We start from the raw sequence: 144,179 nt of genomic DNA on the forward strand, positions 1-144,179 counted from the left end.
ATCCAGCACTTGACCCTCTTGTTAGATGATCAAGAAAATCGAGGGAGACGAAATAACATACGTATAAAGGGCCTGCCCGAGCTTCAAGCAGCAGATAATTTATCTGAGAGAGTAACGCAAATCTTTAATGACATCATGGGCCGCCCTGTGGACTCGGTTCTTCTGTTTGACAGGATCCACAGAGTCTCCAGAATGTTTGCTGCAGATCATGGGATCCCTAGGGATGTATTATGCCGTCTACACTACTTCACGGATAAAGAGAAAATAATGCGCGCAGCCTGGGGCAGAGAAAATGTGCAAGTGGATGGTTCGGATATACGTATCTACCCTGATGTATCGGCTCGTACCCTGAGCATGAGACGCTTACTGCAACCTCTCCTACACAGTATAAAAGAAGCTGGCGCCTCTTACAGATGGGGCCACCCTTTTCACCTCATTGTGCGACATAATGGGACCCCGTTTTTCCTAAGGAGCCCTGAAGACCTCCCCGACCTTTTTTGTTTCCTGAATACACCTCCAATTTCTATCCCTAATTGGCTTGGAACGGATATACCCAGAGTGCCTTCACTGCAATCCCGACGAAGGAGTGTGTCAAGACGGGGAAGACGTCCCTCTATAGAGGACACAATACCGCCACTTCTATCTTCACAACCTTCTGGAGCTATAATACCGCCTGTTTTATCTTCCTATCCTGCTGGAGCGGCCTCAATGGGCCCGGACTTATCCGCGGGCCTACCACTGGAAGCCTGAAGTTCCGAACTTCCTTCATACATAGTTCTCAGGTACTGGCACTCGGTGCCACACACTGGATTTATGTCCACATGTATGTTCAAATGTAACCTATGGTTGTTTCATTTTTCTACTATGCTTTTGTAGATGGAGACGTACTCTAAGCTTTGCCTAAATTATATACACACTTCAGTTTTCCTTAAGGTCTAATAGACACTATCATTGGGTCACTTGAAAGTACCATTTTATTTATCTTTGTTTTTATGCCAATACAAGATCTAGCCCTTGCTGGATTATGCCGCCATCTAGTGGCATATATTTTTACTTATATAGTCATATGATTAGTTATAACTTGCCCCAGAAGTCAATTATTGATTACAGACTAAATGATGTCAACTTGTGTATATTGTTTTGTGAATTTTGTCCACCCTGGGAAGTTACCTGTTAAAACTCAGCACACAACGCCATCTGTAAAAGTGTATTGTCTATGCCTTCCAACCGTTGCGACGCTATCCGTATGGATCCACTTAGGGTACCTTATACGTAGAGGTAATCGTTATGATCCGAGATTTGAGCAAAATACCTCCCAGTGTGTACAAAATCTAAACTTCTCTGTTACACGAAAGATAGTAGGTGTTATAGTTATTATTTAAAAATTAAGTACTGAGCCTCTCCCACTGGCCTTTGGATGATCTAATATTGCACCTAAAGGCGGGTGAGAGAAGTCGATCGCTCTAAGATTGCAATTGTTCATTTATGCCTGTTGGTAATGGAGCCATGCGCTATTGCCTTCTACGCTCCCCACTCTTTCTCCTCCTGGTAGGGGGAGTTGTTTCCCTGGCTTTATTTGCCAGGGACCTAGGGTTTGACCCCTTTTTTTTTTTTTTTTTTTTGCTTCTTTCCTGTATCCTAACCCATCCCTTTACCCCCCTCTGAACCTTGGGACCGCAGGTCGCTCCTACTTTACCCAACTTACCTCCCCATATTCCTATTGTCTTTATTCCTCTCTTCTCTTCCTTCCTTTTACCCCTGCTATCCTAATATCTCCACTTCCTCCCACTATGGCGGCGTCTAGGCCGGAGGACGGACGAGACAAACTAATACTTGGCTCCCTTAATGTAAAGGGACTGCACAGTCCTGAAAAGAGGTCTATCTTGTTCAATATGTTGAAAGGAAGGAAAATCCAGGTTGCCTTTATACAAGAAACCCATCTTAGCGAGGCTAGACCGTACAATTTCACAGACAGGAGATACCCAAATGCCTATCATAGTTATACTTCTGACCCAAGAGCGAGGGGCACCTCAATTTTCATAGCGGCTTCAGTGCAGTGGTCATTTGTGGACTCATGCTGCGACTCGGAAGGGAGGGTGATTATGGTTAAGGGCAAAATTGTGGACAGTATGTACACATTTGTCTCCCTGTATCTTCCAAACACAGGACAAGCCCAAGCAATGACTTCCTTTTTGGACCTCATAGAGGATTTTGCTGAGGGGCACCTAGTAGTGGGTGGAGATTTCAATATTGCTCTAGATCCCAGCATTGATACTTCCTCGGGCTCCTCCTCCTTGTCGCAGCATAGCTTACGCAGACTGAGAGGTTTATTACACGACCATCAATTGATTGACACCTGGAGACTAATGCACCCGAGAGACAGAGACTACACGTTCTACTCTCCAGTGCATAACGTGTATTCCCGACTGGACTACTTCCTAATTCGCCGTAGCGATTTGGGCCTCATCCAGAAAGCGGAAATTGACAATATCACGTTTTCGGATCATGCATTGGTCTCTACGGTACTTAACCTTCCGGACATATCTGACATCCAATGGCAGTGGAAATTGAATACATCCCTCTTAGACGACAGTGCCATCGCAGACGAAATCCGAGACTCCCTACAGACACATTTTACCAGGACCACAGAAGAGGGGATTGACCCGTGTATTGCCTGGGAAGGCCATAAACATAACATCCGCAGTTTACTCATTACACACGGTGCCCAGCGAAAACGGGAAAGGGCTAAAGAGATAACTACCCTGTTAGACAAAATTAGGGCACTGGAGACGTCCCACAAGCGTACGCCCACCGACGATCTTCGAACTTCCCTGTTTGAGGCACGTGACTCTCTTAAAACACTGTTAATCGGTAAAGCAAAGGGAGTCCTGGCGAAGTGTCGCCGACACTTCTATGAGTATAGCGACAAATGCGGCAGATCCCTAGCCAGAGCATTACGTATTCAACGATCGCGTGCGTACATTCCAAAAATCATGACACCATCGGGACTCCCTAAACATTTAAATTCGGATATTGCGGCAACCTTCCGTGACTATTATCAATCCCTATACAATCTTGACCAACCTCACACAGCTTCAGCTAGAAATGCACTACGAGATAGGATTCAGACTTACCTATCTGACTCTTCTCTACCATCTCTTTCTGAGGAGGAGGCAGAAGCCCTAGAAGTCCCCATTACGGATTTAGAGTTCCAACTGGCCCTTAAAGAGACTCAATCGGGCAAAGCCCCGGGGCCTGACGGCTTCTCCTTACCGTATTATAAGAAGTTTTCAGGCCTCCTTGAACCACACTGGACAAAGGCTTTCAATGAGTTAGCTTCGGGAGCATCCCTTCCTAGAGACGCGCTGAGAGCAACCATAGCTGTCATTCCTAAACCAGGAAAAGACGCTACCCAATGCTCAAATTACCGACCAATCTCGCTGTTGAACCAGGATCTCAAACTGTTTGCGAAAGTAATAGCAATGAGACTTGCTCCCCTACTTCTGAGCTCCATTCACTCGGATCAAGCTGGCTTCCTCTTGGGAAGGAAAGCGAGGGATAACACCACAAAAACCATTAATTTGATATACAAGGCTCAAATGGAACAAATCCCACTGATGCTCCTATCTACGGATGCAGAAAAGGCCTTTGATAGAGTAAACTGGTCTTACATGTCAGAGGTCCTTCGGGCGTTTGGTATCCGAACCAAAATGTACCGCTGGATCATGTCGCTCTACTCCGGCCCCTCAGCCTCCATCCGCGTGAATGGCACTCTCTCTGACAGCTTTGAGATACGAAATGGTACCAGACAGGGATGCCCGTTGTCCCCATTACTCTTTGTCCTCTCGTTGGAACCTTTCCTCCGACTCATAAGAGCTAATCAAGATATTTCCGGATTAGAGACCCAAGGGATTAAATATAAAATAGCGGCTTACGCCGACGATCTGCTCTTCTTCATAACTAATCCACAGGTTTCCCTCCCTAACCTAATGAAGGAAATACAAGTATTCGCCCAATTGTCTAATTTCCGCATTAACTGGTCCAAATCTGAGGCCCTCAATGTCTCCCTCCCAGAGGCTCTGGTTGAGACACTGCGAGGGTCCTTTAATTTTAGGTGGGCGCAGCAAAGCATTACTTACCTAGGGATTCAATTGTCAGCCGATTTATCTAAGCTCTACACGCTTAACTTTCTACCCATTCTTAAGTAAATACAAGAGGACTGCTCCAGATGGACCAAAGGGATTTTTTCATGGTTTGGCAGATGTGCCATACTTAAAATGAACATACTCCCGCGTCTTCTTTATCTATTTCAAGCACTACCCATCAAATTGCCAAAGGCCTACTTTTGTTCCCTGAATGCCATTCAACATAAATTCATTTGGGCGGGTAAGCCCGCTAGGATTCAGCGTGCCACTTTATATCGCCCAAAGATAGCAGGGGGGATTGGGTTGCCGGACTTCAAGGGCTATCATTCGGCCGCTCATATGGCCAGAGTCCTTGATTGGTGTTGTAATGCAGACCTGAAACCTTGGGTGCGGCTGGAGCAGTCCTACACGACAACCCCACTACAGGTGATACCTTGGCTGTCATTAGAAAGGAACGCAGCTCTAAAATCACACCCAACGATTGGCCCTACTCTCTCTCATTGCCAGTTAAAGATCGTTCGGGAAAGATTACTGCCCAAACACTCCCCACTGACACCAGTGTTGGGCCACCCTGATTTTAGTCCGGGTTGTGACGACCCCGTATTTAACCAATGGAGACGGGCGGGTAAATTTAGGGCTAAGCACGTCAGCAAGGATTCAGTATGGTTAACGACTCAGCAGCTCATGGAAATCACAGACCCGTGCCCACTGGGAGCATGGAGGGCTCAGCAATTACGACATTACTTAATTTCTCTTCCTCCTTGCTCTCAATTTTCTAAAAACCAAACCTCATTCGAAAGCCTTTGTTCCAGCATTGGGACTGTAAGACATACGCTCTCCTCCTCCTATTCAAGTCTTCTAGCCGTACCGGACGACCCAGGCCCTCAGTTTTTAAGGCAATGGGAAACAGACTTACATGTCACACTTACACCTGAGCAGAAGGAGCGCATCTTCGAACTTTGCCATTGCACCTCAATCAGTTCGAGATACCAGGAAGCGGGGTATAAACTCATGGCTAGGTGGTATAGGGTACCCACTCGACTGCACACGATCTTCCCGCTGGTGCCCCCCACATGCTGGAGATGTGTTCTGGTCTTGTCGGGTCCTTGCCCCATTTTGGCAAAGCTTGCAACACTACATTTCCTTGATCTGTGGAGACTCTGTGGAACTGGACCCTCCCCTCCTACTTCTCCATCATTGTGATGTTTCAGCGCAAACATACAAGAAATCAATATTACGCTTCCTGATAATGGCTGCCCGTTCTTGCATCCCAGCACTATGGAAGCAAATCAATCCTCCAACACTGACTATGTGGGTTAACAAAGTAAATGACATCATGCGTATGGAAGACCTTACGTCTTCCTTACACGGCACTCGTGCGAAATTTAGCAAAACCTGGCAACCATGGATCCTCTTTCAGCAATCGACTGAGTATAGACAACTCTTATAAAGATCCGAGGCAGTCCCACTCTCCGGACTGCTCCGGTTGTCCTCCTACCACCCGGCCTGGGCGCCTCCCTCTATTCTCTTGCTCGCCTACTTGACTACCCCCTTTAACCCTATCCCGTTCCCTTACTCCCCTTACCCTATTACTCTCTATCACTCCCCTCCCTATGTCTCTTTAGGGAGTTCCTTATGGGCACTTGATTGGGTCTAAGGTCTCCCTAGTGGTTTTTGTTATTGTTTTCTAAAATTATATAAAAATGGTGAGAGTGTGGAGGGAGCGGGGGCGAATGCACGAAGAAGGACACCAAGAGTTGCATACTAGTATATTTTGTCATTTATTACGATTTAGGTTTGACTGTATGTACTCAATGTTACAAGGACTGCGCTCCTGCTCTTTATTTGTACTCTTACTGCCAATAAAAACAAATTTAAAAAAAAAATAAATAAATAAATGTGGAGCAGTCAGTAATAAATGTGATGCAGTCAGTAATAAATGTGGAGCAGTCAGAAATAAATGTGGAGCAGTCAGTAATAAATGTGGAGCAGTCAGTAATAAATGTAATCAGTCAGTAATAAATGTGATACAGTCAGTAATAAATGTGCAGCAGTCAGTAATAAATGTGAGGCAGTCAGTAATAAATGTGATACAGTCAGTAATAAATGTGGAGTAGTCAGTAATAAATGTGGAGCAGTTAGTAATAAATGTGAAGCAGTCAGTAATAAATGTGATACAGTCAGTAATAAATGTGGAGCAGTCAGTAATAAATGTGATGCAGTCAGTAATAAATGTGGAGCAGTCAGTAATAAATGTGATGCAGTCAGTAATAAATGTGAAGCATTCAGTAATAAATGTGAAGCAGTCAGTAATAAATGTGGAGCAGTCAGTAATAAATGTGGAGCATTCAGTAATAAATGTGATGCAGTCAGTAATAAATGTGGAGCAGTCAGTAATAAATGTGGAGCAGTCAGTAATAAATGTGAAGCAGTCAGTAATAAATGTGGAGCAGTCAGTAATAAATGTGGAGCAGTCAGTAAAAAATTTGGAGCAGTCAGTAATAAATGTGGAGCAGTCAGTAATCAATGCTGAGCAGTCAGTAATAAATGTGATACAGTCAGTAATAAATGTTGAGCAGTCAGTAATAAATGTGGAGCAGTCAGTAATAAATGTGAATCAGTTAGTAATAAATGTGAAGCAGTCAGTAATAAATGTGGATCAGTCAGTAATAAATGTGATGCAGTCAGTAATAAATGTGGAGCAGTCAGTAATAAATGTGAAGCAGTCAGTAATAAATGTGATACAGTCAGTAATAAATGTGGAGCAGTCAGTAATAAATGTGGAGCAGTCATTAATAAATGTGGAGCAATCAGTAATAAATGTGATGCAGTCAGTAATAAATGTGGAGCAGTCATTAATAAATGTGGAGCAGTCAGTAATAAATGTAATGCAGTCAGTAATAAATGTGATGCAGTCAGTAATAAATGTGATACAGTCAGTAATAAATGTGATACAGTCAGTAATAAATGTGGAGCAGTCAGTAATAAATGTGGAGCAGTCAGTAATAAATGTGAAGCAGTCAGTAATAAATGTGATGCAGTCAGTAATAAATGTGATACAGTCAGTAATAAATGTGAAGCAGTCAGTAATAAATGTGATGCAGTCAGTAATAAATGTGATGCAGTCAGTAATAAATGTGATACAGTCAGTAATAAATGTGATACAGTCAGTAATAAATGTGGAGCAGTCAGTAATAAATGTGAAGCAGTCAGTAATAAATGTGGAGCAGTCAGTAATAAATGTGAAGCAGTCATTAATAAATGTGATGCAGTCAGTAATAAATGTGGAGCAGTCAGTAATAAATGTGATGCAGTCAGTAATAAATGTTGAGCAGTCAGTAATAAATGTGATGCAGTCAGTAATAAATGTGGAGCAGTCAGTAATAAATGTGGAGCAGTCAGTAATAAATGTGATACAGTCAGTAATAAAGGTGGAGCAGTCAGTAATAAATGTGGAGCAGTCAGTAATAAATGTGAAGCAGTCAGTAATAAATGTGATACAGTCAGTAATAAATGTGGAGCAGTCAGTAATAAATGTGATGCAGTCAGTAATAAATGTGGAGCAGTCAGTAATAAATGTGGAGCAGTCAGTAATAAATGTGATGCAGTCAGTAATAAATGTGGAGCAGTCAGTAATAAATGTGAAGCAGTCAGTAATAAATGTGGAGCAGTCAGTTAAAAATATGGAGCAGTCAGTTAAAAATGTGGAGCAGTCAGTAATCAATGTGAAGCAGTCAGTAATACATGTGATACAGTCAGCAATAAATGTGGAGCAGTCAGTAATAAATGTGGAGCAGTCAGTAAAAATTGTGGAGCAGTCAGTAATAAATGTGGAGCAGTCAGTAATAAATGTGATGCAGTCAGTAATAAATGTGGAGCAGTCAGTAATAAATGTGGAGCAGTCAGTAATAAATGTAATGCAGTCAGTAATAAATGTGGAGCAGTCAGTAATAAATGTGATGCAGTCAGTAATAAATGTGGAGCAGTCAGTAATAAATGTGGAGCAGTCAGTAATAAATGTGGAGCAGTCAGTAATAAATGTGATACAGTCAGTAATAAATGTGGAGTCAGTAAAAAATGTGGAGTAGTCAGTAATAAATGTGGAGCAGTCAGTAATAAATGTGAAGCAGTCAGTAATAAATGTGGAGCAGTCAGTAATAAATGTGATACAGTCAGTAATAAATGTTGAGCAGTCAGTAATAAATGTGAAGCAGTCAGTAATAAATGTAGAGCAGTCAGTAATAAATGTGGAGCAGTCAATAATACATGTGATGCAGTCAGTAATAAATGTGGAGCAGTCAGTAATAAATGTGATGCAGTCAGTAATAAATGTGGAGCAGTCAGTAATAAATGTGATGCAGTCAGTAATAAATGTGGAGCAGTCAGAAATAAATGTGGAGCAGTCAGTAATAAATGTGGAGCAGTCAGTAATAAATGTAATGCAGTCAGTAATAAATGTGGAGCAGTCAGTAATAAATGTGATGCAGTCAGTAATAAATGTGGAGCAGTCAGTAATAAATGTGGAGCAGTCAGTAATAAATGTGATACAGTCAGTAATAAATGTGGAGTCAGTAAAAAATGTGGAGTAGTCAGTAATAAATGTGGAGCAGTCAGTAATAAATGTGAAGCAGTCAGTAATAAATGTGATACAGTCAGTAATAAATGTTGAGCAGTCAGTAATAAATGTGAAGCAGTCAGTAATAAATGTAGAGCAGTCAGTAATAAATGTGGAGCAGTCAGTAATACATGTGATGCAGTCAGTAATAAATGTGGAGCAGTCAGTAATAAATGTGATGCAGTCAGTAATAAATGTGGAGCAGTCAGTAATAAATGTGATGCAGTCAGTAATAAATGTGGAGCAGTCAGAAATAAATGTGGAGCAGTCAGTAATAAATGTGATGCAGTCAGTAATAAATGTGGAGCAGTCAGTAATAAATGTGATGCAGTCAGTAATAAATGTGGAGCAGTCAGTAATAAATGTGGAGCAGTCAGTAATAAATGTGATACAGTCAGTAATAAATGTGGAGGAGTCAGTAAAAAATGTGGAGTAGTCAGTAATAAATGTGAAGCAGTCAGTAATAAATGTGATACAGTCAGTAATAAATGTTGAGCAGTCAGTAATAAATGTGAAGCCGTCAGTAATAAATGTGATGCAGTCAGTAATAAATGTGGAGCAGTCAGTAATAAATGTGATGCAGTCAGTAATAAATGTGGAGTAGTCAGTAATAAATGTGGAGCAGTCAGTAATAAATGTGGAGCAGTCAGTAATAAATGTGATACAGTCAGTAATAAATGTGGAGCAGTCAGTACTAAATGTGGAGCAGTCAGTAATAAATGTGATGCAGTCAGTAATAAATGTGGAGTAGTCAGTAATAAATGTGGAGCAGTCAGTAATAAATGTGGAGCAGTCAGTAATAAATGTGATACAGTCAGTAATAAATGTGGAGCAGTCAGTAATAAATGTGATACAGTCAGTAATAAATGTGGAGCAGTCAGTAAAAAATGTGGAGTAGTCAGTAATAAATGTGATGCAGTCAGTAATAAATGTGGAGCAGTCAGTTATAAATGTGATGCAGTCAGTAATAAATGTGATACAGTCAGTAATAAATGTGGAGCAGTCAGTAATAAATGTAATACAGTCAGTAATAAATGTGGAGCAGTCAGTAAAAAATGTAATACAGTCAGTAATAAATGTGGAGCAGTCAGTAATAAATGTGGAGCAGTCAGTAATAAATGTGGAGCAGTCAGTAATAAATGTGAAGCAGTCAGTAATAAATGTGGGGAAGTCAGTAATAAATGTGGAGCAGTCAGTAAAAATTTGTGATGCAGTCAGTAATAAATGTGGAGCAGTCAGTAATAAATGTAATGCAGTCAGTAATAAATGTGGAGCAGTCAGTAATAAATGTGATACAGTCAGAAATAAATGTGGAGCAGTCAGTAAAAAATGTGGAGTAGTCAGTAATAAATGCGGAGCAGTCAGTAATAAATGTGAAGCAGTCAGTAATAAATGTGATACAGTCAGTAATAAATGTGGAGCAGTCAGTAATAAATGTGGAGCAGTCAGTAATAAATGTAATATAGTCAGTAATAAATGTGGAGCAGTCAGTAATAAATGTGAAGCAGTCAGTAATAAATGTGGAGCAGTCAGTAATAAATGTGAAGCAGTCAGTAATAAATGTGATACAGTCAGTAATAAATGTGGAGCAGTCAGTAATAAATGTGGAGCAGTCAGTAATAAATGTGGAGTAGTCAGTAATAAATGTGATATAGTCAGTAATAAATGTGGAGCAGTCAGTAAAAAATGTGGAGCAGTCAGTGATAAATGTGGAGCAGTCAGTAATAAATGTGAAGCAGTCAGTAATAAATGTGATACAGTCAGTAATAAACGTGGAGCAGTCGGTAATAAATGTGAAGCAGTCAGTAATAAATGTGGAGCAGTCAGTAATAAATGTGATACAGTCAGTAATAAATGTGCAGCCGTCAGTAATAAATGAGATGCAGTCAGTAATAAATGTGGAGCAGTCAGTAATAAATTTGGAGCAGTCAGTAATAAATGTGATACAGTCAGTAATAAATGTGGAGCAGTCAGTAATAAATGTGATGCAGTCAGTAATAAATGTGAAGCAGTCAGTAATAAATGTGATACAGTCAGTAATAAATGTGGAGCAGTCAGTAATAAATGTGGAGCAGTCAGTATTAAATGTGAAGCAGTCAGTAATAAATGTGGAGCAGTCAGTAATAAATGTGGAGCAGTCAGTAAAAAATGTGATACAGTCAGTAATAAATGTGGAGCAGTCAGTACTAAATGTGGAGCAGTCAGTAATAAATGTGATGCAGTCAGTAATACATGTGGAGTAGTCAGTAATAAATGTGGAGCAGTCAGTAATAAATGTGGAGCAGTCAGTAATAAATGTGATACAGTCAGTTATAAATGTGGAGCAGTCAGTAAAAAATGTGGAGTAGTCAGTAATAAATGTGGAGCAGTCAGTAATAAATGTGAAGCAGTCAGTAATAAATGTGCAGCAGTCAGTAATAAATGTGATACAGTCAGTAATAAATGTGATACAGTCAGTAATAAATGTGGAGCAGTCAGTAATAAATGTGGAGCTGTCAGTAAAAAATTTGGAGCAGTCAGTAATAAATGTGAAACAGTCAGTAATAAATGTGGAGCAGTCAGTAATAAATGTGGAGCAGTCAGTAATAAATGTGATACAGTCAGTAATAAATGTGGAGCAGTCAGTAAAAAATGTGGAGTAGTCAGTAATAAATGTGATGCAGTCAGTAATAAATGTGGAGCAGTCAGTTATAAATGTGATGCAGTCAGTAATAAATGTGGAGCAGTCAGTAATAAAGGTGATGCAGTCAGTAATAAATGTGGAGCAGTCAGTAAAAAATTTGAAGCAGTCAGTAATAAATGTGATACAGTCAGTAATAAATGTGGAGCGGTCAGTAATAAATGTGAAGCAGTCAGTAATAAATGTGATACAGTCAGTGATAAATGTGGATCAGTCAGTAATAAATGTGGAGCAGTCAGTAATAGATGTGCATCAGTCAGTAATAAATGTGAAGCAGTCAGTAATAAATCTGATACAGTAAGTAATAAATGTGGAGCAGTCAGTAATAAATGTGATGCAGTCAGTAATAAATGTGGAGCAGTCAGTAATAAATGTGGAGCAGTCAGTAAAAAATTTGGAGTAGTCAGTAATAAATGTGAAACAGTCAGTAATAAATGTGGAGCATTCAGTAATAAATGTGAAGCAGTCAGTAATAAATGTGGGGAAGTCAGTAATAAATGTGGAGCAGTCAGTAATAAATGTCATGCAGTCAGTAATAAATGTGGAGCAGTCAGTAATAAATGTGATGCAGTCAGTAATAAATGTGGAGTAGTCAGTAATAAATGTGATACAGTCAGTAATAAATGTGGAGCAGTCAGTACTAAATGTGGAGCAGTCAGTAATAAATGTAGAGCAGTCAGTAATAAATGTGGAGTAGTCAGTAATAAATGTGGAGCAGTCAGTAATAAATGTGGAGCAGTCAGTAAAAAATGTGATACAGTCAGTTATAAATGTGGAGCAGTCAGTAAAAAATGTGGAGTAGTCAGTAACAAATGTGGAGCAGTCAGTAATAAATGTGAAGCAGTCAGTAATAAATGTGCAGCAGTCAGTAATAAATGTGATACAGTCAGTAATAAATGTGATACAGTCAGTAATAAATGTGGAGCAGTCAGTAATAAATGTGGAGCTGTCAGTAAAAAATTTGGAGCAGTCAGTAATAAATGTGAAACAGTCAGTAATAAATGTGGAGCAGTCAGTAATAAATGTGGAGCAGTCAGTAATAAATGTGATACAGTCAGTAATAAATGTGGAGCAGTCAGTAAAAAATGTGGAGTAGTCAGTAATAAATGTGATGCAGTCAGTAATAAATGTGGAGCAGTCAGTTATAAATGTGATGCAGTCAGTAATAAATGTGATGCAGTCAGTAATAAATGTGGAGCAGTTAGTAATAAATGTGATGCAGTCAGTAATAAATGTGGAGCAGTCAGTAAAAAATTTGAAGCAGTCAGTAATAAATGTGATACAGTCAGTAATAAATGTGGAGCGGTCAGTAATAAATGTGAAGCAGTCAGTCATAAATGTGATACAGTCAGTGATAAATGTGGATCAGTCAGTAATAAATGTGGAGCAGTCAGTAATAGATGTGCATCAGTCAGTAATAAATGTGAAGCAGTCAGTAATAAATCTGATACAGTCAGTAATAAATGTGGAGCAGTCAGTAATAAATGTGATGCAGTCAGTAATAAATGTGGAGCAGTCAGTAATAAATGTGGAGCAGTCAGTAAAAAATTTGGAGCAGTCAGTAATAAATGTGAAACAGTCAGTAATAAATGTGGAGCCGTCAGTAAAAAATGTAATACAGTCAGTAATAAATGTGGAGCAGTCAGTAATAAATGTGGAGCAGTCAGTAATAAATGTGGAGCAGTCAGTAATAAATGTGATGCAGTCAGTAATAAATGTGGAGCAGTCAGTAATAAATGTGGAGCAGTCAGTAATAAATGTGGAGCAGTCAGTAATAAATGTAATACAGTCAGTAATAAATGTGGAGCAGTCAGTAATAAATGTGGAGCAGTCAGTAATAAATGTGAAGCAGTCAGTAATAAATGTGGAGCAGTCAGTAATAAATGTGATGGAGTCAGTAATAAATGTGGAGCAGTCAGTAATAAATGTGGAGTAGTCAGTAATAAATGTGATATAGTCAGTAATAAATGTGATACAGTCAGTAATAAATGTGGAGCAGTCAGTAATAAATGTGGAGCAGTCAGTAATAAATGTAATACAGTCAGTAATAAATGTGGAGCAGTCAGTAATAAATGTGAAGCAGTCAGTAATAAATGTGGAGCAGTCAGTAATAAATGTGAAGCAGTCAGTAATAAATGTGGAGCAGTCAGTAATAAATGTGGAGCAGTCAGTAATAAATGTGGAGCAGTCAGTAATAAATGTGATACAGTCAGTAATAAATGTGGAGCAGTCAGTAATAAATGTGATGCAGTCAGTAATAAAAGTGGAGCAGTCAGTAATAAATGTGGAGTAGTCAGTAATAAATGTGATATAGTCAGTAATAAATGTGGAGCAGTCAGTAATAAATGTGGAGCAGTCAGTAATAAATGTGGAGCAGTCAGTAATAAATGTATTACAGTTAGTAATAAATGTGGAGCAGTCAGTAATAAATGTGGAGCAGTCAGTAATAAATGTAATACAGTTAGTAATAAATGTGGAGCAGTCAGTAATAAATGTGGAGTAGTCAGTAATAAATGTGGAGCAGTCAGTAATAAATGTGAAGCAGTCAGTAATAAATGTGATACAGTCAGTAATAAATGTGGAGCAGTCGGTAATAAATGTGAAGCAGTCAGTAATAAATGTGGAGCAGTCAGTAATAAATGTGATACAGTCAGTAATAAATGTGCAGCAGTCAGTAATAAATGAGATGCAGTCAGTAATAAATGTGGAGCAGTCAGTAATAAATTTGGAGTAGTCAGTAATAAATGTGATACAGTCAGTAATAAATGTGGAGCAGTCAGTAATAAATGTGATGCAGTCAGTAATAAATGTGATACAGTCAGTAATAAATGTGGAGCAGTCAGTAATAAATGTGGAGCAGTCAGTATCAAATGTGAAGCAGTCAGTAATAAATGTGGAGCAGTCAGTAATAAATGTGGAGCAGTCAGTAAAAAATGTGATACAGTCAGTAATAAATGTGGAGCAGTCATTACTAAATGTGGAGCAGTCAGTAATAAATGTGATGCAGTCAGTAATAAATGTGGAGTAGTCAGTAATAAATGTGGAGCAGTCAGTAATAAATGTGGAGCAGTCAGTAATAAATGTGATACAGTCAGTTATAAATGTGGAGCAGTCAGTAAAAAATGTGGAGTAGTCAGTAATAAATGTGGAGCAGTCAGTAATAAATGTGAAGCAGTCAGTAATAAATGTGCAGCAGTCAGTAATAAATGTGATACAGTCAGTAATAAATGTGATACAGTCAGTAATAAATGTGGAGCAGTCAGTAATAAATGTGGAGCTGTCAGTAAAAAATTTGGAGCAGTCAGTAATAAATGTGAAACAGTCAGTAATAAATGTGGAGCAGTCAGTAATAAATGTGGAGCAGTCAGTAATAAATGTGATACAGTCAGTAATAAATGTGGAGCAGTCAGTAAAAAATGTGGAGTAGTCAGTAATAAATGTGATGCAGTCAGTAATAAATGTGGAGCAGTCAGTTATAAATGTGATGCAGTCAGTAATAAATGTGATACAGTCAGTAATAAATGTGGAGCAGTTAGTAATAAATGTGATGCAGTCAGTAATAAATGTGGAGCAGTCAGTAAAAAATTTGAAGCAGTCAGTAATAAATGTGATACAGTCAGTAATAAATGTGGAGCGGTCAGTAATAAATGTGATACAGTCAGTGATAAATGTGGATCAGTCAGTAATAAATGTGGAGCAGTCAGTAATAGATGTGCATCAGTCAGTAATAAATGTGAAGCAGTCAGTAATAAATCTGATACAGTCAGTAATAAATGTGGAGCAGTCAGTAATAAATGTGATGCAGTCAGTAATAAATGTGGAGCAGTCAGTAATAAATGTGGAGCAGTCAGTAAAAAATTTGGAGCAGTCAGTAATAAATGTGAAACAGTCAGTAATAAATGTGGAGCCGTCAGTAAAAAATGTAATACAGTCAGTAATAAATGTGGAGCAGTCAGTAATAAATGTGGAGCAGTCAGTAATAAATGTGGAGCAGTCAGTAATAAATGTGATGCAGTCAGTAATAAATGTGGAGCAGTCAGTAATAAATGTGGAGCAGTCAGTAATAAATGTGGAGCAGTCAGTAATAAATGTAATACAGTCAGTAATAAATGTGGAGCAGTCAGTAATAAATGTGGAGCAGTCAGTAATAAATGTGAAGCAGTCAGTAATAAATGTGGAGCAGTCAGTAATAAATGTGATGGAGTCAGTAATAAATGTGGAGCAGTCAGTAATAAATGTGGAGTAGTCAGTAATAAATGTGATATAGTCAGTAATAAATGTGATACAGTCAGTAATAAATGTGGAGCAGTCAGTAATAAATGTGGAGCAGTCAGTAATAAATGTAATACAGTCAGTAATAAATGTGGAGCAGTCAGTAATAAATGTGAAGCAGTCAGTAATAAATGTGGAGCAGTCAGTAATAAATGTGAAGCAGTCAGTAATAAATGTGGAGCAGTCAGTAATAAATGTGGAGCAGTCAGTAATAAATGTGGAGCAGTCAGTAATAAATGTGATACAGTCAGTAATAAATGTGGAGCAGTCAGTAATAAATGTGATGCAGTCAGTAATAAAAGTGGAGCAGTCAGTAATAAATGTGGAGTAGTCAGTAATAAATGTGATATAGTCAGTAATAAATGTGGAGCAGTCAGTAATAAATGTGGAGCAGTCAGTAATAAATGTGGAGCAGTCAGTAATAAATGTATTACAGTTAGTAATAAATGTGGAGCAGTCAGTAATAAATGTGGAGCAGTCAGTAATAAATGTAATACAGTTAGTAATAAATGTGGAGCAGTCAGTAATAAATGTGGAGTAGTCAGTAATAAATGTGGAGCAGTCAGTAATAAATGTGAAGCAGTCAGTAATAAATGTGATACAGTCAGTAATAAATGTGGAGCAGTCGGTAATAAATGTGAAGCAGTCAGTAATAAATGTGGAGCAGTCAGTAATAAATGTGATACAGTCAGTAATAAATGTGCAGCAGTCAGTAATAAATGAGATGCAGTCAGTAATAAATGTGGAGCAGTCAGTAATAAATTTGGAGTAGTCAGTAATAAATGTGATACAGTCAGTAATAAATGTGGAGCAGTCAGTAATAAATGTGATGCAGTCAGTAATAAATGTGATACAGTCAGTAATAAATGTGGAGCAGTCAGTAATAAATGTGGAGCAGTCAGTATCAAATGTGAAGCAGTCAGTAATAAGTGTGGAGCAGTCAGTAATAAATGTGGAGCAGTCAGTAAAAAATGTGATACAGTCAGTAATAAATGTGGAGCAGTCATTACTAAATGTGGAGCAGTCAGTAATAAATGTGATGCAGTCAGTAATAAATGTGGAGTAGTCAGTAATAAATGTGGAGCAGTCAGTAATAAATGTGGAGCAGTCAGTAATAAATGTGATACAGTCAGTTATAAATGTGGAGCAGTCAGTAAAAAATGTGGAGTAGTCAGTAATAAATGTGGAGCAGTCAGTAATAAATGTGAAGCAGTCAGTAATAAATGTGCAGCAGTCAGTAATAAATGTGATACAGTCAGTAATAAATGTGATACAGTCAGTAATAAATGTGGAGCAGTCAGTAATAAATGTGGAGCTGTCAGTAAAAAATTTGGAGCAGTCAGTAATAAATGTGAAACAGTCAGTAATAAATGTGGAGCAGTCAGTAATAAATGTGGAGCAGTCAGTAATAAATGTGATACAGTCAGTAATAAATGTGGAGCAGTCAGTAAAAAATGTGGAGTAGTCAGTAATAAATGTGATGCAGTCAGTAATAAATGTGGAGCAGTCAGTTATAAATGTGATGCAGTCAGTAATAAATGTGATACAGTCAGTAATAAATGTGGAGCAGTTAGTAATAAATGTGATGCAGTCAGTAATAAATGTGGAGCAGTCAGTAAAAAATTTGAAGCAGTCAGTAATAAATGTGATACAGTCAGTAATAAATGTGGAGCGGTCAGTAATAAATGTGATACAGTCAGTGATAAATGTGGATCAGTCAGTAATAAATGTGGAGCAGTCAGTAATAGATGTGCATCAGTCAGTAATAAATGTGAAGCAGTCAGTAATAAATCTGATACAGTCAGTAATAAATGTGGAGCAGTCAGTAATAAATGTGATGCAGTCAGTAATAAATGTGGAGCAGTCAGTAATAAATGTGGAGCAGTCAGTAAAAAATTTGGAGCAGTCAGTAATAAATGTGAAACAGTCAGTAATAAATGTGGAGCAGTCAGTAATAAATGTGGAGCAGTTAGTAATAAATGTGATGCAGTCAGTAATAAATGTGGAGCAGTCAGTAATAAATGTGGAGCAGTCAGTAATAAATGTGAAGCAGTCAGTAATAAATGTGGGGAAGTCAGTAATAAATGTGGAGCAGTCAGTAATAAATGTGATGCAGTCAGAAATAAATGTGGAGCAGTCAGTAATAAATGTGGAGCAGTCAGTAATAAATGTGATACAGTCAGAAATAAATGTGGAGCAGTCAGTAAAAAATGTGGAGTAGTCAGTAATAAATGTGGAGCAGTCAGTAATAAATGTGAAGCAGTCAGTAATAAATGTGATACAGTCAGTAATAAATGTGGAGCAGTCAGTAATAAATGTGGAGCAGTCAGTAATAAATGTGATACAGTCAGAAATAAATGTGGAGCAGTCAGTAAAAAATGTGGAGTAGTCAGTAATAAATGTGGAGCAGTCAGTAATAAATGTGAAGCAGTCAGTAATAAATGTGATACAGTCAGTAATAAATGTGGAGCAGTCAGTAATAAATGTGGAGCAGTCAGTAATAAATGTAATACAGTCAGTAATAAATGTGGAGCAGTCAGTAATAAATGTGAAGCAGTCAGTAATAAATGTGGAGCAGTCAGTAATAAATGTGAAGCAGTCAGTAATAAATGTGATACAGTCAGTAATAAATGTGGAGCAGTCAGTAATAAATGTGATGCAGTCAGTAATAAATGTGGAGCAGTCAGTAATTTATGTGGAGCAGTCAGTAATAAATGTGATATAGTCAGTAATAAATGTGGAGCAGTCAGTAATAAATGTGGAGCAGTCAGTAATAAATGTAATACAGTTAGTAATAAATGTGGAGCAGTCAGTAAAAAATGTGGAGCAGTCCGTAATAAATGTGGAGCAGTCAGTAATAAATGTGAAGCAGTCAGTAATAAATGTTATACAGTCAGTAATAAATGTGGAGCAGTCGGTAATAAATGTGAAGCAGTCAGTAATAAATGTGGAGCAGTCAGTAATAAATGTGATACAGTCAGTAATAAATGTGCAGCAGTCAGTAATAAATGAGATGCAGTCAGTAATAAATGTGGAGCAGTCAGTAATAAATTTGGAGCAGTCAGTAATAAATGTGATACAGTCAGTAATAAATGTGGAGCAGTCGGTAATAAATGTGATGCAGTCAGTAATAAATGTGAAGCAGTCAGTAATAAATGTGATACAGTCAGTAATAAATGTGGAGCAGTCAGTAATAAATGTGGAGCAGTCAGTATTAAATGTGAAGCAGTCAGTAATAAATGTGGAGCAGTCAGTAATAAATGTGAAGCAGTCAGTAATAAATGTGATACAGTCAGTAATAAATGTGGAGCAGTCAGTAATAAATGTGATACAGTCAGTAATAAATGTGGAGCAGTCAGTAATAAATGTGATGCAGTCAGTAATAAATGTGGAGCAGTCAGTAATTTATGTGGAGCAGTCAGTAATAAATGTGATATAGTCAGTAATAAATGTGGAGCAGTCAGTAATAAATGTGGAGCAGTCAGTAATAAATGTAATACAGTTAGTAATAAATGTGGAGCAGTCAGTAAAAAATGTGGAGTAGTCCGTAATAAATGTGGAGCAGTCAGTAATAAATGTGAAGCAGTCAGTAATAAATGTGATACAGTCAGTAATAAATGTGGAGCAGTCGGTAATAAATGTGAAGCAGTCAGTAATAAATGTGGAGCAGTCAGTAATAAATGTGATACAGTCAGTAATAAATGTGCAGCAGTCAGTAATAAATGAGATGCAGTCAGTAATAAATGTGGAGCAGTCAGTAATAAATTTGGAGCAGTCAGTAATAAATGTGATACAGTCAGTAATAAATGTGGAGCAGTCAGTAATAAATGTGATGCAGTCAGTAATAAATGTGAAGCAGTCAGTAATAAATGTGATACAGTCAGTAATAAATGTGGAGCAGTCAGTAATAAATGTGGAGCAGTCAGTATTAAATGTGAAGCAGTCAGTAATAAATGTGGAGCAGTCAGTAATAAATGTGGAGCAGTCAGTAAAAAATTTGGAGTCGTCAGTAATAAATGTGATACAGTCAGTAATAAATGTGGAGCAGTCAGTAATAAATGTGATACAGTCAGTAATAAATGTGCATCAGTCAGTAATACATGTGAAGCAGTCAGTAATAAATGTGATGCCGTCAGAAATAAATGTGGAGCAGTCAGTAATAAATGTGCATCAGTCAGTAATAAATGTGAAGCAGTCAGTAATAAATGTGATGCCGTCAGAAATAAATGTGGAGCAGTCAGTAATAAATGTGGAGCAGTCAGTAAAAAATTTGGAGCAGTCAGTAATAAATGTGATACAGTCAGTAATAAATAAGGAGCAGTCAGTAATAAATGTGATACAGTCAGTAATAAATGTGCATCAGTCAGTAATAAATGTGAAGCAGTCAGTAATAAATCTGATACAGTCAGTATTAAATGTGGAGCAGTAATTAATAAATGTGGAGCAGTCAGTAATAAATGTGATGCAGTCAGTAATAAATGTGGAGCAGTCAGTAATAAATGTGGAGCAGTCAGTAATAAATGTGATGCAGTCAGTAATAAATGTGGAGCAGTCATTAATAAATGTGGAGCAGTCAGTAATAAATGTGATGCAGTCAGTAATAAATGTGGAGCAGTCAGTAATAAATGTGATGCCGTCAGTAATAAATGTGGAGCAGTCAGTAATAAATGTGGAGCAGTCAGTAATAAATGTTAAGCAGTCAGTAATAAATGTGGAGCAGTCAGTAATAAATGTGGAGCAGTCAGTAATAAATGTGAAGCAGTCAGTAATAAATGTGGATCAGTCAGTAATAAATGTGATACAGTCAGTAATAAATGTGGAGTAGTCAGTAATAAATGTGATACAGTCAGTAATTAATGTGAAGCAGTCAGTAATACATGTGATGCAGTCAGTAATAAATGTGGAGCAGTCAGTAATAAATGTTGAGCAGTCAGTAATAAATGTGGAGCAGTCAGTGATAAATGTGTTACAGTCCGTAATAAATGTGGAGCAGTCAGTAATAAATGTGGAGCAGTCAGTAATAAAAGTGATGCAGGCAGTAATAAATGTGATTCAGTCGGTAATAAATGTGGAGCAGTCAGTAATAAATGTGGAGCAGTCAGTAATAAATGTGAAGCAGTCAGTAATAAATGTGATACAGTCAGTAATAAATGTGATACAGTCAGTAATAAATGTGGAGCAGTCAGTAATAAATGTGGAGCAGTCAGTAATAAATGTGATACAGTCAGTAATAAATGTGGAGCAGTCAGTAATAAATGTAGAGCAGTCAGTAATAAATGCGAAGTAGTCAGTAATTAATGTGATACAGTCAGAAATAAATGTGGAGCAGTCAGTAATAAATGTGATACAGTCAGTAATAAATGTGGAGCAGTCAGTAATAAATGTGAAGCAGTCAGTAATAAATGTGAAACAGTCAGAAATAAATGTGGAGCAGTCAGTAATAAATGTGGAGAAGTCAGTAATAAATGTGAAGCAGTCAGTAATAAATGTGATACAGTCAGTAATAAGTGTGATACAGTCAGTAATAAATGTGGAGCAGTCAGTGATAAATGTGTTACAGTCAGTAATAAATGTGGAGCAGTCAGTAATAAATGTGATACAGTCAGTAATAAATGTGATACAGTAAGTAATAAATGTGGAGCAGTCAGTAATAAATGTGAAGCAGTCAGTATTAAATGTGATACAGTCAGTAATAAATGTGATACAGTCAGTAATAAATGTGGAGCAGTCAGTAATAAATGTGGAGCAGTCAGTAACAAATGTGATGCAGTCAGTAATAAATGTGGAGCAGTCAGTAATACATGTGAAGCAGTCAGTAATAAATGTGATGCAGTCAGTAATAAATGTGATACAGTAAGTAATAAATGTGGAGCAGTCAGTAATAAATGTGAAGCAGTCAGTATTAAATGTGGAGCAGTCAGTAATAAATGTGGAGCAGTCAGTAATAAATGTGATGCACTCAGTAATAAATGTGGAGCAGTCAGTATTAAATGTGGAGCAGTCAGTAATAAATGTGATGCAGTCAGTAATAAATGTGGAGCAGTCAGTTAAAAATGTGGAGCAGTCAGTAATAAATGTGAAGCAGTCAGTAATAAATGTGGATCAGTCAGTAATATATGTGGAGCAGTCAGTAATAAATGTGGAGCAGTCAGTAATAAATGTGAAGCAGTCAGTAATAAATGTGATACAGTCAGTAATAAATGTGGAGCAGTCAGTAATAAATGTGGAGCAGTCAGTAAAAAACGTGGAGCAGTCAGTAAAAAATGTGGAGCAGTCAGTAATAAATGTGGAGCAGTCAGTAATAAATGTGAAGCAGTCAGTAATAAATGTGATGCAGTCAGTAATATATGTGGAGCAGTCATTAATAAATGTGGAGCAGTCAGTAATAAATGTGGAGCAGTCAGTAATAAATGTGATGCAGTCAGTAATAAATGTGGAGCAGTCAGTAATAAATGTGATGCAGTCAGTAATAAATGTGGAGCAGTCAGTAAAAAATGTGGAGCAGTCAGTAATAAATGTAAAGCAGTCAGTAATAAATGTGATACAGTCAGTAGTAAATGTGATACAGTCAGTAATAAATGTGGAGCAGTCAGTAATAAATGTGGAGCAGTCAGTAATAAATGTGGAGCAGTCAGTAATAAATGTGATACAGTCAGTAATAAATGTGATGCAGTCAGTAATAAATGTGATATAGTCAGTAATAAATGTGATGCAGTCAGTAATAAATGTGATATAGTCAGTAATAAATGTGGAGCAGTCAGTAATAAATGTGATGCAGTCAGTAATAAATGTGGAGCAGTCAGTAATAAATGTGGAGCAGTCAGTAATAAATGTGATGCAGTCAGTAATAAATGTAGAGCAGTCAGTAATAAATGTGGAGCAGTCAGTAATAAATGTGATGCAGTCAGTAATAAATGTGGAGCAGTCAGTAATAAATGTGGAGCAGTCATTAAAAAATGTGGAGCAGTCAGTAATAAATGTGGAGCAGTCAGTAATAAATGTGGAGCAGTCAGTAATAAATGTGGAGCTGTCAGTAATAAATGTGATACAGTCAGTAATAAATGTGGAGCAGTCAGAAAAAATGTGGAGTAGTCAGTAATAAATGTGGAGCAGTCAGTAATCAATGTGAAGCAGTCAGTAATAAATGTGATACAGTCAGTAATAAATGTGCAGCAGTCAGTAACAAATGTGAAGCAGTCAGTAATAAATGTGGAGCAGTCAGTAATAAATGTGATGCAGTCTGTAATAAATGTGGAGCAGTCAGTAATAAATGTGAAGCAGTCAGTAATAAATGTGATGCAGTCAGTAATAAATGTGGAGCAGTCAGTAAAAAATGTGGAGCAGTCAGTAATAAATGTGGAGCAGTCAGTAATAAATGTGATACAGTCAGTAATAAATGTGATACAGTCAGTAATAAATGTGATGCAGTCAGTAATAAATGTGGAGCAGTCAGTAATAAATGTGGAGCAGTCAGTAATAAATGTGAAGCAGTCAGTAATAAATGTGATACAGTCAGTAATAAATGTGGAGCAGTCAGTAATAAATGTGATACAGTCAGTAATAAATGTGGAGAAGTCAGTTAAAAATGTGGAGCAGTCAGTAATAAATGTGATGCAGTCAGTATTAAATGTGATATAGTCAGTAATAAATGTGGAGCAGTCAGTAATAAATGTGATGCAGTCAGTAATAAATGTGGAGCAGTCAGTAATAAATGTGGAGCAGTCAGTAATAAATGTGATGCAGTCAGTAATAAATGTAGAGCAGTCAGTAATAAATGTGGAGCAGTCAGTAATTAATTTGATGCAGTCAGTAATAAATGTGGAGCAGTCAGTAATAAATGTGGAGCAGTCAGAAAAAATGTGGAGTAGTCAGTAATAAATGTGGAGCAGTCAGTAATAAATGTGAAGCAGTCAGTAATAAATGTGATACAGTCCGTAATAAATGTGCAGCAGTCAGTAATAAATGTCAAGCAGTCAGTAATAAATGTGGAGCAGTCAGTAATAAATGTGGAGCAGTCAGTAATAAATGTGATGCAGTCAGTAATAAATGTGGAGCAGTCATTAATAAATGTGGAGCAGTCAGTAATAAATGTGGAGCAGTCAGTAATAAATGTGATGCAGTCCGTAATAAATGTGGAGCAGTCATTAATAAATGTGGAGCAGTCAGTAATAAATGTGATGCAGTCAGTAATAAATGTGGAGCAGTCAGTAATAAATGTGATGCAGTCAGTAATAAATGTGGAGCAGTCAGTAATAAATGTGGAGCAGTCAGTAATAAATGTGATGCAGTCAGTAATAAATGTGGAGCAGTCAGTAATAAATGTGGAGCAGTCAGTATTAAATGTGGAGCAGTCAGTAATAAATGTGATGCAGTCAGTAATAAATGTGGAGCAGTCAGTAATAAATGTGATACAGTCAGTAATAAATGTGGAGCAGTCAGTAATCAATGTGAAGCAGTCAGTAATAAATGTGATACAGTCAGTAAAAAATGTGATGCAGTCAGTAATAAATGCAGAGCAGTCAGTAATAAATGTGGAGCAGTCAGTAATAAATGTGGAGCAGTCAGTAATAAATGTGATACAATCAGTAATAAATGTGGAGCAGTCAGTAATAAATGTGGAGCAGTCAGTAATAAATGTGAAGCAGTCAGTAATAAATGTGGAGCAGTCAGTAATAAATGTGAAGCAGTCAGTAATAAATGTGATACAGTCAGTAATAAATGTGCAGCAGTCAGTAATAAATGTGAAGCAGTCAGTAATAAATGTGGAGCAGTCAGTAATAAATGTGGAGCAGTCAGTAATAAATGTGATGCAGTCAGTAATAAATGTGGAGCAGTCATTAATAAATGTGGAGCAGTCAGTAATAAATGTGGAGCAGTCAGTAATAAATGTGATGCAGTCAGTAATAAATGTGGAGCAGTCATTAATAAATGTGGAGCAGTCAGTAATAAATGTGATGCAGTCAGTAATAAATGTGGAGCAGTCAGTAATAAATGTGATGCAGTCAGTAATAAATGTGGAGCAGTCAGTAATAAATGTGGAGCAGTCAGTAATAAATGTGGAGCAGTCAGTAATAAATGTGATGCAGTCAGTAATAAATGTGGAGCAGTCAGTAATAAATGTGGAGCAGTCAGTATTAAATGTGGAGCAGTCAGTAATAAATGTGATGCAGTCAGTAATAAATGTGGAGCAGTCAGTAATAAATGTGATACAGTCAGTAATAAATGTGGAGCAGTCAGTAATCAATGTGAAGCAGTCAGTAATAAATGTGATACAGTCAGTAAAAAATGTGATGCAGTCAGTAATAAATGCAGAGCAGTCAGTAATAAATGTGGAGCAGTCAGTAATAAATGTGGAGCAGTCAGTAATAAATGTGATACAGTCAGTAATAAATGTGGAGCAGTCAGTAATAAATGTGGAGCAGTCAGTAATAAATGTGAAGCAGTCAGTAATAAATGTGGAGCAGTCAGTAATAAATGTGAAGCAGTCAGTAATAAATGTGATACAGTCAGTAATAAATGTGCAGCAGTCAGTAATAAATGTGAAGCAGTCAGTAATAAATGTGGAGCAGTCAGTAATAAATGTGGAGCAGTCAGTAATAAATGTGATGCAGTCAGTAATAAATGTGGAGCAGTCATTAATAAATGTGGAGCAGTCAGTAATAAATGTGGAGCAGTCAGTAATAAATGTGATGCAGTCAGTAATAAATGTGGAGCAGTCATTAATAAATGTGGAGCAGTCAGTAATAAATGTGATGCAGTCAGTAATAAATGTGGAGCAGTCAGTAATAAATGTGATGCAGTCAGTAATAAATGTGGAGCAGTCAGTAATAAATGTGGAGCAGTCAGTAATAAATGTGATGCAGTCAGTAATAAATGTGGAGCAGTCAGTAATAAATGAGGAGCAGTCAGTAATAAATGTGATGCAGTCAGTAATAAATGTGGAGCAGTCATTAAAAAATGTGGAGCAGTCAGTAATAAATGTTGAGCAGTCAGTAATAAATGTGGAGCAGTCAATAATAAATGTGATACAGTCAGTAATAAATGGGATACAGTCAGTAATAAATGTGGAGCAGTCAGTAATAAATGTGGAGCAGTCAGTAATAAATGTGATGCAGTCAGTAATAAATGTGGAGCAGTCAGTAATAAATGTGGAGCAGTCAGTAATAAATGTGATGCAGTCAGTAATAAATGTGGAGCAGTCAGTAATAAATGAGGAGCAGTCAGTAATAAATGTGATGCAGTCAGTAATAAATGTGAAGCAGTCAGTAATAAATGTGGAGCAGTCAGTAATAAATGTGGAGCAGTCAGTAAAAAATGTGGAGCAGTCAGTAATAAATGTGGAGCAGTCAGTAATAAATGTGGAGCAGTCAGTAATAAATGTGGAGCTGTCAGTAATAAATGTGATACAGTCAGTAATAAATGTGGAGCAGTCAGAAAAAATGTGGAGTAGTCAGTAATAAATGTGGAGCAGTCAGTAATCAATGTGAAGCAGTCAGTAATAAATGTGATACAGTCAGTAATAAATGTGCAGCAGTCAGTAACAAATGTGAAGCAGTCAGTAATAAATGTGGAGCAGTCAGTAATAAATGTGATGCAGTCTGTAATAAATGTGGAGCAGTCAGTAATAAATGTGAAGCAGTCAGTAATAAATGTGATGCAGTCAGTAATAAATGTGGAGCAGTCAGTAATAAATGTGGAGCAGTCAGTAAAAAATGTGGAGCAGTCAGTAATAAATGTGGAGCAGTCAGTAATAAATGTGATACAGTCAGTAATAAATGTGATACAGTCAGTAATAAATGTGATGCAGTCAGTAATAAATGTGGAGCAGTCAGTAATAAATGTGGAGCAGTCAGTAATAAATGTGAAGCAGTCAGTAATAAATGTGATACAGTCAGTAATAAATGTGGAGCAGTCAGTAATAAATGTGATACAGTCAGTAATAAATGTGGAGAAGTCAGTTAAAAATGTGGAGCAGTCAGTAATAAATGTGATGCAGTCAGTATTAAATGTGATATAGTCAGTAATAAATGTGGAGCAGTCAGTAATAAATGTGATGCAGTCAGTAATAAATGTGGAGCAGTCAGTAATAAATGTGGAGCAGTTAGTAATAAATGTGATGCAGTCAGTAATAAATGTAGAGCAGTCAGTAATAAATGTGGAGCAGTCAGTAATTAATTTGATGCAGTCAGTAATAAATGTGGAGCAGTCAGTAATAAATGTGGAGCAGTCAGAAAAAATGTGGAGTAGTCAGTAATAAATGTGGAGCAGTCAGTAATAAATGTGAAGCAGTCAGTAATAAATGTGATACAGTCCGTAATAAATGTGCAGCAGTCAGTAATAAATGTGAAGCAGTCAGTAATAAATGTGGAGCAGTCAGTAATAAATGTGGAGCAGTCAGTAATAAATGTGATGCAGTCAGTAATAAATGTGGAGCAGTCATTAATAAATGTGGAGCAGTCAGTAATAAATGTGGAGCAGTCAGTAATAAATGTGATGCAGTCAGTAATAAATGTGGAGCAGTCATTAATAAATGTGGAGCAGTCAGTAATAAATGTGATGCAGTCAGTAATAAATGTGGAGCAGTCAGTAATAAATGTGATGCAGTCAGTAATAAATGTGGAGCAGTCAGTAATAAATGTGGAGCAGTCAGTAATAAATGTGATGCAGTCAGTAATAAATGTGGAGCAGTCAGTAATAAATGTGGAGCAGTCAGTATTAAATGTGGAGCAGTCAGTAATAAATGTGATGCAGTCAGTAATAAATGTGGAGCAGTCAGTAATAAATGTGATACAGTCAGTAATAAATGTGGAGCAGTCAGTAATCAATGTGAAGCAGTCAGTAATAAATGTGATACAGTCAGTAAAAAATGTGATGCAGTCAGTAATAAATGCAGAGCAGTCAGTAATAAATGTGGAGCAGTCAGTAATAAATGTGGAGCAGTCAGTAATAAATGTGATACAGTCAGTAATAAATGTGGAGCAGTCAGTAATAAATGTGGAGCAGTCAGTAATAAATGTGAAGCAGTCAGTAATAAATGTGGAGCAGTCAGTAATAAATGTGAAGCAGTCAGTAATAAATGTGATACAGTCAGTAATAAATGTGCAGCAGTCAGTAATAAATGTGAAGCAGTCAGTAATAAATGTGGAGCAGTCAGTAATAAATGTGGAGCAGTCAGTAATAAATGTGATGCAGTCAGTAATAAATGTGGAGCAGTCATTAATAAATGTGGAGCAGTCAGTAATAAATGTGGAGCAGTCAGTAATAAATGTGATGCAGTCAGTAATAAATGTGGAGCAGTCATTAATAAATGTGGAGCAGTCAGTAATAAATGTGATGCAGTCAGTAATAAATGTGGAGCAGTCAGTAATAAATGTGATGCAGTCAGTAATAAATGTGGAGCAGTCAGTAATAAATGTGGAGCAGTCAGTAATAAATGTGGAGCAGTCAGTAATAAATGTGATGCAGTCAGTAATAAATGTGGAGCAGTCAGTAATAAATGTGGAGCAGTCAGTATTAAATGTGGAGCAGTCAGTAATAAATGTGATGCAGTCAGTAATAAATGTGGAGCAGTCAGTAATAAATGTGATACAGTCAGTAATAAATGTGGAGCAGTCAGTAATCAATGTGAAGCAGTCAGTAATAAATGTGATACAGTCAGTAAAAAATGTGATGCAGTCAGTAATAAATGCAGAGCAGTCAGTAATAAATGTGGAGCAGTCAGTAATAAATGTGGAGCAGTCAGTAATAAATGTGATACAGTCAGTAATAAATGTGGAGCAGTCAGTAATAAATGTGGAGCAGTCAGTAATAAATGTGAAGCAGTCAGTAATAAATGTGGAGCAGTCAGTAATAAATGTGAAGCAGTCAGTAATAAATGTGATACAGTCAGTAATAAATGTGCAGCAGTCAGTAATAAATGTGAAGCAGTCAGTAATAAATGTGGAGCAGTCAGTAATAAATGTGGAGCAGTCAGTAATAAATGTGATGCAGTCAGTAATAAATGTGGAGCAGTCATTAATAAATGTGGAGCAGTCAGTAATAAATGTGGAGCAGTCAGTAATAAATGTGATGCAGTCAGTAATAAATGTGGAGCAGTCATTAATAAATGTGGAGCAGTCAGTAATAAATGTGATGCAGTCAGTAATAAATGTGGAGCAGTCAGTAATAAATGTGATGCAGTCAGTAATAAATGTGGAGCAGTCAGTAATAAATGTGGAGCAGTCAGTAATAAATGTGATGCAGTCAGTAATAAATGTGGAGCAGTCAGTAATAAATGTGGAGCAGTCAGTATTAAATGTGGAGCAGTCAGTAATAAATGTGATGCAGTCAGTAATAAATGTGGAGCAGTCAGTAATAAATGTGATACAGTCAGTAATAAATGTGGAGCAGTCAGTAATCAATGTGAAGCAGTCAGTAATAAATGTGATACAGTCAGTAAAAAATGTGATGCAGTCAGTAATAAATGCGGAGCAGTCAGTAATAAATGTGGAGCAGTCAGTAATAAATGTGGAGCAGTCAGTAATAAATGTGATACAGTCAGTAATAAATGTGGAGCAGTCAGTAATAAATGTGGAGCAGTCAGTAATAAATGTGAAGCAGTCAGTAATAAATGTGAAGCACTCAGTAATAAATGTGATGCAGTCAGTAATAAATGTGAAGCAGTCAGTAATAAATGTGATGCAGTCAGTAATAAATGTGAAGCAGTCAGTAATAAATGTGGACCAGTCAGTAATAAATGTGGAGCAGTCAGTAATAAATATGGAGCAGTCAGTAATAAAAGTGATGCAGTCAGTAATAAATGTGGAGCAGTCAGTAATAAATGTGGAGCAGTCAGTAATAAATGTGATGCAGTCAGTAATAAATGTGGAGCAGTCAGTAATAAATGTGAAGCAGTCAGTAATAAATGTGATACAGTCAGTAATAAATGTGGAGCAGTCAGTAATAAATGTGGAGCAGTCAGTAATAAATGTGATGCAGTCAGTAATAACTGTGAAGCAGTCAGTAATAAATGTGAAGCAGTCAGTAATAAATGTGATACAGTCAGTAATAAATGTGATGCAGTTAGTAATAAATGTGGAGCAGTCAGTAATAAATGTGTAGCAGTCAGTAAAAAATGTGGAGCAGCCAGTAATAAATTTGGAGCAGTCAGTAACAAATGTGAAGCAGTCAGTAATAAATGTGGAGCAGTCAGTAATCAATGTGAAGCAGTCAGTAATAAATGTGATACAGTCAGTAATAAATGTGGAGCAGTCAGTAAAAAATGTGGAGTAGTTAGTAATAAATGTGGAGCAGTCATTAATAAATGTGGAGCAGTCAGTAATAAATGTGATGCAGTCAGTAATAAATGTGGAGCAGTCAATAATAAATGTGGAGCAGTCAGTAATAATTGTGCAGCAGTCAGTAATAAATGTGATACAGTCAGTAATAAATATGATGTAGTCAGTAATAAATGTGTAGCAGTCAGTAATAAATGTGATGCAGTCAGTAATAAATGTGATACAGACAGTAATAAATGTGGAGCAGTCAGTAATAAATGTGAAGCAGTCAGTAATAAATGTGATACAGTCAGTAATAAATGTGATACAGTCAGTAATAAATGTGGAGCAGTCATTAATAAATGTGGAGCAGTCAGTAATTATTGTGATGCAGTCAGTAATAAATGTGGAGCAGTCAATAATAAATGTGGAGCAGTCAGTAATTATTGTGATGCAGTCAGTAATAAATGTGTTACAGTCAGTAATAAATGTGGAGCATTTAGTAATAAATGTGATACAGTCAGTAATAAATGTGTTACAGTCAGTAATAAATGTGGAGCATTTAGTAATAAATGTGATACAGTCAGTAATAAATGTGTTACAGTCAGTAATAAATGTGAAGCAGTCAGTAATAAATGTGGATCAGTCAGTAATAAATGTGCAGCAGTCAGTAATAAATGTGAAGCAGTCAGTAATAAATGTGGAGCAGTCAGTAATAAATGTGGAGCAGTCAGTAATAAATGTGATGCCGTCAGTAATAAATGTGGAGCAATCATTAATAAATGTGGAGCAGTCAGTAATAAATGTGGAGCAATCATTAATAAATGTGGAGCAGTCAGTAATAAATGTGAAACAGTCAGTAATAAATGTGAAACAGTCAGTAATAAATGTGATGCAGTCAGTAATAAATGTGGATCAGTCAGTAATAAATGTTAAGCAGTCAGTAATAAATGTGGATCACTCAGTAATAAATGTGATGCAGTCAGTAATAAATGTGGAGCAGTCAGTAATAAATGTGAAGCTGTCAGTAATAAATGTGGATCAGTCAGTAATAAATGTGATGCAGTCAGTAATAAATGTGGAGCAGTCAGTAATAAATGTGGAGCAGTCAGTAATAAATGTGGAGCAGTCAGTAATAAATGTGATGTAGTCAGTAATAAATGTGGAGCAGTCAGTAATAAATGTGGAGCAGTCAGTAATAAATGTGAAGCAGTCAGTGATAAATGTGGAGCAGTCAGTAATAAATGTGGACCAGTCAGTAAAAAATGTGGAGCAGCCAGTAATAAATTTGGAGCAGTCAGTAACAAATGTGATGTAGTCAGTAATAAATGTGGAGCAGTCAGTAATAAATGTGGAGCAGTCAGTAATAAATGTGAAGCAGTCAGTAATAAATGTGGAGCAGTCAGTAATAAATGTGAAGCAGTCAGTAATAAATGTGATACAGTCAGTAATAAATAAGCAGCAGTCAGTAATAAATGTGAAGCAGTCAGTAATAAATGTGGAGCAGTCAGTAATAAATGTGGAGCAGTCAGTAATAAATGTGATGCAGTCAGTAATAAATGTGGAGCAGTCATTAATAAATGTGGAGCAGTCAGTAATAAATGTGGAGCAGTCAGTAATAAATGTGATGCAGTCAGTAATAAATGTGGAGCAGTCATTAATAAATGTGGAGCAGTCAGTAATAAATGTGATGCAGTCAGTAATAAATGTGGAGCAGTCAGTAATAAATGTGATGCAGTCAGTAATAAATGTGGAGCAGTCAGTAATAAATGTGGAGCAGTCAGTAATAAATGTGATGCAGTCAGTAATAAATGTGGAGCAGTCAGTAATAAATGTGGAGCAGTCAGTATTAAATGTGGAGCAGTCAGTAATAAATGTGATGCAGTCAGTAATAAATGTGGAGCAGTCAGTAATAAATGTGATACAGTCAGTAATAAATGTGGAGCAGTCAGTAATCAATGTGAAGCAGTCAGTAATAAATGTGATACAGTCAGTAAAAAATGTGATGCAGTCAGTAATAAATGCGGAGCAGTCAGTAATAAATGTGGAGCAGTCAGTAATAAATGTGGAGCAGTCAGTAATAAATGTGATACAGTCAGTAATAAATGTGGAGCAGTCAGTAATAAATGTGGAGCAGTCAGTAATAAATGTGAAGCAGTCAGTAATAAATGTGAAGCACTCAGTAATAAATGTGATACAGTCAGTAATAAATGTGGAGCAGTCAGTAATAAATGTGGAGCAGTCAGTAATAAAAGTGATGCAGTCAGTAATAAATGTGGAGCAGTCAGTAATAAATGTGGAGCAGTCAGTAATAAATGTGATGCAGTCAGTAATAAATGTGGAGCAGTCAGTAATAAATGTGAAGCAGTCAGTAATAAATGTGATACAGTCAGTAATAAATGTGGAGCAGTCAGTAATAAATGTGGAGCAGTCAGTAATAAATGTGATGCAGTCAGTAATAACTGTGAAGCAGTCAGTAATAAATGTGAAGCAGTCAGTAATAAATGTGATACAGTCAGTAATAAATGTGATGCAGTTAGTAATAAATGTGGAGCAGTCAGTAATAAATGTGTAGCAGTCAGTAAAAAATGTGGAGCAGCCAGTAATAAATTTGGAGCAGTCAGTAACAAATGTGAAGCAGTCAGTAATAAATGTGGAGCAGTCAGTAATCAATGTGAAGCAGTCAGTAATAAATGTGATACAGTCAGTAATAAATGTGGAGCAGTCAGTAAAAAATGTGGAGTAGTTAGTAATAAATGTGGAGCAGTCATTAATAAATGTGGAGCAGTCAGTAATAAATGTGATGCAGTCAGTAATAAATGTGGAGCAGTCAATAATAAATGTGGAGCAGTCAGTAATAATTGTGCAGCAGTCAGTAATAAATGTGATACAGTCAGTAATAAATATGATGTAGTCAGTAATAAATGTGTAGCAGTCAGTAATAAATGTGATGCAGTCAGTAATAAATGTGATACAGACAGTAATAAATGTGGAGCAGTCAGTAATAAATGTGATACAGTAAGTAATAAATGTGATACAGTCAGTAATAAATGTGATACAGTCAGTAATAAATGTGGAGCAGTCATTAATAAATGTGGAGCAGTCAGTAATTATTGTGATGCAGTCAGTAATAAATGTGGAGCAGTCAATAATAAATGTGGAGCAGTCAGTAATTATTGTGATGCAGTCAGTAATAAATGTGTTACAGTCAGTAATAAATGTGGAGCATTTAGTAATAAATGTGATACAGTCAGTAATAAATGTGATACAGTCAGTAATAAATGTGGAGCAGTCAGTAATAAATGTGGAGCAGTCAGTAATAAATGTGATGCCGTCAGTAATAAATGTGGAGCAATCATTAATAAATGTGGAGCAGTCAGTAATAAATGTGAAACAGTCAGTAATAAATGTGAAACAGTCAGTAATAAATGTGATGCAGTCAGTAATAAATGTGGATCAGTCAGTAATAAATGTTAAGCAGTCAGTAATAAATGTGGATCAGTCAGTAATAAATGTGATGCAGTCAGTAATAAATGTGGAGCAGTCAGTAATAAATGTGGAGCAGTCAGTAATAAATGTGAAGCTGTCAGTAATAAATGTGGATCAGTCAGTAATAAATGTGATGCAGTCAGTAATAAATGTGGAGCAGTCAGTAATAAATGTGGAGCAGTCAGTAATAAATGTGGAGCAGTCAGTAATAAATGTGATGTAGTCAGTAATAAATGTGGAGCAGTCAGTAATAAATGTGGAGCAGTCAGTAATAAATGTGAAGCAGTCAGTGATAAATGTGGAGCAGTCAGTAATAAATGTGGACCAGTCAGTAAAAAATGTGGAGCAGCCAGTAATAAATTTGGAGCAGTCAGTAACAAATGTGAAGCAGTCAGTAATAAATGTGGAGCAGTCATTGATCAATGTGAAGCAGTCAGTAATAAATGTGATACAGTCAATAATAAATGTGGAGAAGTCAGTAAAAAATGTGGAGTAGTTAGTAATAAATGTGGAGCAGTCAGTAATAAATGTGATACAGTCAGTAATAAATGTGGAGCAGTCAGTAATAAATGTGGAGCAGTCAGTAATAAATGTGAAGCAGTCAGTAATACATGTGGAGCAGTCAGTAATAAATGTGGAGCAGTCAGTAATAAATGTGATGCAGTCAGTAATAAATGTGGAGCAGTCAGTAATAAATGTGGAGCAGTCAGTAATAAATGTGAAGCAGTCAGTAATAAATGTGATGTAGTCAGTAATAAATGTGGAGCAGTCAGTAATAAATGTGATGTAGTCAGTAATAAATGTGGAGCAGTCAGTAATAAATGTGAAGCAGTCAGTAATAAATGTGATGTAGTCAGTAATAAATGTGGAGCAGTCAGTAATAAATGTGAAGCAGTCAGTAATAAATGTGGAGCAGTCAGTAATAAATGTGGAGCAGTCAGTAATAAATGTGGAGCAGTCAGTAATAAATGTGATGCAGTCAGTAATAAATGTGGAGCAGTCAGTATTAAATGTGGAGCAGTCAGTAATAAATGTGATGCAGTCAGTAATAAATGTGGAGCAGCCAGTAATAAATGTGAAGCAGTCAGTAATAAATGTGATGCAGTCAGTAATAAATGTGGAGCAGTCAGTATTAAATGTGGAGCAGTCAGTAATAAATGTGATGCAGTCAGTAATAAATGTGGAGCAGTCAGTAATAAATGTGGAGCAGTCAGTAATAAATGTGAAGCAGTCAGTAATAAATGTGATGCAGTCAGTAATAAATGTGGAGCAGTCAGTAATAAATGTGAAGCAGTCAGTAATAAATGTGATACAGTCAGTAATAAATGTGGAGCAGTCAGTAATAAATGTGGAGCAGTCAGTAAAAAACGTGGAGCAGTCAGTAAAAAATGTGGAGCAGTCAGTAATAAATGTGAAGCAGTCAGTAATACATGTGATGCAGTCAGTAATACATGTGATGCAGTCAGTAATAAATGTGGAGCAGTCAGTAATAAATGTGATGCAGTCAGTAATAAATGTTGAGCAGTCAGTAATAAATGTGATGCAGTCAGTAATAAATGTGATGCAGTCAGTAATAAATGTTGAGCAGTCAGTAATAAATGTGATGCAGTCAGTAATAAATGTTTAGCAGTCAGTAATAAATGTGGAGCAGTCAGTAAAAAATGTGGAGCAGTCAGTAAAAAATGTGGAGCAGTCAGTAATAAAGGTGGAGCAGTCAGTAATAAATGTGGAGCAGTCAGTAATCAATGTGAAGCAGTCAGTAATAAATGTGATACAGTCAGTAATAAATGTGGAGCAGTCAGTAATAAATGTGAAGCAGTCAGTAATAAATGTGATACAGTCAGAATAAATGTGGAGCAGTCAGTAATAAATGTGGAGCAGTCAGTGATAAATGTGTTACAGTCAGTAATAAATGTGGAGAAGTCAGTAAAAAATGTGGAGTAGTCATTAATAAATGTGGAGCAGTCAGTAATAAATGTGGAGCAGTCATTAATAAATGTGATGCAGTCAGTAATAAATGTAAAGCAGTCAGTAATAAATGTGATGCAGTCAGAGATAAATGTGGAGCAGTCAATAATAAATGTGGAGCAGTCAGTAATAAATGTGATACAGTCAGTAATAAATGTAGAGCAGTCAGTAATAAATGTGATACAGTCAGTAATAAATGTGGAGCAGTCAGTAATAAATGTGATACAGTCAGTAATAAATGTGATACAGTCAGTAATAAATGTGGAGCAGTCAGTAATAAATGTGGAGCAGTCAGTAATAAATGTGATGCAGTCAGTAATAAATGTGGAGCAGTCAGTATTAAATGTGAAGCAGTCAGTAATAAATGTGATGCAGTCAGTAATAAATGTGAAGCAGTCAGTAATAAATGTGGAGCAGTCAGTAAAGAAATGTGAAGCAGTCAGTAATAAATGTGTATCAGTCAGTAATAAATGTGATGCAGTCAGTAATAAATGTGGAGCAGTCAGTAATAAATGTAAAGCAGTCAGTAATAAATGTGATACAGTCAGTAATAAATGTGGAGCAGTCAGTAATATATGTTGAGCAGTCAGTAATAAATGTGATGCAATCAGTAATAAATGTGATGCAGTCAGTAAAACATGTTGAGCAGTCAGTAATAAATGTGATGCAGTCAGTAATAAATGTGGAGCAGTCAGTAATAAATGTGATGCAGTCAGTAATAAATGTGGAGCAGTCAGTAATAAATGTGGAGCAGTCAGTAATAAATGTGATACAGTCAGTTATAAATGTGGAGCAGTCAGTAATAAATGTGGAGCAGTCAGTAATAAATGTGATGCAGTCAGTAATAAATGTTGAACAGTCAGTAATAAATGTGATGCAGTCAGTAATAAATGTGGAGCAGTCAGTAATAAATGTTGAGCAGTCAGTAATAAATGTGGAGCAGTCAGTAATAAATGTGATGCAGTCAGTAATAAATGTGGAGCAGTCAGTAATAAATGTGGAGCAGTCAGTAATAAATGTGAAGCAGTCAGTAATAAATGTGGAGCAGTCAGTAATAAATGTGAAGCTGTCAGTAATAAATGTGGATCAGTCAGTAATAAATGTGATGCAGTCAGTAATAAATGTGGAGTAGTCAGTAATAAATGTGGAGCAGTCAGTAATAAATGTGGAGCAGTCAGTAATAAATGTGGAGCAGTCAGTAATAAATGTGAAGCAGTCAGTAATAAATGTGGGGCAGTCAGTAATAAATGTTGACCAGTCAGTAACAAATGTGGAGCAGCCAGTAATAAATTTGGAACAGTCAGTAACAAATGTGAAGCAGTCAGTAATAAATGTGATGCAGTCAGTAATAAATGTGATACAGTCAGTAATAAATGTGATACAGTCAGTAATAAATGTGGAGCAGTCAGTAGTAAATGTGGAGCAGTCAGTAATAAATGTGATACAGTCAGTAATAAATGTGGAGCAGTTAGTAATAAATGTGGAGCAGTCAGTAAAAAACGTGGAGCAGTCAGTAATAAATTTGGAGCAGTCAATAATAAATGTGAAGCAGACAGTAATAAATGTGGAGCTGTCAGTAATAAATGTGATACAGTCAGTAATAAATGTGGAGCAGTCAGAAAAAATGTGGAGTAGTCAGTAATAAATGTGGAGCAGTCAGTAATCAATGTGAAGCAGTCAGTAATAAATGTGATACAGTCAGTAATAAATGTGCAGCAGTCAGTAATAAATGTGAAGCAGTCAGTAATAAATGTGGAGCAGTCAGTAATAAATGTGATACAGTCAGTAATAAATGTGAAGCAGTCAGTAATAAATGTGATACAGTCAGTAATAAATGTGGAGCAGTCAGTTATAAATGTGGAGCAGTCAGTATTAAATGTGAAGCAGTCAGTAATAAATGTGGAGCAGTCAGTAATAAATGTGGAGCAGTCAGTAAAAAATTTGGAGCAGTCAGTAATAAATGTGATACAGTCAGTAATAAATAAGGAGCAGTCAGTAATAAATGTGATACAGTCAGTAATAGATGTGCATCAGTCAGTAATAAATGTGAAGCAGTCAGTAATAAATCTGATACAGTCAGTATTAAATGTGGAGCAGTAATTAATAAATGTGATACAGTCAGTAATAAATGTGGAGCAGTCAGTAATAAATGTGGAGCAGTCAGTAATAAATGTGGAGCAGTCAGTAATAAATGTGATGCAGTCAGTAATAAATGTGGAGCAGTCATTAATAAATGTGGAGCAGTCAGTAATAAATGTGATGCAGTCAGTAATAAATGTGGAGCAGTCAGTAATAAATGTGATGCCGTCAGTAATAAATGTGGAGCAGTCAGTAATAAATGTGGAGCAGTCAGTAATAAATGTTAAGCAGTCAGTAATAAATGTGGAGCAGTCAGTAATAAATGTGGAGCAGTCAGTAATAAATGTGAAGCAGTCAGTAATAAATGTGGATCAGTCAGTAAAAAATTTGGAGCAGTCAGTAATAAATGTGATACAGTCAGTAATAAATGTGCATCAGTCAGTAATAAATGTGAAGCAGTCAGTAATAAATGTGAAGCAGTCAGTAATAAATGTGATGCCGTCATAAATAAATGTGGAACAGTCAGTAATAAATGTGATACAGTCAGTAATAAATGTGGAGTAGTCAGTAATAAATGTGATACAGTCAGTAATAAATGTGAAGCAGTCAGTAATACATGTGATGCAGTCAGTAATAAATGTGGAGCAGTCAGTAATAAATGTTGAGCAGTCAGTAATAAATGTGGAGCAGTCAGTGATAAATGTGTTACAGTCAGAAATAAATGTGGAGCAGTCAGTAATAAATGTGGAGCAGTCAGTAATAAAAGTGATGCAGGCAGTAATAAATGTGATTCAGTCGGTAATAAATGTGGAGCAGTCAGTAATAAATGTGGACCAGTCAGTAATAAATGTGAAGCAGTCAGTAATAAATGTGATACAGTCAGTAATAAATGTGATACAGTCAGTAATAAATGTGGAGCAGTCAGTAATAAATGTGGAGCAGTCAGTAATAAATGTGATATAGTCAGTAATAAATGTGGAGCAGTCAGTAATAAATGTAGAGCAGTCAGTAATAAATGCGAAGCAGTCAGTAATCAATGTGATACAGTCAGAAATAAATGTGGAGCAGTCAGTAATAAATGTGATACAGTCAGTAATAAATGTGGAGCAGTCAGTAATAAATGTGAAGCAGTCAGTAATAAATGTGAAACAGTCAGAAATAAATGTGGAGCAGTCAGTAATAAATGTGGAGAAGTCAGTAATAAATGTGAAGCAGTCAGTAATAAATGTGATACAGTCAGTAATAAGTGTGATACAGTCAGTAATAAAAGTGGAGCAGTCAGTGATAAATGTGTTACAGTCAGTAATAAGTGTGATACAGTCAGTAATAAATGTGGAGCAGTCAGTAATAAATGTGGAGCAGTCAGTAATAAATGTGATGCAGTCAGTAATAAATGTGGAGCAGTCAGTAATACATGTGGAGCAGTCAGTAATAAATGTGGAGCAGTCAGTAATAAATGTGATGCAGTCAGTAATAAATGTGATACAGTAAGTAATAAATGTGGAGCAGTCAGTAATAAATGTGAAGCAGTCAGTATTAAATGTGATACAGTCAGTAATAAATGTGATACAGTCAGTAATAAATGTGGAGCAGACAGTAATAAATGTGGAGCAGTCAGTAATAAATTTGAAGCAGTCAGTAATAAATGTGGAGCAGTCAGTAATAAATGTGGAGCAGTCAGTAATAAATGTGGAGCAGTCAGTAATAAATGTGAAGCAGTCAGAAATAAATGTGGAGCAGTCAGTAATAAATGTGATACAGTCAGTAATAAATGTGGAGCAGTCAGTAATAAATGTGGAGCAGTCAGTGATAAATGTGTTACAGTCAGTAATAAATGTGGAGAAGTCAGTAAAAAATGTGGAGTAGTCAGTAATAAATGTGGAGCAGTCAGTAATAAATGTGATGCAGTCAGTAATAAATGTGGAGCAGTCAGTAATAAATGTGATACAGTCAGTAATAAATGTGGAGCAGTCAGTAATAAATGTGGAGCAGTCAGTAATAAATGTGGAGCAGTCAGTAATAAATGTGATGCAGTCAGTAATAAATGTGGAGCAGTCAGTAATAAATGTGGAGCAGTCAGTAATAAATGTGATGCAGTCAGTAATAAATGTGGAGCAGTCAGTAATAAATGTGCAGCAGTCAGTAATAAATGTGAAGCAGTCAGTAATACATGTGGAGCAGTCAGTAATAAATGTGGAGCAGTCAGTAATAAATGTGATGCAGTCAGTAATAAATGTGGAGCAGTCAGTAATAAATGTGGAGCAGTCAGTAATAAATGTGGAGCAGTCAGTAATAAATGTGAAGCAGTCAGTAATAAATGTGGAGCAGTCAGTAATAAATGTGGAGCAGTCAGTAATAAATGTGGAGCAGTCAGTAATAAATGTGGAGCAGTCAGTGATAAATGTGTTACAGTCAGTAATAAATGTGGAGAAGTCAGTAAAAAATGTGGAGTAGTCAGTAATAAATGTGGAGCAGTCAGTAATAAATGTGATGCAGTCAGTAATAAATGTGGAGCAGTCAGTAATAAATGTGATGCAGTCAGTAATAAATGTGGAGCAGTCAGTAATAAATGTGGAGCAGTCAGTAATAAATGTGATGCAGTCAGTAATAAATGTGGAGCAGTCAGTAATAAATGTGGAGCAGTCAGTAATAAATGTGAAGCAGTCAGTAATACATGTGGAGCAGTCAGTAATAAATGTGGAGCAGTCAGTAATAAATGTGATGCAGTCAGTAATAAATGTGGAGCAGTCAGTAATAAATGTGGAGCAGTCAGTAATAAATGTGAAGCAGTCAGTAATAAATGTGATGTAGTCAGTAATAAATGTGGAGCCGTCAGTAATAAATGTGGAGCAGTCAGTAATAAATGTGAAGCAGTCAGTAATAAATGTGGAGCAGTCAGTAATAAATGTGGAGCAGTCAGTAAAAAATGTGGAGCAGTCAGTAATAAAGGTGGAGCAGTCAGTAATAAATGTGAAGCAGTCAGTAATCAATGTGAAGCAGTCAGTAATAAATGGGATACAGTCAGAATAAATGTGGAGCAGTCAGTAATAAATGTGGAGCAGTCAGTGATAAATGTGTTACAGTCAGTAATAAATGTGGAGAAGTCAGTAAAAAATGTGGAGTAGTCATTAATAAATGTGGAGCAGTCAGTAATAAATGTGGAGCAGTCATTAATAAATGTGATGCAGTCAGTAATAAATGTTAAGCAGTCAGTAATAAATGTGATACAGTCAGTAATAAATGTGGAGCAGTCAGTAATAAATGTGATACAGTCAGTAATAAATGTGGAGCAGTCAGTAATAAATGTAATGCAGTCAGTAATAAATGTGATGCAGTCAGTAAAAAATGTGGAGCAGTCAATAATAAATGTGAAGCAGTCAGTAATAAATGTGATGCAGTCAGTAATAAATGTGGAGCAGTCAGTATTAAATGTGGAGCAGTCAGTAATAAATGTGATGCAGTCAGTAATAAATGTGGAGCAGTCAGTTAAAAATGTGGAGCAGTCAGTAATAAATGTGAAGCAGTCAGTAATAAATGTGGATCAGTCAGTAATAAATGTGGAGCAGTCAGTAATAAATGTGATACAGTCAGTAATAAATGTGGAGCAGTCAGTAATAAATGTGGAGCAGTCAGTAAAAAACGTGGAGCAGTCAGTAAAAAATGTGGAGCAGTCAGTAATAAATGTGAAGCAGTCAGTAATAAATGTGATGCAGTCAGTAATATATGTGGAGCAGTCATTAATAAATGTGGAGCAGTCAGTAATAAATGTGGAGCAGTCAGTAATAAATGTGATGCAGTCTGTAATAAATGTGGAGCAGTCAGTAATAAATGTGGAGCAGTCAGTAATAAATGTGATGCAGTCAGTAATAAATGTGGAGCAGTCAGTAATAAATGTGATGCAGTCAGTAATAAATGTGGAGCAGTCAGTAATAAATGTTGAGCAGTCAGTAATAAATGTGGAGCAGTCAGTAATAAATGTGAAGCAGTCAGTAATAAATGTGGAGCAGTCAGTAATAAATGTGGAGCAGTCAGTAATAAATGTGATACAGTCAGTAATAAATGTGGAGCAGTCAGTAATAAATGTGAAGCAGTCAGTAATACATGTGATGCAGTCAGTAATAAATGTGGAGCAGTCAGTAATAAATGTGAAGCAGTCAGTAATAAATGTGATGCCGTCAGTAATAAATGTGAAGCAGTCAGTAATAAATGTGATGCCGTCATAAATAAATGTGGAACAGTCAGTAATAAATGTGATACAGTCAGTAATAAATGTGGAGCAGTCAGTAATAAATGTGAAGCAGTCAGTAATAAATGTAATACAGTCAGTAATAAATGTGATACAGTCAGTAATAAATGTAGAGCAGTCAGTAATAAATGCGAAGCAGTCAGTAATCAATGTGATACAGTCAGAAATAAATGTGGAGCAGTCAGTAATAAATGTGATACAGTCAGTAATAAATGTGGAGCAGTCAGTAATAAATGTGGAGCAGTCAGTAATAAATGTAGAGCAGTCAGTAATAAATGCGAAGCAGTCAGTAATCAATGTGATACAGTCAGAAATAAATGTGGAGCAGTCAGTAATAAATGTGATACAGTCAGTAATAAATGTGGAGCAGTCAGTAATAAATGTGAAGCAGTCAGTAATAAATGTGGAGCAGTCAGTAATAAATGTGAAGCAGTCAATAATAAATGTGATACAGTCAGTAAAAAATGTGGAGCAGTCAGTAATAAATGTGATGCAGTCAGTAATAAATGTGGAGCAGTCAGTAATAAATGTGGAGCAGTCAGTAATAAATGTGATATAGTCAGTAATAAATGTGGAGCAGTCAGTAATAAATGTGGAGCAGTCAGTAATAAATGTAATACAGTTAGTAATAAATGTGGAGCAGTCAGTAAAAAATGTGGAGTAGTCAGTAATAAATGTGGAGCAGTCAGTAATAAATGTGAAGCAGTCAGTAATAAATGTGATACAGTCAGTAATAAATGTGGAGCAGTCGGTAATAAATGTGAAGCAGTCAGTAATAAATGTGGAGCAGTCAGTAATAAATGTGATACAGTCAGTAATAAATGTGCAGCAGTCAGTAATAAATGAGATGCAGTCAGTAATAAATGTGGAGCAGTCAGTAATAAATTTGGAGCAGTCAGTAATAAATGTGATACAGTCAGTAATAAATGTGAAGCAGTCAGTAATAAATGTGGAGCAGTCAGTAATAAATGTGATGCAGTCAGTAATAAATGTGAAGCAGTCAGTAATAAATGTGATACAGTCAGTAATAAATGTGGAGCAGTCAGTTATAAATGTGGAGCAGTCAGTATTAAATGTGAAGCAGTCAGTAATAAATGTGGAGCAGTCAGTAATAAATGTGGAGCAGTCAGTAAAAAATTTGGAGCAGTCAGTAATAAATGTGATACAGTCAGTAATAAATAAGGAGCAGTCAGTAATAAATGTGATACAGTCAGTAATAGATGTGCATCAGTCAGTAATAAATGTGAAGCAGTCAGTAATAAATCTGATACAGTCAGTATTAAATGTGGAGCAGTAATTAATAAATGTGATACAGTCAGTAATAAATGTGGAGCAGTCAGTAATAAATGTGGAGCAGTCAGTAATAAATGTGATACAGTCAGTAATAAATGTGGAGCAGTCATTAATAAATGTGGAGCAGTCAGTAATAAATGTGATGCAGTCAGTAATAAATGTGGAGCAGTCAGTAATAAATGTGATGCCGTCAGTAATAAATGTGGAGCAGTCAGTAATAAATGTGGAGCAGTCAGTAATAAATGTTAAGCAGTCAGTAATAAATGTGGATCAGTCAGTAAAAAATTTGGAGCAGTCAGTAATAAATGTGATACAGTCAGTAATAAATGTGCATCAGTCAGTAATAAATGTGAAGCAGTCAGTAATAAATGTGAAGCAGTCAGTAATAAATGTGATAACGTCATAAATAAATGTGGAACAGTCAGTAATAAATGTGATACAGTCAGTAATAAATGTGGAGTAGTCAGTAATAAATGTGATACAGTCAGTAATAAATGTAAAGCAGTCAGTAATACATGTGATGCAGTCAGTAATAAATGTGGAGCAGTCAGTAATAAATGTTGAGCAGTCAGTAATAAATGTGAAACAGTCAGTGATAAATGTGTTACAGTCAGAAATAAATGTGGAGCAGTCAGTAATAAATGTGGAGCAGTCAGTAATAAAAGTGATGCAGGCAGTAATAAATGTGATTCAGTCGGTAATAAATGTGGAGCAGTCAGTAATAAATGTGGAGCAGTCAGTAATAAATGTGAAGCAGTCAGTAATAAATGTGATACAGTCAGTAATAAATGTGATACAGTCAGTAATAAATGTGGAGCAGTGAGTAATAAATGTGATACAGTCAGTAATAAATGTGCAGCAGTCAGTAATAAATGAGATGCAGTCAGTAATAAATGTGGAGCAGTCAGTAATAAATTTGGAGCAGTCAGTAATAAATGTGATACAGTCAGTAATAAATGTGAAGCAGTCAGTAATAAATGTGGAGCAGTCAGTAATAAATGTGATGCAGTCAGTAATAAATGTGAAGCAGTCAGTAATAAATGTGGAGCAGTCAGTTATAAATGTGGAGCAGTCAGTATTAAATGTGAAGCAGTCAGTAATAAATGTGGAGCAGTCAGTAATAAATGTGGAGCAGTCAGTAAAAAATTTGGAGCAGTCAGTAATAAATGTGATACAGTCAGTAATAAATAAGGAGCAGTCAGTAATAAATGTGATACAGTCAGTAATAGATGTGCATCAGTCAGTAATAAATGTGAAGCAGTCAGTAATAAATCTGATACAGTCAGTATTAAATGTGGAGCAGTAATTAATAAATGTGATACAGTCAGTAATAAATGTGGAGCAGTCAGTAATAAATGTGGAGCAGTCAGTAATAAATGTGGAGCAGTCAGTAATAAATGTGATGCAGTCAGTAATAAATGTGGAGCAGTCATTAATAAATGTGGAGCAGTCAGTAATAAATGTGATGCAGTCAGTAATAAATGTGGAGCAGTCAGTAATAAATGTGATGCCGTCAGTAATAAATGTGGAGCAGTCAGTAATAAATGTGGAGCAGTCAGTAATAAATGTTAAGCAGTCAGTAATAAATGTGGAGCAGTCAGTAATAAATGTGGAGCAGTCAGTAATAAATGTGAAGCAGTCAGTAATAAATGTGGATCAGTCAGTAAAAAATTTGGAGCAGTCAGTAATAAATGTGATACAGTCAGTAATAAATGTGCATCAGTCAGTAATAAATGTGAAGCAGTCAGTAATAAATGTGAAGCAGTCAGTAATAAATGTGATGCCGTCATAAATAAATGTGGAACAGTCAGTAATAAATGTGATACAGTCAGTAATAAATGTGGAGTAGTCAGTAATAAATGTGATACAGTCAGTAATAAATGTGAAGCAGTCAGTAATACATGTGATGCAGTCAGTAATAAATGTGGAGCAGTCAGTAATAAATGTTGAGCAGTCAGTAATAAATGTGAAGCAGTCAGTGATAAATGTGTTACAGTCAGAAATAAATGTGGAGCAGTCAGTAATAAATGTGGAGCAGTCAGTAATAAAAGTGATGCAGGCAGTAATAAATGTGATTCAGTCGGTAATAAATGTGGAGCAGTCAGTAATAAATGTGGAGCAGTCAGTAATAAATGTGAAGCAGTCAGTAATAAATGTGATACAGTCAGTAATAAATGTGATACAGTCAGTAATAAATGTGGAGCAGTCAGTAATAAATGTGGAGCAGTCAGTAATAAATGTGATATAGTCAGTAATAAATGTGGAGCAGTCAGTAATAAATGTAGAGCAGTCAGTAATAAATGCGAAGCAGTCAGTAATCAATGTGATACAGTCAGAAATAAATGTGGAGCAGTCAGTAATAAATGTGATACAGTCAGTAATAAATGTGGAGCAGTCAGTAATAAAAGTGAAGCAGTCAGTAATAAATGTGAAACAGTCAGAAATAAATGTGGAGCAGTCAGTAATAAATGTGGAGCAGTCAGTAATAAAAGTGATGCAGGCAGTAATAAATGTGATTCAGTCGGTAATAAATGTGGAGCAGTCAGTAATAAATGTGGAGCAGTCAGTAATAAATGTGAAGCAGTCAGTAATAAATGTGATACAGTCAGTAATAAATGTGATACAGTCAGTAATAAATGTGGAGCAGTCAGTAATAAATGTGATACAGTCAGTAATAATTGTGCAGCAGTCAGTAATAAATGAGATGCAGTCAGTAATAAATGTGGAGCAGTCAGTAATAAATTTGGAGCAGTCAGTAATAAATGTGATACAGTCAGTAATAAATGTGAAACAGTCAGAAATAAATGTGGAGCAGTCAGTAATAAATGTGGAGCAGTCAGTAATAAAAGTGATGCAGGCAGTAATAAATGTGATTCAGTCGGTAATAAATGTGGAGCAGTCAGTAATAAATGTGGAGCAGTCAGTAATAAATGTGAAGCAGTCAGTAATAAATGTGATACAGTCAGTAATAAATGTGATACAGTCAGTAATAAATGTGGAGCAGTCAGTAATAAATGTGATACAGTCAGTAATAAATGTGCAGCAGTCAGTAATAAATGAGATGCAGTCAGTAATAAATGTGGAGCAGTCAGTAATAAATGTGGAGCAGTCAGTAAAAAATTTGGAGCAGTCAGTAATAAATGTGATACAGTCAGTAAAAAATAAGGAGCAGTCAGTAATAAATGTGATACAGTCAGTAATAGATGTGCATCAGTCAGTAAAAGATGTGAAGCAGTCAGTAATAAATCTGATACAGTCAGTATTAAATGTGGAGCAGTAATTAATAAATGTGATACAGTCAGTAATAAATGTGGAGCAGTCAGTAATAAATGTGGAGCAGTCAGTAATAAATGTGGAGCAGTCAGTAATAAATGTGATGCAGTCAGTAATAAATGTGGAGCAGTCATTAATAAATGTGGAGCAGTCAGTAATAAATGTGATGCAGTCAGTACTAAATGTGGAGCAGTCAGTAATAAATGTGATGCCGTCAGTAATAAATGTGGAGCAGTCAGTAATAAATGTGGAGCAGTCAGTAATAAATGTTAAGCAGTCAGTAATAAATGTGGAGCAGTCAGTAATAAATGTGGAGCAGTCAGTAATAAATGTGGAGCAGTCAGTAATAAATGTGAAGCAGTCAGTAATAAATGTGGATCAGTCAGTAAAAAATTTGGAGCAGTCAGTAATAAATGTGATACAGTCAGTAATAAATGTGCATCAGTCAGTAATAAATGTGAAGCAGTCAGTAATAAATGTGAAGCAGTCAGTAATAAATGTGATGCCGTCATAAATAAATGTGGAACAGTCAGTAATAAATGTGATACAGTCAGTAATAAATGTGGAGTAGTCAGTAATAAATGTGATACAGTCAGTAATAAATGTGAAGCAGTCAGTAATACATGTGATGCAGTCAGTAATAAATGTGGAGCAGTCAGTAATAAATGTTGAGCAGTCAGTAATAAATGTGGAGCAGTCAGTGATAAATGTGTTACAGTCAGAAATAAATGTGGAGCAGTCAGTAATAAATGTGGAGCAGTCAGTAATAAAAGTGATGCAGGCAGTAATAAATGTGATTCAGTCGGTAATAAATGTGGAGCAGTCAGTAATAAATGTGGAGCAGTCAGTAATAAATGTGATACAGTCAGTAATAAATGTGATACAGTCAGTAATAAATGTGATACAGTCAGTAATAAATGTGGAGCAGTCAGTAATAAATGTGGAGCAGTCAGTAATAAATGTGATATAGTCAGTAATAAATGTGGAGCAGTCAGTAATAAATGTAGAGCAGTCAGTAATAAATGCGAAGCAGTCAGTAATCAATGTGATACAGTCAGAAATAAATGTGGAGCAGTCAGTAATAAATGTGATACAGTCAGTAATAAATGTGGAGCAGTCAGTAATAAATGTGAAGCAGTCAGTAATAAATGTGAAACAGTCAGAAATAAATGTGGAGCAGTCAGTAATAAATGTGGAGAAGTCAGTAATAAATGTGAAGCAGTCAGTAATAAATGTGATACAGTCAGTAATAAGTGTGATACAGTCAGTAATAAAAGTGGAGCAGTCAGTGATAAATGTGTTACAGTCAGTAATAAATGTGGAGAAGTCAGTAAAAAATGTGAAGTAGTCAGTAATAAATGTGGAGAAGTCAGTAAAAATGTGGAGTAGTCAGTAATAAATGTGGAGCAGTCAGTAATTAATGTGATGCAGTCAGTAATAAATGTGAAGCAGTCAGTAATAAATGTGGAGCAGTCAGTAATAAATGTGATACAGTCAGTAATAAATGTGATACAGTAAGTAATAAATGTGGAGCAGTCAGTAATAAATGTGAAGCAGTCAGTATTAAATGTGATACAGTCAGTAATAAATGTGATACAGTCAGTAATAAATGTGGAGCAGTCAGTAATAAATGTGATGCAGTCAGTAATAAATGTGGAGCAGTCAGTAATACATGTGGAGCAGTCAGTAATAAATGTGGAGCAGTCAGTAATAAATGTGATGCAGTCAGTAATAAATGTGATACAGTAAGTAATAAATGTGGAGCAGTCAGTAATAAATGTGAAGCAGTCAGTATTAAATGTGATACAGTCAGTAATAAATGTGATACAGTCAGTAATAAATGTGATACAGTCAGTAATATATGTGGAGCAGTCAGTAATAAATGTGAAGCAGTCAGTAATAAATGTGGAGCAGTCAGTAATAAATGTGGAGCAGTCAGTAATAAATGTGGAGCAGTCAGTAATAAATGTGAAGCAGTCAGTAATAAATGTGGAGCAGTCAGTAATAAATGTGATACAGTCAGTAATAAATGTGGAGCAGTCAGTAATAAATGTGGAGCAGTCAGTGATAAATGTGTTACAGTCAGTAATAAATGTGGAGAAGTCAGTAAAAAATGTGGAGTAGTCAGTAATAAATGTGGAGCAGTCAGTAATAAATGTGATGCAGTCAGTAATAAATGTGGAGCAGTCAGTAATAAATGTGATACAGTCAGTAATAAATGTGGAGCAGTCAGTAATAAATGTGGAGCAGTCAGTAATAAATGTGGAGCAGTCAGTAATAAATGTGATGCAGTCAGTAATAAATGTGGAGCAGTGAGTAATAAATGTGGAGCAGTCAGTAATAAATGTGATGCAGTCAGTAATAAATGTGGAGCAGTCAGTAATAAATGTGGAGCAGTCAGTAATAAATGTGAAGCAGTCAGTAATACATGTGGAGCAGTCAGTAATAAATGTGGAACATTCAGTAATAAATGTGGAGCAGTCAGTAATAAATATGGAGCAGTCAGTAATAAATGTGGAGCAGTCAGTAATAAATGTGAAGCAGTCAGTAATAAATGTGATGTAGTCAGTAATAAATGTGGAGCAGTCAGTAATAAATGTGGAGCAGTCAGTAATAAATGTGAAGCAGTCAGTAATAAATGTGGAGCAGTCAGTAATAAATGTGGAGCAGTCAGTAAAAAATGTGGAGCAGTCAGTAATAAAGTTGGAGCAGTCAGTAATCAATGTGAAGCAGTCAGTAATCAATGTGAAGCAGTCAGTAATAAATGGGATACAGTCAGAATAAATGTGGAGCAGTCAGTAATAAATGTGGAGCAGTCAGTGATAAATGTGTTACAGTCAGTAATAAATGTGGAGAAGTCAGTAAAAAATGTGGAGTAGTCATTAATAAATGTGGAGCAGTCAGTAATAAATGTGGAGCAATCATTAATAAATGTGATGCAGTCAGTAATAAATGTTAAGCAGTCAGTAATAAATGTGATACAGTCAGTAATAAATGTGGAGCAGTCAGTAATAAATGTGATACAGTCAGTAATAAATGTGGAGCAGTCAGTAATAAATGTAATGCAGTCAGTAATAAATGTGGAGCAGTCAGTATTAAATGTGGAGCAGTCAGTAATAAATGTGATGCAGTCAGTAATAAATGTGGAGCAGTCAGTTAAAAATGTGGAGCAGTCAGTAATAAATGTTAAGCAGTCAGTAATAAATGTGATACAGTCAGTAATAAATGTGATGCAGTCAGTAATAAAAGTGGAGCAGTCAATAATAAATGTGAAGCAGTCAGTAATAAATGTGATGCAGTCAGTAATAAATGTGGAGCAGTCAGTATTAAATGTGGAGCAGTCAGTAATAAATGTGATGCAGTCAGTAATAAATGTGGAGCAGTCAGTTAAAAATGTGGAGCAGTCAGTAATAAATGTGAAGCAGTCAGTAATAAATGTGGATCAGTCAGTAATAAATGTGGAGCAGTCAGTAATAAATGTGATGCAGTCAGTAATAAATGTGGAGCAGTCAGTAATAAATGTGGAGCAGTCAGTAATAAATGTGATACAGTCAGTAATAAATGTGGAGCAGTCAGTAAAAAATGTGGAGCAGTCAGTAAAAAATGTGGAGCAGTCAGTAATAAATGTGGAGCAGTCAGTAATAAATGTGAAGCAGTCAGTAATAAATGTGATGCAGTCAGTAATAAATGTGGAGCAGTCATTAATAAATGTGGAGCAGTCAGTAATAAATGTGGAGCAGTCAGTAATTAATGTGGAGCAGTCATTAATAAATGTGGAGCAGTCAGTAATAAATGTGGAGCAGTCAGTAATTAATGTGGAGCAGTCAGTAATAAATGTGAAGCAGTCAGTAATACATGTGGAGCAGTCAGTAATAAATGTGGAGCAGTCAGTAATAAATGTGATGCAGTCAGTAATAAATGTGGAGCAGTCAGTAATAAATGTGGAGCAGTCAGTAATAAATGTGATGCAGTCAGTAATAAATGTGGAGCAGTCAGTAATAAATGTGGAGCAGTCAGTAATAAATGTGATACAGTCAGTAATAAATGTGGAGAAGTCAGTAAAAAATGTGGAGCAGTCAGTAATAAATGTGGAGCAGTCAGTAATAAATGTGATGCAGTCAGTAATAAATGTGGAGCAGTCAGTAATAAATGTGATACAGTCAGTAATAAATGTGGAGCAGTCAGTAATAAATGTGGAGCAGTCAGTAATAAATGTGATGCAGTCAGTAATAAATGTGGAGCAGTCAGTAATAAATGTGGAGCAGTCAGTAATAAATGTGGAGCAGTCAGTAATAAATGTGAAGCAGTCAGTAATTCATGTGGAGCAGTCAGTAATAAATGTGGAGCAGTCAGTAATAAATGTGATGCAGTCAGTAATAAATGTGGAGCAGTCAGTAATAAATGTGGAGCAGTCAGTAATAAATGTGAAGCAGTCAGTAATAAATGTGATGTAGTCAGTAATAAATGTGGAGCAGTCAGTAATAAATGTGGAGCAGTCAGTAATAAATGTGAAGCAGTCAGTAATAAATGTGGAGCAGTCAGTAATAAAGGTGGAGCAGTCAGTAATCAATGTGAAGCAGTCAGTAATCAATGTGAAGCAGTCAGTAATAAATGGGATACAGTCAGAATAAATGTGGAGCAGTCAGTAATAAATGTGGAGCAGTCAGTGATAAATGTGTTACAGTCAGTAATAAATGTGGAGAAGTCAGTAAAAAATGTGGAGTAGTCATTAATAAATGTGGAGCAGTCAGTAATAAATGTGGAGCAATCATTAATAAATGTGATGCAGTCAGTAATAAATGTTAAGCAGTCAGTAATAAATGTGATACAGTCAGTAATAAATGTGGAGCAGTCAGTAATAAATGTGATACAGTCAGTAATAAATGTGGAGCAGTCAGTAATAAATGTAATGCAGTCAGTAATAAATGTGGAGCAGTCAGTAATAAAAGTGGAGCAGTCAATAATAAATGTGAAGCAGTCAGTAATAAATGTGATGCAGTCAGTAATAAATGTGGAGCAGTCAGTATTAAATGTGGAGCAGTCAGTAATAAATGTGGAGCAGTCAGTAATAAATGTGATACAGTCAGTAATAAATGTGGAGCAGTCAGTAATAAATGTGGAGCAGTCAGTAAAAAACGTGGAGCAGTCAGTAAAAAATGTGGAGCAGTCAGTAATAAATGTGGAGCAGTCAGTAATAAATGTGAAGCAGTCAGTAATAAATGTGATGCAGTCAGTAATAAATGTGGAGCAGTCATTAATAAATGTGGAGCAGTCAGTAATAAATGTGGAGCAGTCAGTAATTAATGTGGAGCAGTCATTAATAAATGTGGAGCAGTCAGTAATAAATGTGGAGCAGTCAGTAATTAATGTGGAGCAGTCAGTAATAAATGTGAAGCAGTCAGTAATACATGTGGAGCAGTCAGTAATAAATGTGGAGCAGTCAGTAATAAATGTGATGCAGTCAGTAATAAATGTGGAGCAGTCAGTAATAAATGTTATGCAGTCAGTAATAAATGTTATGCAGTCAGTAATAAATGTGGAGCAGTCAGTAATAAATGTGGAGCAGTCAGTAATAAATGTGATACAGTCAGTAATAAATGTGGAGAAGTCAGTAAAAAATGTGGAGTAGTCAGTAATAAATGTGGAGCAGTCAGTAATAAATGTGATGCAGTCAGTAATAAATGTGGAGCAGTCAGTAATAAATGTGGAGCAGTCAGTAATAAATGTGGAGCAGTCAGTGATAAATGTGTTACAGTCAGTAATAAATGTGGAGAAGTCAGTAAAAAATGTGGAGTAGTCATTAATAAATGTGGAGCAGTCAGTAATAAATGTGGAGCAATCATTAATAAATGTGATGCAGTCAGTAATAAATGTTAAGCAGTCAGTAATAAATGTGATACAGTCAGTAATAAATGTGGAGCAGTCAGTAATAAATGTGATACAGTCAGTAATAAATGTGGAGCAGTCAGTAATAAATGTAATGCAGTCAGTAATAAATGTGGAGCAGTCAGTAATAAAAGTGGAGCAGTCAATAATAAATGTGAAGCAGTCAGTAATAAATGTGATGCAGTCAGTAATAAATGTGGAGCAGTCAGTTAAAAATGTGGAGCAGTCAGTAATAAATGTGAAGCAGTCAGTAATAAATGTGGATCAGTCAGTAATAAATGTGGAGCAGTCAGTAATAAATGTGGAGCAGTCAGTAATAAATGTGATACAGTCAGTAATAAATGTGGAGCAGTCAGTAATAAATGTGGAGCAGTCAGTAAAAAACGTGGAGCAGTCAGTAAAAAATGTGGAGCAGTCAGTAATAAATGTGGAGCAGTCAGTAATAAATGTGAAGCAGTCAGTAATAAATGTGATGCAGTCAGTAATAAATGTGGAGCAGTCATTAATAAATGTGGAGCAGTCAGTAATAAATGTGGAGCAGTCAGTAATTAATGTGGAGCAGTCATTAATAAATGTGGAGCAGTCAGTAATAAATGTGGAGCAGTCAGTAATTAATGTGGAGCAGTCAGTAATAAATGTGAAGCAGTCAGTAATACATGTGGAGCAGTCAGTAATAAATGTGGAGCAGTCAGTAATAAATGTGATGCAGTCAGTAATAAATGTGGAGCAGTCAGTAATAAATGTGGAGCAGTCAGTAATAAATGTGATGCAGTCAGTAATAAATGTGGAGCAGTCAGTAATAAATGTGGAGCAGTCAGTAATAAATGTGATACAGTCAGTAATAAATGTGGAGAAGTCAGTAAAAAATGTGGAGTAGTCAGTAATAAATGTGGAGCAGTCAGTAATAAATGTGATGCAGTCAGTAATAAATGTGGAGCAGTCAGTAATAAATGTGATACAGTCAGTAATAAATGTGGAGCAGTCAGTAATAAATGTGGAGCAGTCAGTAATAAATGTGATGCAGTCAGTAATAAATGTGGAGCAGTCAGTAATAAATGTGGAGCAGTCAGTAATAAATGTGATGCAGTCAGTAATAAATGTGGAGCAGTCAGTAATAAATGTGGAGCAGTCAGTAATAAATGTGAAGCAGTCAGTAATACATGTGGAGCAGTCAGTAATAAATGTGGAGCAGTCAGTAATAAATGTGATGCAGTCAGTAATAAATGTGGAGCAGTCAGTAATAAATGTGGAGCAGTCAGTAATAAATGTGAAGCAGTCAGTAATAAATGTGATGTAGTCAGTAATAAATGTGGAGCAGTCAGTAATAAATGTGGAGCAGTCAGTAATAAATGTGAAGCAGTCAGTAATAAATGTGGAGCAGTCAGTAATAAATGTGGAGCAGTCAGTAAAAAATGTGGAGCAGTCAGTAATAAAGGTGGAGCAGTCAGTAATAAATGTGAAGCAGTCAGTAATCAATGTGAAGCAGTCAGTAATAAATGTGGATCAGTCAGTAATAAATGTGGAGCAGTCAGTAATAAATGTGGAGCAGTCAGTAATAAATGTGAAGCAGTCAGTAATACATGTGGAGCAGTCAGTAATAAATGTGGAGCAGTCAGTAATAAATGTGGAGCAGTCAGTGATAAATGTGTTACAGTCAGTAATAAATGTGGAGAAGTCAGTAAAAAATGTGGAGTAGTCATTAATAAATGTGGAGCAGTCAGTAATAAATGTGGAGCAATCATTAATAAATGTGATGCAGTCAGTAATAAATGTTAAGCAGTCAGTAATAAATGTGATACAGTCAGTAATAAATGTGGAGCAGTCAGTAATAAATGTGATACAGTCAGTAATAAATGTGGAGCAGTCAGTAATAAATGTAATGCAGTCAGTAATAAATGTGATGCAGTCAGTAAAAAATGTGGAGCAGTCAATAATAAATGTGAAGCAGTCAGTAATAAATGTGATGCAGTCAGTAATAAATGTGGAGCAGTCAGTATTAAATGTGGAGCAGTCAGTAATAAATGTGATGCAGTCAGTAATAAATGTGGAACAGTCAGTTAAAAATGTGGAGCAGTCAGAAATAAATGTGAAGCAGTCAGTAATAAATGTGGATCAGTCAGTAATAAATGTGGAGCAGTCAGTAATAAATGTGGAGCAGTCAGTAATAAATGTGAAGCAGTCAGTAATACATGTGGAGCAGTCAGTAATAAATGTGGAGCAGTCAGTAATAAATGTGATGCAGTCAGTAATAAATGTGGAGCAGTCAGTAATAAATGTGGAGCAGTCAGTAATAAATGTGAAGCAGTCAGTAATAAATGTGATGTAGTCAGTAATAAATGTGGAGCAGTCAGTAATAAATGTGGAGCAGTCAGTAATAAATGTGAAGCAGTCAGTAATAAATGTGGAGCAGTCAGTAATAAATGTGGAGCAGTCAGTAAAAAATGTGGAGCAGTCAGTAATAAAGGTGGAGCAGTCAGTAATAAATGTGAAGCAGTCAGTAATCAATGTGAAGCAGTCAGTAATAAATGGGATACAGTCAGAATAAATGTGGAGCAGTCAGTAATAAATGTGGAGCAGTCAGTGATAAATGTGTTACAGTCAGTAATAAATGTGGAGAAGTCAGTAAAAAATGTGGAGTAGTCATTAATAAATGTGGAGCAGTCAGTAATAAATGTGGAGCAATCATTAATAAATGTGATGCAGTCAGTAATAAATGTTAAGCAGTCAGTAATAAATGTGATACAGTCAGTAATAAATGTGGAGCAGTCAGTAATAAATGTGATACAGTCAGTAATAAATGTGGAGCAGTCAGTAATAAATGTAATGCAGTCAGTAATAAATGTGATGCAGTCAGTAAAAAATGTGGAGCAGTCAATAATAAATGTGAAGCAGTCAGTAATAAATGTGATGCAGTCAGTAATAAATGTGGAGCAGTCAGTATTAAATGTGGAGCAGTCAGTAATAAATGTGATGCAGTCAGTAATAAATGTGGAGCAGTCAGTTAAAAATGTGGAGCAGTCAGTAATAAATGTGAAGCAGTCAGTAATAAATGTGGATCAGTCAGTAATAAATGTGGAGCAGTCAGTAATAAATGTGGAGCAGTCAGTAATAAATGTGATACAGTCAGTAATAAATGTGGAGCAGTCAGTAATAAATGTGGAGCAGTCAGTAAAAAACGTGGAGCAGTCAGTAAAAAATGTGGAGCAGTCAGTAATAAATGTGAAGCAGTCAGTAATAAATGTGATGCAGTCAGTAATATATGTGGAGCAGTCATTAATAAATGTGGAGCAGTCAGTAATAAATGTGGAGCAGTCAGTAATAAATGTGATGCAGTCTGTAATAAATGTGGAGCAGTCAGTAATAAATGTAAAGCAGTCAGTAATAAATGTGATGCAGTCAGTAATAAATGTGGAGCAGTCAGTAATAAATGTGGAGCAGTCAGTAAAAAATGTGGAGCAGTCAGTAATAAATGTAAAGCAGTCAGTAATAAATGTGATACAGTCAGTAATAAATGTGATACAGTCAGTAATAAATGTGGAGCAGTCAGTAATAAATGTGGAGCAGTCAGTAATAAATGTGATACAGTCAGTAATAAATGTTAAGCAGTCAGTAATAAATGTGGAGCAGTCAGTAATAAATGTGGAGCAGTCAGTAATAAATGTGGAGCAGTCAGTAATAAATGTGAATCAGTCAGTAAAAAATTTGGAGCAGTCAGTAATAAATGTGATACAGTCAGTAATAAATGTGCATCAGTCAGTAATAAATGTGAAGCAGTCAGTAATAAATGTGAAGCAGTCAGTAATAAATGTGATGCCGTCATAAATAAATGTGGAACAGTCAGTAATAAATGTGATACAGTCAGTAATAAATGTGGAGTAGTCAGTAATAAATGTGATACAGTCAGTAATAAATGTGAAGCAGTCAATAATACATGTGATGCAGTCAGTAATAAATGTGGAGCAGTCAGTAATAAATGTTGAGCAGTCAGTAATAAATGTGGAGCAGTCAGTAATAAATGTGAAGCAGTCAGTAATAAATGTGATGCCGTCATAAATAAATGTGGAACAGTCAGTAATAAATGTGATACAGTCAGTAATAAATGTGTAGCAGTCAGTAATAAATGTGAAGCAGTCAGTAATAAATGTGATACAGTCAGTAATAAATGTGATACAGTCAGTAATAAATGTGGAGCAGTCAGTAATAAATGTGGAGCAGTCAGTAATAAATGTGATACAGTCAGTAATAAATGTGAAGCAGTCAGTAATAAATGTAGAGCAGTCAGTAATAAATGCGAAGCAGTCAGTAATCAATGTGATACAGTCAGAAATAAATGTGGAGCAGTCAGTAATAAATGTGATACAGTCAGTAATAAATGTGGAGCAGTCAGTAATAAATGTGAAGCAGTCAGTACTAAATGTGAAACATTCAGAAATAAATGTGGAGCAGTCAGTAATAAATGTGGAGAAGTCAGTAATAAATGTGAAGCAGTCAGTAATAAATGTGATACAGTCAGTAATAAGTGTGATACAGTCAGTAATAAATGTGGAGCAGTCAGTGATAAATGTGTTACAGTCAGTAATAAATGTGGAGAAGTCAGTAAAAAATGTGAAGTAGTCAGTAATAAATGTGGAGAAGTCAGTAAAAAATGTGGAGTAGTCAGTAATAAATGTGGAGCAGTCAGTAATTAATGTGATGCAGTCAGTAATAAATGTGATACAGTCAGTAATAAATGTGGAGCAGTCAGTAATAAATGTGGAGCAGTCAGTAATTAATGTGATGCAGTCAGTAATAAATGTGATACAGTCAGTAATAAATGTGGAGCAGTCAGTAATAAATGTGGAGCAGTCAGTAATAAATGTGGAGCAGTCAGTAATAAATGTGGAGCAGTCAGTAATAAATGTGATACAGTAAGTAATAAATGTGGAGCAGTCAGTAATAAATGTGAAGCAGTCAGTATTAAATGTGATACAGTCAGTAATAAATGTGATACAGTCAGTAATAAATGTGGAGCAGTCAGTAATAAATTTGAAGCAGTCAGTAATAAATGTGGAGCAGTCAGTAATAAATGTGGAGCAGTCAGTAATAAATGTGATGCACTCAGTAATAAATGTGGAGCAGTCAGTAATAAATGTGGAGCAGTCAGTAATAAATGTGAAGCAGTCAGTAATAAATGTGGAGCAGTCAGTAATAAATGTGGAGCAGTCAGTAATAAATGTGATACAGTCAGTAATAAATGTGGAGCAGTCAGTAATAAATGTGGAGCAGTCAGTGATAAATGTGTTACAGTCAGTAATAAATGTGGAGCAGTCAGTAATAAATGTGGAGCAGTCAGTAATAAATGTGATGCAGTCAGTAATAAATGTGGAGCAGTCAGTAATAAATGTGGAGCAGTCAGTAATAAATGTGATGCAGTCAGTAATAAATGTGGAGCAGTCAGTAATAACTGTGGAGCAGTCAGTAATAAATGTGAAGCAGTCAGTAATACATGTGGAGCAGTCAGTAATAAATGTGGAGCAGTCAGTAATAAATGTGATGCAGTCAGTAATAAATGTGGAGCAGTCAGTAATAAATGTGGAGCAGTCAGTAATAAATGTGAAGCAGTCAGTAATAAATGTGATGTAGTCAGTAATAAATGTGGAGCAGTCAGTAATAAATGTGGAGCAGTCAGTAATAAATGTGAAGCAGTCAGTAATAAATGTGGAGCAGTCAGTAATAAATGTGGAGCAGTCAGTAAAAAATGTGGAGCAGTCAGTAATAAATGTGAAGCAGTCAGTAATAAATGTGATGTAGTCAGTAATAAATGTGGAGCAGTCAGTAATAAATGTGAAGCAGTCAGTAATAAATGTGGAGCAGTCAGTAATAAATGTGGAGCAGTCAGTAAAAAATGTGGAGCAGTCAGTAATAAAGGTGGAGCAGTCAGTAATAATTGTGGAGCAGTCAGTAATCAATGTGAAGCAGTCAGTAATAAATGTGATACAGTCAGTAATAAATGTGGAGCAGTCAGTAATAAATGTGAAGCAGTCAGTAATAAATATGATACAGTCAGAATAAATGTGGAGCAGTCAGTAAAAAATGTGGAGTAGTCATTAATAAATGTGGAGCAGTCAGTAATAAATGTGGAGCAGTCATTAATAAATGTGATGCAGTCAGTAATAAATGTTAAGCAGTCAGTAATAAATGTGATACAGTCAGTAATAAATGTGATGCAGTCAGTAAAAAATGTGGAGCAGTCAATAATAAATGTGGAGCAGTCAGTAATAAATGTGATGCAGTCAGTAATAAATGTGGAGCAGTCAGTATTAAATGTGGAGCAGTCAGTAATAAATGTGATGCAGTCAGTAATAAATGTGGAGCAGTCAGTAAAAAATGTGGAGCAGTCAATAATAAATGTGGAGCAGTCAGTAATAAATGTGATGCAGTCAGTAATAAATGTGGAGCAGTCAGTATTAAATGTGAAGCAGTCAGTAATAAATGTGGATCAGTCAGTAATAAATGTGGAGCAGTCAGTATTAAATGTGGAGCAGTCAGTAATAAATGTGATACAGTCAGTAATAAATGTGGAGCAGTCAGTAATAAATGTGGAGCAGTCAGTAAAAAACGTGGAGCAGTCAGTAAAAAATGTGGAGCAGTCAGTAATAAATGTGGAGAAGTCAGTAATAAATGTGAAGCAGTCAGTAATAAATGTGATGCAGTCAGTAATATATGTGGAGCAGTCATTAAAAAATGTGGAGCAGTCAGTAATAAATGTGGAGCAGTCAGTAATAAATGTGATGCAGTCTGTAATAAATGTGGAGCAGTCAGTAATAAATGTGGAGCAGTCAGTAATAAATGTGATGCAGTCAGTAATAAATGTGGAGCAGTCAGTAATAAATGTGGAGCAGTCAGTAAAAAATGTGGAGCAGTCAGTAATAAATGTAAAGCAGTCAGTAATAAATGTGATACAGTCAGTAATAAATGTGATACAGTCAGTAATAAATGTGGAGAAGTCAGTAAAAAATGTGGAGCAGTCAGTAATAAATGTGATGCAGTCAGTAATAAATGTGATATAGTCAGTAATAATTGTGGAGCAGTCAGTAATAAATGTGATGCAGTCAGTAATAAATGTGGAGCAGTCAGTAATAAATGTGGAGCAGTCAGTAATAAATGTGATGCAGTCAGTAATAAATGTAGAGCAGTCAGTAATAAATGTGGAGCAGTCAGTAATAAATGTGATGCAGTCAGTAATAAATGTGATGCAGTCAGTAAAAAATGTGGAGCAGTCAATAATAAATGTGGAGCAGTCAGTAATAAATGTGATGCAGTCAGTAATAAATGTGGAGCAGTCAGTATTAAATGTGGAGCAGTCAGTAATAAATGTGATGCAGTCAGTAATAAATGTGGAGCAGTCAGTTAAAAATGTGGAGCAGTCAGTAATAAATGTGAAGCAGTCAGTAATAAATGTGGATCAGTCAGTAATAAATGTGGAGCAGTCAGTAATAAATGTGGAGCAGTCAGTAATAAATGTGATACAGTCAGTAATAAATGTGGAGCAGTCAGTAAAAAACGTGGAGCAGTCAGTAAAAAATGTGGAGCAGTCAGTAATAAATGTGGAGCAGTCAGTAATAAATGTGAAGCAGTCAGTAATAAATGTGATGCAGTCAGTAATATATGTGGAGAAGTCATTAATAAATGTGGAGCAGTCAGTAATAAATGTGGAGCAGTCAGTAATAAATGTGATGCAGTCTGTAATAAATGTGGAGCAGTCAGTAATAAATGTGGAGCAGTCAGTAATAAATGTGGAGCAGTCAGTAATAAATGTGATGCAGTCAGTAATAAATGTGGAGCAGTCAGTAATAAATGTGGAGCAGTCAGTAAAAAATGTGGAGCAGTCAGTAATAAATGTAAAGCAGTCAGTAATAAATGTGATACAGTCAGTAATAAATGTGATACAGTCAGTAATAAATGTGGAGAAGTCAGTAAAAAATGTGGAGCAGTCAGTAATAAATGTGATGCAGTCAGTAATAAATGTGATATAGTCAGTAATAAATGTGGAGCAGTCAGTAATAAATGTGATGCAGTCAGTAATAAATGTGGAGCAGTCAGTAATAAATGTGATGCAGTCAGTAATAAATGTAGAGCAGTCAGTAATAAATGTGGAGCAGTCAGTAATAAATGTGATGCAGTCAGTAATAAATGTGGAGCAGTCAGTAATAAATGTGGAGCAGTCAGTAAAAAATGTGGAGCAGTCAGTAATAAATGTTGAGCAGTCAGTAATTAATGTGGAGCAGTCATTAATAAATGTGAAGCAGTCAATAATAAATGTGATACAGTCAGTAATAAATGGGATACAGTCAGTAATAAATGTGGAGCAGTCAGTAATAAATGTGGAGCAGTCAGTAATAAATGTGATGCAGTCAGAAATAAATGTGGAGCAGTCAGTAATAAATGTGATACAGTCAGTAATAAATGTGATGCAGTCAGTAATAAATGTGGAGCAGTCAGTAATAAATGAGGAGCAGTCAGTAATAAATGTGATGCAGTCAGTAATAAATGTGAAGCAGTCAGTAATAAATGTGGAGCAGTCAGTAATAAATGTGGAGCAGTCAGTAAAAAATGTGGAGCAGTCAGTAATAAATGTGGAGCAGTCAGTAATAAATGTGGAGCAGTCAGTAATAAATGTGGAGCAGTCAGTAATAAATGTGGAGCTGTCAGTAATAAATGTGATACAGTCAGTAATAAATGTGGAGCAGTCAGAAAAAATGTGGAGCAGTCAGTAATAAATGTGGAGCAGTCAGTAATAAATGTGGAGCAGTCAGTAATAAATGTGATGCAGTCAGTAATATATGTGGAGCAGTCATTAATAAATGTGGAGCAGTCAGTAATAAATGTGGAGCAGTCAGTAATAAATGTGATGCAGTCTGTAATAAATGTGGAGAAGTCAGTAATAAATGTGGAGCAGTCAGTAATAAATGTGATGCAGTCAGTAATAAATGTGGAGCAGTCAGTAAAAAATGTGGAGCAGTCAGTAATAAATGTGATACAGTCAGTAATAAATGTGATACAGTCAGTAATAAATGTGATGCAGTCAGTAATAAATGTGGAGCAGTCAGTAATAAATGTGGAGCAGTCAGTAATAAATGTGAAGCAGTCAGTAATAAATGTGATACAGTCAGTAATAAATGTAGAGCAGTCAGTAATAAATGTGGAGCAGTCAGTAATAAATGTGATGCAGTCAGTAATAAATGTGGAGCAGTCAGTAATAAATGTGGAGCAGTCAGTAAAAAATGTGGAGCAGTCAGTAATAAATGTTGAGCAGTCAGTAATAAATGTGGAGCAGTTTGTAATAAATGTGAAGCAGTCAATAATAAATGTGATACAGTCAGTAATAAATGGGATACAGTCAGTAATAAATGTGGAGCAGTCAGTAATAAATGTGGAGCAGTCAGTAATAAATGTGATGCAGTCAGTAATGAATGTGGAGCAGTCAGTAATAAATGTGGAGCAGTCAGTAATAAATGTGATGCAGTCAGTAATAAATGTGGAGCAGTCAGTAATAAATGTGGAGCAGTCAGTAATAAATGTGATGCAGTCAGTAATAAATGTGAAGCAGTCAGTAATAAACGTGGAGCAGTCAGTAATAAATATGGAGCAGTCAGTAAAAAATGTGGAGCAGTCAGTAATAAATGTGGAGCAGTCAGTAATAAATGTGATGCAGTCAGTAATAAATGTGGAGCAGTCAGTAATAAATGTGATACAGTCAGTAATAAATGTGATACAGTCAGTAATAAATGTGATGCAGTCAGTAATAAATGTGGAGCAGTCAGTAATAAATGTGATACAGTCAGTAATAAATGTGGAGCAGTCAGTAATAAATGTGAAGCAGTCAGTAATAAATGTGATACAGTCAGTAATAAATGTGGAGCAGTCAGTAATAAATGTGGAGTAGTCAGTAATAAATGTGATACAGTCAGTAATAAATGTGGAGCAGTCAGTAATAAATGTGAAGCAGTCAGTAATAAATGTGATACAGTCAGTAATAAATGTGGAGCAGTCAGTAATAAATTTGATACAGTCAGTAATAAATGTGATGCAGTCAGTAATAAATGTGGAGCAGTCAGTAATAAATGTTGAGCAGTCAGTAATAAATGTGGGGCAGTCAGTAATAAATGTAAAGCAGTCAGTAATAAATGTGATACAGTCAGTAATAAATGTGGAGCAGTCAGTAAGAAATGTGGAGCAGTCAGTAATAAATGTGATGCAGTCAGTAATAACTGTGAAGCAGTCAGTAATAAATGTGAAGCAGTCAGTAATAAATGTGATACAGTCAGTAATAAATGTGATGCAGTTAGTAATAAATGTGGAGCAGTCAGTAATAAATGTGGAGCAGTCAGTAAAAAATGTGGAGCAGCCAGTAATAAATTTGGAGCAGTCAGTAGCAAATGTGAAGCAGTCAGTAATAAATGTGGAGCAGTCAGTAATCAATGTGAAGCAGTCAGTAATAAATGTGATACAGTCAGTAATAAATGTGGAGCAGTCAGTAAAAAATGTGGAGTAGTTAGTAATAAATGTGGAGCAGTCATTAATAAATGTGGAGCAGTCAGTAATAAATGTGATGCAGTCAGTAATAAATGTGGAGCAGTCAATAATAAATGTGGAGCAGTCAGTAATAAATGTGATACAGTCAGTAATAAATGTGATACAGTCAGTAATAAATATGATGTAGTCAGTAATAAATGTGTAGCAGTCAGTAATAAATGTGATGCAGTCAGTAATAAATGTGATACAGACAGTAATAAATGTGGAGCAGTCAGTAATAAATGTGAAGCAGTCAGTAATAAATGTGATACAGTCAGTAATAAATGTGATACAGTCAGTAATAAATGTGGAGCAGTCAGTAATAAATGTGGAGCAGTCAGTAATAAATGTGATATAGTCAGTAATAAATGTGATACAGTCAGTAATAAATGTGGAGCAGTCAGTAATAAATGTGGAGCAGTCAGTAATAAATGTGATACAGTCAGTAATAAATGTGGAGTAGTTAGTAATAAATGTGGAGCAGTCATTAATAATTGTGGAGCAGTCAGTAATAAATGTGATGCAGTCAGTAATAAATGTGGAGCAGTCAATAATAAATGTGGAGCAGTCAGTAATAAATGTGATACAGTCAGTAATAAATGTGGAGCAGTCAGTAATAAATGTGATGCCGTCAGTAATAAATGTGGAGCAGTCATTAATAAATGTGGAGCAGTCAGTAATAAATGTGGAGCAGTCAGTAATAAATGTGAAACAGTCAGTAATAAATGTTAAGCAGTCAGTAATAATTGTGGAGCAGTCAGTAATAAATGTGGAGCAGTCAGTAATAAATATGGAGCAGTCAGTAAAAAATGTGGAGCAGTCAGTAATAAATGTGGAGCAGTCAGTAATAAATGTGATGCAGTCAGTAATAAATGTGGAGCAGTCAGTAATAAATGTGGAGCAGTCAGTAATAAATGTGAAGCAGTCAGTAATAAATGTGGAGCAGTCAGTAATAAATGTGGAGCAGTCAGTAAAAAAGGTTTAGCAGTCAGTAATAAATGTGGAGCAGTCAGTAATAAATGTGAAGCAGTCAGTAATAAATGTGATACAGTCAGTAATAAATGTGATACAGTCAGTAATAAATGTGAAGCAGTCAGTAATAAATGTGATACAGTCAGTAATAAATGTGATACAGTCAGTAATAAATGTGGAGCAGTCAGTAATAAATGTGGAGCAGTCAGTAATAAATGTGATATAGTCAGTAATAAATGTGATACAGTCAGTATTAAATGTGGAGCAGTCAGTAATAAATGTGGAGCAGTCAGTAATAAATGTGATACAGTCAGTAATAAATGTGGAGTAGTTAGTAATAAATGTGGAGCAGTCATTAATAATTGTGGAGCAGTCAGTAATAAATGTGATGCAGTCAGTAATAAATGTGGAGCAGTCAATAATAAATGTGGAGCAGTCAGTAATAAATGTGATACAGTCAGTAATAAATGTGGAGCAGTCAGTAATAAATGTGATGCCGTCAGTAATAAATGTGGAGCAGTCATTAATAAATGTGGAGCAGTCAGTAATAAATGTGGAGCAGTCAGTAATAAATGTGAAACAGTCAGTAATAAATGTTAAGCAGTCAGTAATAATTGTGGAGCAGTCAGTAATAAATGTGGAGCAGTCAGTAATAAATATGGAGCAGTCAGTAAAAAATGTGGAGCAGTCAGTAATAAATGTGGAGCAGTCAGTAATAAATGTGATGCAGTCAGTAATAAATGTGGAGCAGTCAGTAATAAATGTGGAGCAGTCAGTAATAAATGTGAAGCAGTCAGTAATAAATGTGGAGCAGTCAGTAATAAATGTGGAGCAGTCAGTAAAAAAGGTTTAGCAGTCAGTAATAAATGTGGAGCAGTCAGTAATAAATGTGATACAGTCAGTAATAAATGTGATACAGTCAGTAATAAATGTGATGCAGTCAGTAATAAATGTGGAGCAGTCAGTAATAAATGTGATACAGTCAGTAATAAATGTGGAGCAGTCAGTAATAAATGTGAAGCAGTCAGTAATAAATGTGGAGCAGTCAGTAATAAATGTGGAGCAGTCAGTAAAAAATGTGGAGCAGTCAGTAATAAAGGTGGAGCAGTCAGTAATCAATGTGAAGCAGTCAGTAATCAATGTGAAGCAGTCAGTAATAAATGGGATACAGTCAGAATAAATGTGGAGCAGTCAGTAATAAATGTGGAGCAGTCAGTGATAAATGTGTTACAGTCAGTAATAAATGTGGAGAAGTCAGTAAAAAATGTGGAGTAGTCATTAATAAATGTGGAGCAGTCAGTAATAAATGTGGAGCAATCATTAATAAATGTGATGCAGTCAGTAATAAATGTTAAGCAGTCAGTAATAAATGTGATACAGTCAGTAATAAATGTGGAGCAGTCAGTAATAAATGTGATACAGTCAGTAATAAATGTGGAGCAGTCAGTAATAAATGTAATGCAGTCAGTAATAAATGTGGAGCAGTCAGTAATAAAAGTGGAGCAGTCAATAATAAATGTGAAGCAGTCAGTAATAAATGTGATGCAGTCAGTAATAAATGTGGAGCAGTCAGTATTAAATGTGGAGCAGTCAGTAATAAATGTGATGCAGTCAGTAATAAATGTGGAGCAGTCAGTTAAAAATGTGGAGCAGTCAGTAATAAATGTGATGCAGTCAGTAATAAATGTGGAGCAGTCATTAATAAATGTGGAGCAGTCAGTAATAAATGTGGAGCAGTCAGTAATAAATGTGAAGCAGTCAGTAATACATGTGGAGCAGTCAGTAATAAATGTGGAGCAGTCAGTAATAAATGTGATGCAGTCAGTAATAAATGTGGAGCAGTCAGTAATAAATGTGGAGCAGTCAGTAATAAATGTGATGCAGTCAGTAATAAATGTGGAGCAGTCAGTAATAAATGTGGAGCAGTCAGTAATAAATGTGATACAGTCAGTAATAAATGTGAAGCAGTCAGTAATAAATGTGGAGCAGTCAGTGATAAATGTGTTACAGTCAGTAATAAATGTGGAGAAGTCAGTAAAAAATGTGGAGTAGTCAGTAATAAATGTGGAGCAGTCAGTAATAAATGTGATGCAGTCAGTAATAAATGTGGAGCAGTCAGTAATAAATGTGATACAGTCAGTAATAAATGTGGAGCAGTCAGTAATAAATGTGGAGCAGTCAGTAATAAATGTGGAGCAGTCAGTAATAAATGTGATGCAGTCAGTAATAAATGTGGAGCAGTCAGTAATAAATGTGGAGCAGTCAGTAATAAATGTGATGCAGTCAGTAATAAATGTGGAGCAGTCAGTAATAAATGTGGAGCAGTCAGTAATAAATGTGAAGCAGTCAGTAATCAATGTGAAGCAGTCAGTGATAAATGTGTTACAGTCAGTAATAAATGTGGAGAAGTCAGTAAAAAATGTGGAGTAGTCATTAATAAATGTGGAGCAGTCAGTAATAAATGTGGAGCAATCATTAATAAATGTGATGCAGTCAGTAATAAATGTTAAGCAGTCAGTAATAAATGTGATACAGTCAGTAATAAATGTGGAGCAGTCAGTAATAAATGTGATACAGTCAGTAATAAATGTGGAGCAGTCAGTAATAAATGTAATGCAGTCAGTAATAAATGTGATGCAGTCAGTAAAAAATGTGGAGCAGTCAATAATAAATGTGAAGCAGTCAGTAATAAATGTGATGCAGTCAGTAATAAATGTGGAGCAGTCAGTATTAAATGTGGAGCAGTCAGTAATAAATGTGATGCAGTCAGTAATAAATGTGGAGCAGTCAGTTAAAAATGTGGAGCAGTCAGTAATAAATGTGAAGCAGTCAGTAATAAATGTGGATCAGTCAGTAATAAATGTGGAGCAGTCAGTAATAAATGTGGAGCAGTCAGTAATAAATGTGAAGCAGTCAGTAATACATGTGGAGCAGTCAGTAATAAATGTGGAGCAGTCAGTAATAAATGTGATGCAGTCAGTAATAAATGTGGAGCAGTCAGTAATAAATGTGGAGCAGTCAGTAATAAATGTGAAGCAGTCAGTAATAAATGTGATGTAGTCAGTAATAAATGTGGAGCAGTCAGTAATAAATGTGGAGCAGTCAGTAATAAATGTGAAGCAGTCAGTAATAAATGTGGAGCAGTCAGTAATAAATGTGGAGCAGTCAGTAAAAAATGTGGAGCAGTCAGTAATAAAGGTGGAGCAGTCAGTAATAAATGTGAAGCAGTCAGTAATCAATGTGAAGCAGTCAGTAATAAATGGGATACAGTCAGAATAAATGTGGAGCAGTCAGTAATAAATGTGGAGCAGTCAGTGATAAATGTGTTACAGTCAGTAATAAATGTGGAGAAGTCAGTAAAAAATGTGGAGTAGTCATTAATAAATGTGGAGCAGTCAGTAATAAATGTGGAGCAATCATTAATAAATGTGATGCAGTCAGTAATAAATGTTAAGCAGTCAGTAATAAATGTGATACAGTCAGTAATAAATGTGGAGCAGTCAGTAATAAATGTGATACAGTCAGTAATAAATGTGGAGCAGTCAGTGATAAATGTAATGCAGTCAGTAATAAATGTGATGCAGTCAGTAAAAAATGTGGAGCAGTCAATAATAAATGTGAAGCAGTCAGTAATAAATGTGATGCAGTCAGTAATAAATGTGGAGCAGTCAGTATTAAATGTGGAGCAGTCAGTAATAAATGTGATGCAGTCAGTAATAAATGTGGAGCAGTCAGTTAAAAATGTGGAGCAGTCAGTAATAAATGTGAAGCAGTCAGTAATAAATGTGGATCAGTCAGTAATAAATGTGGAGCAGTCAGTAATAAATGTGGAGCAGTCAGTAATAAATGTGATACAGTCAGTAATAAATGTGGAGCAGTCAGTAATAAATGTGGAGCAGTCAGTAAAAAACGTGGAGCAGTCAGTAAAAAATGTGGAGCAGTCAGTAATAAATGTGAAGCAGTCAGTAATAAATGTGATGCAGTCAGTAATATATGTGGAGCAGTCATTAATAAATGTGGAGCAGTCAGTAATAAATGTGGAGCAGTCAGTAATAAATGTGATGCAGTCTGTAATAAATGTGGAGCAGTCAGTAATAAATGTAAAGCAGTCAGTAATAAATGTGATGCAGTCAGTAATAAATGTGGAGCAGTCAGTAATAAATGTGGAGCAGTCAGTAAAAAATGTGGAGCAGTCAGTAATAAATGTAAAGCAGTCAGTAATAAATGTGATACAGTCAGTAATAAATGTGATACAGTCAGTAATAAATGTGGAGCAGTCAGTAATAAATGTGGAGCAGTCAGTAATAAATGTGATACAGTCAGTAATAAATGTTAAGCAGTCAGTTATAAATGTGGAGCAGTCAGTAATAAATGTGAAGCAGTCAGTAATAAATGTGGATCAGTCAGTAAAAAATTTGGAGCAGTCAGTAATAAATGTGATACAGTCAGTAATAAATGTGCATCAGTCAGTAATAAATGTGAAGCAGTCAGTAATAAATGTGAAGCAGTCAGTAATAAATGTGATGCCGTCATAAATAAATGTGGAACAGTCAGTAATAAATGTGATACAGTCAGTAATAAATGTGGAGTAGTCAGTAATAAATGTGATGCAGTCAGTAATAAATGTGGAGCAGTCAGTAATAAATGTGGAACAGTCAGTAATAAATGTGGAGCAGTCAGTAATAAATGTGAAGCAGTCATTAATAAATGTGAAGCAGTCAGTAATAAATGTGGAGCAGTCAGTAATAAATGTGGAGCAGTCAGTAATAAATGTGGAGCAGTCAGTAATAAATGTGATGCAGTCAGTAATAAATGTGAAGCAGTCAGTAATACATGTGATGCAGTCAGTAATAAATGTGGAGCAGTCAGTAATAAATGTTGAGCAGTCAGTAATAAATGTGGAGCAGTCAGTAATAAATGTGAAGCAGTCAGTAATAAATGTGATGCCGTCATAAATAAATGTGGAACAGTCAGTAATAAATGTGATACAGTCAGTAATAAATGTGGAGCAGTCAGTAATAAATGTGAAGCAGTCAGTAATAAATGTGATACAGTCAGTAATAAATGTGATACAGTCAGTAATAAATGTTGAGCAGTCAGTAATAAATGTGGAGCAGTCAGTAATAAATGTGATACAGTCAGTAATAAATGTGAAGCAGTCAGTAATAAATGTAGAGCAGTCAGTAATAAATGCGAAGCAGTCAGTAATCAATGTGATACAGTCAGAAATAAATGTGGAGCAGTCAGTAATAAATGTGATACAGTCAGTAATAAATGTGGAGCAGTCAGTAATAAATGTGAAGCAGTCAGTAATAAATGTGAAACAGTCAGAAATAAATGTGGAGCAGTCAGTAATAAATGTGGAGAAGTCAGTAATAAATGTGAAGCAGTCAGTAATAAATGTGATACAGTCAGTAATAAGTGTGATACAGTCAGTAATAAATGTGGAGCAGTCAGTGATAAATGTGTTACAGTCAGTAATAAATGTGGAGAAGTCAGTAAAAAATGTGAAGTAGTCAGTAATAAATGTGGAGAAGTCAGTAAAAAATGTGGAGTAGTCAGTAATAAATGTGGAGCAGTCAGTAATTAATGTGATGCAGTCAGTAATAAATGTGATACAGTCAGTAATAAATGTGATACAGTAAGTAATAAATGTGGAGCAGTCAGTAATAAATGTGGAGCAGTCAGTAATAAATGTGATGCAGTCAGTAATAAATGTGGAGCAGTCAGTAATACATGTGGAGCAGTCAGTAATAAATGTGGAGCAGTCAGTAATAAATGTGATGCAGTCAGTAATAAATGTGATACAGTAAGTAATAAATGTGGAGCAGTCAGTAATAAATGTGAAGCAGTCAGTATTAAATGTGATACAGTCAGTAATAAATGTGATACAGTCAGTAATAAATGTGGAGCAGTCAGTAATAAATTTGAAGCAGTCAGTAATAAATGTGGAGCAGTCAGTAATAAATGTGGAGCAGTCAGTAATAAATGTGATGCACTCAGTAATAAATGTGGAGCAGTCAGTAATAAATGTGGAGCAGTCAGTAATAAATGTGAAGCAGTCAGTAATAAATGTGGAGCAGTCAGTAATAAATGTGGAGCAGTCAGTAATAAATGTGATACAGTCAGTAATAAATGTGGAGCAGTCAGTAATAAATGTGGAGCAGTCAGTGATAAATGTGTTACAGTCAGTAATAAATGTGGAGCAGTCAGTAATAAATGTGGAGCAGTCAGTAATAAATGCGATGCAGTCAGTAATAAATGTGGAGCAGTCAGTAATAAATGTGGAGCAGTCAGTAATAAATGTGATGCAGTCAGTAATAAATGTGGAGCAGTCAGTAATAACTGTGGAGCAGTCAGTAATAAATGTGAAGCAGTCAGTAATACATGGGGAGCAGTCAGTAATAAATGTGGAGCAGTCAGTAATAAATGTGATGCAGTCAGTAATAAATGTGGAGCAGTCAGTAATAAATGTGGAGCAGTCAGTAATAAATGTGAAGCAGTCAGTAATAAATGTGATGTAGTCAGTAATAAATGTGGAGCAGTCAGTAATAAATGTGGAGCAGTCAGTAATAAATGTGAAGCAGTCAGTAATAAATGTGGAGCAGTCAGTAATAAATGTGGAGCAGTCAGTAAAAAATGTGGAGCAGTCAGTAATAAATGTGAAGCAGTCAGTAATAAATGTGATGTAGTCAGTAATAAATGTGGAGCAGTCAGTAATAAATGTGAAGCAGTCAGTAATAAATGTGGAGCAGTCAGTAATAAATGTGGAGCAGTCAGTAAAAAATGTGGAGCAGTCAGTAATAAAGGTGGAGCAGTCAGTAATAATTGTGGAGCAGTCAGTAATCAATGTGAAGCAGTCAGTAATAAATGTGATACAGTCAGTAATAAATGTGGAGCAGTCAGTAATAACTGTGGAGCAGTCAGTAATAAATGTGAAGCAGTCAGTAATACATGTGGAGCAGTCAGTAATAAATGTGGAGCAGTCAGTAATAAATTTGAAGCAGTCAGTAATAAATGTGGAGCAGTCAGTAATAAATGTGGAGCAGTCAGTAATAAATGTGATGCACTCAGTAATAAATGTGGAGCAGTCAGTAATAAATGTGGAGCAGTCAGTAATAAATGTGAAGCAGTCAGTAATAAATGTGGAGCAGTCAGTAATAAATGTGGAGCAGTCAGTAATAAATGTGATACAGTCAGTAATAAATGTGGAGCAGTCAGTAATAAATGTGGAGCAGTCAGTGATAAATGTGTTACAGTCAGTAATAAATGTGGAGCAGTCAGTAATAAATGTGGAGCAGTCAGTAATAAATGCGATGCAGTCAGTAATAAATGTGGAGCAGTCAGTAATAAATGTGGAGCAGTCAGTAATAAATGTGATGCAGTCAGTAATAAATGTGGAGCAGTCAGTAATAACTGTGGAGCAGTCAGTAATAAATGTGAAGCAGTCAGTAATACATGTGGAGCAGTCAGTAATAAATGTGGAGCAGTCAGTAATAAATGTGATGCAGTCAGTAATAAATGTGGAGCAGTCAGTAATAAATGTGGAGCAGTCAGTAATAAATGTGAAGCAGTCAGTAATAAATGTGATGTAGTCAGTAATAAATGTGGAGCAGTCAGTAATAAATGTGGAGCAGTCAGTAATAAATGTGAAGCAGTCAGTAATAAATGTGGAGCAGTCAGTAAAAAATGTGGAGCAGTCAGTAATAAATGTGAAGCAGTCAGTAATAAATGTGATGTAGTCAGTAATAAATGTGGAGCAGTCAGTAATAAATGTGAAGCAGTCAGTAATAAATGTGGAGCAGTCAGTAATAAATGTGGAGCAGTCAGTAAAAAATGTGGAGCAGTCAGTAATAAAGGTGGAGCAGTCAGTAATAATTGTGGAGCAGTCAGTAATCAATGTGAAGCAGTCAGTAATAAATGTGATACAGTCAGTAATAAATGTGGAGCAGTCAGTAATAAATGTGAAGCAGTCAGTAATAAATATGATACAGTCAGAATAAATGTGGAGCAGTCAGTAAAAATGTGGAGTAGTCATTAATAAATGTGGAGCAGTCAGTAATAAATGTGGAGCAGTCATTAATAAATGTGATGCAGTCAGTAATAAATGTTAAGCAGTCAGTAATAAATGTGATACAGTCAGTAATAAATGTGATGCAGTCAGTAAAAAATGTGGAGCAGTCAATAATAAATGTGGAGCAGTCAGTAATAAATGTGATGCAGTCAGTAATAAATGTGGAGCAGTCAGTATTAAATGTGGAGCAGTCAGTAATAAATGTGATGCAGTCAGTAATAAATGTGGAGCAGTCAGTTAAAAATGTGGAGCAGTCAGTAATAAATGTGCAGCAGTCAGTAATAAATGTGGATCAGTCAGTAATAAATGTGGAGCAGTCAGTAATAAATGTGGAGCAGTCAGTAATAAATGTGATACAGTCAGTAATAAATGTGGAGCAGTCAGTAATAAATGTGGAGCAGTCAGTAAAAAACGTGGAGCAGTCAGTAAAAAATGTGGAGCAGTCAGTAATAAATGTGGAGCAGTCAGTAATAAATGTGAAGCAGTCAGTAATAAATGTGATGCAGTCAGTAATATATGTGGAGCAGTCATTAATAAATGTGGAGCAGTCAGTAATAAATGTGGAGCAGTCAGTAATAAATGTGATGCAGTCTGTAATAAATGTGGAGCAGTCAGTAATAAATGTGGAGCAGTCAGTAATAAATGTGATGCAGTCAGTAATAAATGTGGAGCAGTCAGTAATAAATGTGGAGCAGTCAGTAAAAAATGTGGAGCAGTCAGTAATAAATGTAAAGCAGTCAGTAATAAATGTGATACAGTCAGTAATAAATGTGATACAGTCAGTAATAAATGTGGAGAAGTCAGTAAAAAATGTGGAGCAGTCAGTAATAAATGTGATGCAGTCAGTAATAAATGTGATATAGTCAGTAATAATTGTGGAGCAGTCAGTAATAAATGTGATGCAGTCAGTAATAAATGTGGAGCAGTCAGTAATAAATGTGGAGCAGTCAGTAATAAATGTGATACAGTCAGTAATAAATGTAGAGCAGTCAGTAATAAATGTGGAGCAGTCAGTAATAAATGTGATGCAGTCAGTAATAAATGTGATGCAGTCAGTAAAAAATGTGGAGCAGTCAATAATAAATGTGGAGCAGTCAGTAATAAATGTGATGCAGTCAGTAATAAATGTGGAGCAGTCAGTATTAAATGTGGAGCAGTCAGTAATAAATGTGATGCAGTCAGTAATAAATGTGGAGCAGTCAGTTAAAAATGTGGAGCAGTCAGTAATAAATGTGAAGCAGTCAGTAATAAATGTGGATCTGTCAGTAATAAATGTGGAGCAGTCAGTAATAAATGTTGAGCAGTCAGTAATAAATGTGATACAGTCAGTAATAAATGTGGAGCAGTCAGTAATAAATGTGGAGCAGTCAGTAAAAAACGTGGAGCAGTCAGTAAAAAATGTGGAGCAGTCAGTAATAAATGTGGAGCAGTCAGTAATAAATGTGAAGCAGTCAGTAATAAATGTGATGCAGTCAGTAATATATGTGGAGCAGTCATTAATAAATGTGGAGCAGTCAGTAATGCATGTGGAGCAGTCAGTAATAAATGTGATGCAGTCTGTAATAAATGTGGAGCAGTCAGTAATAAATGTGGAGCAGTCAGTAATAAATGTGATGCAGTCAGTAATAAATGTGGAGCAGTCAGTAATAAATGTGGAGCAGTCAGTAAAAAATGTGGAGCAGTCAGTAATAAATGTAAAGCAGTCAGTAATAAATGTGATACAGTCAGTAATAAATGTGATACAGTCAGTAATAAATGTGGAGAAGTCAGTAAAAAATGTGGAGCAGTCAGTAATAAATGTGATGCAGTCAGTAATAAATGTGATATAGTCAGTAATAAATGTGGAGCAGTCAGTAAAAAATGTGGAGCAGTCAGTAATAAATGTGAAGCAGTCAGTAATAAATGTGATGCCGTCATAAATAAATGTGGAACAGTCAGTAATAAATGTTATACAGTCAGTAATAAATGTGGAGTAGTCAGTAATAAATGTGATACAGTCAGTAATAAATGTGAAGCAGTCAGTAATACATGTGATGCAGTCAGTAATAAATGTGGAGCAGTCAGTAATAAATGTTGAGCAGTCAGTAATAAATGTGGAGCAGTCAGTAATAAATGTCAAGCAGTCAGTAATAAATGTGATGCCGTCATAAATAAATGTGGAACAGTCAGTAATAAATGTGATACAGTCAGTAATAAATGTGGAGCAGTCAGTAATAAATGTGAAGCAGTCAGTAATAAATGTGATACAGTCAGTAATAAATGTGATACAGTCAGTAATAAATGTGGAGCAGTCAGTAATAAATGTGGAGCAGTCAGTAATAAATGTGATACAGTCAGTAATAAATGTGAAGCAGTCAGTAATAAATGTGGAGCAGTCAGTAATAAATGTGAAGCAGTCAGTAATAAATGTGGAGCAGTCAGTAATAAATGTGGAGCAGTCAGTAATAAATGTGATACAGTCAGTAATAAATGTGGAGCAGTCAGTAATAAATGTGGAGCAGTCAGTGATAAATGTGTTACAGTCAGTAATAAATGTGGAGCAGTCAGTAATAAATGTGGAGCAGTCAGTAATAAATGTGATGCAGTCAGTAATAAATGTGGAGCAGTCAGTAATAAATGTGGAGCAGTCAGTAATAAATGTGTTACAGTCAGTAATAAATGTGGAGCAGTCAGTAATAAATGTGGAGCAGTCAGTAATAAATGTGATGCAGTCAGTAATAAATGTGAAGCAGTCAGTAATAAATGTAGAGCAGTAAGTAATAAATGCGAAGCAGTCAGTAATCAATGTGATACAGTCAGAAATAAATGTGGAGCAGTCAGTAATAAATGTGATACAGTCAGTAATAAATGTGGAGCAGTCAGTAATAAATGTGAAGCAGTCAGTAATAAATGTGAAACAGTCAGAAATAAATGTGGAGCAGTCAGTAATAAATGTGGAGAAGTCAGTAATAAATGTGGAGCAGTCAGTAATAAATGTGATACAGTCAGTAATAAGTGTGATACAGTCAGTAATAAATGTGGAGCAGTCAGTGATAAATGTGTTACAGTCAGTAATAAATGTGGAGAAGTCAGTAAAAATGTGAAGTAGTCAGTAATAAATGTGGAGAAGTCAGTAAAAAATGTGGAGTAGTCAGTAATAAATGTGGTGCAGTCAGTAATTAATGTGATGCAGTCAGTAATAAATGTGATACAGTCAGTAATAAATGTGATACAGTAAGTAATAAATGTGGAGCAGTCAGTAATAAATGTGGAGCAGTCAGTAATAAATGTGGAGCAGTCAGTAATAAATGTGGAGCAGTCAGTAATACATGTGGAGCAGTCAGTAATACATGTGGAGCAGTCAGTAATAAATGTGATGCAGTCAGTAATAAATGTGATACAGTAAGTAATAAATGTGGAGCAGTCAGTAATAAATGTGAAGCAGTCAGTATTAAATGTGATACAGTCAGTAATAAATGTGATACAGTCAGTAATAAATGTGGAGCAGTCAGTAATAAATTTGAAGCAGTCAGTAATAAATGTGGAGCAGTCAGTAATAAATGTGGAGCAGTCAGTAATAAATGTGATGCACTCAGTAATAAATGTGGAGCAGTCAGTAATAAATGTGGAGCAGTCAGTAATAAATGTGAAGCAGTCAGTAATAAATGTGGAGCAGTCAGTAATAAATGTGGAGCAGTCAGTAATAAATGTGATACAGTCAGTAATAAATGTGGAGCAGTCAGTAATAAATGTGGAGCAGTCAGTGATAAATGTGTTACAGTCAGTAATAAATGTGGAGCAGTCAGTAATAAATGTGGAGCAGTCAGTAATAAATGCGATGCAGTCAGTAATAAATGTGGAGCAGTCAGTAATAAATGTGGAGCAGTCAGTAATAAATGTGATGCAGTCAGTAATAAATGTGGAGCAGTCAGTAATAACTGTGGAGCAGTCAGTAATAAATGTGAAGCAGTCAGTAATACATGGGGAGCAGTCAGTAATAAATGTGGAGCAGTCAGTAATAAATGTGATGCAGTCAGTAATAAATGTGGAGCAGTCAGTAATAAATGTGGAGCAGTCAGTAATAAATGTGAAGCAGTCAGTAATAAATGTGATGTAGTCAGTAATAAATGTGGAGCAGTCAGTAATAAATGTGGAGCAGTCAGTAATAAATGTGAAGCAGTCAGTAATAAATGTGGAGCAGTCAGTAATAAATGTGGAGCAGTCAGTAAAAAATGTGGAGCAGTCAGTAATAAATGTGAAGCAGTCAGTAATAAATGTGATGTAGTCAGTAATAAATGTGGAGCAGTCAGTAATAAATGTGAAGCAGTCAGTAATAAATGTGGAGCAGTCAGTAATAAATGTGGAGCAGTCAGTAAAAAATGTGGAGCAGTCAGTAATAAAGGTGGAGCAGTCAGTAATAATTGTGGAGCAGTCAGTAATCAATGTGAAGCAGTCAGTAATAAATGTGATACAGTCAGTAATAAATGTGGAGCAGTCAGTAATAACTGTGGAGCAGTCAGTAATAAATGTGAAGCAGTCAGTAATACATGTGGAGCAGTCAGTAATAAATGTGGAGCAGTCAGTAATAAATTTGAAGCAGTCAGTAATAAATGTGGAGCAGTCAGTAATAAATGTGGAGCAGTCAGTAATAAATGTGATGCACTCAGTAATAAATGTGGAGCAGTCAGTAATAAATGTGGAGCAGTCAGTAATAAATGTGAAGCAGTCAGTAATAAATGTGGAGCAGTCAGTAATAAATGTGGAGCAGTCAGTAATAAATGTGATACAGTCAGTAATAAATGTGGAGCAGTCAGTAATAAATGTGGAGCAGTCAGTGATAAATGTGTTACAGTCAGTAATAAATGTGGAGCAGTCAGTAATAAATGTGGAGCAGTCAGTAATAAATGCGATGCAGTCAGTAATAAATGTGGAGCAGTCAGTAATAAATGTGGAGCAGTCAGTAATAAATGTGATGCAGTCAGTAATAAATGTGGAGCAGTCAGTAATAACTGTGGAGCAGTCAGTAATAAATGTGAAGCAGTCAGTAATACATGTGGAGCAGTCAGTAATAAATGTGGAGCAGTCAGTAATAAATGTGATGCAGTCAGTAATAAATGTGGAGCAGTCAGTAATAAATGTGGAGCAGTCAGTAATAAATGTGAAGCAGTCAGTAATAAATGTGATGTAGTCAGTAATAAATGTGGAGCAGTCAGTAATAAATGTGGAGCAGTCAGTAATAAATGTGAAGCAGTCAGTAATAAATGTGGAGCAGTCAGTAATAAATGTGGAGCAGTCAGTAAAAAATGTGGAGCAGTCAGTAATAAATGTGAAGCAGTCAGTAATAAATGTGATGTAGTCAGTAATAAATGTGGAGCAGTCAGTAATAAATGTGAAGCAGTCAGTAATAAATGTGGAGCAGTCAGTAATAAATGTGGAGCAGTCAGTAAAAAATGTGGAGCAGTCAGTAATAAAGGTGGAGCAGTCAGTAATAATTGTGGAGCAGTCAGTAATCAATGTGAAGCAGTCAGTAATAAATGTGATACAGTCAGTAATAAATGTGGAGCAGTCAGTAATAAATGTGAAGCAGTCAGTAATAAATATGATACAGTCAGAATAAATGTGGAGCAGTCAGTAAAAATGTGGAGTAGTCATTAATAAATGTGGAGCAGTCAGTAATAAATGTGGAGCAGTCATTAATAAATGTGATGCAGTCAGTAATAAATGTTAAGCAGTCAGTAATAAATGTGATACAGTCAGTAATAAATGTGATGCAGTCAGTAAAAAATGTGGAGCAGTCAATAATAAATGTGGAGCAGTCAGTAATAAATGTGATGCAGTCAGTAATAAATGTGGAGCAGTCAGTATTAAATGTGGAGCAGTCAGTAATAAATGTGATGCAGTCAGTAATAAATGTGGAGCAGTCAGTTAAAAATGTGGAGCAGTCAGTAATAAATGTGAAGCAGTCAGTAATAAATGTGGATCAGTCAGTAATAAATGTGGAGCAGTCAGTAATAAATGTGGAGCAGTCAGTAATAAATGTGATACAGTCAGTAATAAATGTGAAGCAGTCAGTAATAAATGTGGAGCAGTCAGTAAAAAACGTGGAGCAGTCAGTAAAAAATGTGGAGCAGTCAGTAATAAATGTGGAGCAGTCAGTAATAAATGTGAAGCAGTCAGTAATAAATGTGATGCAGTCAGTAATATATGTGGAGCAGTCATTAATAAATGTGGAGCAGTCAGTAATAAATGTGGAGCAGTCAGTAATAAATGTGATGCAGTCTGTAATAAATGTGGAGCAGTCAGTAATAAATGTGGAGCAGTCAGTAATAAATGTGATGCAGTCAGTAATAAATGTGGAGCAGTCAGTAATAAATGTGGAGCAGTCAGTAAAAAATGTGGAGCAGTCAGTAATAAATGTAAAGCAGTCAGTAATAAATGTGATACAGTCAGTAATAAATGTGATACAGTCAGTAATAAATGTGGAGAAGTCAGTAAAAAATGTGGAGCAGTCAGTAATAAATGTGATGCAGTCAGTAATAAATGTGATATAGTCAGTAATAATTGTGGAGCAGTCAGTAATAAATGTGATGCAGTCAGTAATAAATGTGGAGCAGTCAGTAATAAATGTGGAGCAGTCAGTAATAAATGTGATACAGTCAGTAATAAATGTAGAGCAGTCAGTAATAAATGTGGAGCAGTCAGTAATAAATGTGATGCAGTCAGTAATAAATGTGATGCAGTCAGTAAAAAATGTGGAGCAGTCAATAATAAATGTGGAGCAGTCAGTAATAAATGTGATGCAGTCAGTAATAAATGTGGAGCAGTCAGTATTAAATGTGGAGCAGTCAGTAATAAATGTGATGCAGTCAGTAATAAATGTGGAGCAGTCAGTTAAAAATGTGGAGCAGTCAGTAATAAATGTGAAGCAGTCAGTAATAAATGTGGATCAGTCAGTAATAAATGTGGAGCAGTCAGTAATAAATGTTGAGCAGTCAGTAATAAATGTGATACAGTCAGTAATAAATGTGGAGCAGTCAGTAATAAATGTGGAGCAGTCAGTAAAAAACGTGGAGCAGTCAGTAAAAAATGTGGAGCAGTCAGTAATAAATGTGGAGCAGTCAGTAATAAATGTGAAGCAGTCAGTAATAAATGTGATGCAGTCAGTAATATATGTGGAGCAGTCATTAATAAATGTGGAGCAGTCAGTAATGCATGTGGAGCAGTCAGTAATAAATGTGATGCAGTCTGTAATAAATGTGGAGCAGTCAGTAATAAATGTGGAGCAGTCAGTAATAAATGTGATGCAGTCAGTAATAAATGTGGAGCAGTCAGTAATAAATGTGGAGCAGTCAGTAAAAAATGTGGAGCAGTCAGTAATAAATGTAAAGCAGTCAGTAATAAATGTGATACAGTCAGTAATAAATGTGATACAGTCAGTAATAAATGTGGAGAAGTCAGTAAAAAATGTGGAGCAGTCAGTAATAAATGTGATGCAGTCAGTAATAAATGTGATATAGTCAGTAATAAATGTGGAGCAGTCAGTAAAAAATGTGGAGCAGTCAGTAATAAATGTGAAGCAGTCAGTAATAAATGTGATGCCGTCATAAATAAATGTGGAACAGTCAGTAATAAATGTTATACAGTCAGTAATAAATGTGGAGTAGTCAGTAATAAATGTGATACAGTCAGTAATAAATGTGAAGCAGTCAGTAATACATGTGATGCAGTCAGTAATAAATGTGGAGCAGTCAGTAATAAATGTTGAGCAGTCAGTAATAAATGTGGAGCAGTCAGTAATAAATGTCAAGCAGTCAGTAATAAATGTGATGCCGTCATAAATAAATGTGGAACAGTCAGTAATAAATGTGATACAGTCAGTAATAAATGTGGAGCAGTCAGTAATAAATGTGAAGCAGTCAGTAATAAATGTGATACAGTCAGTAATAAATGTGATACAGTCAGTAATAAATGTGGAGCAGTCAGTAATAAATGTGGAGCAGTCAGTAATAAATGTGATACAGTCAGTAATAAATGTGAAGCAGTCAGTAATAAATGTGGAGCAGTCAGTAATAAATGTGAAGCAGTCAGTAATAAATGTGGAGCAGTCAGTAATAAATGTGGAGCAGTCAGTAATAAATGTGATACAGTCAGTAATAAATGTGGAGCAGTCAGTAATAAATGTGGAGCAGTCAGTGATAAATGTGTTACAGTCAGTAATAAATGTGGAGCAGTCAGTAATAAATGTGGAGCAGTCAGTAATAAATGTGATGCAGTCAGTAATAAATGTGGAGCAGTCAGTAATAAATGTGGAGCAGTCAGTAATAAATGTGTTACAGTCAGTAATAAATGTGGAGCAGTCAGTAATAAATGTGGAGCAGTCAGTAATAAATGTGATGCAGTCAGTAATAAATGTGAAGCAGTCAGTAATAAATGTAGAGCAGTAAGTAATAAATGCGAAGCAGTCAGTAATCAATGTGATACAGTCAGAAATAAATGTGGAGCAGTCAGTAATAAATGTGATACAGTCAGTAATAAATGTGGAGCAGTCAGTAATAAATGTGAAGCAGTCAGTAATAAATGTGAAACAGTCAGAAATAAATGTGGAGCAGTCAGTAATAAATGTGGAGAAGTCAGTAATAAATGTGGAGCAGTCAGTAATAAATGTGATACAGTCAGTAATAAGTGTGATACAGTCAGTAATAAATGTGGAGCAGTCAGTGATAAATGTGTTACAGTCAGTAATAAATGTGGAGAAGTCAGTAAAAATGTGAAGTAGTCAGTAATAAATGTGGAGAAGTCAGTAAAAAATGTGGAGTAGTCAGTAATAAATGTGGAGCAGTCAGTAATTAATGTGATGCAGTCAGTAATAAATGTGATACAGTCAGTAATAAATGTGATACAGTAAGTAATAAATGTGGAGCAGTCAGTAATAAATGTGGAGCAGTCAGTAATAAATGTGGAGCAGTCAGTAATACATGTGGAGCAGTCAGTAATACATGTGGAGCAGTCAGTAATAAATGTGATGCAGTCAGTAATAAATGTGATACAGTAAGTAATAAATGTGGAGCAGTCAGTAATAAATGTGAAGCAGTCAGTATTAAATGTGATACAGTCAGTAATAAATGTGATACAGTCAGTAATAAATGTGGAGCAGTCAGTAATAAATTTGAAGCAGTCAGTAATAAATGTGGAGCAGTCAGTAATAAATGTGGAGCAGTCAGTAATAAATGTGATGCACTCAGTAATAAATGTGGAGCAGTCAGTAATAAATGTGGAGCAGTCAGTAATAAATGTGAAGCAGTCAGTAATAAATGTGGAGCAGTCAGTAATAAATGTGGAGCAGTCAGTAATAAATGTGATACAGTCAGTAATAAATGTGGAGCAGTCAGTAATAAATGTGGAGCAGTCAGTGATAAATGTGTTACAGTCAGTAATAAATGTGGAGCAGTCAGTAATAAATGTGGAGCAGTCAGTAATAAATGTGATGCAGTCAGTAATAAATGTGGAGCAGTCAGTAATAAATGTGGAGCAGTCAGTAATAAATGTGTTACAGTCAGTAATAAATGTGGAGCAGTCAGTAATAAATGTGGAGCAGTCAGTAATAAATGTGATGCAGTCAGTAATAAATGTGGAGCAGTCAGTAATAAATGTGGAGCAGTCAGTAATAAATGTGATGCAGTCAGTAATAAATGTGGAGCAGTCAGTAATAACTGTGGAGCAGTCAGTAATAAATGTGAAGCAGTCAGTAATACATGTGGAGCAGTCAGTAATAAATGTGGAGCAGTCAGTAATAAATGTGATGCAGTCAGTAATAAATGTGGAGCAGTCAGTAATAACTGTGGAGCAGTCAGTAATAAATGTGGAGCAGTCAGTAATAAATGTGGAGCAGTCAGTAAAAAATGTGGAGCAGTCAGTAATAAATGTGAAGCAGTCAGTAATAAATGTGATGTAGTCAGTAATAAATGTGGAGCAGTCAGTAATAAATGTGAAGCAGTCAGTAATAAATGTGGAGCAGTCAGTAATAAATGTGGAGCAGTCAGTAAAAAATGTGGAGCAGTCAGTAATAAAGGTGGAGCAGTCAGTAATAATTGTGGAGCAGTCAGTAATCAATGTGAAGCAGTCAGTAATAAATGTGATACAGTCAGTAATAAATATGGAGCAGTCAGTAATAAATGTGAAGCAGTCAGTAATAACTGTGGAGCAGTCAGTAATAAATGTGAAGCAGTCAGTAATACATGTGGAGCAGTCAGTAATAAATGTGGAGCAGTCAGTAATAAATGTGATGCAGTCAGTAATAAATGTGGAGCAGTCAGTAATAAATGTGGAGCAGTCAGTAATAAATGTGAAGCAGTCAGTAATAAATGTGATGTAATCAGTAATAAATGTGGAGCAGTCAGTAATAAATGTGGAGCAGTCAGTAATAAATGTGAAGCAGTCAGTAATAAATGTGAAGCAGTCAGTAATAAATGTGGAGCAGTCAGTAATAAATGTGGAGCAGTCAGTAAAAAATGTGGAGCAGTCAGTAATAAAGCTGGAGCAGTCAGTAATAATTGTGGAGCAGTCAGTAATCAATGTGAAGCAGTCAGTAATAAATGTGATACAGTCAGTAATAAATGTGGAGCAGTCAGTAATAAATGTGGAGCAGTCAGTAATAACTGTGGAGCAGTCAGTAATAAATGTGAAGCAGTCAGTAATACATGTGGAGCAGTCAGTAATAAATGTGGAGCAGTCAGTAATAAATGTGATGCAGTCAGTAATAAATGTGGAGCAGTCAGTAATAAATGTGGAGCAGTCAGTAATAAATGTGAAGCAGTCAGTAATAAATGTGATGTAGTCAGTAATAAATGTGGAGCAGTCAGTAATAAATGTGGAGCAGTCAGTAATAAATGTGAAGCAGTCAGTAATAAATGTGGAGCAGTCAGTAATAAATGTGGAGCAGTCAGTAAAAAATGTGGAGCAGTCAGTAATAAATGTGAAGCAGTCAGTAATAAATGTGATGTAGTCAGTAATAAATGTGGAGCAGTCAGTAATAAATGTGAAGCAGTCAGTAATAAATGTGATGTAGTCAGTAATAAATGTGGAGCAGTCAGTAATAAATGTGAAGCAGTCAGTAATAAAGGTGGAGCAGTCAGTAATAATTGTGGAGCAGTCAGTAATCAATGTGAAGCAGTCAGTAATAAATGTGATACAGTCAGTAATAAATGTGGAGCAGTCAGTAATAAATGTGAAGCAGTCAGTAATAAATATGATACAGTCAGAATAAATGTGGAGCAGTCAGTAAAAAATGTGGAGTAGTCATTAATAAATGTGGAGCAGTCAGTAATAAATGTGGAGCAGTCATTAATAAATGTGATGCAGTCAGTAATAAATGTTAAGCAGTCAGTAATAAATGTGATACAGTCAGTAATAAATGTGATGCAGTCAGTAAAAAATGTGGAGCAGTCAATAATAAATGTGGAGCAGTCAGTAATAAATGTGATGCAGTCAGTAATAAATGTGGAGCAGTCAGTATTAAATGTGGAGCAGTCAGTAATAAATGTGATGCAGTCAGTAATAAATGTGGAGCAGTCAGTTAAAAATGTGGAGCAGTCAGTAATAAATGTGAAGCAGTCAGTAATAAATGTGGATCAGTCAGTAATAAATGTGGAGCAGTCAGTAATAAATGTGGAGCAGTCAGTAATAAATGTGATACAGTCAGTAATAAATGTGGAGCAGTCAGTAATAAATGTGGAGCAGTCAGTAAAAAACGTGGAGCAGTCAGTAATAAATGTGGAGCAGTCAGTAATAAATGTGAAGCAGTCAGTAATAAATGTGTAGCAGTCAGTAATAAATGTGATACAGTCAGTAATAAATGTGACACAGTCAGTAATAAATGTGGAGCAGTCAGTAATAAATGTGATACAGTCAGTAATAAATGTGGAGCAGTCAGTAATAAATGTGGAGCAGTCAGTAATAAATGTGATACAGTCAGTAATAAATGTGGAGCAGTCAGTAATAAATGTGGAGCAGTCAGTAAAAAACGTGGAGCAGTCATTAATAAATGTGGAGCAGTCAGTAATAAATGTGGAGCAGTCAGTAATGAATGTGGAGCAGTCAGTGATAAATGTGAAGCAGTCAGTAATAAATGTGATGCAGTCTGTAATAAATGTGGAGCAGTCAGTAATAAATGTGGAGCAGTCAGTAATAAATGTGATGCAGTCAGTAATAAATGTGGAGCAGTCAGTAATAAATGTGGAGCAGTCAGTAAAAAATGTGGAGCAGTCAGTAATAAATGTAAAGCAGTCAGTAATAAATGTGATACAGTCAGTAATAAATGTGATACAGTCAGTAATAAATGTGGAGAAGTCAGTAAAAAATGTGGAGCAGTCAGTAATAAATGTGATGCAGTCAGTAATAAATGTGATATAGTCAGTAATAATTGTGGAGCAGTCACTAATAAATGTGATGCAGTCAGTAATAAATGTGGAGCAGTCAGTAATAAATGTGGAGCAGTCAGTAATAAATGTGATGCAGTCAGTAATAAATGTAGAGCAGTCAGTAATAAATGTGGAGCAGTCAGTAATAAATGTGATGCAGTCAGTAATAAATGTGATGCAGTCAGTAAAAAATGTGGAGCAGTCAATAATAAATGTGGAGCAGTCAGTAATAAATGTGATGCAGTCAGTAATAAATGTGGAGCAGTCAGTATTAAATGTGGAGCAGTCAGTAATAAATGTGATGCAGTCAGTAATAAATGTGGAGCAGTCAGTTAAAAATGTGGAGCAGTCAGTAATAAATGTGAAGCAGTCAGTAATAAATGTGGATCAGTCAGTAATAAATGTGGAGCAGTCAGTAATAAATGTGGAGCAGTCAGTAATAAATGTGATACAGTCAGTAATAAATGTGGAGCAGTCAGTAATAAATGTGGAGCAGTCAGTAAAAAACGTGGAGCAGTCAGTAAAAAATGTGGAGCAGTCAGTAATAAATGTGGAGCAGTCAGTAATAAATGTGAAGCAGTCAGTAATAAATGTGATGCAGTCAGTAATATATGTGGAGCAGTCATTAATAAATGTGGAGCAGTCAGTAATAAATGTGGAGCAGTCAGTAATAAATGTGATGCAATCTGTAATAAATGTGGAGCAGTCAGTAATAAATGTGGAGCAGTCAGTAATAAATGTGATGCAGTCAGTAATAAATGTGGAGCAGTCAGTAATAAATGTGGAGCAGTCAGTAAAAAATGTGGAGCAGTCAGTAATAAATGTAAAGCAGTCAGTAATAAATGTGATACAGTCAGTAATAAATGTGATACAGTCAGTAATAAATGTGGAGAAGTCAGTAAAAAATGTGGAGCAGTCAGTAATAAATGTGATGCAGTCAGTAATAAATGTGATATAGTCAGTAACAAAATGTGGAGCAGTCAGTAATAAATGTGATGCAGTCAGTAATAAATGTGGAGCAGTCAGTAATAAATGTGGAGCAGTCAGTAATAAATGTGATGCAGTCAGTAATAAATGTAGAGCAGTCAGTAATAAATGTGGAGCAGTCAGTAATAAATGTGATGCAGTCAGTAATAAATGTGGAGCAGTCAGTAATAAATGTGGAGCAGTCAGTAAAAAATGTGGAGCAGTCAGTAATAAATGTTGAGCAGTCAGTAATTAATGTGGAGCAGTCATTAATAAATGTGAAGCAGTCAATAATAAATGTGATACAGTCAGTAATAAATGGGATACAGTCAGTAATAAATGTGATACAGTCAGTAATAAATGTGGAGAAGTCAGTAAAAAATGTGGAGCAGTCAGTAATAAATGTGATGCAGTCAGTAATAAATGTGATATAGTCAGTAATAAATGTGGAGCAGTCAGTAATAAATGTGATGCAGTCAGTAATAAATGTGGAGCAGTCAGTAATAAATGTGGAGCAGTCAGTAATAAATGTGATGCAGTCAGTAATAAATGTAGAGCAGTCAGTAATAAATGTGGAGCAGTCAGTAATAAATGTGATGCAGTCAGTAATAAATGTGGAGCAGTCAGTAATAAATGTGGAGCAGTCAGTAAAAAATGTGGAGCAGTCAGTAATAAATGTTGAGCAGTCAGTAATTAATGTGGAGCAGTCATTAATAAATGTGAAGCAGTCAATAATAAATGTGATACAGTCAGTAATAAATGGGATACAGTCAGTAATAAATGTGGAGCAGTCAGTAATAAATGTGGAGCAGTCAGTAATAAATGTGATGCAGTCAGAAATAAATGTGGAGCAGTCAGTAATAAATGTGGAGCAGTCAGTAATAAATGTGATGCAGTCAGTAATAAATGTGGAGCAGTCAGTAATAAATGAGGAGCAGTCAGTAATAAATGTGATGCAGTCAGTAATAAATGTGAAGCAGTCAGTAATAAATGTGGAGCAGTCAGTAATAAATGTGGAGCAGTCAGTAAAAAATGTGGAGCAGTCAGTAATAAATGTGGAGCAGTCAGTAATAAATGTGGAGCAGTCAGTAATAAATGTGGAGCTGTCAGTAATAAATGTGATACAGTCAGTAATAAATGTGACACAGTCAGTAATAAATGTGGAGCAGTCAGTAATAAATGTGATACAGTCAGTAATAAATGTGGAGCAGTCAGTAATAAATGTGGAGCAGTCAGTAATAAATGTGATACAGTCAGTAATAAATGTGGAGCAGTCAGTAATAAATGTGGAGCAGTCAGTAAAAAACGTGGAGCAGTCATTAATAAATGTGGAGCAGTCAGTAATAAATGTGGAGCAGTCAGTAATAAATGTGATGCAGTCTGTAATAAATGTGGAGCAGTCAGTAATAAATGTGGAGCAGTCAGTAAAAAATGTGGAGCAGTCAGTAATAAATGTAAAGCAGTCAGTAATAAATGTGATACAGTCAGTAATAAATGTGGAGAAGTCAGTAAAAAATGTGGAGCAGTCAGTAATAAATGTGATGCAGTCAGTAATAAATGTGATATAGTCAGTAATAATTGTGGAGCAGTCAGTAATAAATGTGATGCAGTCAGTAATAAATGTGGAGCAGTCAGTAATAAATGTGGAGCAGTCAGTAATAAATGTGATGCAGTCAGTAATAAATGTAGAGCAGTCAGTAATAAATGTGGAGCAGTCAGTAATAAATGTGATGCAGTCAGTAATAAATGTGATGCAGTCAGTAAAAAATGTGGAGCAGTCAATAATAAATGTGGAGCAGTCAGTAATAAATGTGATGCAGTCAGTAATAAATGTGAAGCAGTCAGTAATAAATGTGATGCAGTCAGTAATATATGTGGAGCAGTCATTAATAAATGTGGAGCAGTCAGTAATAAATGTGGAGCAGTCAGTAATAAATGTGATGCAGTCTGTAATAAATGTGGAGCAGTCAGTAATAAATGTGGAGCAGTCAGTAATAAATGTGATGCAGTCAGTAATAAATGTGGAGCAGTCAGTAATAAATGTGGAGCAGTCAGTAAAAAATGTGGAGCAGTCAGTAATAAATGTAAAGCAGTCAGTAATAAATGTGATACAGTCAGTAATAAATGTGATACAGTCAGTAATAAATGTGGAGAAGTCAGTAAAAAATGTGGAGCAGTCAGTAATAAATGTGATGCAGTCAGTAATAAATGTGATGCAGTCAGTAATAAATGTGGAGCAGTCAGTAATAAATGTGGAGCAGTCAGTAAAAAATGTGGAGCAGTCAGTAATAAATGTTGAGCAGTCAGTAATTAATGTGGAGCAGTCATTAATAAATGTGAAGCAGTCAATAATAAATGTGATACAGTCAGTAATAAATGGGATACAGTCAGTAATAAATGTGATACAGTCAGTAATAAATGTGGAGAAGTCAGTAAAAAATGTGGAGCAGTCAGTAATAAATGTGATGCAGTCAGTAATAAATGTGATATAGTCAGTAATAAATGTGGAGCAGTCAGTAATAAATGTGATGCAGTCAGTAATAAATGTGGAGCAGTCAGTAATAAATGTGGAGCAGTCAGTAATAAATGTGATGCAGTCAGTAATAAATGTAGAGCAGTCAGTAATAAATGTGGAGCAGTCAGTAATAAATGTGATGCAGTCAGTAATAAATGTGGAGCAGTCAGTAATAAATGAGGAGCAGTCAGTAATAAATGTGATGCAGTCAGTAATAAATGTGAAGCAGTCAGTAATACATGTGGAGCAGTCAGTAATAAATGTGGAGCAGTCAGTAAAAAATGTGGAGCAGTCAGTAATAAATGTGGAGCAGTCAGTAATAAATGTGGAGCAGTCAGTAATAAATGTGGAGCTGTCAGTAATAAATGTGATACAGTCAGTAATAAATGTGGAGCAGTCAGAAAAAATGTGGAGCAGTCAGTAATAAATGTGGAGCAGTCAGTAATAAATGTGATGCAGTCAGTAATATATGTGGAGCAGTCATTAATAAATGTGGAGCAGTCAGTAATAAATGTGGAGCAGTCAGTAATAAATGTGATGCAGTCTGTAATAAATGTGGAACAGTCAGTAATAAATGTGGAGCAGTCAGTAATAAATGTGATGCAGTCAGTAATAAATGTGGAGCAGTCAGTAATAAATGTGGAGCAGTCAGTAATAAATGTGAAGCAGTCAGTAATAAATGTAGAGCAGTCAGTAATAAATGTGGAGCAGTCAGTAATAAATGTGATGCAGTCAGTAATAAATGTGGAGCAGTCAGTAATAAATGTGGAGCAGTCAGTAAAAAATGTGGAGCAGTCAGTAATAAATGTTGAGCAGTCAGTAATAAATGTGGAGCAGTTTGTAATAAATGTGAAGCAGTCAATAATAAATGTGATACAGTCAGTAATAAATGGGATACAGTCAGTAATAAATGTGGAGTAGTCAGTAATAAATGTGGAGCAGTCAGTAATAAATGTGGAGCAGTCAGTAATAAATGTGGAGCAGTCAGTAATAAATGTGATGCAGTCAGTAATAAATGTGATGCAGTCAGTAATAAACGTGGAGCAGTCAGTAATAAATGTGGAGCAGTCAGTAATAAATGTGATGCAGTCAGTAATAAATGTGGAGCAGTCAGTAATAAATGTGGAGCAGTCAGTAATAAATGTGATGCAGTCAGTAATAAATGTGAAGCAGTCAGTAATAAACGTGGAGCAGTCAGTAATAAATATGGAGCAAACAGTAAAAAATGTGGAGCAGTCAGTAATAAATGTGGAGCAGTCAGTAATAAATGTGATGCAGTCAGTAATAAATGTGGAGCAGTCAGTAATAAATGTGGAGCAGTCAGTAATAAATGTGAAGCAGTCAGTAATAAATGTGGAGCAGTCAGTAATAAATGTGGAGCAGTCAGTAAAAAAGGTTTATCATTCATTAATAAATGTGGAGCAGTCAGTAATAAATGTGATACAGTCAGCAATAAATGTGATACAGTCAGTAATAAATGTGATGCAGTCAGTAATAAATGTGGAGCAGTCAGTAATAAATGTGATACAGTCAGTAATAAATGTGGAGCAGTCAGTAATAAATGTGAAGCAGTCAGTAATAAATGTGATACAGTCAGTAATAAATGTGGAGCAGTCAGTAATAAATGTGGAGTAGTCAGTAATAAATGTGATACAGTCAGTAATAAATGTGGAGCAGTCAGTAATAAATGTGAAGCAGTCAGTAATAAATGTGGAGCAGTCAGTAATAAATGTGGAGCAGTCAGTAAAAAATGTGGAGCAGTCAGTAATAAAGGTGGAGCAGTCAGTAATCAATGTGAAGCAGTCAGTAATCAATGTGAAGCAGTCAGTAATAAATGGGATACAGTCAGAATAAATGTGGAGCAGTCAGTAATAAATGTGGAGCAGTCAGTGATAAATGTGTTACAGTCAGTAATAAATGTGGAGAAGTCAGTAAAAAATGTGGAGTAGTCATTAATAAATGTGGAGCAGTCAGTAATAAATGTGGAGCAATCATTAATAAATGTGATGCAGTCAGTAATAAATGTTAAGCAGTCAGTAATAAATGTGATACAGTCAGTAATAAATGTGGAGCAGTCAGTAATAAATGTGATACAGTCAGTAATAAATGTGGAGCAGTCAGTAATAAATGTAATGCAGTCAGTAATAAATGTGGAGCAGTCAGTAATAAAAGTGGAGCAGTCAATAATAAATGTGAAGCAGTCAGTAATAAATGTGATGCAGTCAGTAATAAATGTGGAGCAGTCAGTATTAAATGTGGAGCAGTCAGTAATAAATGTGATGCAGTCAGTAATAAATGTGGAGCAGTCAGTTAAAAATGTGGAGCAGTCAGTAATAAATGTGATGCAGTCAGTAATAAATGTGGAGCAGTCATTAATAAATGTGGAGCAGTCAGTAATAAATGTGGAGCAGTCAGTAATAAATGTGGAGCAGTCAGTAATAAATGTGAAGCAGTCAGTAATACATGTGGAGCAGTCAGTAATAAATGTGGAGCAGTCAGTAATAAATGTGATGCAGTCAGTAATAAATGTGGAGCAGTCAGTAATAAATGTGGAGCAGTCAGTAATAAATGTGATGCAGTCAGTAATAAATGTGGAGCAGTCAGTAATAAATGTGGAGCAGTCAGTAATATATGTGATACAGTCAGTAATAAATGTGAAGCAGTCAGTAATAAATGTGGAGCAGTCAGTGATAAATGTGTTACAGTCAGTAATAAATGTGGAGAAGTCAGTAAAAAATGTGGAGTAGTCAGTAATAAATGTGGAGCAGTCAGTAATAAATGTGATGCAGTCAGTAATAAATGTGGAGCAGTCAGTAATAAATGTGATACAGTCAGTAATAAATGTGGAGCAGTCAGTAATAAATGTGGAGCAGTCAGTAATAAATGTGATGCAGTCAGTAATAAATGTGGAGCAGTCAGTAATAAATGTGGAGCAGTCAGTAATAAATGTGATGCAGTCAGTAATAAATGTGGAGCAGTCAGTAATAAATGTGGAGCAGTCAGTAATAAATGTGAAGCAGTCAGTAATCAATGTGAAGCAGTCAGTGATAAATGTGTTACAGTCAGTAATAAATGTGGAGAAGTCAGTAAAAAATGTGGAGTAGTCATTAATAAATGTGGAGCAGTCAGTAATAAATGTGGAGCAATCATTAATAAATGTGATGCAGTCAGTAATAAATGTGGAGCAGTCAGTAATAAATGTGATACAGTCAGTAATAAATGTGGAGCAGTCAGTAATAAATGTGATACAGTCAGTAATAAATGTGGAGCAGTCAGTAATAAATGTAATGCAGTCAGTAATAAATGTGATGCAGTCAGTAAAAAATGTGGAGCAGTCAATAATAAATGTGAAGCAGTCAGTAATAAATGTGATGCAGTCAGTAATAAATGTGGAGCAGTCAGTATTAAATGTGGAGCAGTCAGTAATAAATGTGATGCAGTCAGTAATAAATGTGGAGCAGTCAGTTAAAAATGTGGAGCAGTCAGTAATAAATGTGAAGCAGTCAGTAATAAATGTGGATCAGTCAGTAATAAATGTGGAGCAGTCAGTAATAAATGTGAAGCAGTCAGTAATACATGTGGAGCAGTCAGTAATAAATGTGGAGCAGTCAGTAATAAATGTGATGCAGTCAGTAATAAATGTGGAGCAGTCAGTAATAAATGTGGAGCAGTCAGTAATAAATGTGAAGCAGTCAGTAATAAATGTGATGTAGTCAGTAATAAATGTGGAGCAGTCAGTAATAAATGTGGAGCAGTCAGTAATAAATGTGAAGCAGTCAGTAATAAATGTGGAGCAGTCAGTAATAAATGTGGAGCAGTCAGTAAAAAATGTGGAGCAGTCAGTAATAAAGGTGGAGCAGTCAGTAATAAATGTGAAGCAGTCAGTAATCAATGTGAAGCAGTCAGTAATAAATGGGATACAGTCAGAATAAATGTGGAGCAGTCAGTAATAAATGTGGAGCAGTCAGTGATAAATGTGTTACAGTCAGTAATAAATGTGGAGAAGTCAGTAAAAAATGTGGAGTAGTCATTAATAAATGTGGAGCAGTCAGTAATAAATGTGGAGCAATCATTAATAAATGTGATGCAGTCAGTAATAAATGTTAAGCAGTCAGTAATAAATGTGATACAGTCAGTAATAAATGTGGAGCAGTCAGTAATAAATGTGATACAGTCAGTAATAAATGTGGAGCAGTCAGTAATAAATGTAATGCAGTCAGTAATAAATGTGATGCAGTCAGTAAAAAATGTGGAGCAGTCAATAATAAATGTGAAGCAGTCAGTAATAAATGTGATGCAGTCAGTAATAAATGTGGAGCAGTCAGTATTAAATGTGGAGCAGTCAGTAATAAATGTGATGCAGTCAGTAATAAATGTGGAGCAGTCAGTTAAAAATGTGGAGCAGTCAGTAATAAATGTGAAGCAGTCAGTAATAAATGTGGATCAGTCAGTAATAAATGTGGAGCAGTCAGTAATAAATGTGGAGCAGTCAGTAATAAATGTGATACAGTCAGTAATAAATGTGGAGCAGTCAGTAATAAATGTGGAGCAGTCAGTAAAAAACGTGGAGCAGTCAGTAAAAAATGTGGAGCAGTCAGTAATAAATGTGAAGCAGTCAGTAATAAATGTGATGCAGTCAGTAATATATGTGGAGCAGTCATTAATAAATGTGGAGCAGTCAGTAATAAATGTGGAGCAGTCAGTAATAAATGTGATGCAGTCTGTAATAAATGTGGAGCAGTCAGTAATAAATGTAAAGCAGTCAGTAATAAATGTGATGCAGTCAGTAATAAATGTGGAGCAGTCAGTAATAAATGTGGAGCAGTCAGTAAAAAATGTGGAGCAGTCAGTAATAAATGTAAAGCAGTCAGTAATAAATGTGATACAGTCAGTAATAAATGTGATACAGTCAGTAATAAATGTGGAGCAGTCAGTAATAAATGTGATACAGTCAGTAATAAATGTTAAGCAGTCAGTTATAAATGTGGAGCAGTCAGTAATAAATGTGAAGCAGTCAGTAATAAATGTGGATCAGTCAGTAAAAAATTTGGAGCAGTCAGTAATAAATGTGATACAGTCAGTAATAAATGTGCATCAGTCAGTAATAAATGTGAAGCAGTCAGTAATAAATGTGAAGCAGTCAGTAATAAATGTGATGCCGTCATAAATAAATGTGGAACAGTCAGTAATAAATGTGATACAGTCAGTAATAAATGTGGAGTAGTCAGTAATAAATGTGATACAGTCAGTAATAAATGTGAAGCAGTCAGTAATACATGTGATGCAGTCAGTAATAAATGTGGAGCAGTCAGTAATAAATGTTGAGCAGTCAGTAATAAATGTGGAGCAGTCAGTAATAAATGTGAAGCAGTCAGTAATAAATGTGATGCCGTCATAAATAAATGTGGAACAGTCAGTAATAAATCTGATACAGTCAGTAATAAATGTGGAGCAGTCAGTAATAAATGTGAAGCAGTCAGTAATAAATGTGATACAGTCAGTAATAAATGTGATACAGTCAGTAATAAATGTGGAGCAGTCAGTAATAAATGTGGAGCAGTCAGTAATAAATGTGATACAGTCAGTAATAAATGTGAAGCAGTCAGTAATAAATGTAGAGCAGTCAGTAATAAATGCGAAGCAGTCAGTAATCAATGTGATACAGTCAGAAATAAATGTGGAGCAGTCAGTAATAAATGTGATACAGTCAGTAATAAATGTGGAGCAGTCAGTAATAAATGTGAAGCAGTCAGTAATAAATGTGAAACAGTCAGAAATAAATGTGGAGCAGTCAGTAATAAATGTGGAGAAGTCAGTAATAAATGTGAAGCAGTCAGTAATAAATGTGATACAGTCAGTAATAAGTGTGATACAGTCAGTAATAAATGTGGAGCAGTCAGTGATAAATGTGTTACAGTCAGTAATAAATGTGGAGAAGTCAGTAAAAAATGTGAAGTAGTCAGTAATAAATGTGGAGAAGTCAGTAAAAAATGTGGAGTAGTCAGTAATAAATGTGGAGCAGTCAGTAATTAATGTGATGCAGTCAGTAATAAATGTGATACAGTCAGTAATAAATGTGATACAGTAAGTAATAAATGTGGAGCAGTCAGTAATAAATGTGGAGCAGTCAGTAATAAATGTGATGCAGTCAGTAATAAATGTGGAGCAGTCAGTAATACATGTGGAGCAGTCAGTAATAAATGTGGAGCAGTCAGTAATAAATGTGATGCAGTCAGTAATAAATGTGATACAGTAAGTAATAAATGTGGAGCAGTCAGTAATAAATGTGAAGCAGTCAGTATTAAATGTGATACAGTCAGTAATAAATGTGATACAGTCAGTAATAAATGTGGAGCAGTCAGTAATAAATTTGAAGCAGTCAGTAATAAATGTGGAGCAGTCAGTAATAAATGTGGAGCAGTCAGTAATAAATGTGATGCACTCAGTAATAAATGTGGAGCAGTCAGTAATAAATGTGGAGCAGTCAGTAATAAATGTGAAGCAGTCAGTAATAAATGTGGAGCAGTCAGTAATAAATGTGGAGCAGTCAGTAATAAATGTGATACAGTCAGTAATAAATGTGGAGCAGTCAGTAATAAATGTGGAGCAGTCAGTGATAAATGTGTTACAGTCAGTAATAAATGTGGAGCAGTCAGTAATAAATGTGGAGCAGTCAGTAATAAATGCGATGCAGTCAGTAATAAATGTGGAGCAGTCAGTAATAAATGTGGAGCAGTCAGTAATAAATGTGATGCAGTCAGTAATAAATGTGGAGCAGTCAGTAATAACTGTGGAGCAGTCAGTAATAAATGTGAAGCAGTCAGTAATACATGTGGAGCAGTCAGTAATAAATGTGGAGCAGTCAGTAATAAATGTGATGCAGTCAGTAATAAATGTGGAGCAGTCAGTAATAAATGTGGAGCAGTCAGTAATAAATGTGAAGCAGTCAGTAATAAATGTGATGTAGTCAGTAATAAATGTGGAGCAGTCAGTAATAAATGTGGAGCAGTCAGTAATAAATGTGAAGCAGTCAGTAATAAATGTGGAGCAGTCAGTAATAAATGTGGAGCAGTCAGTAAAAAATGTGGAGCAGTCAGTAATAAATGTGAAGCAGTCAGTAATAAATGTGATGTAGTCAGTAATAAATGTGGAGCAGTCAGTAATAAATGTGGAGCAGTCAGTAATAAATGTGGAGCAGTCAGTAATAAATGTGGAGCAGTCAGTAAAAAATGTGGAGCAGTCAGTAATAAAGGTGGAGCAGTCAGTAATAATTGTGGAGCAGTCAGTAATCAATGTGAAGCAGTCAGTAATAAATGTGATACAGTCAGTAATAAATGTGGAGCAGTCAGTAATAACTGTGGAGCAGTCAGTAATAAATGTGAAGCAGTCAGTAATACATGTGGAGCAGTCAGTAATAAATGTGGAGCAGTCAGTAATAAATTTGAAGCAGTCAGTAATAAATGTGGAGCAGTCAGTAATAAATGTGGAGCAGTCAGTAATAAATGTGATGCACTCAGTAATAAATGTGGAGCAGTCAGTAATAAATGTGGAGCAGTCAGTAATAAATGTGAAGCAGTCAGTAATAAATGTGGAGCAGTCAGTAATAAATGTGATACAGTCAGTAATAAATGTGGAGCAGTCAGTAATAAATGTGGAGCAGTCAGTGATAAATGTGGAGCAGTCAGTAATAAATGTGGAGCAGTCAGTAATAAATGTGGAGCAGTCAGTAATAAATGCGATGCAGTCAGTAATAAATGTGGAGCAGTCAGTAATAAATGTGGAGCAGTCAGTAATAAATGTGATGCAGTCAGTAATAAATGTGGAGCAGTCAGTAATAACTGTGGAGCAGTCAGTAATAAATGTGAAGCAGTCAGTAATACATGTGGAGCAGTCAGTAATAAATGTGGAGCAGTCAGTAATAAATGTGATGCAGTCAGTAATAAATGTGGAGCAGTCAGTAATAAATGTGGAGCAGTCAGTAATAAATGTGAAGCAGTCAGTAATAAATGTGATGTAGTCAGTAATAAATGTGGAGCAGTCAGTAATAAATGTGGAGCAGTCAGTAATAAATGTGAAGCAGTCAGTAATAAATGTGGAGCAGTCAGTAATAAATGTGGAGCAGTCAGTAAAAATGTGGAGCAGTCAGTAATAAATGTGAAGCAGTCAGTAATAAATGTGATGTAGTCAGTAATAAATGTGGAGCAGTCAGTAATAAATGTGAAGCAGTCAGTAATAAATGTGGAGCAGTCAGTAATAAATGTGGAGCAGTCAGTAAAAAAATGTGGAGCAGTCAGTAATAAAGGTGGAGCAGTCAGTAATAATTGTGGAGCAGTCAGTAATCAATGTGAAGCAGTCAGTAATAAATGTGATACAGTCAGTAATAAATGTGGAGCAGTCAGTAATAAATGTGAAGCAGTCAGTAATAAATATGATACAGTCAGAATAAATGTGGAGCAGTCAGTAAAAATGTGGAGTAGTCATTAATAAATGTGGAGCAGTCAGTAATAAATGTGGAGCAGTCATTAATAAATGTGATGCAGTCAGTAATAAATGTTAAGCAGTCAGTAATAAATGTGATACAGTCAGTAATAAATGTGATGCAGTCAGTAAAAAATGTGGAGCAGTCAATAATAAATGTGGAGCAGTCAGTAATAAATGTGATGCAGTCAGTAATAAATGTGGAGCAGTCAGTATTAAATGTGGAGCAGTCAGTAATAAATGTGATGCAGTCAGTAATAAATGTGGAGCAGTCAGTTAAAAATGTGGAGCAGTCAGTAATAAATGTGAAGCAGTCAGTAATAAATGTGGATCAGTCAGTAATAAATGTGGAGCAGTCAGTAATAAATGTGGAGCAGTCAGTAATAAATGTGATACAGTCAGTAATAAATGTGGAGCAGTCAGTAATAAATGTGGAGCAGTCAGTAAAAAACGTGGAGCAGTCAGTAAAAAATGTGGAGCAGTCAGTAATAAATGTGGAGCAGTCAGTAATAAATGTGAAGCAGTCAGTAATAAATGTGATGCAGTCAGTAATATATGTGGAGCAGTCATTAATAAATGTGGAGCAGTCAGTAATAAATGTGGAGCAGTCAGTAATAAATGTGATGCAGTCTGTAATAAATGTGGAGCAGTCAGTAATAAATGTGGAGCAGTCAGTAATAAATGTGATGCAGTCAGTAATAAATGTGGAGCAGTCAGTAATAAATGTGGAGCAGTCAGTAAAAAATGTGGAGCAGTCAGTAATAAATGTAAAGCAGTCAGTAATAAATGTGATACAGTCAGTAATAAATGTGATACAGTCAGTAATAAATGTGGAGAAGTCAGTAAAAAATGTGGAGCAGTCAGTAATAAATGTGATGCAGTCAGTAATAAATGTGATATTGTCAGTAATAATTGTGGAGCAGTCAGTAATAAATGTGATGCAGTCAGTAATAAATGTGGAGCAGTCAGTAATAAATGTGGAGCAGTCAGTAATAAATGTGATGCAGTCAGTAATAAATGTAGAGCAGTCAGTAATAAATGTGGAGCAGTCAGTAATAAATGTGATGCAGTCAGTAATAAATGTGATGCAGTCAGTAAAAAATGTGGAGCAGTCAATAATAAATGTGGAGCAGTCAGTAATAAATGTGATGCAGTCAGTAATAAATGTGGAGCAGTCAGTATTAAATGTGGAGCAGTCAGTAATAAATGTGATGCAGTCAGTAATAAATGTGGAGCAGTCAGTTAAAAATGTGGAGCAGTCAGTAATAAATGTGAAGCAGTCAATAATAAATGTGGATCAGTCAGTAATAAATGTGGAGCAGTCAGTAATAAATGTTGAGCAGTCAGTAATAAATGTGATACAGTCAGTAATAAATGTGGAGCAGTCAGTAATAAATGTGGAGCAGTCAGTAAAAAACGTGGAGCAGTCAGTAAAAAATGTGGAGCAGTCAGTAATAAATGTGGAGCAGTCAGTAATAAATGTGAAGCAGTCAGTAATAAATGTGATGCAGTCAGTAATATATGTGGAGCAGTCATTAATAAATGTGGAGCAGTCAGTAATAAATGTGGAGCAGTCAGTAATAAATGTGATGCAGTCTGTAATAAATGTGGAGCAGTCAGTAATAAATGTGGAGCAGTCAGTAATAAATGTGATGCAGTCAGTAATAAATGTGGAGCAGTCAGTAATAAATGTGGAGCAGTCAGTAAAAAATGTGGAGCAGTCAGTAATAAATGTAAAGCAGTCAGTAATAAATGTGATACAGTCAGTAATAAATGTGATACAGTCAGTAATAAATGTGGAGAAGTCAGTAAAAAATGTGGAGCAGTCAGTAATAAATGTGATGCAGTCAGTAATAAATGTGATATAGTCAGTAATAAATGTGGAGCAGTCAGTAAAAAATGTGGAGCAGTCAGTAATAAATGTGAAGCAGTCAGTAATAAATGTGATGCCGTCATAAATAAATGTGGAACAGTCAGTAATAAATGTTATACAGTCAGTAATAAATGTGGAGTAGTCAGTAATAAATGTGATACAGTCAGTAATAAATGTGAAGCAGTCAGTAATACATGTGATGCAGTCAGTAATAAATGTGGAGCAGTCAGTAATAAATGTTGAGCAGTCAGTAATAAATGTGGAGCAGTCAGTAATAAATGTCAAGCAGTCAGTAATAAATGTGATGCCGTCATAAATAAATGTGGAACAGTCAGTAATAAATGTGATACAGTCAGTAATAAATGTGAAGCAGTCAGTAATAAATGTGATACAGTCAGTAATAAATGTGATACAGTCAGTAATAAATGTGGAGCAGTCAGTAATAAATGTGGAGCAGTCAGTAATAAATGTGATACAGTCAGTAATAAATGTGAAGCAGTCAGTAATAAATGTGGAGCAGTCAGTAATAAATGTGAAGCAGTCAGTAATAAATGTGGAGCAGTCAGTAATAAATGTGGAGCAGTCAGTAATAAATGTGATACAGTCAGTAATAAATGTGGAGCAGTCAGTAATAAATGTGGAGCAGTCAGTGATAAATGTGTTACAGTCAGTAATAAATGTGGAGCAGTCAGTAATAAATGTGGAGCAGTCAGTAATAAATGTGATGCAGTCAGTAATAAATGTGGAGCAGTCAGTAATAAATGTGGAGCAGTCAGTAATAAATGTGTTACAGTCAGTAATAAATGTGGAGCAGTCAGTAATAAATGTGGAGCAGTCAGTAATAAATGTGATGCAGTCAGTAATAAATGTGGAGCAGTCAGTAATAAATGTGGAGCAGTCAGTAATAAATGTGATGCAGTCAGTAATAAATGTGGAGCAGTCAGTAATAACTGTGGAGCAGTCAGTAATAAATGTGAAGCAGTCAGTAATACATGTGGAGCAGTCAGTAATAAATGTGGAGCAGTCAGTAATAAATGTGATGCAGTCAGTAATAAATGTGGAGCAGTCAGTAATAAATGTGGAGCAGTCAGTAATAAATGTGAAGCAGTCAGTAATAAATGTGATGTAGTCAGTAATAAATGTGGAGCAGTCAGTAATAAATGTGGAGCAGTCAGTAATAAATGTGAAGCAGTCAGTAATAAATGTGGAGCAGTCAGTAATAAATGTGGAGCAGTCAGTAAAAAATGTGGAGCAGTCAGTAATAAATGTGAAGCAGTCAGTAATAAATGTGATGTAGTCAGTAATAAATGTGGAGCAGTCAGTAATAAATGTGAAGCATTCAGTAATAACTGTGGAGCAGTCAGTAATAAATGTGAAGCAGTCAGTAATACATGTGGAGCAGTCAGTAATAAATGTGGAGCAGTCAGTAATAAATGTGATGCAGTCAGTAATAAATGTGGAGCAGTCAGTAATAAATGTGGAGCAGTCAGTAATAAATGTGAAGCAGTCAGTAATAAATGTGATGTAGTCAGTAATAAATGTGGAGCAGTCAGTAATAAATGTGGAGCAGTCAGTAATAAATGTGAAGCAGTCAGTAATAAATGTGAAGCAGTCAGTAATAAATGTGATACAGTCAGTAATAAATATGGAGCAGTCAGTAATAAATGTGAAGCATTCAGTAATAACTGTGGAGCAGTCAGTAATAAATGTGAAGCAGTCAGTAATACATGTGGAGCAGTCAGTAATAAATGTGGAGCAGTCAGTAATAAATGTGATGCAGTCAGTAATAAATGTGGAGCAGTCAGTAATAAATGTGGAGCAGTCAGTAATAAATGTGAAGCAGTCAGTAATAAATGTGATGTAGTCAGTAATAAATGTGGAGCAGTCAGTAATAAATGTGGAGCAGTCAGTAATAAATGTGAAGCAGTCAGTAATAAATGTGAAGCAGTCAGTAATAAATGTGGAGCAGTCAGTAATAAATGTGGAGCAGTCAGTAAAAAATGTGGAGCAGTCAGTAATAAAGGTGGAGCAGTCAGTAATAATTGTGGAGCAGTCAGTAATCAATGTGAAGCAGTCAGTAATAAATGTGATACAGTCAGTAATAAATGTGGAGCAGTCAGTAATAAATGTGGAGCAGTCAGTAATAACTGTGGAGCAGTCAGTAATAAATGTGAAGCAGTCAGTAATACATGTGGAGCAGTCAGTAATAAATGTGGAGCAGTCAGTAATAAATGTGATGCAGTCAGTAATAAATGTGGAGCAGTCAGTAATAAATGTGGAGCAGTCAGTAATAAATGTGAAGCAGTCAGTAATAAATGTGATGTAGTCAGTAATAAATGTGGAGCAGTCAGTAATAAATGTGGAGCAGTCAGTAATAAATGTGAAGCAGTCAGTAATAAATGTGGAGCAGTCAGTAATAAATGTGGAGCAGTCAGTAAAAAATGTGGAGCAGTCAGTAATAAATGTGAAGCAGTCAGTAATAAATGTGATGTAGTCAGTAATAAATGTGGAGCAGTCAGTAATAAATGTGAAGCAGTCAGTAATAAATGTGATGTAGTCAGTAATAAATGTGGAGCAGTCAGTAATAAATGTGAAGCAGTCAGTAATAAAGGTGGAGCAGTCAGTAATAATTGTGGAGCAGTCAGTAATCAATGTGAAGCAGTCAGTAATAAATGTGATACAGTCAGTAATAAATGTGGAGCAGTCAGTAATAAATGTGAAGCAGTCAGTAATAAATATGATACAGTCAGAATAAATGTGGAGCAGTCAGTAAAAAATGTGGAGTAGTCATTAATAAATGTGGAGCAGTCAGTAATAAATGTGGAGCAGTCATTAATAAATGTGATGCAGTCAGTAATAAATGTTAAGCAGTCAGTAATAAATGTGATACAGTCAGTAATAAATGTGATGCAGTCAGTAAAAAATGTGGAGCAGTCAATAATAAATGTGGAGCAGTCAGTAATAAATGTGATGCAGTCAGTAATAAATGTGGAGCAGTCAGTTTTAAATGTGGAGCAGTCAGTAATAAATGTGATGCAGTCAGTAATAAATGTGGAGCAGTCAGTTAAAAATGTGGAGCAGTCAGTAATAAATGTGATGCAGTCAGTAATAAATGTGGATCAGTCAGTAATAAATGTGGAGCAGTCAGTAATAAATGTGGAGCAGTCAGTAATAAATGTGATACAGTCAGTAATAAATGTGGAGCAGTCAGTAATAAATGTGGAGCAGTCAGTAAAAAACGTGGAGCAGTCAGTAAAAAATGTGGAGCAGTCAGTAATAAATGTGTAGCAGTCAGTAATAAATGTGATACAGTCAGTAATAAATGTGACACAGTCAGTAATAAATGTGGAGCAGTCAGTAATAAATGTGAAGCAGTCAGTAATAAATGTGTAGCAGTCAGTAATAAATGTGATACAGTCAGTAATAAATGTGACACAGTCAGTAATAAATGTGGAGCAGTCAGTAATAAATGTGATACAGTCAGTAATAAATGTGGAGCAGTCAGTAATAAATGTGGAGCAGTCAGTAAAAAACGTGGAGCAGTCATTAATAAATGTGGAGCAGTCAGTAATAAATGTGGAGCAGTCAGTAATAAATGTGATGCAGTCTGTAATAAATGTGGAGCAGTCAGTAATAAATGTGGAGCAGTCAGTAATAAATGTGATGCAGTCAGTAATAAATGTGGAGCAGTCAGTAATAAATGTGGAGCAGTCAGTAAAAAATGTGGAGCAGTCAGTAATAAATGTAAAGCAGTCAGTAATAAATGTGATACAGTCAGTAATAAATGTGATATAGTCAGTAATAATTGTGGAGCAGTCAGTAATAAATGTGATGCAGTCAGTAATAAATGTGGAGCAGTCAGTAATAAATGTGGAGCAGTCAGTAATAAATGTGATGCAGTCAGTAATAAATGTAGAGCAGTCAGTAATAAATGTGGAGCAGTCAGTAATAAATGTGATGCAGTCAGTAATAAATGTGATGCAGTCAGTAAAAAATGTGGAGCAGTCAATAATAAATGTGGAGCAGTCAGTAATAAATGTGATGCAGTCAGTAATAAATGTGGAGCAGTCAGTATTAAATGTGGAGCAGTCAGTAATAAATGTGATGCAGTCAGTAATAAATGTGGAGCAGTCAGTTAAAAATGTGGAGCAGTCAGTAATAAATGTGAAGCAGTCAGTAATAAATGTGGATCAGTCAGTAATAAATGTGGAGCAGTCAGTAATAAATGTGGAGCAGTCAGTAATAAATGTGATACAGTCAGTAATAAATGTGGAGCAGTCAGTAATAAATGTGGAGCAGTCAGTAAAAAACGTGGAGCAGTCAGTAAAAAATGTGGAGCAGTCAGTAATAAATGTGGAGCAGTCAGTAATAAATGTGAAGCAGTCAGTAATAAATGTGATGCAGTCAGTAATATATGTGGAGCAGTCATTAATAAATGTGGAGCAGTCAGTAATAAATGTGGAGCAGTCAGTAATAAATGTGATGCAATCTGTAATAAATGTGGAGCAGTCAGTAATAAATGTGGAGCAGTCAGTAATAAATGTGATGCAGTCAGTAATAAATGTGGAGCAGTCAGTAATAAATGTGGAGCAGTCAGTAAAAAATGTGGAGCAGTCAGTAATAAATGTTGAGCAGTCAGTAATTAATGTGGAGCAGTCATTAATAAATGTGAAGCAGTCAATAATAAATGGGATACAGTCAGTAATAAATGTGATACAGTCAGTAATAAATGTGGAGAAGTCAGTAAAAAATGTGGAGCAGTCAGTAATAAATGTGATGCAGTCAGTAATAAATGTGATATAGTCAGTAATAAATGTGGAGCAGTCAGTAATAAATGTGATGCAGTCAGTAATAAATGTGGAGCAGTCAGTAATAAATGTGGAGCAGTCAGTAATAAATGTGATGCAGTCAGTAATAAATGTAGAGCAGTCAGTAATAAATGTGGAGCAGTCAGTAATAAATGTGATGCAGTCAGTAATAAATGTGGAGCAGTCAGTAATAAATGTGGAGCAGTCAGTAAAAAATGTGGAGCAGTCAGTAATAAATGTTGAGCAGTCAGTAATTAATGTGGAGCAGTCATTAATAAATGTGAAGCAGTCAATAATAAATGTGATACAGTCAGTAATAAATGGGATACAGTCAGTAATAAATGTGGAGCAGTCAGTAATAAATGTGGAGCAGTCAGTAATAAATGTGATGCAGTCAGAAATAAATGTGGAGCAGTCAGTAATAAATGTGGAGCAGTCAGTAATAAATGTGATGCAGTCAGTAATAAATGTGGAGCAGTCAATAATAAATGAGGAGCAGTCAGTAATAAATGTGATGCAGTCAGTAATAAATGTGAAGCAGTCAGTAATAAATGTGGAGCAGTCAGTAATAAATGTGGAGCAGTCAGTAAAAAATGTGGAGCAGTCAGTAATAAATGTGGAGCAGTCAGTAATAAATGTGGAGCAGTCAGTAATAAATGTGGAGCAGTCAGTAATAAATGTGGAGCTGTCAGTAATAAATGTGATACAGTCAGTAATAAATGTGACACAGTCAGTAATAAATGTGGAGCAGTCAGTAATAAATGTGATACAGTCAGTAATAAATGTGGAGCAGTCAGTAATAAATGTGGAGCAGTCAGTAATAAATGTGATACAGTCAGTAATAAATGTGGAGCAGTCAGTAATAAATGTGGAGCAGTCAGTAAAAAACGTGGAGCAGTCATTAATAAATGTGGAGCAGTCAGTAATAAATGTGGAGCAGTCAGTAATAAATGTGATGCAGTCTGTAATAAATGTGGAGCAGTCAGTAATAAATGTGGAGCAGTCAGTAATAAATGTGATGCAGTCAGTAATAAATGTGGAGCAGTCAGTAATAAATGTGGAGCAGTCAGTAAAAAATGTGGAGCAGTCAGTAATAAATGTAAAGCAGTCAGTAATAAATGTGATACAGTCAGTAATAAATGTGATACAGTCAGTAATAAATGTGGAGAAGTCAGTAAAAAATGTGGAGCAGTCAGTAATAAATGTGATGCAGTCAGTAATAAATGTGATATAGTCAGTAATAATTGTGGAGCAGTCAGTAATAAATGTGATGCAGTCAGTAATAAATGTGGAGCAGTCAGTAATAAATGTGGAGCAATCAGTAATAAATGTGATGCAGTCAGTAATAAATGTAGAGCAGTCAGTAATAAATGTGGAGCAGTCAGTAATAAATGTGATGCAGTCAGTAATAAATGTGATGCAGTCAGTAAAAAATGTGGAGCAGTCAATAATAAATGTGGAGCAGTCAGTAATAAATGTGATGCAGTCAGTAATAAATGTGGAGCAGTCAGTATTAAATGTGGAGCAGTCAGTAATAAATGTGATGCAGTCAGTAATAAATGTGGAGCAGTCAGTTAAAAATGTGGAGCAGTCAGTAATAAATGTGAAGCAGTCAGTAATAAATGTGGATCAGTCAGTAATAAATGTGGAGCAGTCAGTAATAAATGTGGAGCAGTCAGTAATAAATGTGATACAGTCAGTAATAAATGTGGAGCAGTCAGTAATAAATGTGGAGCAGTCAGTAAAAAACGTGGAGCAGTCAGTAAAAAATGTGGAGCAGTCAGTAATAAATGTGGAGCAGTCAGTAATAAATGTGAAGCAGTCAGTAATAAATGTGATGCAGTCAGTAATATATGTGGAGCAGTCATTAATAAATGTGGAGCAGTCAGTAATAAATGTGGAGCAGTCAGTAATAAATGTGATGCAGTCTGTAATAAATGTGGAGCAGTCAGTAATAAATGTGGAGCAGTCAGTAATAAATGTGATGCAGTCAGTAATAAATGTGGAGCAGTCAGTAATAAATGTGGAGCAGTCAGTAAAAAATGTGGAGCAGTCAGTAATAAATGTAAAGCAGTCAGTAATAAATTTGATACAGTCAGTAATAAATGTGATACAGTCAGTAATAAATGTGGAGCAGTCAGTAATAAATGTGATGCAGTCAGTAATAAATGTGATATAGTCAGTAATAAATGTGGAGCAGTCAGTAATAAATATGATGCAGTCAGTAATAAATGTGGAGCAGTCAGTAATAAATGTGGAGCAGTCAGTAATAAATGTGATGCAGTCAGTAATAAATGTGGAGCAGTCAGTAATAAATGAGGAGCAGTCAGTAATAAATGTGATGCAGTCAGTAATAAATGTGAAGCAGTCAGTAATAAATGTGGAGCAGTCAGTAATAAATGTGGAGCAGTCAGCAAAAAATGTGGAGCAGTCAGTAATAAATGTGGAGCAGTCAGTAATAAATGTGGAGCAGTCAGTAATAAATGTGGAGCTGTCAGTAATAAATGTGATACAGTCAGTAATAAATGTGGAGCAGTCAGAAAAAATGTGGAGCAGTCAGTAATAGATGTGGAGCAGTCAGTAATAAATGTGGAGCAGTCAGTAATAAATGTGATGCAGTCAGTAATATATGTGGAGCAGTCATTAATAAATGTGGAGCAGTCAGTAATAAATGTGGAGCAGTCAGTAATAAATGTGATGCAGTCTGTAATAAATGTGGAGCAGTCAGTAATAAATGTGGAGCAGTCAGTAATAAATGTGATGCAGTCAGTAATAAATGTGGAGCAGTCAGTAATAAATGTGGAGCAGTGAGTAAAAAATGTGGAGCAGTCAGTAATAAATGTGATACAGTCAGTAATAAATGTGATACAGTCAGTAATAAATGTGATGCAGTCAGTAATAAATGTGGAGCAGTCAGTAATAAATGTGGAGCAGTCAGTAATAAATGTGAAGCAGTCAGTAATAAATGTGATACAGTCAGTAATAAATGTAGAGCAGTCAGTAATAAATGTGGAGCAGTCAGTAATAAATGTGATGCAGTCAGTAATAAATGTGGAGCAGTCAGTAATAAATGTGGAGCAGTCAGTAAAAAATGTGGAGCAGTCAGTAATAAATGTTGAGCAGTCAGTAATAAATGTTGAGCAGTTTGTAATAAATGTGAAGCAGTCAATAATAAATGTGATACAGTCAGTAATAAATGGGATACAGTCAGTAATAAATGTGGAGCAGTCAGTAATAAATGTGGAGCAGTCAGTAATAAATGTGATGCAGTCAGTAATAAATGTGGAGCAGTCAGTAATAAATGTGGAGCAGTCAGTAATAAATGTGATGCAGTCAGTAATAAATGTGGAGCAGTCAGTAATAAATGTGGAGCAGTCAGTAATAAATGTGATGCAGTCAGTAATAAATGTGAAGCAGTCAGTAATAAATGTGGAGCAGTCAGTAATAAATATGGAGCAGTCAGTAAAAAATGTGGAGCAGTCAGTAATAAATGTGGAGCAGTCAGTAATAAATGAGATGCAGTCAGTAATAAATGTGGAGCAGTCAGTAATAAATGTGGAGCAGTCAGTAATAAATGTGAAGCAGTCAGTAATAAATGTGGAGCAGTCAGTAATAAATGTGGAGCAGTCAGTAAAAAAGGTTTAGCAGTCAGTAATAAATGTGGAGCAGTCAGTAATAAATGTGATACAGTCAGTAATAAATGTGATACAGTCAGTAATAAATGTGATGCAGTCAGTAATAAATGTGGAGCAGTCAGTAATAAATGTGATACAGTCAGTAATAAATGTGGAGCAGTCAGTAATAAATGTGAAGCAGTCAGTAATAAATGTGATACAGTCAGTAATAAATGTGGAGCAGTCAGTAATAAATGTGGAGTAGTCAGTAATAAATGTGATACAGTCAGTAATAAATGTGGAGCAGTCAGTAATAAATGTGAAGCAGTCAGTAATAAATGTGATACAGTCAGTAATAAATGTGGAGCAGTCAGTAATAAATTTGATACAGTCAGTAATAAATGTGATGCAGTCAGTAATAAATGTGGAGCAGTCAGTAATAAATGTGATGCAGTCAGTAATAAATGTTGAGCAGTCAGTAATAAATGTGGGGCAGTCAGTAATAAATGTAAAGCAGTCAGTAATAAATGTGATACAGTCAGTAATAAATGTGGAGCAGTCAGTAATAAATGTGGAGCAGTCAGTAATAAATGTGTAGCAGTCAGTAATAAATGTGATGCAGTCAGTAATAAATGTGGAGCAGTCAGTAATAAATGTGGAGCAGTCAGTAATAAATGTGATGCAGTCAGTAATAAATGTAGAGCAGTCAGTAATAAATGTGGAGCAGTCAGTAATAAATGTGATGCAGTCAGTAATAAATGTGGAGCAGTCAGTAATAAATGTGGAGCAGTCAGTAAAAAATGTGGAGCAGTCAGTAATAAATGTTGAGCAGTCAGTAATTAATGTGGAGCAGTCATTAATAAATGTGAAGCAGTCAATAATAAATGTGATACAGTCAGTAATAAATGGGATACAGTCAGTAATAAATGTGGAGCAGTCAGTAATAAATGTGGAGCAGTCAGTAATAAATGTGATGCAGTCAGTAATAAATGTGGAGCAGTCAGTAATAAATGTGGAGCAGTCAGTACTAAATGTGATGCAGTCAGTAATAAATGTGGAGCAGTCAGTAATAAATTAGGAGCAGTCAGTAATAAATGTGATGCAGTCAGTAATAAATGTGAAGCAGTCAGTAATAAATGTGGAGCAGTCAGTAATAAATGTGGAGCAGTCAGTAAAAAATGTGGAGCAGTCAGTAATAAATGTGGAGCAGTCAGTAATAAATGTGGAGCAGTCAGTAATAAATGTGGAGCTGTCAGTAATAAATGTGATAAAGTCAGTAATAAATGTGGAGCAGTCAGAAAAAATGTGGAGCAGTCAGTAATAAATGTGGAGCAGTCAGTAATAAATGTGGAGCAGTCAGTAATAAATGTGATGCAGTCAGTAATATATGTGGAGCAGTCATTAATAAATGTGGAGCAGTCAGTAATAAATGTGGAGCAGTCAGTAATAAATGTGATGCAGTCTGTAATAAATGTGGAGCAGTCAGTAATAAATGTGGAGCAGTCAGTAATAAATGTGGAGCAGTCAGTAATAAATGTGATACAGTCAGTAATAAATGTGATACAGTCAGTAATAAATGTGATGCAGTCAGTAATAAATGTGGAGCAGTCAGTAATAAATGTGATGCAGTCAGTAATAAATTTGGAGCAGTCAGTAATAAATGTGAAGCAGTCAGTAATAAATGTGATACAGTCAGTAATAAATGTGGAGCAGTCAGTAATAAATGTGGAGTAGTCAGTAATAAATGTGATACAGTCAGTAATAAATGTGGAGCAGTCAGTAATAAATGTGAAGCAGTCAGTAATAAATGTGATACAGTCAGTAATAAATGTGGAGCAGTCAGTAATAAATTTGATACAGTCAGTAATAAATGTGATGCAGTCAGTAATAAATGTGGAGCAGTCAGTAATAAATGTGATGCAGTCAGTAATAAATGTTGAGCAGTCAGTAATAAATGTGGAGCATTCAGTAATAAATGTGAAGCAGTCAGTAATAAATGTGATACAGTCAGTAATAAATGTGGAGCAGTCAGTAATAAATGTGGAGCAGTCAGTAATAAATGTGATGCAGTCAGTAATAACTGTGAAGCAGTCAGTAATAAATGTGAAGCAGTCAGTAATAAATGTGATACAGTCAGTAATAAATGTGATGCAGAAAGTAATAAATGTGGAGCAGTCAGTAATAAATGTGGAGCAGTCAGTAATAAATGTGGAGCAGCCAGTAATAAATTTGGAGCAGTCAGTAACAAATGTGAAGCAGTCAGTAATAAATGTGGAGCAGTCAGTAATCAATGTGAAGCAGTCAGTAATAAATGTGATACAGTCAGTAATAAATGTGGAGCAGTCAGTAAAAAATGTGGAGTAGTTAGTAATAAATGTGGAGCAGTCATTAATAAATGTGGAGCAGTCAGTAATAAATGTGATGCAGTCAGTAATAAATGTGGAGCAGTCAATAATAAATGTGGAGCAGTCAGTAATAATTGTGCAGCAGTCAGTAATAAATGTGATACAGTCAGTAATAAATATGATGTAGTCAGTAATAAATGTGATGCAGTCAGTAATAAATGTGGAGCAGTCAGTAATAAATGTGATGCAGTCAGTAATAAATGTTGAGCAGTCAGTAATAAATGTGGAGCATTCAGTAATAAATGTGAAGCAGTCATTAATAAATGTGATACAGTCAGTAATAAATGTGGAGCAGTCAGTAATAAATGTGGAGCAGTCAGTAATAAATGTGATGCAGTCAGTAATAACTGTGAAGCAGTCAGTAATAAATGTGAAGCAGTCAGTAATAAATGTGATACAGTCAGTAATAAATGTGATGCAGAATGTAATAAATGTGGAGCAGTCAGTAATAAATGTGGAGCAGTCAGTAATAAATGTGGAGCAGCCAGTAATAAATTTGGAGCAGTCAGTAACAAATGTGAAGCAGTCAGTAATAAATGTGGAGCAGTCAGTAATCAATGTGAAGCAGTCAGTAATAAATGTGATACAGTCAGTAATAAATGTGGAGCAGTCAGTAAAAAATGTGGAGTAGTTAGTAATAAATGTGGAGCAGTCATTAATAAATGTGGAGCAGTCAGTAATAAATGTGATGCAGTCAGTAATAAATGTGGAGCAGTCAATAATAAATGTGGAGCAGTCAGTAATAATTGTGCAGCAGTCAGTAATAAATGTGATACAGTCAGTAATAAATATGATGTAGTCAGTAATAAATGTGTAGCAGTCAGTAATAAATGTGATGCAGTCAGTAATAAATGTGGAGCAGTCAGTAATAAATGTGGAGCAGTCAGTAATAAATCTGATGCAGTCAGTAATAAATGTAGAGCAGTCAGTAATAAATGTGGAGCAGTCAGTAATAAATGTGATGCAGTCAGTAATAAATGTGGAGCAGTCAGTAATAAATGTGGAGCAGTCAGTAAAAAATGTGGAGCAGTCAGTAATAAATGTTGAGCAGTCAGTAATTAATGTGGAGCAGTCATTAATAAATGTGAAGCAGTCAATAATAAATGTGATACAGTCAGTAATAAATGGGATACAGTCAGTAATAAATGTGGAGCAGTCAGTAATAAATGTGGAGCAGTCAGTAATAAATGTGATGCAGTCAGTAATAAATGTGGAGCAGTCAGTAATAAATGTGGAGCAGTCAGTAATAAATGTGATGCAGTCAGTAATAAATGTGGAGCAGTCAGTAATAAATGAGGAGCAGTCAGTAATAAATGTGATGCAGTCAGTAATAAATGTGAAGCAGTCAGTAATAAATGTGGAGCAGTCAGTAATAAATGTGGAGCAGTCAGTAAAAAATGTGGAGCAGTCAGTAATAAATGTGGAGCAGTCAGTAATAAATGTGGAGCAGTCAGTAATAAATGTGGAGCTGTCAGTAATAAATGTGATACAGTCAGTAATAAATGTGGAGCAGTCAGAAAAAATGTGGAGCAGTCAGTAATAAATGTGGAGCAGTCAGTAATAAATGTGGAGCAGTCAGTAATAAATGTGATGCAGTCAGTAATATATGTGGAGCAGTCCATAATAAATGTGGAGCAGTCAGTAATAAATGTGGAGCAGTCAGTAATAAATGTGATGCAGTCTGTAATAAATGTGGAGCAGTCAGTAATAAATGTGGAGCAGTCAGTAATAAATGTGATGCAGTCAGTAATAAATGTGGAGCAGTCAGTAATAAATGTGGAGCAGTCAGTAATAAATGTAGAGCAGTCAGTAATAAATGTGGAGCAGTCAGTAATAAATGTGATGCAGTCAGTAATAAATGTGGAGCAGTCAGTAATAAATGTGGAGCAGTCAGTAAAAAATGTGGAGCAGTCAGTAATAAATGTTGAGCAGTCAGTAATAAATGTGGAGCAGTTTGTAATAAATGTGAAGCAGTCAATAATAAATGTGATACAGTCAGTAATAAATGGGATACAGTCAGTAATAAATGTGGAGCAGTCAGTAATAAATGTGATGCAGTCAGTAATAAATGTGGAGCAGTCAGTAATAAATGTGGAGCAGTCAGTAATAAATGTGATGCAGTCAGTAATAAATGTGGAGCAGTCAGTAATAAATGTGGAGCAGTCAGTAATAAATGTGATGCAGTCAGTAATAAATGTGAAGCAGTCAGTAATAAATGTGGAGCAGTCAGTAATAAATATGGAGCAGTCAGTAAAAAATGTGGAGCAGTCAGTAATAAATGTGGAGCAGTCAGTAATAAATGTGATGCAGTCAGTAATAAATGTGGAGCAGTCAGTAATAAATGTGGAGCAGTCAGTAATAAATGTGAAGCAGTCAGTAATAAATGTGGAGCAGTCAGTAATAAATGTGGAGCAGTCAGTAAAAAAGGTTTAGCAGTCAGTAATAAATGTGGAGCAGTCAGTAATAAATGTGATACAGTCAGTAATAAATGTGATACAGTCAGTAATAAATGTGATGCAGTCAGTAATAAATGTGGAGCAGTCAGTAATAAATGTGATACAGTCAGTAATAAATGTGGAGCAGTCAGTAATAAATGTGATGCAGTCAGTAATAAATGTGGAGCAGTCAGTAATAAATGTGATGCAGTCAGTAATAAATGTTGAGCAGTCAGTAATAAATGTGGGGCAGTCAGTAATAAATGTGAAGCAGTCAGTAATAAATGTGATACAGTCAGTAATAAATGTGGAGCAGTCAGTAATAAATGTGATGCAGTCAGTAATAACTGTGAAGCAGTCAGTAATAAATGTGAAGCAGTCAGTAATAAATGTGATACAGTCAGTAATAAATGTGATGCAGTTAGTAATAAATGTGGAGCAGTCAGTAATAAATGTGGAGCAGTCAGTAATAAATGTGGAGCAGTCAGTAAAAAATGTGGAGCAGCCAGTAATAAATTTGGAGCAGTCAGTAGCAAATGTGAAGCAGTCAGTAATAAATGTGGAGCAGTCAGTAATCAATGTGAAGCAGTCAGTAATAAATGTGATACAGTCAGTAATAAATGTGGAGCAGTCAGTAAAAAATGCGGAGTAGTTAGTAATAAATGTGGAGCAGTCATTAATAAATGTGGAGCAGTCAGTAATAAATGTGATGCAGTCAGTAATAAATGTGGAGCAGTCAATAATAAATGTGGAGCAGTCAGTAATAAATGTGATACAGTCAGTAATAAATGTGATACAGTCAGTAATAAATATGATGTAGTCAGTAATAAATGTGTAGCAGTCAGTAATAAATGTGATGCAGTCAGTAATAAATGTGATACAGACAGTAATAAATGTGGAGCAGTCAGTAATAAATTTGAAGCAGTCAGTAATAAATGTGATACAGTCAGTAATAAATGTGAAGCAGTCAGTAATAAATGTGGAGCAGTCATTAATAATTGTGGAGCAGTCAGTAATAAATGTGATGCAGTCAGTAATAAATGTGGAGCAGTCAATAATAAATGTGGAGCAGTCAGTAATAAATGTGATACAGTCAGTAATAAATGTGGAGCAGTCAGTAATAAATGTGATACAGTCAGTAATAAATGTGACACAGTCAGTAATAAATGTGGAGCAGTCAGTAATAAATGTGGAGCAGTCAGTAATAAATGTGATGCCGTCAGTAATAAATGTGGAGCAGTCATTAATAAATGTGGAGCAGTCAGTAATAAATGTGAAACAGTCAGTAATAAATGTTAAGCAGTCAGTAATAAATGTGGAGTAGTCAGTAATAAATGTGGATCAGTCAGTAATAAATGTGATGTAGTCAGTAATAAATGTGGAGCAGTCAGTAATAAATGTGGAGCAGTCAGTAATAAATGTGAAGCAGTCAGTAATAAATGTGGAGCAGTCAGTAATAAATGTGGACCAGTCAGTAAAAAATGTGGAGCAGCCAGAAATAAATTTGGAGCAGTCAGTAACAAATGTGAAGCAGTCAGTAATAAATGTGGAGCAGTCAGTAATCAATGTGAAGCAGTCAGTAATAAATGTGATACAGTCAGTAATAAATGTGGAGAAGTCAGTAAAAAAATGTGGAGTAGTTAGTAATAAATGTGGAGCAGTCAGTAATAAATGTGGAGCAGTCAGTAATAAATGTGAAGCAGTCAGTAATACATGTGGAGCAGTCAGTAATAAATGTGGAGCAGTCAGTAATAAATGTGATGCAGTCAGTAATAAATGTGGAGCAGACAGTAATAAATGTGGAGAAGTCAGTAAAAATGTGGAGCAGTCAGTAATAAATGTGGAGCAGTCAGTAATAAATGTGAAGCAGTCAGTAATAAATGTAATACAGTCAGTAATAAATGTAGAGCAGTCAGTAAAAAATGTGGAGCAGTCAGTAATAAATGTTGAGCAGTCAGTAATAAATGTGGAGCAGTTTGTAATAAATGTGAAGCAGTCAATAATAAATGCGATACAGTCAGTAATAAATGGGATACAGTCAGTAATAAATGTGGAGCAGTCAGTAATAAATGTGGAGCAGTCAGTAATAAATGTGATGCAGTCAGTAATAAATGTGGAGCAGTCAGTTATAAATGTGGAGCAGTCAGTAATAAATGTGATGCAGTCAGTAATAAATGTGGAGCAGTCAGTAATAAATGTGGAGCAGTCAGTAATAAATGTGAAGCAGTCAGTAATAAATGTGGAGCAGTCAGTAATAAATGTGGAGCAGTCAGTAAAAAAGGTTTAGCAGTCAGTAATAAATGTGGAGCAGTCAGTAATAAATGTGGAGCAGTCAGTAATAAATGTGATACAGTCAGTAATAAATGTGATGCAGTCAGTAATAAATGTGGAGCAGTCAGTAATAAATGTGATGCAGTCAGTAATAAATTTGGAGCAGTCAGTAATAAATGTGAAGCAGTCAGTAATAAATGTGATACAGTCAGTAATAAATGTGGAGCAGTCAGTAATAAATGTGGAGTAGTCAGTAATAAATGTGATACAGTCAGTAATAAATGTGGAGCAGTCAGTAATAAATGTGAAGCAGTCAGTAATAAATGTGATACAGTCAGTAATAAATGTGGAGCAGTCAGTAATAAATTTGATACAGTCAGTAATAAATGTGATGCAGTCAGTAATAAATGTGGAGCAGTCAGTAATAAATGTGATGCAGTCAGTAATAAATGTTGAGCAGTCAGTAATAAATGTGGAGCATTCAGTAATAAATGTGAAGCAGTCAGTAATAAATGTGATACAGTCAGTAATAAATGTGGAGCAGTCAGTAATAAATGTGGAGCAGTCAGTAATAAATGTGATGCAGTCAGTAATAACTGTGAAGCAGTCAGTAACAAATGTGAAGCAGTCAGTAATAAATGTGGAGCAGTCAGTAATCAATGTGAAGCAGTCAGTAATAAATGTGATACAGTCAGTAATAAATGTGGAGCAGTCAGTAAAAATGTGGAGTAGTTAGTAATAAATGTGGAGCAGTCATTAATAAATGTGGAGCAGTCAGTAATAAATGTGATGCAGTCAGTAATAAATGTGGAGCAGTCAATAATAAATGTTGAGCAGTCAGTAATAATTGTGCAGCAGTCAGTAATAAATGTGATACAGTCAGTAATAAATATGTAGTCAGTAATAAATGTGTAGCAGTCAGTAATAAATGTGATGCAGTCAGTAATAAATGTGATACAGACAGTAATAAATGTGGAGCAGTCAGTAATAAATGTGAAGCAGTCAGTAATAAATGTGATACAGTCAGTAATAAATGTGGAGCAGTCATTAATAAATGTGGAGCAGTCAGTAATAAATGTGATGCAGTCAGTAATAAATGTGGAGCAGTCAGTAATAAATGTGGAGCAGTCAGTAATAAATGTGGAGCAGTCAGTAATAAATGTGGAGCAGTCAATAATAAATGTGGAGCAGTCAGTAATAAATGTGATACAGTCAGTAATAAATGTGGAGCAGTCAGTACTAAATGTGATACAGTCAGTAATAAATGTGACACAGTCAGTAATAAATGTGGAGCAGTCAGTAATAAATGTGGAGCAGTCAGTAATAAATGTGATGCCGTCAGTAATAAATGTGGAGCAGTCATTAATAAATGTGGAGCAGTCAGTAATAAATGTGATACAGTCAGTAATAAATGTGGAGCAGTCAGTAATAAATGTGATACAGTCAGTAATAAATGTGACACAGTCAGTAATAAATGTGGAGCAGTCAGTAATAAATGTGGAGCAGTCAGTAATAAATGTGATGCCGTCAGTAATAAATGTGGAGCAGTCATTAATAAATGTGGAGCAGTCAGTAATAAATGTGAAACAGTCAGTAATAAATGTTAAGCAGTCAGTAATAAATGTGGATCAGTCAGTAATAAATGTTAAGCAGTCAGTAATAAATGTGGATCAGTCAGTAATAAATGTGATGTAGTCAGTAATAAATGTGGAGCAGTCAGTAATAAATGTGGAGCAGTCAGTAATAAATGTGAAGCAGTCAGTAATAAATGTGGAGCAGTCAGTAATAAATGTGGACCAGTCAGTAAAAAATGTGGAGCAGCCAGTAATAAATTTGGAGCAGTCAGTAACAAATGTGAAGCAGTCAGTAATAAATGTGGAGCAGTCAGTAATCAATGTGAAGCAGTCAGTAATAAATGTGATACAGTCAGTAATAAATGTGGAGAAGTCGGTAAAAAATGTGGAGTAGTTAGTAATAAATGTGATGCAGTCAGTAATAAATGTGGAGCAGTCAGTAATAAATGTGAAGCAGTCAGTAATACATGTGGAGCAGTCAGTAATAAATGTGGAGCAGTCAGTAATAAATGTGATGCAGTCAGTAATAAATGTGGAGCAGTCAGTAATAAATGTGGAGCAGTCAGTAATAAATGTGAAGCAGTCAGTAATAAATGTGATGTAGTCAGTAATAAATGTGGAGCAGTCAGTAATAAATGTGATGTAGTCAGTAATAAATGTGGAGCAGTCAGTAATAAATGTGAAGCAGTCAGTAATAAATGTGATGTAGTCAGTAATAAATGTGGAGCAGTCAGTAATAAATGTGAAGCAGTCAGTAATAAATGTGGAGCAGTCAGTAATAAATGTGGAGCAGTCAGTAATAAATGTGATGCAGTCAGTAATAAATGTGGAGCAGTCAGTAATAAATGTGGACCAGTCAGTAAAAAATGTGGAGCAGCCAGTAATAAATTTGGAACAGTCAGTAACAAATGTGAAGCAGTCAGTAATAAATGTGATACAGTCAGTAAAAAATGTGGAGCAGTCAGTAATAAATGTGGAGCAGTCAGTAATAAATGTGATACAGTCAGTAATAAATGTGATACATTCAGTAATAAATGTGATGCAGTCAGTAATAAATGTGGAGCAGTCAGTAATAAATGTGGAGCAGTCAGTAATAAATGTGAAGCAGTCAGTAATAAATGTGATACAGTCAGTAATAAATGTAGAGCAGTCAGTAATAAATGTGATACAGTCAGTAATAAATGTGGAGCAGTCAGTAAAAAATGTGGAGTAGTTAGTAATAAATGTGGAGCAGTCATTAATAAATGTGGAGCAGTCAGTAATAAATGTGATGCAGTCAGTAATAAATGTGGAGCAGTCAGTAATAAATGTGATACAGTCAGTAATAAATGTGGAGCAGTCAGTAATAAATGTGATGCAGTCAGTAATAAATGTGGAGCAGTCAGTAATAAATGTGATACAGTCAGTAATAAATATGATGCAGTCAGTAATAAATGTGGAGCAGTCAGTAATAAATGTGATGCAGTCAGTAATAAATTTGGAGCAGTCAGTAATAAATGTGAAGCAGTCAGTAATAAATGTGATACAGTTAGTAATAAATGTGGAGCAGTCAGTAATAAATGTGGAGCAGTCAGTAATAAATGTGATGCCGTCAGTAATAAATGTGATGCAGTCAGTAATAAATGTGGAGCAGTCAGTAATAAATGTGAAGCAGTCAGTAATAAATGTGATACAGTCAGTAATAAATGTGGAGCAGTCAGTAATTAATTTGATACAGTCAGTAATAAATGTGATGCAGTCAGTAATAAATGTGGAGCAGTCAGTAATAAATGTGATGCAGTCAGTAATAAATGTTGAGCAGTCAGTAATAAATGTGGAGCAGTCAGTAATAAATGTGAAGCAGTCAGTAATAAATGTGATACAGTCAGTAATAAATGTGGAGCAGTCAGTAATAAATGTGATGCAGTCAGTAATAACTGTGAAGCAGTCAGTAATAAATGTGAAGCAGTCAGTAATAAATGTGATACAGTCAGTAATAAATGTGATGCAGTTAGTAATAAATGTGGAGCAGTCAGTAATAAATGTGGAGCAGTCAGTAATAAATGTGGAGCAGTCAGTAAAAAATGTGGAGCAGCCAGTAATAAATTTGGAGCAGTCAGTAACAAATGTGAAGCAGTCAGTAATAAATGTGGAGCAGTCAGTAATCAATGTGAAGCAGTCAGTAATAAATGTGATACAGTCAGTAATAAATGTGGAGCAGTCAGTAAAAAATGTGGAGTAGTTAGTAATAAATGTGGAGCAGTCATTAATAAATGTGGAGCAGTCAGTAATAAATGTGATGCAGTCAGTAATAAATGTGGAGCAGTCAATAATAAATGTGGAGCAGTCAGTAATAATTGTGCAGCAGTCAGTAATAAATGTGATACAGTCAGTAATAAATATGATGTAGTCAGTAATAAATGTGTAGCAGTCAGTAATTAATGTGATGCAGTCAGTAATAAATGTGATACAGACAGTAATAAATGTGGAGCAGTCAGTAATAAATGTGAAGCAGTCAGTAATAAATGTGATACAGTCAGTAATAAATGTGATACAGTCAGTAATAAATGTGGAGCAGTCAGTAATAAATGTGGAGCAGTCATTAATAAATGGGGAGCAGTCAGTAATAAATGTGATGCAGTCAGTAATAAATGTGGAGCAGTCAATAATAAATGTGGAGCAGTCAGTAATAAATGTGATACAGTCAGTAATAAATGTGGAGCAGTCAGTAATAAATGTGATACAGTCAGTAATAAATGTGGAGCAGTCAGTAATAAATGTGATGCAGTCAGTAATAACTGTGAAGCAGTCAGTAATAAATGTGAAGCAGTCAGTAATAAATGTGATACAGTCAGTAATAAATGTGATGCAGTTAGTAATAAATGTGGAGCAGTCAGTAATAAATGTGGAGCAGTCAGTAATAAATGTGGAGCAGTCAGTAAAAAATGTGGAGCAGCCAGTAATAAATTTGGAGCAGTCAGTAACAAATGTGAAGCAGTCAGTAATAAATGTGGAGCAGTCAGTAATCAATGTGAAGCAGTCAGTAATAAATGTGATACAGGCAGTAATAAATGTGGAGCAGTCAGTAAAAAATGTGGAGTAGTTAGTAATAAATGTGGAGCAGTCATTAATAAATGTGGAGCAGTCAGTAATAAATGTGATGCAGTCAGTAATAAATGTGGAGCAGTCAATAATAAATGTGGAGCAGTCAGTAATAATTGTGCAGCAGTCAGTAATAAATGTGATACAGTCAGTAATAAATATGATGTAGTCAGTAATAAATGTGTAGCAGTCAGTAATTAATGTGATGCAGTCAGTAATAAATGTGATACAGACAGTAATAAATGTGGAGCAGTCAGTAATAAATGTGAAGCAGTCAGTAATAAATGTGATACAGTCAGTAATAAATGTGATACAGTCAGTAATAAATGTGGAGCAGTCAGTAATCAATGTGGAGCAGTCATTAATAAATGGGGAGCAGTCAGTAATAAATGTGATGCAGTCAGTAATAAATGTGGAGCAGTCAATAATAAATGTGGAGCAGTCAGTAATAAATGTGATACAGTCAGTAATAAATGTGGAGCAGTCAGTAATAAATGTGATACAGTCAGTAATAAATGTGACACAGTCAGTAATAAATGTGGAGCAGTCAGTAATAAATGTGAAGCAGTCAGTAATAAATGTGATGTAGTCAGTAATAAATGTGAAGCAGTCAGTAATAAATGTGATGCAGTCAGTAATAAATGTGAAGCAGTCAGTAATACATGTGATGCAGTCAGTAATACATGTGATGCAGTCAGTAATAAATGTGGAGCAGTCAGTAATAAATGTGATGCAGTCAGTAATAAATGTTGAGCAGTCAGTAATAAATGTGATGCAGTCAGTAATAAATGTGGAGTAGTTAGTAATAAATGTGGAGCAGTCAGTAATAAATGTGGAGCAGTCAGTAAAAAATGTGAAGCAGTCAGTAATACATGTGGAGCAGTCAGTAATAAATGTGGAGCAGTCAGTAATAAATGTGATGCAGTCAGTAATAAATGTGGAGCAGTCAGTAATAAATGTGGAGCAGTCAGTAATAAATGTGAAGCAGTCAGTAATAAATGTGATGTAGTCAGATATAAATGTGGAGCAGTCAGTAATAAATGTGGAGCAGTCAGTAATAAATGTGAAGCAGTCAGTAATAAATGTGATGCAGTCAGTAATAAATGTGGAGCAGTCAGTAATAAATGTGGAGCAGTCAGTAATAAATATGAAGCAGTCAGTAATAAATGTGATGTAGTCAGTAATAAATGTGGAGCAGTCAGTAATAAATGTGAAGCAGTCAGTAATAAATGTGGAGCAGTCAGTAATAAATGTGGAGCAGTCAGTAATAAATGTAGAGCAGTCAGTAAAAAATGTGGAGCAGTCAGTAATAAAGGTGGAGCAGTCAGTAATAAATGTAGAGCAGTCAGTAATCAATGTGAAGCAGTCAGTAATAAATGTGATACAGTCAGTAATAAATGTGGAGCAGTCAGTAAGAAATGTGAAGCAGTCAGTAATAAATGTGATACAGTCAGAATAAATGTGGAGCAGTCAGTAATAAATGTGGAGCAGTCAGTGATAAATGTGTTATAGTCAGTAATAAATGTGGAGAAGTCAGTAAAAAATAATGTGGAGTAGTCATTAATAAATGTGGAGCAGTCAGTAATAAATGTGGAGCAGTCATTAATAAAGGTGATGCAGTCAGTAATAAATGTGGAGTAGTTAGTAATAAATGTGGAGCAGTCAGTAATAAATGTGAAGCAGTCAGTAATACATGTGGAGCAGTCAGTAATAAATGTGGAGCAGTCAGTAATAAATGTGATACCGTCAGTAATAAATGTGGAGCAGTCAGTAATTAATTTGATACAGTCAGTAATAAATGTGATGCAGTCAGTAATAAATGTGGAGCAGTCAGTAATAAATGTGATGCAGTCAGTAATAAATGTTGAGCAGTCAGTAATAAATGTGGAGCAGTCAGTAATAAATGTGAAGCAGTCAGTAATAAATGTGGAGCAGTCAGTAATAAATGTGATACAGTCAGTAATAAATGTGGAGCAGTCAGTAATAAATGTGATACAGTCAGTAATAAATGTGACACAGTCAGTAATAAATGTGGAGCAGTCAGTAATAAATGTGAAGCAGTCAGTAATAAATGTGATGTAGTCAGTAATAAATGTGAAGCAGTCAGTAATAAATGTGATGCAGTCAGTAATAAATGTGGAGCAGTCAGTATTAAATGTGGAGCAGTCAGTAATAAATGTGATGCAGTCAGTAATAAATGTGGAGCAGTCAGTAATAAATGTGGAGCAGTCAGTAATAAATGTGAAGCAGTCAGTAATAAATGTGCATCAGTCAGTAATAAATGTGATGCAGTCAGTAATAAATGTGGAGCAGTTAGTAATAAATGTGAAGCAGTCAGTAATAAATGTGATACAGTCAGTAATAAATGTGGAGCAGTCAGTAATAAATGTGGAGCAGTCAGTAAAAAACGTGGAGCAGTCAGTAAAAAACGTGGAGCAGTCAGTAATAAATGTGAAGCAGTCAGTAATACATGTGATGCAGTCAGTAATACATGTGATGCAGTCAGTAATAAATGTGGAGCAGTCAGTAATAAATGTGATGCAGTCAGTAATAAATGTTGAGCAGTCAGTAATAAATGTGATGCAGTCAGTAATAAATGTGGAGTAGTTAGTAATAAATGTGGAGCAGTCAGTAATAAATGTGGAGCAGTCAGTAAAAAATGTGAAGCAGTCAGTAATACATGTGGAGCAGTCAGTAATAAATGTGGAGCAGTCAGTAATAAATGTGATGCAGTCAGTAATAAATGTGGAGCAGTCAGTAATAAATGTGGAGCAGTCAGTAATAAATGTGAAGCAGTCAGTAATAAATGTGATGTAGTCAGATATAAATGTGGAGCAGTCAGTAATAAATGTGGAGCAGTCAGTAATAAATGTGAAGCAGTCAGTAATAAATGTGATGCAGTCAGTAATAAATGTGGAGCAGTCAGTAATAAATGTGGAGCAGTCAGTAATAAATGTGAAGCAGTCAGTAATAAATGTGATGTAGTCAGTAATAAATGTGGAGCAGTCAGTAATAAATGTGAAGCAGTCAGTAATAAATGTGGAGCAGTCAGTAATAAATGTGGAGCAGTCAGTAATAAATGTAGAGCAGTCAGTAAAAAATGTGGAGCAGTTAGTAATAAAGGTGGAGCAGTCAGTAATAAATGTAGAGCAGTCAGTAATCAATGTGAAGCAGTCAGTAATAAATGTGATACAGTCAGTAATAAATGTGGAGCAGTCAGTAAGAAATGTGAAGCAGTCAGTAATAAATGTGATACAGTCAGAATAAATGTGGAGCAGTCAGTAATAAATGTGGAGCAGTCAGTGATAAATGTGTTATAGTCAGTAATAAATGTGGAGAAGTCAGTAAAAAATAATGTGGAGTAGTCATTAATAAATGTGGAGCAGTCAGTAATAAATGTGGAGCAGTCATTAATAAAGGTGATGCAGTCAGTAATAAATGTGGAGTAGTTAGTAATAAATGTGGAGCAGTCAGTAATAAATGTGGAGCAGTCAGTAATAAATGTGAAGCAGTCAGTAATACATGTGGAGCAGTCAGTAATAAATGTGGAGCAGTCAGTAATAAATGTGATGCAGTCAGTAATAAATGTGGAGCAGTCAGTAATAAATGTGAAAAAGTCAGTAATAAATGTTAAGCAGTCAGTAATAAATGTGGATCAGTCAGTAATAAATGTTAAGCAGTCAGTAATAAATGTGGATCAGTCAGTAATAAATGTGATGTAGTCAGTAATAAATGTGGAGCAGTCAGTAATAAATGTGATACAGTCAGTAATAAATGTAGAGCAGTCAGTAATAAATGTGGAGCAGTCAGTAATAAATGTGATGCAGTCAGTAATAAATGTGGAGCAGTCAGTAATAAATGTGGAGCAGTCAGTAAAAAATGTGGAGCAGTCAGTAATAAATGTTGAGCAGTCATTAATAAATGTGGAGCAGTTTGTAATAAATGTGAAGCAGTCAATAATAAATTTGATACAGTCAGTAATAAATGGGATACAGTCAGTAATAAATGTGGAGCAGTCAGTAATAAATGAGGAGCAGTCAGTAATAAATGTGATGCAGTCAGTAATAAATGTGGAGCAGTCAGTAATAAATGTGGAGCAGTCAGTAATAAATGTGATGCAGTCAGTAATAAATGTGGAGCAGTCAGTAATAAATGTGGAGCAGTCAGTAATAAATGTGAAGCAGTCAGTAATAAATGTGGAGCAGTCAGTAATAAATGTGGAGCAGTCAGTAAAAAAGGTTTAGCAGTCAGTAATAAATGTGGAGCAGTCAGTAATAAATGTGGAGCAGTCAGTAATAAATGTGATACAGTCAGTAATAAATGTGATACAGTCAGTAATAAATGTGATGCAGTCAGTAATAAATGTGGAGCAGTCAGTAATAAATGTGATGCAGTCAGTAATAAATTTGGAGCAGTCAGTAATAAATGTGGAGCAGTCAGTAATAAATGTGGAGTAGTCAGTAATAAATGTGATACAGTCAGTAATAAATGTGGAGCAGTCAGTAATAAATGTGAAGCAGTCAGTAATAAATGTGATACAGTCAGTAATAAATGTGGAGCAGTCAGTAATAAATTTGATACAGTCAGTAATAAATGTGATGCAGTCAGTAATAAATGTGGAGCAGTCAGTAATAAATGTGATGCAGTCATTAATAAATGTTGAGCAGTCAGTAATAAATGTGGAGCAGTCAGTAATAAATGTGAAGCAGTCAGTAATAAATGTGATACAGTCAGTAATAAATGTGGAGCAGTCAGTAATAAATGTGGAGCAGTCAGTAATAAATGTGATGCAGTCAGTAATAACTGTGAAGCAGTCAGTAATAAATGTGAAGCATTCAGTAATAAATGTGATACAGTCAGTAATAAATGTGATGCAGTTAGTAATAAATGTGGAGCAGTCAGTAATAAATGTGGAGCAGTCAGTAATAAATGTGGAGCAGTCAGTAAAAAATGTGGAGCAGCCAGTAATAAATTTGGAGCAGTCAGTAACAAATGTGAAGCAGTCAGTAATAAATGTGGAGCAGTCAGTAATCAATGTGAAGCAGTCAGTAATAAATGTGATACAGTCAGTAATAAATGTGGAGCAGTCAGTAAAAAATGTGGAGTAGTTAGTAATAAATGTGGAGCAGTCATTAATAAATGTGGAGCAGTCAGTAATAAATGTGATGCAGTCAGTAATAAATGTGGAGCAGTCAATAATAAATGTGGAGCAGTCAGTAATAATTGTGCAGCAGTCAGTAATAAATGTGATACAGTCAGTAATAAATATGATGTAGTCAGTAATAAATGTGTAGCAGTCAGAAATAAATGTGATGCAGTCAGTAATAAATGTGATACAGACAGTAATAAATGTGGAGCAGTCAGTAATAAATGTGAAGCAGTCAGTAATAAATGTGATACAGTCAGTAATAAATGTGATACAGTCAGTAATAAATGTGGAGCAGTCAGTAATAAATGTGGAGCAGTCATTAATAAATGTGGAGCAGTCAGTAATAAATGTGATGCAGTCAGTAATAAATGTGGAGCAGTCAATAATAAATGTGGAGCAGTCAGTAATAAATGTGATACAGTCAGTAATAAATGTGGAGCAGTCAGTAATAAATGTGGAGCAGTCAGTAATAAATGTGATGCCGTCAGTAATAAATGTGGAGCAGTCATTAATAAATGTGGAGCAGTCAGTAATAAATGTGAAACAGTCAGTAATAAATGTGGAGCAGTCATTAATAAATGTGGAGCAGTCAGTTATAAATGTGAAACAGTCAGTAATAAATGTTAAGCAGTCAGTAATAAATGTGGATCAGTCAGTAATAAATGTGATGTAGTCAGTAATAAATGTGGACCAGTCAGTAAAAAATGTGGAGCAGCCAGTAATAAATTTGGAGCAGTCAGTAACAAATGTGAAGCAGTCAGTAATAAATGTGGAGCAGTCAGTAATCAATGTGAAGCAGTCAGTAATAAATGTGATACAGTCAGTAATAAATGTGGAGAAGTCAGTAAAAAATGTGGAGTAGTTAGTAATAAATGTGGAGCAGTCAGTAATAAATGTGGAGCAGTCAGTAATAAATGTGAAGCAGTCAGTAATACATGTGGAGCAGTCAGTAATAAATGTGGAGCAGTCAGTAATAAATGTGATGCAGTCAGTAATAAATGTGGAGCAGTCAGTAATAAATGTGGAGCAGTCAGTAATAAATGTGAAGCAGTCAGTAATAAATGTGATGTAGTCAGTAATAAATGTGGAGCAGTCCGTAATAAATGTGATGTAGTCAGTAATAATTGTGGAGCAGTCAGTAATAAATGTGAAGCAGTCAGTAATAAATGTGATGTAGTCAGTAATAAATGTGGAGCAGTCAGTAATAAATGTGAAGCAGTCAGTAATAAATGTGGAGCAGTCAGTAATAAATGTGGAGCAGTCAGTATTAAATGTGGAGCAGTCAGTAATAAATGTGATGCAGTCAGTAATAAATGTGGAGCAGTCAGTAATAAATGTGGAGCAGTCAGTAATAAATGTGAAGCAGTCAGTCATAAATGTGCATCAGTCAGTAATAAATGTGATGCAGTCAGTAATAAATGTGGAGCAGTCAGTAATAAATGTGAAGCAGTCAGTAATAAATGTGATACAGTCAGTAATAAATGTGAAGCAGTCAGTAATAAATGTGGAGCAGTCAGTAAAAAACGTGGAGCAGTCAGTAAAAAATGTGGAGCAGTCAGTAATAAATGTGAAGCAGTCAGTAATACATGTGATGCAGTCAGTAATAAATGTGGAGCAGTCAGTAATAAATGTGATGCAGTCAGTAATAAATGTTGAGCAGTCAGTAATAAATGTGATGCAGTCAGTAATAAATGTGGAGCAGTCAGTAATAAATGTGATACAGTCAGTAATAAATGTGAAGCAGTCAGTAATAAATGTGGAGCAGTCAGTAAAAAACGTGGAGCAGTCAGTAAAAAATGTGGAGCAGTCAGTAATAAATGTGGAGCAGTCAGTAATACATGTGATGCAGTCAGTAATAAATGTGGAGCAGTCAGTAATAAATGTGATGCAGTCAGTAATAAATGTTGAGCAGTCAGTAATAAATGTGATGCAGTCAGTAATAAATGTGGAGTAGTTAGTAATAAATGTGGAGCAGTCAGTAATAAATGTGGAGCAGTCAGTAATAAATGTGATGCAGTCAGTAATAAATGTGGAGCAGTCAGTTAAAAATGTGGAGCAGTCAGTAATAAATGTGAAGCAGTCAGTAATAAATGTGGATCAGTCAGTAATAAATGTGGAGCAGTCAGTAATAAATGTGGAGCAGTCAGTAATAAATGTGATACAGTCAGTAATAAATGTGGAGCAGTCAGTAATAAATGTGGAGCAGTCAGTAAAAAACGTGGAGCAGTCAGTAAAAAATTTGGAGCAGTCAGTAATAAATGTGGAGCAGTCAGTAATAAATGTGAAGCAGTCAGTAATAAATGTGATGCAGTCAGTAATATATGTGGAGCAGTCATTAATAAATGTGGAGCAGTCAGTAATAAATGTGGAGCAGTCAGTAATAAATGTGATGCAGTCTGTAATAAATGTGGAGCAGTCAGTAATAAATGTGGAGCAGTCAGTAATAAATGTGGAGCAGTCAGTAAAAAATGTGGAGCAGTCAGTAATAAATGTAAAGCAGTCAGTAATAAATGTGATACAGTCAGTAATAAATGTGATACAGTCAGTAATAAATGTGGAGAAGTCAGTAAAAAATGTGGAGCAGTCAGTAATAAATGTGATGCAGTCAGTAATAAATGTGATATAGTCAGTAATAAATGTGGAGCAGTCAGTAATAAATGTGATGCAGTCAGTAATAAATGTGGAGCAGTCAGTAATAAATGTGGAGCAGTCAGTAATAAATGTGATGCAGTCAGTAATAAATGTAGAGCAGTCAGTAATAAATGTGGAGCAGTCAGTAATAAATGTGATGCAGACAGTAATAAATGTGATGCAGTCAGTAAAAAATGTGGAGCAGTCAATAATAAATGTGGAGCAGTCAGTAATAAATGTGATGCAGTCAGTAATAAATGTGGAGCAGTCAGTATTAAATGTGGAGCAGTCAGTAATAAATGTGATGCAGTCAGTAATAAATGTGGAGCAGTCAGTTAAAAATGTGGAGCAGTCAGTAATAAATGTGAAGCAGTCAGTAATAAATGTGGATCAGTCAGTAATAAATGTGGAGCAGTCAGTAATAAATGTGGAGCAGTCAGTAATAAATGTGATACAGTCAGTAATAAATGTGGAGCAGTCAGTAATAAATGTGGAGCAGTCAGTAAAAAACGTGGAGCAGTCAGTAAAAAATGTGGTGCAGTCAGTAATAAATGTGGAGCAGTCAGTAATAAATGTGAAGCAGTCAGTAATAAATGTGATGCAGTCAGTAATATATGTGGAGCAGTCATTAATAAATGTGGAGCAGTCAGTAATAAATGTGGAGCAGTCAGTAATAAATGTGATGCAGTCTGTAATAAATGTGGAGCAGTCAGTAATAAATGTGGAGCAGTCAGTAATAAATGTGATGCAGTCAGTAATAAATGTGGAGCAGTCAGTAATAAATGTGGAGCAGTCAGTAAAAAATGTGGAGCAGTCAGTAATAAATGTAAAGCAGTCAGTAATAAATGTGATACAGTCAGTAATAAATGTGATACAGTCAGTAAAAAATGTGGAGCAGTCAGTAATAAATGTGATGCAGTCAGTAATAAATGTGATATAGTCAGTAATAAATGTGGAGCAGTCAGTAATAAATGTGATGCAGTCAGTAATAAATGTGATGTAGTCAGTAATAAATGTGGAGCAGTCAGTAATAAATGTGGAGCAGTCAGTAATAAATGTGAAGCAGTCAGTAATAAATGTGGAGCAGTCAGTAATAAATGTGGACCAGTCAGTAAAAAATGTGGAGCAGCCAGTAATAAATTTGGAGCAGTCAGTAACAAATGTGAAGCAGTCAGTAATAAATGTGGAGCAGTCAGTAATCAATGTGAAGCAGTCAGTAATAAATGTGGAGAAGTCAGTAATAAATGTGGAGAAGTCAGTAAAAAATGTGGAGTAGTTAGTAATAAATGTGATGCAGTCAGTAATAAATGTGGAGCAGTCAGTAATAAATGTGAAGCAGTCAGTAATACATGTGGAGCAGTCAGTAATAAATGTGGAGCAGTCAGTAATAAATGTGATGCAGTCAGTAATAAATGTGGAGCAGTCAGTAATAAATGTGGAGCAGTCAGTAATAAATGTGAAGCAGTCAGTAATAAATGTGATGTAGTCAGTAATAAATGTGGAGCAGTCAGTAATAAATGTGATGTAGTCAGTAATAAATGTGGAGCAGTCAGTAATAAATGTGAAGCAGTCAGTAATAAATGTGATGTAGTCAGTAATAAATGTGGAGCAGTCAGTAATAAATGTGAAGCAGTCAGTAATAAATGTGGAGCAGTCAGTAATAAATGTGGAGCAGTCAGTAATAAATGTGATGCAGTCAGTAATAAATGTGGAGCAGTCAGAAATAAATGTGGACCAGTCAGTAAAAAATGTGGAGCAGCCAGTAATAAATTTGGAACAGTCAGTAACAAATGTGAAGCAGTCAGTAATAAATGTGATACAGTCAGTAAAAAATGTGGAGCAGTCAGTAATAAATGTGGAGCAGTCAGTAATAAATGTGATACAGTCAGTAATAAATGTGATACATTCAGTAATAAATGTGATGCAGTCAGTAATAAATGTGGAGCAGTCAGTAATAAATGTGGAGCAGTCAGTAATAAATGTGAAGCAGTCAGTAATAAATGTGATACAGTCAGTAATAAATGTAGAGCAGTCAGTAAAAAATGTGGAGCAGTCAGTAATAAATGTTGAGCAGTCAGTAATAAATGTGGAGCAGTTTGTAATAAATGTGAAGCAGTCAATAATAAATGTGATACAGTCAGTAATAAATGGGATACAGTCAGTAATAAATGTGGAGCAGTCAGTAATAAATGTGAAGCAGTCAGTAATAAATGTGGAGCAGTCAGTAATAAATGTGGAGCAGTCAGTAATAAATGTGATGCAGTCAGTAATAAATGTGGAGCAGTCAGTAATAAATGTGGAGCAGTCAGTAATAAATGTGATGCAGTCAGTAATAAATGTGAAGCAGTCAGTAATAAATGTGGAGCAGTCAGTAATAAATATGGAGCAGTCAGTAAAAAATGTGGAGCAGTCAGTAATAAATGTGGAGCAGTCAGTAATAAATGTGGAGCAGTCAGTAATAAATGTGATGCAGTCAGTAATAAATGTGGAGCAGTCAGTAATAAATGTGGAGCAGTCATTAATAAATGTGAAGCAGTCAGTAATAAATGTGGAGCAGTCAGTAATAAATGTGGAGCAGTCAGTAAAAAAGGTTTAGCAGTCAGTAATAAATGTGGAGCAGTCAGTAATAAATGTGATGCAGTTAGTAATAAATGTGGAGCAGTCAGTAATAAATGTGGAGCAGTCAGTAATAAATGTGATACAGTCAGTAATAAATGTGGAGCAGTCAGTAATAAATGTGATGCAGTCAGTAATAAATGTGGAGCAGTCAGTAATAAATGTGATACAGTCAGTAATAAATGTGATGCAGTCAGTAATAAATGTGGAGCAGTCAGTAATAAATGTGATGCAGTCAGTAATAAATTTGGAGCAGTCAGTAATAAATGTGAAGCAGTCAGTAATAAATGTGATACAGTTAGTAATAAATGTGGAGCAGTCAGTAATAAATGTGGAGCAGTCAGTAATAAATGTGATGCCGTCAGTAATAAATGTGATACAGTCAGTAATAAATGTGGAGCAGTCAGTAATAAATGTGAAGCAGTCAGTAATAAATGTGATACAGTCAGTAATAAATGTGGAGCAGTCAGTAATTAATTTGATACAGTCAGTAATAAATGTGATGCAGTCAGTAATAAATGTGGAGCAGTCAGTAATAAATGTGATGCAGTCAGTAATAAATGTTGAGCAGTCAGTAATAAATGTGGAGCAGTCAGTAATAAATGTGAAGCAGTCAGTAATAAATGTGATACAGTCAGTAATAAATGTGGAGCAGTCAGTAATAAATGTGATGCAGTCAGTAATAACTGTGAAGCAGTCAGTAATAAATGTGAAGCAGTCAGTAATAAATGTGATACAGTCAGTAATAAATGTGATGCAGTTAGTAATAAATGTGGAGCAGTCAGTAATAAATGTGGAGCAGTCAGTAATAAATGTGGAGCAGTCAGTAAAAAATGTGGAGCAGCCAGTAATAAATTTGGAGCAGTCAGTAACAAATGTGAAGCAGTCAGTAATAAATGTGGAGCAGTCAGTAATCAATGTGAAGCAGTCAGTAATAAATGTGATACAGTCAGTAATAAATGTGGAGCAGTCAGTAAAAAATGTGGAGTAGTTAGTAATAAATGTGGAGCAGTCATTAATAAATGTGGAGCAGTCAGTAATAAATGTGATGCAGTCAGTAATAAATGTGGAGCAGTCAGTAATAAATGTGATACAGTCAGTAATAAATGTGGAGCAGTCAGTAATAAATGTGATGCAGTCAGTAATAAATGTGGAGCAGTCAGTAATAAATGTGATACAGTCAGTAATAAATGTGATGCAGTCAGTAATAAATGTGGAGCAGTCAGTAATAAATGTGATGCAGTCAGTAATAAATTTGGAGCAGTCAGTAATAAATGTGAAGCAGTCAGTAATAAATGTGATACAGTTAGTAATAAATGTGGAGCAGTCAGTAATAAATGTGGAGCAGTCAGTAATAAATGTGATGCCGTCAGTAATAAATGTGATACAGTCAGTAATAAATGTGGAGCAGTCAGTAATAAATGTGAAGCAGTCAGTAATAAATGTGATACAGTCAGTAATAAATGTGGAGCAGTCAGTAATTAATTTGATACAGTCAGTAATAAATGTGATGCAGTCAGTAATAAATGTGGAGCAGTCAGTAATAAATGTGATGCAGTCAGTAATAAATGTTGAGCAGTCAGTAATAAATGTGGAGCAGTCAGTAATAAATGTGAAGCAGTCAGTAATAAATGTGATACAGTCAGTAATAAATGTGGAGCAGTCAGTAATAAATGTGATGCAGTCAGTAATAACTGTGAAGCAGTCAGTAATAAATGTGAAGCAGTCAGTAATAAATGTGATACAGTCAGTAATAAATGTGATGCAGTTAGTAATAAATGTGGAGCAGTCAGTAATAAATGTGGAGCAGTCAGTAATAAATGTGGAGCAGTCAGTAAAAAATGTGGAGCAGCCAGTAATAAATTTGGAGCAGTCAGTAACAAATGTGAAGCAGTCAGTAATAAATGTGGAGCAGTCAGTAATCAATGTGAAGCAGTCAGTAATAAATGTGATACAGTCAGTAATAAATGTGGAGCAGTCAGTAATAAATGTGATGCAGTCAGTAATAAATGTGGAGCAGTCAGTAATAAATGTGAAGCAGTCAGTAATAAATGTGATACAGTTAGTAATAAATGTGGAGCAGTCAGTAATAAATGTGGAGCAGTCAGTAATAAATGTGATGCCGTCAGTAATAAATGTGATACAGTCAGTAATAAATGTGGAGCAGTCAGTAATAAATGTGAAGCAGTCAGTAATAAATGTGATACAGTCAGTAATAAATGTGGAGCAGTCAGTAATTAATTTGATACAGTCAGTAATAAATGTGATGCAGTCAGTAATAAATGTGGAGCAGTCAGTAATAAATGTGATGCAGTCAGTAATAAATGTTGAGCAGTCAGTAATAAATGTGGAGCAGTCAGTAATAAATGTGAAGCAGTCAGTAATAAATGTGATACAGTCAGTAATAAATGTGGAGCAGTCAGTAATAAATGTGATGCAGTCAGTAATAACTGTGAAGCAGTCAGTAATAAATGTGAAGCAGTCAGTAATAAATGTGATACAGTCAGTAATAAATGTGATGCAGTTAGTAATAAATGTGGAGCAGTCAGTAATAAATGTGGAGCAGTCAGTAATAAATGTGGAGCAGTCAGTAAAAAATGTGGAGCAGCCAGTAATAAATTTGGAGCAGTCAGTAACAAATGTGAAGCAGTCAGTAATAAATGTGGAGCAGTCAGTAATCAATGTGAAGCAGTCAGTAATAAATGTGATACAGTCAGTAATAAATGTGGAGCAGTCAGTAAAAAATGTGGAGTAGTTAGTAATAAATGTGGAGCAGTCATTAATAAATGTGGAGCAGTCAGTAATAAATGTGATGCAGTCAGTAATAAATGTGGAGCAGTCAATAATAAATGTGGAGCAGTCAGTAATAATTGTGCAGCAGTCAGTAATAAATGTGATACAGTCAGTAATAAATATGATGTAGTCAGTAATAAATGTGTAGCAGTCAGTAATTAATGTGATGCAGTCAGTAATAAATGTGATACAGACAGTAATAAATGTGGAGCAGTCAGTAATAAATGTGAAGCAGTCAGTAATAAATGTGATACAGTCAGTAATAAATGTGATACAGTCAGTAATAAATGTGGAGCAGTCAGTAATAAATGTGGAGCAGTCATTAATAAATGGGGAGCAGTCAGTAATAAATGTGATGCAGTCAGTAATAAATGTGGAGCAGTCAATAATAAATGTGGAGCAGTCAGTAATAAATGTGATACAGTCAGTAATAAATGTGGAGCAGTCAGTAATAAATGTGATACAGTCAGTAATAAATGTGACACAGTCAGTAATAAATGTGGAGCAGTCAGTAATAAATGTGAAGCAGTCAGTAATAAATGTGATGTAGTCAGTAATAAATGTGAAGCAGTCAGTAATAAATGTGATGCAGTCAGTAATAAATGTGGAGCAGTCAGTATTAAATGTGGAGCAGTCAGTAATAAATGTGATGCAGTCAGTAATAAATGTGGAGCAGTCAGTAATAAATGTGGAGCAGTCAGTAATAAATGTGAAGCAGTCAGTAATAATTGTGCATCAGTCAGTAATAAATGTGATGCAGTCAGTAATAAATGTGGAGCAGTCAGTAATAAATGTGAAGCAGTCAGTAATAAATGTGATACAGTCAGTAATAAATGTGGAGCAGTCAGTAATAAATGTGGAGCAGTCAGTAAAAAACGTGGAGCAGTCAGTAAAAAACGTGGAGCAGTCAGTAATAAATGTGAAGCAGTCAGTAATACATGTGATGCAGTCAGTAATACATGTGATGCAGTCAGTAATAAATGTGGAGCAGTCAGTAATAAATGTGATGCAGTCAGTAATAAATGTTGAGCAGTCAGTAATAAATGTGATGCAGTCAGTAATAAATGTGGAGTAGTTAGTAATAAATGTGGAGCAGTCAGTAATAAATGTGGAGCAGTCAGTAAAAAATGTGAAGCAGTCAGTAATACATGTGGAGCAGTCAGTAATAAATGTGGAGCAGTCAGTAATAAATGTGATGCAGTCAGTAATAAATGTGGAGCAGTCAGTAATAAATGTGGAGCAGTCAGTAATAAATGTGAAGCAGTCAGTAATAAATGTGATGTAGTCAGATATAAATGTGGAGCAGTCAGTAATAAATGTGGAGCAGTCAGTAATAAATGTGAAGCAGTCAGTAATAAATGTGATGCAGTCAGTAATAAATGTGGAGCAGTCAGTAATAAATGTGGAGCAGTCAGTAATAAATGTGAAGCAGTCAGTAATAAATGTGATGTAGTCAGTAATAAATGTGGAGCAGTCAGTAATAAATGTGAAGCAGTCAGTAATAAATGTGGAGCAGTCAGTAATAAATGTGGAGCAGTCAGTAATAAATGTAGAGCAGTCAGTAAAAAATGTGGAGCAGTCAGTAATAAAGGTGGAGCAGTCAGTAATAAATGTAGAGCAGTCAGTAATCAATGTGAAGCAGTCAGTAATAAATGTGATACAGTCAGTAATAAATGTGGAGCAGTCAGTAAGAAATGTGAAGCAGTCAGTAATAAATGTGATACAGTCAGAATAAATGTGGAGCAGTCAGTAATAAATGTGGAGCAGTCAGTGATAAATGTGTTATAGTCAGTAATAAATGTGGAGAAGTCAGTAAAAAATAATGTGGAGTAGTCATTAATAAATGTGGAGCAGTCAGTAATAAATGTGGAGCAGTCATTAATAAAGGTGATGCAGTCAGTAATAAATGTGGAGTAGTTAGTAATAAATGTGGAGCAGTCAGTAATAAATGTGAAGCAGTCAGTAATACATGTGGAGCAGTCAGTAATAAATGTGGAGCAGTCAGTAATAAATGTGATACAGTCAGTAATAAATGTGGAGCAGTCAGTAATTAATTTGATACAGTCAGTAATAAATGTGATGCAGTCAGTAATAAATGTGGAGCAGTCAGTAATAAATGTGATGCAGTCAGTAATAAATGTTGAGCAGTCAGTAATAAATGTGGAGCAGTCAGTAATAAATGTGAAGCAGTCAGTAATAAATGTGATACAGTCAGTAATAAATGTGGAGCAGTCAGTAATAAATGTGATGCAGTCAGTAATAACTGTGAAGCAGTCAGTAATAAATGTGAAGCAGTCAGTAATAAATGTGATACAGTCAGTAATAAATGTGATGCAGTTAGTAATAAATGTGGAGCAGTCAGTAATAAATGTGGAGCAGTCAGTAATAAATGTGGAGCAGTCAGTAAAAAATGTGGAGCAGCCAGTAATAAATTTGGAGCAGTCAGTAACAAATGTGAATCAGTCAGTAATAAATGTGGAGCAGTCAGTAATCAATGTGAAGCAGTCAGTAATAAATGTGATACAGTCAGTAATAAATGTGGAGCAGTCAGTAAAAAATGTGGAGTAGTTAGTAATAAATGTGGAGCAGTCATTAATAAATGTGGAGCAGTCAGTAATAAATGTGATGCAGTCAGTAATAAATGTGGAGCAGTCAATAATAAATGTGGAGCAGTCAGTAATAATTGTGCAGCAGTCAGTAATAAATGTGATACAGTCAGTAATAAATATGATGTAGTCAGTAATAAATTTGTAGCAGTCAGTAATTAATGTGATGCAGTCAGTAATAAATGTGATACAGACAGTAATAAATGTGGAGCAGTCAGTAATAAATGTGAAGCAGTCAGTAATAAATGTGATACAGTCAGTAATAAATGTGATACAGTCAGTAATAAATGTGGAGCAGTCAGTAATAAATGTGGAGCAGTCATTAATAAATGGGGAGCAGTCAGTAATAAATGTGATGCAGTCAGTAATAAATGTGGAGCAGTCAATAATAAATGTGGAGCAGTCAGTAATAAATGTGATACAGTCAGTAATAAATGTGGAGCAGTCAGTAATAAATGTGATACAGTCAGTAATAAATGTGACACAGTCAGTAATAAATGTGGAGCAGTCAGTAATAAATGTGAAGCAGTCAGTAATAAATGTGATGTAGTCAGTAATAAATGTGAAGCAGTCAGTAATAAATGTGATGCAGTCAGTAATAAATGTGGAGCAGTCAGTATTAAATGTGGAGCAGTCAGTAATAAATGTGATGCAGTCAGTAATAAATGTGGATTAGTCAGTAATAAATGTGGAGCAGTCAGTAATAAATGTGAAGCAGTCAGTAATAAATGTTCATCAGTCAGTAATAAATGTGATGCAGTCAGTAATAAATGTGGAGCAGTCAGTAATAAATGTGAAGCAGTCAGTAATAAATGTGATACAGTCAGTAATAAATGTGGAGCAGTCAGTAATAAATGTGGAGCAGTCAGTAAAAAACGTGGAGCAGTCAGTAAAAAACGTGGAGCAGTCAGTAATAAATGTGAAGCAGTCAGTAATACATGTGATGCAGTCAGTAATACATGTGATGCAGTCAGTAATAAATGTGGAGCAGTCAGTAATAAATGTGATGCAGTCAGTAATAAATGTTGAGCAGTCAGTAATAAATGTGATGCAGTCAGTAATAAATGTGGAGTAGTTAGTAATAAATGTGGAGCAGTCAGTAATAAATGTGGAGCAGTCAGTAAAAAATGTGAAGCAGTCAGTAATACATGTGGAGCAGTCAGTAATAAATGTGGAGCAGTCAGTAATAAATGTGATGCAGTCAGTAATAAATGTGGAGCAGTCAGTAATAAATGTGGAGCAGTCAGTAATAAATGTGAAGCAGTCAGTAATAAATGTGATGTAGTCAGATATAAATGTGGAGCAGTCAGTAATAAATGTGGAGCAGTCAGTAATAAATGTGAAGCAGTCAGTAATAAATGTGATGCAGTCAGTAATAAATGTGGAGCAGTCAGTAATAAATGTGGAGCAGTCAGTAATAAATGTGAAGCAGTCAGTAATAAATGTGATGTAGTCAGTAATAAATGTGGAGCAGTCAGTAATAAATGTGAAGCAGTCAGTAATAAATGTGGAGCAGTCAGTAATAAATGTGGAGCAGTCAGTAATAAATGTAGAGCAGTCAGTAAAAAATGTGGAGCAGTTAGTAATAAAGGTGGAGCAGTCAGTAATAAATGTAGAGCAGTCAGTAATCAATGTGAAGCAGTCAGTAATAAATGTGATACAGTCAGTAATAAATGTGGAGCAGTCAGTAAGAAATGTGAAGCAGTCAGTAATAAATGTGATACAGTCAGAATAAATGTGGAGCAGTCAGTAATAAATGTGGAGCAGTCAGTGATAAATGTGTTATAGTCAGTAATAAATGTGGAGAAGTCAGTAAAAAATTATGTGGAGTAGTCATTAATAAATGTGAAGCAGTCAGTAATAAATGTGGAGCAGTCATTAATAAAGGTGATGCAGTCAGTAATAAATGTGGAGTAGTTAGTAATAAATGTGGAGCAGTCAGTAATAAATGTGGAGCAGTCAGTAATAAATGTGAAGCAGTCAGTAATACATGTGGAGCAGTCAGTAATAAATGTGGAGCAGTCAGTAATAAATGTGATGCAGTCAGTAATAAATGTGGAGCAGTCAGTAATAAATGTGAAAAAGTCAGTAATAAATGTTAAGCAGTCAGTAATAAATGTGGATCAGTCAGTAATAAATGTTAAGCAGTCAGTAATAAATGTGGATCAGTCAGTAATAAATGTGATGTAGTCAGTAATAAATGTGGAGCAGTCAGTAATAAATGTGATACAGTCAGTAATAAATGTAGAGCAGTCAGTAATAAATGTGGAGCAGTCAGTAATAAATGTGATGCAGTCAGTAATAAATGTGGAGCAGTCAGTAATAAATGTGGAGCAGTCAGTAAAAAATGTGGAGTAGTCAGTAATAAATGTTGAGCAGTCAGTAATAAATGTGGAGCAGTTTGTAATAAATGTGAAGCAGTCAATAATAAATTTGATACAGTCAGTAATAAATGGGATACAGTCAGTAATAAATGTGGAGCAGTCAGTAATAAATGAGGAGCAGTCAGTAATAAATGTGATGCAGTCAGTAATAAATGTGGAGCAGTCAGTAATAAATGTGGAGCAGTCAGTAATAAATGTGATGCAGTCAGTAATAAATGTGGAGCAGTCAGTAATAAATGTGGAGCAGTCAGTAATAAATGTGAAGCAGTCAGTAATAAATGTGGAGCAGTCAGTAATAAATGTGGAGCAGTCAGTAAAAAAGGTTTAGCAGTCAGTAATAAATGTGGAGCAGTCAGTAATAAATGTGGAGCAGTCAGTAATAAATGTGATACAGTCAGTAATAAATGTGATACAGTCAGTAATAAATGTGATGCAGTCAGTAATAAATGTGGAGCAGTCAGTAATAAATGTGATGCAGTCAGTAATAAATTTGGAGCAGTCAGTAATAAATGTGGAGCAGTCAGTAATAAATGTGGAGTAGTCAGTAATAAATGTGATACAGTCAGTAATAAATGTGGAGCAGTCAGTAATAAATGTGAAGCAGTCAGTAATAAATGTGATACAGTCAGTAATAAATGTGGAGCAGTCAGTAATAAATTTGATACAGTCAGTAATAAATGTGATGCAGTCAGTAATAAATGTGGAGCAGTCAGTAATAAATGTGATGCAGTCAGTAATAAATGTTGAGCAGTCAGTAATAAATGTGGAGCAGTCAGTAATAAATGTGAAGCAGTCAGTAATAAATGTGATACAGTCAGTAATAAATGTGGAGCAGTCAGTAATAAATGTGGAGCAGTCAGTAATAAATGTGATGCAGTCAGTAATAACTGTGAAGCAGTCAGTAATAAATGTGAAGCATTCAGTAATAAATGTGATACAGTCAGTAATAAATGTGATGCAGTTAGTAATAAATGTGGAGCAGTCAGTAATAAATGTGGAGCAGTCAGTAATAAATGTGGAGCAGTCAGTAAAAAATGTGGAGCAGCCAGTAATAAATTTGGAGCAGTCAGTAACAAATGTAAAGCAGTCAGTAATAAATGTGGAGCAGTCAGTAATCAATGTGAAGCAGTCAGTAATAAATGTGATACAGTCAGTAATAAATGTGGAGCAGTCAGTAAAAAATGTGGAGTAGTTAGTAATAAATGTGGAGCAGTCATTAATAAATGTGGAGCAGTCAGTAATAAATGTGATGCAGTCAGTAATAAATGTGGAGCAGTCAATAATAAATGTGGAGCAGTCAGTAATAATTGTGCAGCAGTCAGTAATAAATGTGATACAGTCAGTAATAAATATGATGTAGTCAGTAATAAATGTGTAGCAGTCAGAAATAAATGTGATGCAGTCAGTAATAAATGTGATACAGACAGTAATAAATGTGGAGCAGTCAGTAATAAATGTGAAGCAGTCAGTAATAAATGTGATACAGTCAGTAATAAATGTGATACAGTCAGTAATAAATGTGGAGCAGTCAGTAATAAATGTGGAGCAGTCATTAATAAATGTGGAGCAGTCAGTAATAAATGTGATGCAGTCAGTAATAAATGTGGAGCAGTCAATAATAAATGTGGAGCAGTCAGTAATAAATGTGATACAGTCAGTAATAAATGTGGAGCAGTCAGTAATAAATGTGGAGCAGTCAGTAATAAATGTGATGCCGTCAGTAATAAATGTGGAGCAGTCATTAATAAATGTGGAGCAGTCAGTAATAAATGTGAAACAGTCAGTAATAAATGTGGAGCAGTCATTAATAAATGTGGAGCAGTCAGTTATAAATGTGAAACAGTCAGTAATAAATGTTAAGCAGTCAGTAATAAATGTGGATCAGTCAGTAATAAATGTGATGTAGTCAGTAATAAATGTGGACCAGTCAGTAAAAAATGTGGAGCAGCCAGTAATAAATTTGGAGCAGTCAGTAACAAATGTGAAGCAGTCAGTAATAAATGTGGAGCAGTCAGTAATCAATGTGAAGCAGTCAGTAATAAATGTGATACAGTCAGTAATAAATGTGGAGAAGTCAGTAAAAAATGTGGAGTAGTTAGTAATAAATGTGGAGCAGTCAGTAATAAATGTGGAGCAGTCAGTAATAAATGTGAAGCAGTCAGTAATACATGTGGAGCAGTCAGTAATAAATGTGGAGCAGTCAGTAATAAATGTGATGCAGTCAGTAATAAATGTGGAGCAGTCAGTAATAAATGTGGAGCAGTCAGTAATAAATGTGAAGCAGTCAGTAATAAATGTGATGTAGTCAGTAATAAATGTGGAGCAGTCCGTAATAAATGTGATGTAGTCAGTAATAAATGTGGAGCAGTCAGTAATAAATGTGAAGCAGTCAGTAATAAATGTGATGTAGTCAGTAATAAATGTGGAGCAGTCAGTAATAAATGTGAAGCAGTCAGTAATAAATGTGGAGCAGTCAGTAATAAATGTGGAGCAGTCAGTATTAAATGTGGAGCAGTCAGTAATAAATGTGATGCAGTCAGTAATAAATGTGAAGCAGTCAGTAATAAATGTGCATCAGTCAGTAATAAATGTGATGCAGTCAGTAATAAATGTGGAGCAGTCAGTAATAAATGTGAAGCAGTCAGTAATAAATGTGATACAGTCAGTAATAAATGTGAAGCAGTCAGTAATAAATGTGGAGCAGTCAGTAAAAAACGTGGAGCAGTCAGTAAAAAATGTGGAGCAGTCAGTAATAAATGTGATGCAGTCAGTAATAAATGTTGAGCAGTCAGTAATAAATGTGATGCAGTCAGTAATAAATGTGGAGTAGTTAGTAATAAATGTGGAGCAGTCAGTAATAAATGTGGAGCAGTCAGTAATAAATGTGATGCAGTCAGTAATAAATGTGGAGCAGTCAGTTAAAAATGTGGAGCAGTCAGTAATAAATGTGAAGCAGTCAGTAATAAATGTGGATCAGTCAGTAATAAATGTGGAGCAGTCAGTAATAAATGTGGAGCAGTCAGTAATAAATGTGATACAGTCAGTAATAAATGTGGAGCAGTCAGTAATAAATGTGGAGCAGTCAGCAAAAAACGTGGAGCAGTCAGTAAAAAATTTGGAGCAGTCAGTAATAAATGTGGAGCAGTCAGTAATAAATGTGAAGCAGTCAGTAATAAATGTGATGCAGTCAGTAATATATGTGGAGCAGTCATTAATAAATGTGGAGCAGTCAGTAATAAATGTGGAGCAGTCAGTAATAAATGTGATGCAGTCTGTAATAAATGTGGAGCAGTCAGTAATAAATGTGGAGCAGTCAGTAATAAATGTGATGCAGTCAGTAATAAATGTGGAGCAGTCAGTAATAAATGTGGAGCAGTCAGTAAAAAATGTGTAGCAGTCAGTAATAAATGTAAAGCAGTCAGTAATAAATGTGATACAGTCAGTAATAAATGTGATACAGTCAGTAATAAATGTGGAGAAGTCAGTAAAAAATGTGGAGCAGTCAGTAATAAATGTGATGCAGTCAGTAATAAATGTGATATAGTCAGTAATAAATGTGGAGCAGTCAGTAATAAATGTGATGCAGTCAGTAATAAATGTGGAGCAGTCAGTAATAAATGTGGAGCAGTCAGTAATAAATGTGATGCAGTCAGTAATAAATGTAGAGCAGTCAGTAATAAATGTGGAGCAGTCAGTAATAAATGTGATGCAGACAGTAATAAATGTGATGCAGTCAGTAAAAAATGTGGAGCAGTCAATAATAAATGTGGAGCAGTCAGTAATAAATGTGATGCAGTCAGTAATAAATGTGGAGCAGTCAGTATTAAATGTGGAGCAGTCAGTAATAAATGTGATGCAGTCAGTAATAAATGTGGAGCAGTCAGTTAAAAATGTGGAGCAGTCAGTAATAAATGTGAAGCAGTCAGTAATAAATGTGGATCAGTCAGTAATAAATGTGGAGCAGTCAGTAATAAATGTGGAGCAGTCAGTAATAAATGTGATACAGTCAGTAATAAATGTGGAGCAGTCAGTAATAAATGTGGAGCAGTCAGTAAAAAACGTGGAGCAGTCAGTAAAAAATGTGGTGCAGTCAGTAATAAATGTGGAGCAGTCAGTAATAAATGTGAAGCAGTCAGTAATAAATGTGATGCAGTCAGTAATATATGTGGAGCAGTCATTAATAAATGTGGAGCAGTCAGTAATAAATGTGGAGCAGTCAGTAATAAATGTGATGCAGTCTGTAATAAATGTGGAGCAGTCAGTAATAAATGTGGAGCAGTCAGTAATAAATGTGATGCAGTCAGTAATAAATGTGGAGCAGTCAGTAATAAATGTGGAGCAGTCAGTAAAAAATGTGGAGCAGTCAGTAATAAATGTAAAGCAGTCAGTAATAAATGTGATACAGTCAGTAATAAATGTGATACAGTCAGTAAAAAATGTGGAGCAGTCAGTAATAAATGTGATGCAGTCAGTAATAAATGTGATATAGTCAGTAATAAATGTGGAGCAGTCAGTAATAAATGTGATGCAGTCAGTAATAAATGTGGAGCAGTCAGTAATAAATGTGGAGCAGTCAGTAATAAATGTGATGCAGTCAGTAATAAATGTAGAGCAGTCAGTAATAAATGTGGAGCAGTCAGTAATAAATGTGATGCAGTCAGTAATAAATGTGGAGCAGTCAGTAATAAATGTGGAGCAGTCAGTAAAAAATGTGGAGCAGTCAGTAATAAATGTTGAGCAGTCAGTAATTAATGTGGAGCAGTCATTAATAAATGTGAAGCAGTCAATAATAAATGTGATACAGTCAGTAATAAATGGGATACAGTCAGTAATAAATGTGGAGCAGTCAGTAATAAATGTGGAGCAGTCAGTAATAAATGTGATGCAGTCAGAAATAAATGTGGAGCAGTCAGTAATAAATGTGGAGCAGTCAGTAATAAATGTGATGCAGTCAGTAATAAATGTGGAGCAGTCAGTAATAAATGAGGAGCAGTCAGTAATAAATGTGATGCAGTCAGTAATAAATGTGAAGCAGTCAGTAATAAATGTGGAGCAGTCAGTAATAAATGTGGAGCAGTCAGTAAAAAATGTGGAGCAGTCAGTAATAAATGTGGAGCAATCAGTAATAAATGTGGAGCAGTCAGTAATAAATGTGGAGCAGTCAGTAATAAATGTGGAGCTGTCAGTAATAAATGTGATACAGTCAGTAATAAATGTGGAGCAGTCAGAAAAAATGTGGAGCAGTCAGTAATAAATGTGGAGCAGTCAGTAATAAATGTGGAGCAGTCAGTAATAAATGTGATGCAGTCAGTAATATATGTGGAGCAGTCATTAATAAATGTGGAGCAGTCAGTAATAAATGTGGAGCAGTCAGTAATAAATGTGATGCAGTCTGTAATAAATGTGGAGCAGTCAGTAATAAATGTGGAGCAGTCAGTAATAAATGTGATGCAGTCTGTAATAAATGTGGAGCAGTCAGTAAATAATGTGGAGCAGTCAGTAATAAATGTGATACAGTCAGTAATAAATGTGATACAGTCAGTAATAAATGTGATGCAGTCAGTAATAAATGTGGAGCAGTCAGTAATAAATGTGGAGCAGTCAGTAATAAATGTGAAGCAGTCAGTAATAAATGTGATACAGTCAGTAATAAATGTAGAGCAGTCAGTAATAAATGTGGAGCAGTCAGTAATAAATGTGATGCAGTCAGTAATAAATGTGGAGCAGTCAGTAATAAATGTGGAGCAGTCAGTAAAAAATGTGGAGCAGTCAGTAATAAATGTTGAGCAGTCAGTAATAAATGTGGAGCAGTTTGTAATAAATGTGAAGCAGTCAATAATAAATGTGATACAGTCAGTAATAAATGGGATACAGTCAGTAATAAATGTGGAGCAGTCAGTAATAAATGTGGAGCAGTCAGTAATAAATGTGATGCAGTCAGTAATAAATGTGGAGCAGTCAGTAATAAATGTGGAGCAGTCAGTAATAAATGTGATGCAGTCAGTAATAAATGTGGAGCAGTCAGTAATAAATGTGGAGCAGTCAGTAATAAATGTGATGCAGTCAGTAATAAATGTGAAGCAGTCAGTAATAAATGTGGAGCAGTCAGTAATAAATATGGAGCAGTCAGTAAAAAATGTGGAGCAGTCAGTAATAAATGTGGAGCAGTCAGTAATAAATGTGATGCAGTCAGTAATAAATGTGGAGCAGTCAGTAATAAATGTGGAGCAGTCAGTAATAAATGTGAAGCAGTCAGTAATAAATGTGGAGCAGTCAGTAATAAATGTGGAGCAGTCAGTAAAAAAGGTTTAGCAGTCAGTAATAAATGTGGAGCAGTCAGTAATAAATGTGATACAGTCAGTAATAAATGTGATACAGACAGTAATAAATGTGATGCAGTCAGTAATAAATGTGGAGCAGTCAGTAATAAATGTGATACAGTCAGTAATAAATGTGGAGCAGTCAGTAATAAATGTGAAGCAGTCAGTAATAAATGTGATACAGTCAGTAATAAATGTGGAGCAGTCAGTAATAAATGTGGAGTAGTCAGTAATAAATGTGATACAGTCAGTAATAAATGTGGAGCAGTCAGTAATAAATGTGAAGCAGTCAGTAATAAATGTGATACAGTCAGTAATAAATGTGGAGCAGTCAGTAATAAATTTGATACAGTCAGTAATAAATGTGATGCAGTCAGTAATAAATGTGGAGCAGTCAGTAATAAATGTGATGCAGTCAGTAATAAATGTTGAGCAGTCAGTAATAAATGTGGGGCAGTCAGTAATAAATGTAAAGCAGTCAGTAATAAATGTGATACAGTCAGTAATAAATGTGGAGCAGTCAGTAATAAATGTGGAGCAGTCAGTAATAAATGTGATGCAGTCAGTAATAACTGTGAAGCAGTCAGTAATAAATGTGAAGCAGTCAGTAATAAATGTGATACAGTCAGTAATAAATGTGATGCAGTTAGTAATAAATGTGGAGCAGTCAGTAATAAATGTGGAGCAGTCAGTAATAAATGTGGAGCAGTCAGTAAAAAATGTGGAGCAGCCAGTAATAAATTTGGAGCAGTCAGTAGCAAATGTGAAGCAGTCAGTAATAAATGTGGAGCAGTCAGTAATCAATGTGAAGCAGTCAGTAATAAATGTGATACAGTCAGTAATAAATGTGGAGCAGTCAGTAAAAAATGTGGAGTAGTTAGTAATAAATGTGGAGCAGTCATTAATAAATGTGGAGCAGTCAGTAATAAATGTGATGCAGTCAGTAATAAATGTGGAGCAGTCAATAATAAATGTGGAGCAGTCAGTAATAAATGTGATACAGTCAGTAATAAATATGATGTAGTCAGTAATAAATGTGTAGCAGTCAGTAATAAATGTGATGCAGTCAGTAATAAATGTGATACAGACAGTAATAAATGTGGAGCAGTCAGTAATAAATGTGAAGCAGTCAGTAATAAATGTGATACAGTCAGTAATAAATGTGATACAGTCAGTAATAAATGTGGAGCAGTCATTAATAATTGTGGAGCAGTCAGTAATAAATGTGATGCAGTCAGTAATAAATGTGGAGCAGTCAATAATAAATGTGGAGCAGTCAGTAATAAATGTGATACAGTCAGTAATAAATGTGGAGCAGTCAGTAATAAATGTGATACAGTCAGTAATAAATGTGACACAGTCAGTAATAATTGTGGAGCAGTCAGTAATAAATGTGGAGCAGTCAGTAATAAATGTGATGCCGTCAGTAATAAATGTGGAGCAGTCATTAATAAATGTGGAGCA

This window comes from Engystomops pustulosus, chromosome 6, assembly GCF_040894005.1.
Source record: "Engystomops pustulosus chromosome 6, aEngPut4.maternal, whole genome shotgun sequence".
In the NCBI taxonomy this organism is placed as follows: domain Eukaryota; kingdom Metazoa; phylum Chordata; class Amphibia; order Anura; family Leptodactylidae; genus Engystomops; species Engystomops pustulosus.